This window comes from Columba livia, chromosome 6 (genome assembly GCF_036013475.1).
Source record: "Columba livia isolate bColLiv1 breed racing homer chromosome 6, bColLiv1.pat.W.v2, whole genome shotgun sequence".
Classification (NCBI taxonomy): domain Eukaryota; kingdom Metazoa; phylum Chordata; class Aves; order Columbiformes; family Columbidae; genus Columba; species Columba livia.
The window spans coordinates 34,381,674-34,516,344 of record NC_088607.1 but is presented as its reverse complement, the minus strand read 5'-3'; the positions used below and the strand labels follow the sequence as shown (position 1 = coordinate 34,516,344).

The 134,671-nt window shown below is 38.0% G+C and overlaps 4 protein-coding genes and 1 long non-coding RNA gene across 20 annotated transcripts in view; 3 read left to right on the top strand and 2 right to left on the bottom strand.

Annotated features, from left to right (window-relative positions):
• Positions 1 to 13,056: 13,056 nt before the first annotated feature.
• Positions 13,057 to 13,803, top strand: ATOH7 (atonal bHLH transcription factor 7). Its single transcript, XM_021279905.2, has one exon. It carries the CDS (start codon positions 13,201 to 13,203, stop codon positions 13,654 to 13,656), a length of 456 nt encoding a protein of 151 aa, XP_021135580.1. The 5' UTR covers positions 13,057 to 13,200; the 3' UTR covers positions 13,657 to 13,803.
• Positions 13,804 to 23,794: 9,991 nt separating this feature from the next.
• On the bottom strand, positions 23,795 to 93,407 carry MYPN (myopalladin). Of its 2 annotated transcripts, none has more exons than XM_065067901.1 (20): positions 93,278 to 93,407; positions 66,446 to 67,381; positions 56,574 to 56,749; positions 54,977 to 55,028; positions 52,730 to 52,844; positions 51,555 to 51,626; positions 51,204 to 51,345; positions 50,259 to 50,282; positions 48,116 to 48,232; positions 47,028 to 47,385; positions 44,442 to 45,029; positions 42,412 to 42,559; positions 32,388 to 32,609; positions 31,714 to 31,863; positions 30,752 to 30,831; positions 30,109 to 30,235; positions 28,634 to 28,841; positions 27,921 to 28,086; positions 25,628 to 25,761; positions 23,795 to 24,042 (listed from the first exon to the last, which is right to left on the bottom strand). In XM_065067901.1, the coding sequence occupies exons 2-20, from the start codon at positions 67,378 to 67,380 to the stop codon at positions 23,873 to 23,875; spliced, it is 3,984 nt and encodes a 1,327-aa protein (XP_064923973.1). In that variant the 5' UTR covers position 67,381; positions 93,278 to 93,407; the 3' UTR covers positions 23,795 to 23,872. The 2 variants fall into 2 exon arrangements, with proteins under 2 accessions (XP_064923973.1, XP_064923972.1); XM_065067900.1 differs by lacking the exon at positions 93,278 to 93,407 and adding an exon at positions 77,803 to 78,038.
• Positions 53,672 to 89,333, top strand: LOC135579787 (uncharacterized). Its single transcript, XR_010473563.1, has 7 exons — positions 53,672 to 53,816; positions 56,595 to 56,714; positions 81,626 to 81,770; positions 85,424 to 85,535; positions 86,879 to 87,021; positions 88,596 to 88,657; positions 89,195 to 89,333. It is a non-coding gene; the product is annotated as an uncharacterized LOC135579787 (long non-coding RNA).
• A 3,824-nt stretch (positions 93,408 to 97,231) lies between the features above and the next one.
• On the top strand, positions 97,232 to 129,203 carry HERC4 (HECT and RLD domain containing E3 ubiquitin protein ligase 4). 12 transcript variants are annotated; one of them, XM_065067906.1, is made up of 26 exons: positions 97,232 to 97,374; positions 98,274 to 98,375; positions 99,688 to 99,979; positions 102,703 to 102,862; positions 104,229 to 104,305; positions 106,703 to 106,924; positions 108,396 to 108,487; positions 110,165 to 110,295; positions 111,300 to 111,460; positions 111,849 to 111,925; positions 113,948 to 114,072; positions 114,585 to 114,644; positions 115,179 to 115,290; positions 115,611 to 115,800; positions 116,903 to 117,075; positions 118,884 to 119,000; positions 120,389 to 120,412; positions 120,854 to 120,952; positions 122,275 to 122,442; positions 122,567 to 122,710; positions 123,612 to 123,778; positions 124,418 to 124,484; positions 124,646 to 124,728; positions 126,035 to 126,218; positions 126,742 to 126,844; positions 127,833 to 129,203. In XM_065067906.1, the coding sequence occupies exons 3-26, from the start codon at positions 99,754 to 99,756 to the stop codon at positions 128,039 to 128,041; spliced, it is 3,171 nt and encodes a 1,056-aa protein (XP_064923978.1). In that variant the 5' UTR covers positions 97,232 to 97,374; positions 98,274 to 98,375; positions 99,688 to 99,753; the 3' UTR covers positions 128,042 to 129,203. The 12 variants fall into 12 exon arrangements, with proteins under 12 accessions (XP_064923978.1, XP_064923975.1, XP_064923985.1 ...); XM_065067903.1 differs by having other exon boundaries at positions 98,274 to 98,435; XM_065067905.1 differs by having other exon boundaries at positions 97,271 to 97,440.
• Positions 129,204 to 130,723: 1,520 nt separating this feature from the next.
• SIRT1 (sirtuin 1) overlaps positions 130,724 to 134,671 on the bottom strand; it is a 19,568-nt gene continuing 15,620 nt past the window's right edge. For 3 of the 4 annotated variants that reach the window (XM_021279899.2, XM_065067918.1, XM_005512772.4), the window contains exons 8-9: positions 133,667 to 134,227; positions 130,724 to 132,777 (exon numbers count right to left, since the gene is read on the bottom strand). In XM_021279899.2, the coding sequence (XP_021135574.1) occupies positions 132,455 to 132,777; positions 133,667 to 134,227 (884 nt within the window). In that variant the 3' untranslated portion in view covers positions 130,724 to 132,454. Of the gene's footprint in view, positions 132,778 to 133,406; positions 133,489 to 133,666; positions 134,228 to 134,671 lie in introns of all 4 variants that reach the window. The other variant, XM_065067917.1, reaches the window with a different exon arrangement.

Sequence of the window (134,671 nt, the reverse complement as noted above, 5' to 3'; positions counted from 1 at the left end):
CCATTATATTCCCAGATAGTCAAAAAGTGTGAACATTTTTTACTACAGGTCAGTTTTAGACCAAGAGCTTTAGTTTAGCCTTGATGTCTAAAGCAGATTTTGAAAAAATAAACATTTCTAACTCTTGATTTACTTAGTGAGAGATTCACTTTGACTTGTGCTTTTGCCTCACTGATTGGCAAAGGAGGACGTTCCCTTGTTTTTTAATTTCATGAATCATCTAAGCCTAAGTTTTATGCACTTTTCAGTGTACTGTGACTCTTTTTGGTGATGCACCCAAACCAAGAAACCACTTTGCCATATGTAGTTTTTGTTCTGTTAAGAACCGCAGGGTAGATAAAACACATTAAGCAAACCCAAGAAAAAAATCTCAAGAACATTTGTAGGATTGTGAAGACAAAGGAGTTTGAAGGAGACAAAGTAGGTTTGTGAGGAGCAGGAAGAGGAGACGGAGGTGTAGTGCCTGGGTAGAGACTAATATGTGAGCGTAGTTAAAACACTTAAGGGCGTGTCCTCAGTTTTTGCCATTAGTTGAAGTTAATGACACAAACTGTCTTCAGTTTGTATGAGTCAGATGGAGAGATGTTAGGCTAGAGAAGAGATTATATAGATTATATCAGAGCATGAGGTACAACAAAGCCAGGAACCTGAATTTGACCTTTTGCTATGCTTTGGATCCAAAGGGGGCTTACTGTAGTGCCCATCCCACCAAGCTCAGTTCAAGTGGGAAATTCCAGTTGGAATTCTTTAATTTTTCTTTTGTTTCATAAAGCCTCCTTTCTCCATAAATATTTATGCCTGTAAACAGAAACAAGTTATAATCTTAATGACTATAAAAATTTCAGTCACCCATATTCAGAAAGAAATGGCTCCTTCCTGAACAAAGTAATTCTGTTTTAAAAACAGCCTTTTGGACTTCACTATGTTTATGCATAGCAGCTTTTTGAAGATGTGTCTGACTGACATATTTAACATCACAGCCTCTGTTCTTACCTATGTTTTTAAGGTGTATGGTTACTACAATTTTCAGAAAACTTCCAGTAGCTAATAGGAACAATAAACAAAATATCCTCTTAATAACAAACTGCATACACTTTCTCAATAAAGTTACAATTTCAGCAGAAAAAAATGTACATTAAAAGGAAACACCTGCTCCTGTAAATTACTATGCTGCAGGTAGCAACCCAGGAGACTCTGCAGATGGTTCTGTGTTTGCAAACCTGACCTCACCACCTCTTCATCAATCTCTGACTGATTGATTCTCTCCAAAGTGGAACATGCCACATCCCAAGGTACTAGAAGACGCGTTTGAATTAGTCCCAGTCAGAATACCAATTAACTGGTGCTATTGTTTCATTTTGGAAGTTCTTAACAAAGGATTCAGTTGTCTCATCAAGTACTAGCACTGCCTAAAAGGTGGTGCAGTTGGCTGGTTCCAGAAGAGCTCCAAAGGGAATTGTACTTCAGGAGGTGTAGTCTTTGCTAGGTTGCCTTGCTGACTGGGAGCATGGATTAAGTTGTGCCATGCCCTGGGATTCTGAGATGGACAAAAAGAAGGTGGAATCTTGATCCTTAAAATGAATTAATCACTTCAGTTAGCCTTCCCTGCCAGCCAAGTAAAGGTAGAAGAGAGATGGTAAGTTCCCTATGCTCATTTTCCTGCCTCAGCTGTCTTCAGGCTTCTTACTTCTCTTATTGACACCTGAGACTGATTATGCTGGTCTTTTCTTAACGAAGGCAGATTTTCTGACATACTTCCTCCATTGTGTACAAAGGCCTTGTACAATGTATTGAGACCAATCTAATCAATACTTCTTTTTGCTTTGTGGAAGAATACAGTAAAACCCTTTCTAGGAAGCAACCTTTCTGAAAAAATATATGTAAGCTTGTATTCCCAATCCAGTCTTACATGTTCCTATTTTATCACCCATACACCTCAAAATTCAGTGGAAGACAGTGTTATGGTGATACATTTTGGTTTTTGGAGATATCAGTAAATTATTTGGGTTTGTTTCCTCTTCAGTGTTCACTTTCAATTTTATAGCTTCTTTCTAATGCTTGAGATACATTAAATGGTCTCCAATCACCTTAAAGTAGATACATGCTTTCCCTAAAGAAAAAGATTTAGAGAGGAAGGGGAATTAATCTGCACGGAGTTTGCCAGAATTTTTTGTAGTGTCAGTCTCTCACTGGATCACTGTCTTGGATTATTAGGTGATTTTGGTACTCTTTTCTGCGTTTCATAGATGCATATGTATTATGTATAAGGCCATCATCTAATCTGATGACCTGAATACATATCACAGACTGCAATAGTCCACAAAGCAATCCGTACACTGAAGCCAATACTTTCTGATTTAGGTATATTACAAAGACATCCAACTTTAATATAAAAATGTAAGCCTATGAAGAATCTATCATATTCCTTTGTCAAGTATCTAGGAATTTTCTGTTAAAAATATATTCTGCTTTTCCAGTTCATGGTTTTCAACCTTTGTCCTCCAGCTCTTGGATCTTCTTATGGGTTTGTCTGTTAGGTTAAATAGCCCTTGCTGTAAAGCTTGCATTCTCAACTTTTTCATCCAGTAGAACTTGGGCAGGAAATTTTCCTGGTGTTTGACTCCAAAAGTGTGCTTAGTTCTTTACACTGATAGCACTTTTATTTAATGCACTTTTTTCAGTCAGTCTGAATTACAAAAATATAGTTATTACTATGCTCAGACACTTTTTTTAAGCTGTAAGGAAAAACTAAGTAATACATACCTTTTTGCTTCTCAATCGTATATGAAGAAGACCAGCTGCAACAGAAATGTGGCTGCCTTACTGCATTTTCTGCATTAGAAATTAAGGTCCATGAGAAGCTGATGACATAAACCACAATGTATGCAATTGAATAAGCAAGATTTTGTCATTTGTGTTGTATACCTAAAAGGAAACCTATTTAACAGAAGTGGCTGAATATATTGCTGTAAAAAGCTTTTCATTTGAAATTTTCACTAAGAAAAATTCCCCATCCAGAAGTTTGGATAATTCAAGAGAAAACTCCGCTAAAATCTGATAGAATGCTGTCATTAAATGTTCTTGAAATCTCTGAATTAATAAAGAATGAAAAGAAACAACCAACTGCAAAAAACCCAAAACAAAAAAAACAACCAACCAAACAAACCCCACCAAAACCAAACCAACAAAAAAACAAAACCAACCAACCAAAACCAAAACAAGCGCTTTGATACCAAGTATTCAGACCTTTTTCTTTATACATTGGATGAAGTGAGTGTTTTGCTCTTCTGGTCATGGTTTATCAGTTTTTATTTTCATTTACCTAATGGGAAACATTGTCCTTTGTGCATTCTAAATCCAGCAATAACTACATTATGTATGTGTTCATTCACAACCAGCTTTACTAGTAGCTTTTAGAATATGCCTGTCATATCTAATTCATTATCCTTTGGAAATGTGACACTTGGGAGATTTGAAAATCTGAAGCAGCAAATGTTACCGAGTGCTTAACTAGAACATCTTAATCTTTCAGAATTGCATTTCCTTTAGTGGAAGAACCTCTGTGGTGTCCTGCTGTCCATTTGGACAAAAGAGCAGATGTGTCATATGCATATGTGCGTGTGCGCTCATCTATGGCAGGATGCAAACCAATATAGCTACAAAAGTACCTAGTTAATTTGGAAAGCATTAATTACAACATCAACCCTTAGTTTAACAGTGTAAACTTTTACTTAAACTGAATGTGGATTACTTAATTTGCATAACAGTTTGATTATAAAGTAGAAATCTAATGGTAAAGTACTATAAAAAATAAAGTGAGACGTATATAAATTTTTTATATACATATGTATGTGTATATATATGTATCCATCAATTTGTTTTACGGTTTGCTTGTTTTACCAATATGTTTGATCCTTGTCATTTTTCAGCAAGTTTCAAATTTCAGCAAGTAAAGATAACCTTATTGTAAAGGTGTTTTTAACAAGTAAATAAAGATGTGCTTATGGAGAACATAGAGATTTAACACATGCCCTCCCAGAAAAGGTGAACACTCTGCTTTCATTAACCAAGCATTATGAACTGAGGTCCTGGATGACCAAAACTTACAGTTGTTTTTAACTTTGCACACTTGATTAGTTCCATTAACTGCAGTAGGATTACATAAACATGTGAAGTTAAGCATGTATGTAAAGTTAGTATCTAGAATGTCTAGAGTTCTCATTTTCTTTATTAACAAGATTTTTCTAGGACAGTTCTTCACGTAACATTCTAAAACATATTCATGGAATATTTACATGATAACTATTATACATGACTAAAAGAAAAAAACTTAAGTCTGCAGTAGTGTATTTTAAAATACAATATACCCTTATGAAAATACAATATTTAAAATGCCACGAGAAAGGATTTTTAATTCACAAAACTGAATACATTAAATCTGTATTCTGTGTATCAAAAGCATTTGATCCATTATTTAAATAATTTAGCTGATTAAATATATATTAATCTGTATTGAAATAAGTTAAAAAATTTCTTTATATATATTCTTCTATGTGTATTCTATATATATTTCTTTAAACAGAAATGCCTTGAGAAAGGCACTTAGCTAACAATTTTTTTCAATGTTACTAAATATGTTATTACATGAGAATTCTTCTGTCTCATTTTTATGAAGCACCATTTGACAGTTTAGATCCTTCATTACTTAAAATACTGTCACTGCTTATTTGTAAATATTTCTCTGGGTGTTCATACTTATTTTCTGTATTCTTTCAGTGCAGAAGTGAAAGTTAAGAATGCTTCCAAATAAATATCTGGACTGCACAACTCTTACCCCAGAAACACTGTTGTGAAATACTGTGAAAGCTGATAGTAAGGACAGTGATACAACAGTTTTGCAAGTATACAAGCTGAAGGAAAATCGACAAAAATCTCATTTGTGTAACAGCTTTGACCCATTAGGGGCTTTTAAATCATGCATCACTGATTTCAGGGTTGCTGTTGTCAAGCTACTTACAGATCCTAGTTAAATCAGGCATTTCATATTTTTGCCCTCATTCGCTTTTGTTTACCAGCAGGAGACAAAATATTTAATTAGTTTTGGGGCATTTATAATCTCCTCTGGGCCAGCTCCAGCCACAATGCTGGACGCCACTCCTGAGTTAATTCCAGTCAGGCTGGCCCCTCCAGTACAGCATATGGGTAACCTATAAGCCTTTAGCAAAAGTTGCAACTGAACTGTTAGAGGGGTGGGACCTCCCTGCTGGGAAAATACTGCACAACAAAGCAAAAAGGGGCCAGCGTCACCAGTGGAGGTCAAGCCAACACTTAGACCAAACAGCATCTGGCAAACTGTGCCAAGTAGAAATCAATGAGAAGCAGGACAGTGGGTAGTAATTTTATGCCTGTTTGCACGAGAAAATAACTCCTTCTGAATTGACATTTTATAAAAAACATCTTTTGGGATCACCCTCTCAATTGTTGCTTCATATGTTTTTATTTCAGTCAATAAACTATATGGCCCAACCTATACATGATTTTGTTTTGGGCAAGCAACATAAATTGTAGCATTATGTTTCGGTAGATGAGGAGTTTTGAGAGTCCTCCTAATTGGTTAGGAACCACATGTATAACTGTAATGAATTTCCAAAGTGCGTTACATTTTTTTTCTTCATGTTATAATGAGTCAAAGAGTTTGAGTAGAAAAAAAAATTCCTAATTTATAGACTCTAGATTCCCACCACTGTAAACTGTTGCAACTCAACCTGCTTGAAACCTTCCATTGTTTTTCATCTTCCTTTCATTCTCACTTTTTGTTCCTCCCGTGTCTCTACTTATATCTCATCTTGTTGGCCTTGTTTTTTCCCATTGTTTTCCTTCACTTTTTGTCTTTTTCCTGAAATTCCAAGTGCTGGTGTTTATCTTAAGTATTGTAAGCAGGCTGCCATTGAATTCAGTGGGATTACCTGGGGCTTAAACATACTCAAGTCCTTACAGGTTCATAGCACCAGACACCGTATTTTAACCCTAGTGCTTCTTTCTTGTGCACTTTTCTGCTTCTCAAGACAGGGACCAATCTCTGTGGTTTTAGAGTTTTGTCAATAAGTATTTCTATTTTCAACAACTTCAATACTCATTTTCATACTTAAACTACCTTGTATTTTCCTGCACATTAATTATTTTTGCACTTTGAGTGAAGCTGGTTGCAGATTGCAAAGTCTTGATGGTATAGCTGTTATACACAAGTAATAGTGTTTCATAAATAGATTGTCTACCTTGCAGCACCTGCTTACATGTCTCCTTAGTTTTCTGTAGTTGTAGGTGCTGGGAAAATGTCAGCTTCAGTCTGAGGGTCTTCATGCCTCTTGATGGAGAAAAGAATAGACTATAGACAGTGACTTTTCACTGGGGGTTAAAAATGGAGAAAATGAATGTTTCAGCACTTTGGTGGAAGGAATAGAAAGCTGAATGTTCATAGAGTCCTTTACTAGTCCTGTCCAAAGGAAGGTTCTGTGTGAGGAAAAAGAGCTCACAGGAATGAAGTGGACTAGCTGTTGGTGCCCAGGGAGAGAAATGGTGCTTTACTCAGTGAGTGCATTTTTTTAACAGTTATAAATTATACAGAAAAGTTTTAACACAATAGGTAAAATGGTGGAATGTTTAATTTTTTGGTTCTGCTTTTGACAAAAATCTGCATGAGCAGTCAGATTGTTAGCTTGTTTGTTCAATTTTAAATAAGATTTTTTCCTGCTGATGTATCTGAGAAACTCAGTGGGAGCACATTCTTAACATTTGTCTCCTTTGATACTATGAAGCACCTTTTATATCTCATTTTCTCTATTCCCCTTTCTCCCCTTAATAGTAAACAGAAAGCTCCACTGGTCTAACAGCTGTCTCTTCCCTAGGCTGTGATAGTTAATTGCCAATACAAAAAGTCTCTATTACTCTATGAACAGCTTTAGTTTTCTCCTGTGTATCAGCAAGACAACCCCCACATGTTAACAGGTTCATAAGAAAATAAAAATTAGTTGTCTTTTCACACGATGGTAATTAATGATCTTAACAGCTAGCTAGGGAGAGCCCTCACACCCCTCAACTGTAAGAACCTGCTACAACGTCTGCAACGTATATTCATAGTAAATGTTGTTGCCCACGGTCTTGTGGAAGCTGGAAACTGCTGCTCTCAACAAAGCCCGAGTGAAATACATAGTTACTGGTTAGCAAGTAGGTTGGATACAGGCATAATTCAATTGGAAATGATGGTACTTGCCATTTTACTTACAAGATTAGACATATTCTTAGGAGGAATTTTGGTAAATGTAATACTTGCGCTGAAGAAAAAGGTATAGATAAATCTAGGGAAGTAATTTCATGCTGGGACGAAATTCCTAATTGTCTCTCAGCATATTTACCTGTTTAGTTTCTGTGTTTAGGAAATCCTTTGGTTTTCATTCTGAATTCCAAAGAAAAAGTCAGTTTTAGAGGCTAACTTGTGAATGATCTTGGTATTTTTTGTCTAATTAAAAAAAAAAAAAGAAAAAGAAAAAAAGTTTTTTGAATGTAAGTCAGCTAAAATGATGATTGTTTTTTAAACAGTGATTATTTACAATAGCATTAATGTGTTTCTTAGGCATAACAAATAGGTAATTTAAAAGTTAGTTACTGCAATGTAAGAAAAAAATGTTTTTTCACCACGTCAGTTTGGCTCAGCCTGTGCCTGCATTATTGCCTACCATGCCCGTGTTTGGGAGAAGGCAAGCACCTAGAGATGGGAAAGGAGTTAGCCCACTTGTTTCAGCAAAAGCCTGAAGTTTCAGTAGATGTCATAACAAATCAACCCCTCTGCTAAGATGAGCTGACATCCTATACTGCAACCTTTGTTGCTCAAGGTTGACCATATATTTTCATTAAGGAAGAACACTGAGCTGATTTTCCTATTAAGAAATTTTAGTTCATCCATTCTTTGTAACAAGCTTAGAATTTTTGTTTTGGTTTTGTTTGTAGCACTGGTGTTGCATCACTGTGTGTCTCCTATTATGTGGTACCTATAGGTCCCGGTCTGAAAAACCTTAGAGCAGCTTGTGGAGATTGCTGAGCATGCATAGGTGGAATTGACATTGACAGTTAACTTTATTTTTAAACACACAAGAACCTATATGATGTTAGGTACTGAGAAAATTTGCTAGCTTTGTAATGATACGTCAAAGCTTTTTTTTTGCTGCTTGAGTAGCACAGTGGGTTGCAATATCATTCTAAGTCAAAACTTCTTTCTTTTCCTGAGCTGTCTTGTGTACTTGTGTGTGGCTACACATGTGTGTAACAGTAATCCTATTCTGTTTGTAATATAGGTGAGAAACATTATAGACTGTTAAATGTTCAAAACATGTTTCTCTAGTACCATGATAAAATGAACCCTTCCTCATTTTTTTTCTTTTTTAGGATGTTCTGGACCTCATGTTGTAGAAGCATGCTTTAAAACAAAGTTATGTTGAGGGTGTGTTCTGTGCAAGATCGCTGGGGAAAGCTATGCTTTTTGAGCCTCATGTGAGCAAAAGTTACTTAAGAAAGATTACGTGGAAAAGTATGACTGGCAAGGGTAAATGAGTAAATTGAGAAAAAGTGATAGCTGGAGTGTACTAGAGTCTTACGTGTGGTTCAGAGACTTCCTTATTGAACTGTTAGAAATAAAAGCTCAACGCAGGGAGGAAAATGAAATGTTGTAAGCACTCTGTAGGAAAGGGTGTCCAGTATGAGGGTGGGAAGCACTAGGTGAAAGGATTGTAAGCTCATTTTGCTGCTGTAGATTGCTATTAAACTTCCCAGTATGAGCTGGTTTCTAAATTTCCTTTCAGTTCAGGATACAACATTCACTTGTGAATGGTTCTGTTTTCTGATTGTCCTATAGATATGATAGGGAAAACTATGTAAATAACCAAGAGAGGGGAATACTTTATTCTGCACACTATGGATTTCCAGCCTGTCTTGTGAGCTGAGTCAAGTATTACTAGAAATTGGGCCCTTAAGGATGGTCATGTTTTGGTAGTTACCTGCCTGCTCTTAATTAAGTAGCATACAGCGTGCCAGTCTCTCAGGCTTTGCTCAGTGGCAAGAAGTCTTGATGAGGCTTTTACAAAAGATTTACTTGGGATGAAATAGTGTGTTCTGGCTAGAAGAGGTAAGATTCTTGCTTTGAAATATTGCTTGTATATATTAATTTAGTACAACTAGAGAAGAGAAAGTAATGAGGAATTAGACTTTAACCTGAAATGTTATTTTCACTTCCTTTTAAAATCAGTATTTAGCCACATTCATTCCACGACGAAAGTAATTAGACTGTGTTTTCCATAATAGCACAGGTGGAAGATACCCAGCTCTTCTTAGTGAGTGCTATGATGATTGCATCTGGGTTATTAACTTGGATATCTAGCAGACAATTTTTGATGTGTTTCTGTATGTAGTCATAAATCCTAAAAATAATTAATTTCTTTAATGGACTGAAACTATCCGTTATTTTTCTGACATCAGTGGTGACTTAAATATGATAAAATAGTTTGATTTATGACTGAAATAGCATTCTTACTTGTCTCTCTTGGTTTTTATCTGAGAAAAACATAATATTTTTATTAAAGATACTATTTTAAATTTGAAATGTGAATCAAGAATAATGCTGCTAGGGTCATGGAGTAGCATGAAATGTGTATCTGTGTAATTAGAGATTCAAAGATTGAAATCTGAGTGATTGAGTGGATATAGAACTTCTTTCTGGTGATTTTAATGTTTTGTCTGGAGATAATGTTATGACAATAAAATAAGAGTAAAAAGGAAATTCTTGAGAAATTACTGATGTACAATAAAGCTGAGACTAATATAAGTTGGTATCTAGAACAGGTTATAGCACCACAGCAATATATCACATTGGAATATATTAATGGCTTTTTGAAAACTTATAAAAGTCTTGAGAATAATTTGAAAAATGGTTTTGAAGAATGAGAGCTCTGCAAAATGGTTAAAAACAAATGGAGGAGGGAATAGAATTACTTAAGCAATAACTGAGACGAGCTGAAATATAGAGAAATTAAAATCAGGCGAAGCAAACCCGGGAAAATTTCAGTAGTGCCCTTTCTATTATTGACTGAGCAGTAAAGCAGTTTATTTTCTAGCTTGAGATAACGTGTTTTCATATGGCTGGTGGGCTATTCAAATGAACTAAATTAATTGGTCTGCATAGGACCTTTATACTTATTTTTCTTATTTCTCTTTAGTACATCTGAAACTTTAAAAAATTGTAAGTGATTTTGATGGGCCAAGGAACAATTCTTAGCCTTGCCTGTCACCTATAAAATCATGTTAGGGGTTTGTTATTAATCCATATGGATTTGGGCCCTTGTTCTGTGATTTGATAGTAAATCATTTAAGGTAAAGTTACAACTTGTTCAGTAAGAGAGATAAATCACAGCTTCTCTCCTGAGACTGTATCAATGTATTAGTCAAAACATTATAATGCTGGTGAATCAATTAGGAAGAGGAAGATTAACAGCACCATTGTGTACTATGTTACTATGCATCAGTGGAGTAAAATACTGAGTTTTTAAGTACTGTGATTTTTGATGTGTTTGAAGTCTTCATTGTAGTTCATTCTGGCAGGACATATTAAGTTAAAAATAGGAAAACTGCTGACAAATGAAAAAATATGGTATTATACCATATCGTATTTTAAATGGGTGCTTTTCGTATTTCTGATATGAAGTTGACAGCACTCTTAACACCAGGAATGATTAATTATCTGAATTGAGTAACAGCTATCTCATGAGAATGTACAAATTTATTAACTTACAAAACACCTTAATTTTATTGTGTTTTTCTACATTAAAAATCCCTTGAGATTTGTTTTAAGAGAGAAAGGATTTAACTAAGAAAGTTATCTGGGCATAGAAGGCTGTAGCACTAAAGTACGCTCTAGCAATAGTGTGAAGATCATCAGAGGTGTAATTTTTTTATCTGCTGCATGTGCAATACTTTCCATGAAGAGTATTCAGAAAAAGCAGCATCTCACCGGGTCTGACTGCTGATCCTTCTGTGGAAGACATATGGTTATGTGTTTTTTTTGAAAGGTTCTGTTCTCCATTGTCTCACACACCAATAATCAGAAATTATCATTCACACACAGATAGGAATGTTGAACATTTATAATGAAAAGTGATGCAGTTGTACTTCTTTAAAAATTGAAGATGTGGCATACATTTTGAGAGTGGAATAATGGGGACTCCCTACCTCAACTATCATCTCTGTTCAAGACCATTAGGATTCAGAATATTAAGAGCAGAGCAACTGGGCGTAACAGCCTACGTTCAACATCTGTCATGCTGGAGTCCATTAGTGTTCAATTGCATCCTATTGTTTTTGGATTATTCAACCCCATTTCATTGTCATTGCTTCTGCTACAGATTAATCAGCTGTTTACAGCTACACCAAGTTTTGGAGTCATAATGAAAACAATTGAGCTATAGTTCTAAATAAATATACAGTATTCAATCTCTAATGAAAAAAGTTACTAATTTATGAATGCTGGTAACAATTTAATTAAGTTTGAAACCAATACAGATAATAAATCATTGTGTGGCAGTTTTTGTTTTTTTTTTTTTCCTTTTGTGTATATCATAAAATGATCATATGGTATTTCCTTGTAAGTTTTTGTAGATAATGGCTTTAATAATACAAATACAGTAAAACAAAGATGTTTGGTTATGAGGTGTGGATGTAAGTGCGGTGGCTTCTCTATCACGACAATTGGTAGCAGAAATACTGCCAACAAACAGATGTATTTTCTTCACATCTTCTTTTATTCTCTTTACCTAACTAGGGATATTACTAAAAAGACACTTTAAAAATATTCACTTAAAATACACACATGTACTCTAATATGGTGAATTCAAAAGGACAGGTCTCAGACTATTTGTATGCTTACATTTTTTTGCGTATGTCTGTGTCACAACCTATCAAAATATTTTACAATCGTTATTAGATAAATCCATAGCTATGTTGTAACTGTTTAAATATATTTTAAATTATTTTAATGACATTGGATTTGCGGACATGCAAATACACAATCCAAATTTTTCTCAAGATACTGCTCTCTCTGCAATGTTATGTACTTTACACAGTACTAAAATTGTGAGTCCTGAAAGGTTTCTAATAATTTCAGTCTGCTTGTTTTGGTACCGTATAGTGCAAAACGATAATATTCTCAACCATATACCATTAAACTAATTCTCCTCTTTTTCATTAGAACAGGGGTTTTTTTTACTACCCTAAATACTATCTAACCAGAATTTTTATGTTTTAATGTACAAATACTACAATGCACAGAGATTTTTTTTTTCCTGAGTTGCAACAGATTATCCATTGAAAGGATCTTTTGCTTAACTGCCCAGAGTCTTGTGGGGCCAGCCAGACACTGCTCCAGATGGCAAGTTGTTAGGGCAGGACAGAATGGCTTTAGAAGTCTTCTCAACAGATGAAGGCTGTAATGTTCGGATTTTACTGTTTGGTGGTTTTTTTTTCCCCTGTAGTTCCCAGGGTGGGAAGGTACTGGGATGGAAGCAGAATGCCGCCCGCCCACCTGCTACCACCTATTTAGCTTTTGCAGTTTCTATAAAGCCTCATCTTCTCTGTAAGACACAATCATTGCTTGCTGGAAGGAGTCAAGACAGGAGCGATTTCAGTTACCAACTTATGTCTTCAGATCGCAACGGTTCTTAGTTTCCAAATATTCTCCTAAACTGAATCAGAACTTCTTTCATCTGAAATGGTTATTTGGAATTGATGTGGTTTTAATCCATCAAGATCCTTTTTGGATTAAATGAACTGTTTTATTCAGTAATATACATTTTGAGAATGGAGATTTCATTACTTTCTACCTCTCTGAGCTTAAAGAAGTTAAAAGAATGAAAGCAGAAGACATTAGAAACTCTTTATTCTTTCTTAAGCAATAAGAAGCAATATTTAGACATTTCCAGAAGAACCAGAAGCCTTTCTTTCTTTTTTTTTTTTAATGCTAAGAAAAATAACCCTTCATTGATATCTGGAACCAGATTTAAGAGGTACGCAGGCTACTCACATGAGTGCTTTACCTACCACTTTTTAGATACCTAATTTTTAAAAAGTAGTCTGTTTGTGTGTGAAGCTGAAGCTGCATTGAATATGAAAACCTGTAAATCCAGTCATTTGGATTCGGGCGTAGAATCCAGCATCCAGTGCAGAAGTGGAGCAGGCTGTGTTGTGAAGTGCAGTTCAGAAAGGATGGAGAATGCTGCAAAGAGAAGACTGGCTGCCAATGCCAGGGAGAGAAGACGGATGCAAGGACTGAACACAGCCTTTGATCGTTTGAGAAAGGTGGTTCCACAGTGGGGTCAAGACAAGAAGCTGTCCAAGTATGAGACCCTGCAGATGGCTTTGAGTTACATCATGGCTCTTACTAGAATACTTGCCGAAGCAGAAAGATACAGTACTGAAAGAGAATGGATCGGGCTGCACTGTGAACACTTCCACCCGGAGAGCTACCACCATTACACAGGACAGAAAATGGCCATGGACGCTGATCCTTATGCACAACGAATATTCAGTTATCACCCCGAACACTTTCAAATAGCTAATTAGAACTTTTAGCAAACTAAGACTATGCAGCAGGCCAGATGTGTAATTTAATAATTAGCAAGAGCTAATCTGCTTGAATAAGGTAATATTTGCATTATAATAGCTTATTATTGTTTGCATCTTATAGTAATTGGACTAAATAAATTTGCTTTGAGAACTTTAAATCAATATGCATTTTAGAAGATTAAACTTATTTAATGCTGGTGGAAAGCATACTTTTAATTTGAAATCTTTCTGACAGTTGCTTCCTAGTTCATCTAGTTAATTTGATTCTTTTATTTAATAAGAGTTTTGTGTTGTGCCTTTTTTTTTTTTTTTAAACTGTGATGAATCATGACATTATTTTCTACAGATCATGGGCCAAATTGACCCATGATGTACCTGAATGGAATAACACCAGAAATTAACTTCATTCCATTTACTTTATTTTTGTGTCAGCATTAAAGTTATTCTCTGTGGTTTGTTTTCGCATAAATGGCTACCATGGAAAAAGTTTTATAATGTCTTGGAGTTCTAGTCCTCAGAGAACTGGCTTTCTTAAACTTTGTAAGTTTGATGTATGGGTTCCAAGGTTGTGTAGGTTTGCTTTAATTCAATTTACGATGTCTCTTGTATGCTCAAAAAAGAGCTAATTTAAAGTCCTGGAAGGAATGTTTTGCTTTTCAGTGGCTGTAAAAGCATATGTGATTATATACCAGAAACAAGAATGCTTAAGTGAAAATAATTTAAACTTCTAGAATTTTGTACACTTTAAATGTTTGGATTTTATTTTTTAATTTTCTGTTGTCTGAAAACAATAACAGATTTTGTATATCATCAATAAAGTGTTTTCTATGATACGTCCTCACCAACTACCTGAAATTCATACTCTAGGAATTACTTACATTTGGCTTTCCCAAATGTTACACTACTTCGCACCGTCCTTGCAGTTTAATGTGCAGAAGGATCAACTGGCATGTGATGCATCTTCCCAGTTAGAGAAAGAAGCGTGTTTTATGTATCTCTGAAAATAGCCTTTAAAGAGAAGAGTTTGGTAAAAAATCATAGAGATTCTTGCAAAGCATTTGAGTTCTTTTCAGCCCGGGTGATCCCCTGAATTGTCTTTTGTTTGTTTGCTTCTTTCACCTGTGGAGGATGGAAGGATCTGGGTAGAAAAGGCAGAAGAGGAGAGGAGATTGGGAAGGACAACAATGAGTAGGGGCAGGACAGCTGGAGAAGCAGATGTGTTCCTAGCAGGATGCAGAGTCCGTGAAGGTTTGAGTACCGATGTGTGTTTTGACGGCAGCAGACTTTGAAGCTGAGGGTAGTTCTGCTGGTGCTGCTGGGGGGAGTTTCCAGAAACAAGCCCTTGCCAGCGTTCAGCGTGAGGGAGAAGGAGAACAGGAGCTGCTGTCCTGGAACAGCTGTTGTGGGTTTCCAGCAGGGAAGGCTGGCGGGTTCCCCGCTGGCTGCTGCCATATCTTGTATTTGAGAATTCTTTCAAATGAAAAATGAATAGCTTTGATAGGAGTTATTGTCAACAGTTAAGCAGCTTTCAGTGCAAAACAAAAGCATCAATAGGAACTAAGCCCTGTTTTGGGGGAGAGGGACTCTGCTGCAGGAACAGTTGCATACAAAGACCTGACCTTACTGTCTTCTTTCCAAGCCCTTACTGACATTTTGCCCTTGCTCACTGTCCTGCAAACTTGTACCTTTCCTGAGGCAGGAGCTGGGCTGATCCTGGCATGAAAGCTGCTGGGACAGACTTTCAGTCTAGGATAAATACATACAGAAGGGGCACTGTATATTCTGAGCAGTTCTCTCCTTTAAACACTGTCATTCAGGAATGTTTTTAATGTGTATTTTAGCCTCTCTAAAGGTGTTAATTATTAAAGTGTGGTCTTTTTCTTCTTATGAATTACGTTAGGTCTTTATTGGCAAACAGAAAGTTGCCTCAGTCTTCTGGGAATAGGAAGTCAGGTTACCAATTTCTTTGCAGAACTTTATATAGAGAGAATAGACTTAATCATTGTCCATCATATAGCCAAGTTAATTCTGTTCGAATATTGCTCATAATTAAATTACAAGTTTATGTATGTAATAACAATCAACACAATCCTTAAATAATTATATGTTGTGCCATCTTACACTAATTTATTACCTGGAAACTTTAAGCAGACATTGTCTCACCTGCGTTGCAAGCACAGTAGTGGGTTTTCCATCCTGAAATGGGATAATGATGCAAATAAATCACACATTTCTATGATGTGGAAAACTCTGCTTAGTGAAAGATAGCCTTCTAAACCTTTGGTGGGAAGAGGAATACAATGTAAAAGTAGAAATGCTAGAGTAGTGTGCAAGAAGAGTGCTGATGTGTTTCTGCACTCCTGACATATAATTTCATTTTGTGGGACATAACATTGCTGTTTTTATGTATTTTATGTAAAAGTACTTAACATCCATTTCTTTTCCAATTTTGTTTCTTCCATTCAGCATTGTAATTTACTGTCTACTGCATATGATGATAAGTATAATTATAAAAATAATGGATTAATATGCAATGAGTGATTAAATGATAGTAAGATCATATAAAGAGGAGCAAGCCAACACAAAGCACAAAGTATCTGTGATCATGTTACGAAAAATTATGAAGAATTGAAACTGAATTCCTAAAGAGCCCTTTAGTGCAGTAGATAGCTTGTGAACACTTTATAAATCGGGTCATTGCATCAGTCTCTGCTCTTGAACAATATGATAATATTATGATCCCTATTCTCATAAATCTGCTTGTGCTAGTGGGAGACAAATGTTTTTTGATCTCTTTATCTATTGCTAATAATTAATAATGTTACTTGTGTTGGGCTGCAAGTTGGGATTTCCCATTTCCTATAGCACTGAAGGCAGCAGAGTAAATTCTTTGTATAGACTGCTGTCTGTCTACTGATGGTCTGTCAAAGCTTTTTGGGAAGTTAACTGGGGTGAGGGGGAGTTTAATCGTTAAAAATTCTTTCTGAAGGCAATCTGAAGGTCAGGTATTACGCATGCTGCTTTGGACTTCTCAAACTCAACAACTCTTCAGGAAGTCATTGGTTTCTTTTCATAGCTTTCCTTTACAAATAGTTTAGTGACACTTTGTGAAATGTAAACTGGTCTGTTTAACTTGGATTTGGCTATTGCACCCCAATATTAGTTCTACGGTGGCTGTTTGATGCGTGTCAAGTAATGGCTCTGATCTTTCTTTTGTACTGGACTTTACTGGTATGGGCATTTGAAGTAAACTCTCCTTAAATAATTATTGCTTCCAGGGGGCCTCCAAATGAAGCAAAAGCTTAGGTGCTCAGAGCTTGTTGTGTTCTTAATGACTGAGTTTTGGCTGCTCATAAATTGTTGTCCCGCTGAACAGCAGTGCAAACCTGAAATACTTCTGTTCATAATATTAGTACATTGTAATTCTAGAACGACATAATTGTGAAAATATTGGTGATGAGAAATGCTTGCTTCATAAAGTGTTTGTTGTATGCAACACACATACATGTTTCACTGTTGAAATTCAGCATGACATTCTAATGATCTGTTTGTGTTACGTTAACCTTTATTCTTCTAAAAGGTTCAGACTGCCGGGTTTCTCTTTGAAGTAGCTATAGATACTCTGCTTCTATGATTCTTTGAATCTTGTTACCGTGTTTGGACAAGGTGATCAGAGTTATTTTTGCACTCAGAACTGGAGTGACATTTTAACTGCAGTGACTTTTCAGTGGCTGAGAGCAGAACTAGGGTAGCACATTCCCAATATGTATGTCAGTAATGAAAAGTCAGTGGTTTCTTCCTGTCTTACTATTGAGGTCATCAGTGGATATGTATTCGCATGTCTTAGAGCTTTAATTCATTCCAATTTTTTAGGACTCTGTTTTCCATTTATAAGGCATTAGGGCACAGTCCATCTTGTACTATACACACATACAGAGCAAAGCTTAGCTCTTGACTGGAGTTCCTAAATGACGTTGTAGTAGAAATTCTGAAAAGTGAAAATGTTGCTAAACTTATAGTCTTGTAAAGTCAGTGACATTACAGCTTCTTCATATGGGAAAGCATGAGTATCATTAGATTTGTTTAATATTTAGCTAAGTTTACTCTATCTTGTTAAGCAGAACTTCCCTGGTGGAAGTCCCTACTGTGACGTGTCAGTTTGGGTTTTCCAAAATAAGCTTTTGCCTTAAGGTGGGTACCTGTACACTCAGGTTTCCAGCTAGTTGGACTAAGCAATATGGATGCAGTTTTCTGTATTTTAGGACTAAAATTTATCTTGATATTACAAAATCAATAAGCATTTACAGAACAGCTTATTTTTGCTCTAAATATGTTCGACTCTTCTCCCTCTACAAAATATCCAGAGAAATAAACAATTGCACAGAGAATAAAGACGTGTTTATTTATTGAAGAAGCAGTTCAGTGTTTCCTCTACACAGATATATTGTAACAAATACTGATTCCACCTGGTACTTGGGCACTTAAAAAAATGCGTCATGTTTTTAAGCTTAATTACATTTTAAGAAAACGTGGCTTTAAAAAACCCAAAGCAACCCTGTGTATAATATTTAAATGTATTTTCTACCAAAGAGTATGTTTTAATATTGTCTCCTGGTTTTTTCTTATTTGTAATTCAGTTTTCATTTGCACAGAATTTAGCATGCAAAATATATCTTACACAAAATTTATTTTAAATGTCTTCATATGTAACTGCAAGGAGTAAGAAGTTCATTTTTGAATTATTTCCTGCAGCCTGGGGTGCATAGTAGGTTGTGTTTGGTTTTTTTTCCAGAATTTCATAATGTCTTCAGTAGTTTTCCATTTCTTTACAAGACCGTGTTGCCTGCTACTAATGGGTTGTATGATCCTAAAGGATGGTCACTTTCTGAACAGAATTTCTCACTGATATAAATGGAGAACTCCCCTTAAATTCACAGTACATATGGTCCAAGATTTCTTTGGATATTGCAATAGATGTTTCTTTGTATCTGTGGTGGGCTTGGAAGTATAAAGGCATTAATAAAAGCAGCTCATGTTGGTCAGAGGAAATAATAAAAAGTGTGGTAGCTGCTTTAGCTCGTGGACCTGTAGCTTAGACAAAATGGTCTTAAGAACATTGTCTCTGACCTAGCAGGCACAGAAGCACATAGGAATCAAGCCAGGTAGGAATGGAGAAGCATGGTTACATGGGAAAGCAAAATCAGTACCAGGAAATGTAATGGAGTGCCTCTTTTTTTTTTTTGCCTGTTCTCTTCTGTATCTGAGCTATAAAATCAAGCTTCCTTCAAGTGTTGGATTTTATCTGCTGCTCATTTACAATTAATTGCAAAGTCTACTAACAGACACTTAGGCAATATGCTAAATCATTCTAGTTGAAGACTGTATGGGGAGAGTGAAAATCAGTGTGGTTTGTGTGTTTGATTTACCCTCATTCAATTTTCACTTGTTCAACTGCTGGATTACACAGCTAAGGGTTGAAAAAATGAGTCCTGTGTAGCAGGTCTCCAGTGTCCTGCTGCACAGAGAAGCTTCTGGGAGTGTTGGCCTGGAGCCCACAAACAGGGATTGCAGGGGAGTGTGTGGGCTGGGCAAGCAATGATGTAGACAGATACTGCATGAATTTGAGACACACTGGAGTTCAGCTATGGCAGTCTTTGAGTAGAAGTGTAAGCTTTGGAGACTAATTTGCCGAGATTCTGAGAATTTGGTAAATCTGTTGACCTTTCAAACATGCAAGTTGCCCTATAGACTCCTTGGCTTCTGCTCTGGTACCCCTGAAAAAACTTGTTCTTTCAAATGCTGATGAAGGGGCTGAGGTTATTAGAAAAAAGAAAGCATCATTTAAAACCAAAGCAAATTACTAGTAAGAATTGTTTAAAAAAGCAACTGTATTTCACAACTACCTGCTAGAAGCATGGCTAGTATATAACTTGAGAGTACTTGATGATTTTCTTCTAAATAATGTCTGATTCCATTAATCAGCTGTCACAACAAACTTCTGAGGAAACCTCTGGTCTTGTTGCACAGTTTCACAATTATTTGGACACGTGAAGGATACACTGTTGTATGCAACTCTGAAGCATTTATTTAAGTTTTAGGGAGACAAAGGGAAATACATTACTGAACAGGCAGGTGTTTGTTCTTTCCTTTCATACGCACTTAAAATACACCTTTAAACTGACATTAACATTTTTCTTCACAGTGAGAATGACTGGATCAAAAAAATAAAAAATGTCAACTTTAATGAAGAAAAAATTATAAAATAGAATTTTAAGGCTCAAAGTTAGCATCCTTGTATTGGAAACAGTAAGGCAATTAACAGTGAATCACTTCTCCAAGATTTAACAGTTAAAATATATAATTAGGTCTTGCTGGTCATTTTGTATGAAGACACTTTCCAGAAACGCTTATAAATCTGGTAGCATTGAGAACATAGTTCTTAAAGGAATCCTTATTCCAGTTCTGTTGCTTTGATGTACCTGTGATTGCTGTAAACAGTTGGGCTTGGCAATTGTTTACACATTAAGGTAAAGACTGCAGACTTGGCTTTTCGTATTTGAAGTATGTGGTCTCATCTTCTCCTCACATGAGCAGACATGAGGCATTCAGAAGTTATGTCCCACCTTCTGCATGGAAGCACAGGAACTCAACACAGCTGCTTTATAAGGCAAGGCAGATGGTCTCGATGCAAACTGCTATGTGATGTTGCTGAGGACTGGCTTTGCACCAAGCTGGCCCAAAATTTTAAAGCAAAGAGAATACTTTTGCTTTCTAGAATTGCAATATAGAAGTTGTCATTTCTGCTGTGTGTCTGTTTGATTGTATACAAAACCAGGACTAGAAGGAAACAGGAAAATAAACCTAAAAAATTCTGAATCAGAAAACACTGAGATTACAAAACTGGGCATTTCTGTATCTCACTGATCAGTGTTATGCTCCACATTGTGGTGATTTAAGGGACTTTTGGAAGATAATAGCTAACACTGACTTCAGTGGAAGTTCTAACATTGATTTTTGTTGTTGCAGTAGCCCACCCTGAATAAGAGAATGAAACACCACGTTAGTGTGAAGTCAAATCGGTTATTGAATTAGACAAAAACAATGAACAGCCAAGCTGTTCAGGAAGGGAGCACAGTTGCATAGTCTCTAGTGCATCTTGACACAGCCTGATTAGATAGTGCCATCCTTCATAGGACGTGAACTCAAACAGCATCACATATTTTGTGACAACTCAGTGTGGTCTCCATGGCTTACACAGCCTTTTTCCTTTGGCTTTTCCATCAGTTAACAACCCAAACATAATTTTTATTTTTCTAGCAGGTCTTCTTTGTGATAAGCACATCAATACCACTGATGAACAGCATTTACATTCATTCACATAAGCTTCCTTTATGTAGTCATTTTATGGGCTCAGTATATGCAGAAGAGAAATGTCCTGTAGCAGTTAATGAGCAAAATGTAGTGACTACAAACCATTTGGGATCAGATTCTGGTTTTGTTTGTATCAAAGGCACTGAAAGTAATTGAAATTACTGACTTCCTTATTATGTATGGAGATGTGATAGGTAAAGTTTTGATCCTTTCGCTAGTAAATACTCTCAAGGAAAGAATGTTCACATTCAGCGGACAGATTATGGTGATCCACTCTCCATAGGCTACCTCTTAGTGAGACTTCTGGGGCCTTTTCTTGAATGACTGAGGATTAATCCTTCTTACACAATTTTTTGCCAAGTGTTTCAGCATGTCTTCTTGTCTTCCCACTTCTAAAGAACTGAATGTGCATTTTAAAAAACATTGTACTGCTTCACCCTCCACTTGTCGGTTCCAGTTACAATGATGTAAGTTTGGAGACATTCCACTGAAATAATGGAGAATAGGTTGAAGAGATATAGTTTACGAATTTTCTCTGTGCACTTTGTCTTTTAAACTGTACTGAGTTTTTGGGTATGTTGTCTGATGTAAAATGTTAGAACCGCTATTACTGTCAATAATATTAACAAGTATGGTTCCAGCACTGGTAACCAGGTACTTACTAATAGTATGTACCAGCATTCTTTTCTTCTAAACTATGTAAAGGACTCTGGGAAGACCAGGGCTGTAGACGAGAGTAGAATCTGATCTTTTGTGTCTTAATTTCCTCACAATGGCACTGGATTAAATAAGCAAATTCCAATAACGTTCATTGAATGATTTCCCCAAGAGTAGTTACTAATATGGAAAACTTTATATTTTGTGTTGCCCAAATCTGACTCAGTCTAGGTTTAGTTTTGGAATGCCTTAGCCATTCTAAAAGGAAGTGAGGAGTGAGGATAAGATGAGCAATACGTTTTCTATCCTGGAAAATGAGACCCACAATATGTCTTAAGTCGGGCACCACATAACTGAAGTCACTCGGATCAGTGCATCACTCTTAACAGCTATTAGTTTTAATTTGTTCGTGAGGGAGGAGGCACAACATAGGCAACAACTGGTATTTCTGCTTTCCCACTGAAGTACCTGCACCTTCTTTTGTATCTCAGGATAAGAATGTATTTTAGCTTCTTGGTCTGTTCAGTCTGGGGTGAATCACCAGAGATTTCTAATAAAAGCATGAAAGTTATAATAATAGTTTTGTTTTATGGTCTACACTCAGGTGGGAAGTGCAACAATACAAGAAATTCACTTCCTCCAAACAGTTAGAGACAAGATAAGCTGTACTTGTAGGAAACACAATGAAATGCTGTCTCTTTCTCAGTCTCTAGCTGTATCCAGTATCCTTCTGCTCTTAAGATAACTCCTCATTGTTTTCTTTGCATATGTGGTTTTTTAAAGTTACATGGAAAAATCCAAATAAGGTCTATAGTGAAAGTGTCTGTTAATTGTTCTTTTAATCTCTGTGACTTTGATCAGAATTGTGTTGCATTCTCCAGCCATGTTGAAAGCACAGTAAGTAAGAACTGCTTGAAAACAATGTCCAAAGAAGAATGATAGCAGTTATTTAAAGATGCAGGAAATCAGCTTAGATATTCACAGATCCTAAACGCTGGGATGTATTAGTACAACTGTATAGATGCTAAACATATTTAAATCAATCAAAAACTGTTGTTACTTAACACCTTTTGTTGCACTTTCATTCAATTGTCTTTTTTATTAGTACTATTAGTCACAGTAGTTTTTTTAGCTCTTTGCACCTGTTGCTTAACTTCATAACTTTTGTATATTAACAGAATTTTCTCTGTCTTTGTAATAGATCCTGCACTTTTGATTATGTCCTAAATGATGGTGAAAATTTAAATTCCAACAGATAATTCCTTTTCAGTTAGTTAAAAAATGAGCTAGATAGTAGATGCACTTTTAGTCACGTTAAACATTAAGAAAAAGAGACTACTATTTAAAAATGGTGAAGTTACAAGCTTGATATAATCTGTTTTTAAAGGCAGAGCATCACTATCATTGTCAAGAAAAAGATACGAAGCACATCTGGAGAACAGTTTCAGCTATGGGCTCTAGAGAACATGCTTCAGACAACAGGAATTTTGTTTTCCTATGTTAGTATCCAATGCACGTGCCCTGTACCTTACTTTATGAATCCTTACACCATGAGTACACAGTTCATGGAGTACACACACACACAAATATAAATATATAGGGTATACAGCTATACCTACATGAAACGCTATATTTATCTAGTCTCAAGTTCAAAAATTCGAAGATTATCTGGCATGATAATATATAAAAATGAGTTACATCTTTTTGCTTCAACTTGTGCTTTGTGATTATCTGGCATGTTTTTTTAGAATTACATTCAAAGTCATGTTGTTTACCCTCATTCAGGATTGTTGTTATTGTAAAATCAGTGGTTTCACTGGCAGTATTCCAGCTAAACATCACCAACCCTTAATATGGCTTGCTACAGTACAGTAGCTTCAATTCAAGCAGTAGAAGTGGTATTGGCATTTAAGTGCTTAAAACTATGTTTACTATGTAATTCTTAGCAAACTACACAGTACTGAATTTATTGCACAACACTCCATACCACAATTATCCTGCAGTAAAATAATATGCAAAAGTCTGGTATGTTATGTTACTTGCAACATTTGCAGCAGTAGTACACTTAATTACAAACAAGTTGCTTGTAAACCTTGGGCATCTTGACTTGTACCTCTTCTTTTTTTTTTATTTCACAGTTCTAGTATCTCTGCAGGTGTAACTGGAACAATTGTTAGTTTGTTTTTCAAAGTTCTTCACTCTCCACCACCTTTTGGGGTGAGGATGAAAACAGCAGAGGGCTTTCAGTAGTTGGGAAGGCAGAAAACAGGTCGAGTCCTTGACCGCTGGGGTTTGCATACCAGCTGCCACCAGGTCGAAGCTTTATTGGTTGTGGAATTTGATGGTGCCACTGAGCTGAAGCAACAAAAAGAATAGGCTGTATAAACCTCTAATTAAGTTAGCAATGAAACAACAGAAATCAATGCATGCAGCAGAAAAGTTGCTTCCAGCATCCGAAGTGGTGTTTTTGACTGTTTTAGGGTCTGTTCCTTCAAAAATCATGATTTACATAGTTTGTAGGTTGAGTATTTTTATTGAAGTTTACAGATGGAATTCCGTCCCTATTCAATGCAATGGCAATGATTACACCAATTTCACTAAGTCCAAAATTCAATGATTTAATCTTTGGAGTCTTCTCCAAAGCTCTTGCAATCAAAACCACACCGTAACCTCACCTAGGCGTTCCTGCTCCAGCAGGGGGATTGGACTAGATGATCTTTTGAGGTCCCTTCCAATCCCTAACATTCTGTGATTCTGTGATAGCATGAACAGAGATGAGTAAACTGGACATGGCTTTAATTTTGTGCTACTCCATCCTCTGGGGGACTTTTCTTCCTGATTTTTTTTTTTTTTGGGGTAGTATTTAAATTCGAAGGAATAATATAAGGACTTTTTAAAAAAGAAGTGATTATAGAGAAAAATTACTTCTGTCACTCCCTTTGATGTATAAGACTTGCAGTCTTTAGAAAATATGGTTGGAATCAGGAAGCATTTCTTACTTCCCATCATTTTCCTGCTTGTACCTTGAATCCTTTATATGAAAATTTAATTTACGTCTTGCAAGAATTAGATACCTAAGGAATTATTTTTCATTTTATGTGACCATTTTTGAATAAGACTCACAAGCCCTCACTTCAACATTACATGACTACGGTCTCTAACACCACAAGGTGGCGGAAAACTGGCAGAAATACAGTAGTGACTTGTGGTTGTCCCTGATAATTTCTTTCCCCCTAAATGAGAAATACAAGGTTGGAAACATGTTGTTTTTGTTTTTGTTTTTGTTTTTTCTTTTGAGGGTGTGGCTATATTTCAATAGTTTGTGGAATGTGTTTTCTTTTTTATTATACTGCTTAAGTGATCAAAGTACTCTCTTGCTCTACATAAATTGTTACATCTTGCATAGATACAGAGTAATTAAATGATGTGCTATAATTCTTGAACTGGGCTGGGGCCTTCCAAATCCCGAACGTATTAGATGCAAACTAGCCTCCATTAATTAGGCATAGTTTGCATCATACGTGCTCCCTAGACGAGGGGTCTGCTTTCTTGTGTGCAATTTATTGTTCCATCTCACGTCAGGGCTGTAGCACAAGCACATGTCAGAGGGAACAGAGTTAAGGTTCAACTTGAATACATGTTATTATATGCTTATGTGTCTAGGGAACTTGAAAGGCGGAAAATGGGAGTAGAGAATACTTTGTAAACCTCCTCGTCTGTTTTTTCTCTTTACCTGCCATTAAACTGATGCAGAAGAGCTAATTTGGCCATTTAGCTGTATCATGATACCTCCTCCTGGTGGCTGTATTAAACTGTGGCCATGCTGTGACGCTAATTCTAATCCACATCAAACCCAGCAGTTTTACAGACTGAGAGCTAGGGGAGGGCAGGGATGAGCCAAATAAAGTATTTTCTCGTTTATTTGCTAGCTAATACCTACCGTAAATGTCAAGTCTAGCAGTACAAGAGACAATCCCAGCTTCGTTTTTTGCAGACAAGGTGTACCAGCCAGCGTCTGCTTTCCTGGCAGGCTGAATCAGGAGGCAGACATAGCCCGTTGTGTCTTGATGCATGCTGGCAAAACAAGTATTTTGGAATCAGTATTTCTCAAGAGGACATCAACTTTCAGATTTTACAATATGTACATTAAACATGAAATAGATAAGTTGGAACTTCCAGGACATTTATAGTCAATAGACTTGCTTTCAGGATGGCCTCAACCAATAATCACAGTAGCAGAAATCTGTTCTTGCTGCTCTCAGCTGTGCAAAGCCATGGTGTGACAGTGTGAGCTGAATTGTTGCTCTGTATGTGTTAATACTGGAATTGCATATTGAATTCAAATGCACAGTCATACTGTATTTTTTACTAGTTGAGAAGCTGGAAGAATAACGTAACAAAATACTAAGAATATTTGTACAGAGTTGTGGTATTTTTCACAAAAGTAACCAGAGTGAGTCGGAAACTTTCTCAGGGGACCCTTTTCCCCAAGAAAATGCCTGAGTGGCAAAATCTTAAAGATTTGTTTGGCCAGCACTCTAAAAAAACCCTGCTTCATTATTCTCTTCTCTTCCTTTCCTCTTCTGTGATCCAAGACTTTGTGGCTGCAACTTCCAGGAAAAGCTATGGCAGAGAACTGAGGCTCCTCTGCTCTCTCGACTGGGGTTGGTCCTTTTTATCAACTCATTATAAAGGAAGAGGTGGGAGATGAGCACATCAGAATACTTGAAGTTGCAGGAAGTTCTGAAATCTGAGATTTTGTTTTCTTATGAACTGGAATGAAGCAGTAAAATGCAGAATTTCAAGTCAAGAGGACATTTTGTGCTTCTGACAGATCTAATTAAAAAAAAGGGAACATTCACGTTTTGCTGCCTGCACTACATAATTTGCCTTGTGCTGGGGCGCAGTAATATAGAAGCTCACGCATGTCCATATCATGATACAAAAAAGGTCTCTGGGCCTCAGGCAGGAAAATAACAGTGAGGCAAGACAGGGACAAACACGGACAATGGTGCCCATGGACTGGCTGAAGTAGCAGAGGTCATACAAGCCTGATGTAGGTCTTGGCATTGTGAGGTGTCAGAGATTTCCCATAGTCATTCCTCTGCTGGGCTGAAGAAAACACCTGTTTTCTAAGCTTCTGTGAAACAACTGGGAATGAGGCCTTTTAGGATGGTTGTTCATTTTACATTAACTACAGTGTTTGCATCAGTATAACCATAATTCCTGTAAAAGTACTAGTACCTGGAATAAATCCTTGACTAATCTGCCTAGAGGCAGAGGAATAAAGACTAGAGGCTCTGGAAGATTGGAGTTAGGTGGGCTTTTTGGAGAGGGCCAGAAGTGTCTGAGTGGGGACAGGGAGACCACTTAAAGACTGTTTGGGGTCAGCGTTCCCTCAAGCTGGGTGTGTGTTCACAGCAGGCACTGCTATGGAGGCAGGTTTCTTTACAGATCGCCTGCAGGCTGTGCGTGTGAAAACGTAAGACTTGAGCTTGATATCGGAGAGCCAATGGCTGCATCAAATCATTAACTGGAACTAAGTGAAATAAGATATTAATAATCAGATTTATGCTGAAGTAGAAATCTTTAAAAAAGAAACAAAAGCAATTAATTTCTCGTTAATTACTGATGGGCACCTTATTTCATCAGCTTTTCTTTTGCAAACCTAAAAAAATAGTGATGCATTGGTATGCAAGACCTGAACCCAAACATTGTTGTATTCTGTAAGCATGGATCAAAGTCTTGGCCTGTGTTTGTGACCAAACTTTCTTATAAGCCACTATCTGTGATATGCTAAGCTCTCTATTATCCTGTGCCCTGGGGCATTCAAAACCGTGTTCTAACTGTTCTGAGTTTGAATTCATCCATAGTTAGAGCCTAACTGAGGAAAAAAATCATTTAGAGAGAGAAAAAGTGCTAAAATGCATTAAAGAATACCATACCATATCATAGCATCTTCGATAAAAAGATGCATGTCCTGTATCAGGCCTATGACCTGAAAGGTCTATCACTGCTCTCCGGAGCAGTGGCATTATTATGCTTCATGCCTTTATTCTGAATCGAGGAAATAGCTGTTGTTCATCTCACAGTGAAGCCAGCTTTTTAAAACATTATGTGGGTGAAAGAAGTTGTTTTAAGAAGAACACCACCTGTACTTATGCCCCAGGTTTTCATGGAAACAGTTGGTCCGGCCACAAGAAACTTCAAGCATGGGTATGATGGTACAGTACCTCATCCTCTCTCTGTTTGTTGGGATCGTCTCATTATCCTTCTTCCAGTAAAATATAGGGGGTGGCATTCCCACAACTCTGCACTCTAATCTGACAGGGTACCCTTCAGGAACTCCACAATTCTGAAGCTTCTCCAAAAACATGGGGGCTTTTTTTACTTCCTTTGCTGGAAAAATAAAAAGAATTAATAAGCAACATATATTTTGGTTTTTTTCACTTCGAACAACATGGAAGAACATGACCAAAAATAAATTATTGTGATATCAAAACAGGTTGTGAATTTTTAATGGGATATTAGAAAGGAGGTGAAGTGCCATAACATAGCCCTTGTAAGGTAAAATAAAGAAAATACTCGGCAGAACTGATGTTAATGAAAAAAATATATGCATATCTAATGGGTCTAAACATGCTACCATTGCAGGAAATTAATGCCAGATCTATGGATTTCACCTCTTGCAAGGCTTTATTAAAGAACAGTATTCAGTTTTTTAGCTTTTTCTATTTAAAAACCTTTTTAAACCAATAAAATTGGGACTGACATCTAGGAGACCTCAACATATATTATGAATTCAAACCCTAAGCATTTTCTGGGGAAATAATTAAGAGTCTCATTTTGCCAAGACAAGAGAGGTGAAGTGATGAGACAGAATTCTTTGTTAATCATTCTCTCTTCTTAACTCCAGCATTTTGACCAGTTTTTCAATGATTCTTACCTACAACGGTGAGCTCCAGGCTAAATGAATTTTGTCCTGTTTTATTAGTGGCAAGGCAAGTGTAAGTTCCAGCATCATTTTGTGAGAGAGGATCAATAAGCAGAGAGTGAACTCCAGTCTCTCTGACCAGCATCTTGTGGGTGCCATCTGGTAGCACAGGTTTGCCATTCAGGAGCCAGGTCAGGTCTGGAGTTGGTAACCCACACACCTAACAGACAGTGAAACAACCAGAGACAAATGTCAAACTGACAGAGAGATGTTAGTAAATTCATAGGTAAGCCTTTCTTCAGAGACCATCTGAATGAAATCAGAATCTGGAACAAAGATTTTTTAAATTATTATTTATTTCTCAGCTTCTGTTTTTTCTGCTGGTTAGTTATATATCAGAGTCACACAAATGACTTTGTATTTTGTAAAATTTGATGCAGAATGATATAGTTCTTTTTAACTGTTAAACTTACATACTTTAGAACACTGTAAGTTAAGTATTTTATAGAAACATTTTTAGACTGTATTGTACTCTAAAGATCTTTCCAATAGATACAAGTACTTACTCATGCCTAAAATATTGCTTTCCGAACAATATTCTGCAAACCAGAGAAATAGGGAAGTGGAACTTGCCTGAACGAGACTGCTCTCCTCCAGGTTTGTGCAATGCCAGACACGCTTTAAGGCTTCACGAGCTCTGCCAGGATAGCAGAGCTAAGAATAACCAAATTCTTTGGCATGCTCCCTAGTAAACTTTACATTGTAAATTAAGTAGTAATGAATCTTGTTCATCTTCAGGGCATTAACTTCTATAGGGTAGAGACATTCTGGAGCATGGAAGAGGTCAATGTGAGCACTACCACTTCTGCTATGTGACAGGGACATGAAGGGGCTATCAGAATACGTTGGAGCAGATGAGTTTCTTAATGCTGTTCAATAACAGGATGCTCACTGCATGTACTCTAATCTCTGACAACTCTCTCATTTTGGGATTTGAATCTCGTGCTGGGTAAGCATAAAATGAACTGGGCTCTGTTCCCTCTTTTCAGGGAGTATTAGTCTTCAGTAATTCAGTCCAATACAATGGGATTATTTGTTTGAACAGAATGCAGGCTGAATCCTCTCTTTCTCATGGTTTTGTGCTATTCTGGATTATGCTCAAGAATCTGATAATGGACCTGTCATTCCCAGATGAACTTCCAGAGTTCAGACCAGTAAAGGACATGGTGAACCCATCTAGTAATTTGAACAACTTTGTAAGTGAGCCTTCTATTTCTGGGCTTTTCTGTGTTCTTCATTTCATACAGCATGTGTTGAAAAGAAATCCCCTGAATCAGCTCAGAGACAATGGCAATAAGAAATATTTTTTTTAAGCACTAAAACTTTAACAGAAAATGTTCATGAATGCAATAAAGAAATTGAAAACATGTAGCAATATTTGTACAGAGGTAGGGAAAGTGAGAATGAGCAGAGGAAACAGTTAATACCTTACAATCCAACCTACAAAGTCGCCCTTCATGTGCTACCATGTCACCTGGAGCCTGTAGAAAGTATGGCCTGAAAAAGCGTTCTTGAACTGCCTCTTTGTCTCCTTCTGGCACCCAGGGTCGTGTTCTGCAACACAAAAATTGCAGGTGTATGTTTGGAAGCCAAACTTGTTTTTCCTAATGCTTAGAAAAAGGAAGAAATTGTGAAAAGGGATGAACAGATAGCTTGAATTAAATAAAAGGGCAGAAAGAAATGGACTGATTTTAATTTAATACTTGCATATTTTCCACTTAGAAAGATTATCAAATTAACTATATTCTGTAGTTGGATTCCCAAGCTGTCCTTCACTTCTTTTTGCTTTTTTGGCTGAATTTCATCTTGCTAATTCATCCTTTGCATTTAACTCCACTGCAACTGGTAAATCAAATAATACTTCACAATTAAACATCCCTATATTTGAAAATGACCTTTGAAAATCTTACATTCTTGAAGTGACCTGTTGGGAGGGAACTGCTGCTGTTATTTCCCTTTTACGGTGGAGAACTGAAGTACAGAGTGCATTGAAGCACAGTAAGTGGTTATTTTCAATGTGTTCTGTAAGAAGCATGAGGAGGGTCTGAAGAAATGTGTCTTTCCTTTTACCTGTGAGGCTGAATTGTTGAGATTCGGCCCCGAATAGGGATACTCTGAACCATCAAGTGACCTGAACAACTGATTCTCCCCTGCAAATCACAATGGAAACAGAAGTAATAGTTGGTTAATAACTCATTTAATTTTAAAGTAGAAATTTTTAATGTGTACAATGCATTAGGATTTATTTTTGTGAAGTAACTGAGTGGAAATGTTAGGTTTTCAAAGCAAATACTATTGCATGCAGTGGAGTGCAGGTGAGGAGGGGGTTTCTTTGCCTAGAGCAGCGTGTTCCTCAGACTCTTGGTGGCCGTGGCCGTACATCTAGCAGTGCTGCTCTGGAGACCAGCTTAAGCAGTGTCTGGCCCTGCTTGTTCATTCCTTCGTCTTCACAGGTGCTGTCTGCTAGTACCTTTGAATAGCATAATTGTTTATGCAGCCACACAGAAACAAAACAAAATTTAAACTGAAAAAGTTGCCTGATCTACTTGAGTATACTGCTGTATGAACAGCTAAGCTAGCACATAGTGTGAAGGAGAATGGTATTAGGCGGTGAGACTGCAGAGCCAGGTCTTTGCTTCTCAGATAAAGAGTAATTGTGTTTGGTAACACTTTCAAACTTGATGTAACTTTTTGTTTTCCCTTGCTCTATTCTTTCTGCCTGAAATAACATGTCTGTCTTGTCACCACATCTCAAAAGGTATCTATCAGCAACAGAGCGGGGGTCAGAAGATAGGGCAGGAGTTATTAATGTGAGAAAATATCCTTAATGATTGTGACTGGAATGTGTAAGAATAGGGGAGTAGTTTCATCATTCTTCGTTACATGGTTTCCTCTCCCATCCTCTGAAGTATCTGATTTTTGATACAGTCACCACTTGATGTCAGAATAGGTGGCCCAGTCTGTGTTCCTACTAACGTTTATTAGAAAAAGATGAAACAAGCATTTTTGTAGAGGAAAATAGAACATCTTACTTGTGGGTTTGCAGCCATAATTGTATAGTTGCCATCATCATCGTTAGTAGAAGCTTCAATATGTAAAGAACATGTTCCATCTTCTTCTCTGTTCATTTTGAAACGTGGGTTTTTCTTTGAAATCTGCTTGCCGTCCTTGAACCAGTATACCTGTAGTGATCAGACACCCCCGCGGTGACTTAACACTTGCTTTGTAGTGACGAGAAAAAGTGTAGATAAAAACATGGCTTAAGTTGACAAAATGCTAGTAAAAATTTTAGAATATTATGAAATTTGCAGATCATTTGCAATGTGAAATAGAATGATTCCAGGTTGAACTCGGTAAGCTGCATATCTTCTTTACATAGCTGGGCCTGTCAGATTCTCTTTTCTTGGCTATAGACACATTACTGGTTATCTCAGATCTCATCTTTCTGAGAAGTTAATTTTTTGTGGGTTTGTGAAGTTCTGTTTCTCTTGGAGTCTGGTGGTTGTGAGGCAGTCCATACAGTACACCAAGGCCTGATTCATGGTTCGGAGCAGATACTGTTATTTTGGAAAGCAGGGAAATAATTTGTTTTAGAGTTCTCTCCACAGAGCTAAGTTCTCATGAGTGAGACTTTCCAGAGAGATATCTAGCAAATAGCAGGTAGTTGATTTTTATTCCTTTATCGCTAACAGTGAGAATGACCTACCTTGGGAACAGGGATTCCGACTATTTTGCAAGTGAATGTAATAGGAGATCCTTCCGTTACCCGAAAATGCTTGAGTCTCTTGTCAAAGATGGGTGCTATGTATTTGCCAGTAGGGATTTCCTCGTGTTGGACTTCATCGTCCGATTCATCCACCGGCGTACGTTCAAGGCGAAATTCTATTTCATTCATCAGCCTCTGCTCAAAGCTGGAAATCCGGTATTCCTGCAGAGTGGGAGAGGCACACTTCTGAACAAGACAAGTGGTGTGCTGTGGTGTTTGCAGTCATTTGTGCTGTTAGACTAACTCTAAACGAGTGAAAATAAAAAAGCCTACGTAAACTAGGACATATTGAAACAGTCTGAATTTGGTCCGCAGACACAGATTCTCACTGAATCTTAAGTTTGTGGAATGTGACTAGCAGCCCCTTTCTGAGTTGGCTCTGTTTGCTTTGTGGGCTGGCCAACTGCTGCTGATCAGCAAACAGCCTTACGAAGTTTCATTTAGAAGTTTCATTTCACTAAAGCTATCATTTTTTCCATATAGATGGTGAAAGCTGGTTATAGTGTTCTACGGGAATCCAATCAATCTTTTACCCTTGATAATGAGAAAGGGCCTGTGTGTTTTTAGGAAGGAAGAATCAAGTAAAAATCATAGAGGGACTGCTATGTTCTAAGAAGCAGCCATGTCACCAAAATGTGCTGCAGTTATATTTTGTTTCTAGAGTCTCCAATAAATTAAGGAATTCAAACCTAAATAATTAGTTGCATGCAATGTGCTGAAGAACATATTTGGAGTGTTGTTTACCTCCCACTTCTCTGAGAGCTTTCAACAGTTTCCTTCATGTTTTTTAGGTAGTTCTTGGCAGCAGAGAGCAAAAACACTGGCAAAAAAATTTCCTACTGTGAAAGGATTAACCTGAGTGTCTGAATTTTCTACTACGACCTGAAGATACTATACGTAATTCTTCTAAGAATGAAGTTGTTTTCAGGGATTTCACATGCTGTGTGGCCTTTGGAAATGCGGAGGCTAATTAAGGATTAATTAAGATAGGAGTAATCTCTTTTCCTTCTTCCCTTTCTGTCATTTAATGATTTGTTGCATGAATAAGGTCAGGGCAACATAGCAAGTATGGTACCGAGAGTGTCATTTCTGCCTGTTTAAACATGTTACTGTTTATTTTGTAATGAACCTCTCAAAAATTATCTCATGATTTCTCAGAATTGGTTATATGACTGTGTAATTATAAAGGTAAATACACTGTTTTGCCTATGTTTCTCATTTATCGTATTTAAGCACTTTTGAGCACCCTTATTCCCTTTGTAAAGATAAGCCATTTTTCAAGTGTTAGGTATGTTTGGAGGGCAGTAGGGCTGATGAACAGAGCTGGCCAAGTGACTCACAAATTGGTTATCTCAGAAGCACAGACACAGGAAGGCTGTGAAGAATTTTTACTCAGAGAGGTTAACTCAGATTAGAATAAAATGGGTGGCAATGAAATGTAGTAAGACTTGTCAGAGTCAGATAGCAATCTGAAAGCAGTAGACTAGAAGACTAAAAATTGGAAGAGGGCTTTTGCAAGATCCAACACCTTCTAGTTTTTCAGTGCAACATAATAAAGGACAAAGGAAAGAAGAAGTGGGGGCCCTGCATTTGCTTTTGCATACAAAACCATTAAATCTGCATAACCTGGAAGTCAGCAGGCCAGTTATTTACTGCCCTGTGAACTTTACCAGCAGTTAACATCATGCTTTTATGGCAATACATAAATCTGCCACTGGACTACCTCAGTTGTATACAGTCTTCAAATTTATTGAGCTATATGCCAGTTTCGTTAGACTCACAAAGCATGAATGTGATGACTTTTTTCAGAATGATGTAACTAATCTCTAGATCAAATTCTTCTTTAGTTCAATTTTCTGGTAACTGTGTCCAAAGCAGGTTTTGGAAATGAAAATTGCTGATGACAAGAATAAAGCTTCAAATTAAAAAGGCAGTATTGTACTTTTACACTTCTAATACATCTTCAGGTGTATAGTTGAAGATTGGGGAATCATTGCTTGGTCCCTGAAGTGAGTTTTTCATCACATGGTGTTCTCTAGCAGAGCAAAGTAATGAGGCTAGGAAGGTATCACCCTTACCCTTTCAAGGCATGACGTGAATGTGTAAGGTATTGACTCCAGAACTACGAAGTGAGGTTAAAAGGCAATGAAGTAGTGCAAGCTGCAGGAAAGTCCAGCATTGTTTATAGATAGCTGAGTTTAGTCAGCAGGTTTTCATACTGATGTTTTTCAGATTCATTGCTGTCCAAAAGAAGTTGTGCTATATAATAAGAAATCAATAGTGTAGAGTTGCTGTAGCAACTGGCCTACAGGTGAAACCAAACAATGCTGATAGAGGCAGTTAACATCTTTTATTACCCCTACTCCAAATGTACAGGTTTGTCTTAAGTTGTCTAACCAACTAAGAAAGTAAACTTAAAGTAATTATTTTCAAACTGTAGTTAACCTGATGTTTTAGATCTGAAAAAGTTTTCTGTGAACACAATGTATCATTTTTCCCTGACTGATGTGCTGAAGATACTAACTTCTTACAAACTTTGCTTCCTAAAGAAATGTGGGCCGTTCTTCCTTTTCATACATCTGCTTGCAGGAGAAAATATGATAGAGGAAAGAATGCATTTCATGGGGCCACTTTGAAGTTAATCATGTTGAGGTTTTCTCTCACATTTCTTGAGTGTGTGTGACTCTGGCTGTGTATGCACACACAGGAAAAGGTATAAAATAAAAGTAGCAGTTTGTCACAACAAAGGCGTATTGCTGCGCTATCAACACTGGGCTGTTATCACTGGCAGCTGCTTCGCTGCCTGTGGAAGCCGCGAGAGTCATTGCGTTCCCACGCTAACACAACAGTCTCTGGGTAGGAGCTGTGCAGGCTGACTTCGTGTGTTGGGACTCGTCATTTTAAGGAGTTTTATTCAAAAATACATTTTAAATTAGAAAATATTGAAGTTAGAGTTCCCACAGACCGAAAGCGTTGCCTGTGTGTTGTGCTCACGCTTCAGGCTTTGTCTTTTTAAATGTATTGTTTAGTGTACATATATAAATTTACACCAATTTACACACAAACCAACAAGACTAAATTAATATTGCTGTGGAAATTTTAACGCAAACCTACACTGATTGAAGGTGTTATACCAAGCAAGAATCTATGAAATAAGTGGAAATACGGAGTTGTGTAGAGAATATAATCTAGAAGGTTTTGGCTTCTTTCACAGATTTTCTTCTAGGATTAGCAAGAACAGAAAATAGTTGTTAATATGGCTTTCTGAGGAGCTGCTTTTACCACATGAGCCATAAAGCTATTTCTGAATGTGATTACCTAAGTGGAGTAGGGCAAAGTGCTTGTGGTTGTGGTTCAGGCAAGCATTTTGAAAAGCAAGGAACAAATCGATGTCATCACTGAGTACAATGTTAAAACTAGGCTGCAGTTCAGCATACTGAGAAGACCAAGGGAAAGAGTACAAAGATTCAGGCTCTGTTTTGGTCAGAAATATAGGGCTCCAGCTGCTTTTAGGCAGCTTTCCTGGAACACAAAATTTTTACAGAGAGGAATTCATATACTTGTTTAATATAGTAGCCAGATATTTAAAATTGTGGTGTCTCCCAGCTAGAAAAGTATAAAATTCAAGCCTCTCTCTAGAGGTGTAAATGTTGTGTACAAATTAGAATATATATAATACATACATATATAATAATTGTATATAATTATCTGTATCTATATATGGAGTACACTGCAACTCTTGAAACCTGGATTTTTCACTCACATGCATTAGCAAAAGGGGAGTAGGTGGTGGTGCTTGCATTAATATTTGCAGGGTATAAGAAGAAGGGTTAAAACTTGGTAAAAATGGCATGAGCCAAGCCAGGAAATGCACTGGTGAATATGTGTCTTAAGTAGTTCTGTACCATTTTTCCTCTAGCCACTAGTAGCACATTATAAGTGAGCTGTGCAGCATTATTGCCACAGAGACGTGTAGCGTATTCAGGATATGATTTGACAATGTAGCTGAACCAGTTTAGTTGCCAGCTTGTAGTAGCATTCCCTTGCTTACCCCCTGCTCACATTCGCATGCTCCCACACGACCCTCCTGCCATTGCTGCTGGTCATCTGATCCCACAGTGACCTGTTCTGCAGGAGTGAGTGAGAGGAAAAGTACCTCAAAAGGAAAAAAAATTAAGTCAAACAAGTGCTAGTGGGAATTTGGGGTAGGTGAAGAAGTGAAATGCAACTTCTCTTCTGGGAAGCTGCTAGCCTTTGCACTGCCTTGGCAATATTGTGTAGGGTGCTGCTGGATGGCCGTCATTTGTCCAGCGTGGCAAACAAAATCTTCTCTCAGTGCAAGTCCTGTTGAAGGTACAGATTCACACCATTTTGCCTCTGTGATCGATCTGTTTGGCCTCATCACCATCATTTTTTTCAGCACCTGACAGCAAGGGCCCTTCAGGGCAGGGCCTGAAGAAGCAAAGTGACCTGTTGAGGTAACATAGGAAGTGGATGACAGAGCAAGTGGTTGGATCGTGTTCTCTTAGATGTTGAGTCAAGAAATGTACCTCCTGGGCCATTCTGCTACCTGTAAACCTTTTTGGCAAAAAATGGGAATTGCAGTGACTGCAGTAATTTCTGTAAGTTTTTAAACACCTTTGTATGTGCATATGAGTTCTAAAATCCTGGATCTGTTCAAGTTAAAACCATCTTGCTCTTGACTTTAGCAGGATCCAGATTTTAGCGAAAATACATGCTTACAGTTAGTAGAAGCTTGCAGCATCAAAATATTGTGATGTTAGCATGGAAATTACCATAAATAGAAAGGCTAGAGGAACTTTATTTGAATGTTGATTGTCATATACTGTGTAAAAACATAATTCTGTTTGCCACTCATTGCCAACTCCAGGAACATTTCCCAATTCAATCCCAGTTTTGTAACTTTTACTGAATTGGCTCTTAGGCAGAGATATTCTAAATGTAGTTAACAGTTTATCTAAGAAACCAGCATATATTGCTTCTCAGTGTCTGTTCCCAAGCTGTAAATCTCCTTGGCTTCAAGGTCTAATCCAGGTTACTCTGACTGAAATCTTCTGTTTAGTTTGGATACTCTCTCTTTCAGCAGTGGGAATCAAAAACCAATAGCCAATGTGCATGCTTTTCTTCACTTGTCGTGGCCCATGGAGAGGTATCACTGAAGTGACTTATTGCTTGCAGTTGGTCCCTCTTACATGGCACAAAGCATGAGTATCATGCTATCCAAATGGAAACATAAGCCCTTGAAGAGTCTGGCAAGTCATCTGTGGTACACAGCTAGACAGTATTCAAAATATTGTTCAGCTCAAAGTGATAGAGCAAGAGGAAAAGAGAAGAAAAATTAAATGGGGTTTGTATCTCCAACTCCTACAGAGTTATCAGCTGCAGCGAGTGGCTTAGGAGTGTGTGTGGAAGCATGAGGAGCTCATGTTCCCTTTCCTAGGTGATGACTTCTGCAAGCCAGCATCCTTACCAGGAAAACCTGTCTGTACTTTGTTGTTGGTTAGATCTCGATCTTGGGAAGACAGCTACAAGTGGTTGTTCAACTATTCATTCCCATGAATATTGCGAGTTTATACCTATTAATGTTAAGATCTGAAAATTTGCCTTGGTCAGGTTCTTAAATCTCTTCTAATTGCTAGGACAGAGCAAAAAACCTCCATGAGGGCTCCTTGGGGTTTAATTCCTTAGTCCAAAATTGCCTACATTTGATTAGCCTTGGGGTGACTGAATTTAGTGTAATTCTTATGCTTTGGGGAACTGAGTTCTTGGTGACTCTTGTGACCTTTCTGAGGCTGACTGTTTAGAACGGGAACTGCAAGGAGATGATTTTTTGATCAGTGTTGAGGTGTTAGTGGTGACGTGGCCTGTGTGATGAGTTGGGTCCTGCACATGGCTTTACAGGCTGTGCTTTTTAATGAACTAAAAGCTTTTGGACAGACCTTGCATCTCTTCTGCTCTGAAATTTCTTATAAAACATTCCCTAGTAAAAGTAAAGAATATTAATGTGAGGGCTGTGTGTAATTTTCTTAGCAGCCGTAGTTTTACTCTTTGTCCTAAGAATAAGTCAGTGACCACACTGCTCTCTTGGTCTTACACAAGACACAACCAACCAGCATTACCATGTGATATTCTTCACAGTAAGTGACACAGGTATGTGGGCACATTTTGTAGTTCTTATAACCAACAAGTATAAACCAGGCCCAGGTACTTAGCTCTCCTTTCCTTTTTTATTGCACAGTTAATTCCTTTATTTTTATGATTGCACAGGATTTTGAGGTTTAATTACCTCATTTTTCTATTTTATGTTGTTTGTATAGCAAAGTTTTGAGGAGATAATATCATTAATTTCTAAGTTTTGCCTGTAAAGCTGCATTTCCTCTGTTTATAGTTCCATTGGCGAAGCCTGTAAATGTTTTCAAATGCCAGCGTAAAAGAATCAGTTTGCATTACACATTTGTATTTTTTCTATTTGCCAAAATCCCCCCAAATTCTCCATCTGCATTTTTCTTCCCACGTCTTTTTGTTTCTATGTGATGTATTCTAACTGAACATTGCTGAGACATGTTACTTGTAAAGGAAGATAAAAGGCCCAATAGACTAGATTGGCAGATTTTGGCAAGTGGCGTTAACACTACCTGTGCTCTCCTTTCACCAAATGGAGCAGTAGCCCAGACGTTTCATTGAGGTTATGAGACTTGGATGCTTTTTCTTACAGGACTGCAACATCAGTCTCCAAAGAGAAAGTTCTGCTAAATGCTAATGAAACCCTAGTTGGGCAGAGATGAGTGGACAGGGAAGTTCTTTGTCCATGTCCTTTATCACTTTGCAGGAATACTGAAAAATCCACTACAGCAAGGACAAGAATCCGGGTGTCTCTCCTAGTTCCTAGGCAGGACACTGATTCTCTTTCTCTCTCCCTCTCTCTGTCTCTCTCAGTCTGTCTCTGTTTCCTTTTCTCCAACACAAACTGGAAAAAAGGATTCCAGCAGCTTCCTCAAACAACCCTAGCCATTAAGCTGAAGGTACTGAAATGTAATGCTAAAGGCTGCCCTGCTCCACGCTGATGGAAAGTCTGAAGTTTTATTCATTGAACTGGAGAAGGTAAGAGAAGGGCTCAGGTCTCTGGTTAAGGAAGCTGTTCTGAAAGGTGAAATTTCCAGATTTTCATCCTGCTGATAAAGAACGCTTAATTATTTGTGTGACCTGGGACAACACCAACAGTACACATACCCACTGGCAAGGAGTTATGCTGTCGTTAGGGGAGTTAAAAGTTATGAATTCAGCTGGTTTAACTGAGTTAAGTTTCCCATATCCTGGGATTTGTCCTAACCTGTTCCTGCAATTGCCTGAAGCTAATCCTCATTTAGGGTATCTTCTGTTTAAAAGAACCTCTAATTGTGCTGAAATTTCACTGGGCAATTTAGCATGGTACCATCTGCATAAATTACAGGTATGGTGTTTTTTTTCTGGTAAAAATGACAGCTTGTTAGTGCATATGCTTGACCAAGGTTGCAGCTAGAATCTTCACAAAATCATGTTTGTATTTTTGTCAACACTGCATGATTATCATTGCTGTAGAAGACCAGAGACTAATCTGTTCTGCAACATCAGCAAACATGCAACATCAGCAAAATTACCAACTATGTTCTCATTCTGGATTTCTTTATTGTTGGTGATGAATGATGTACTAGATGAAACAGAAGGAGTACATCTGGATTATTAGATAACATACTGGGTGCATAATGCTGACACTTAGGAAAATCTTGACTTGTAAGCTAAACACTTTTCATATGAAAGTCAATGATAGATAATAAATAGCACACCAGGATCTAAATCACTCGTGTTCGTTACTGCACTTTCTATAGTACTTTAAGACGTAGACTTGTCATCCATGGCTTTCATTCTGGATGATCCCTACATGCTCTGCAGATACTGTAAATGAGACTAAATGCTGCTATTGAAATATGGGGTTACAATACAATTCTATAAATACAAGTATGCTACAGAACACATTTTATGAGAAGGACTTCTTAAATTAGCATGTGGAAAATACAAGGAAGCCCATACTCTGAGATTCTTATTGTATGCTGTCCAGTGACCATTCATTCAGAGGAGAGTTGCATTCGTATTTATGAGAAAGTGAATAAGAAGCCCTTCCTTGCCATTATAATAATCAACTTAATGCATCCTATATAGAGGATGAAAATGTCTCCTTTTTAATTCTCTGTTAACTACAAGAGGGAAAAACAAGACAAAATCTATGGGTGTGAATCCAGCGCTCCAGCTTATTATTCTCAGGATGTTGATTGTTCTATGAATGGCAAAGCAATAGGAATTTTGGAAAATACTATACATCCTCTCATCTCTTGAAATATTCACTGCTTTCACTGAGGAGAAAACTCTGACTTTAATTTGCTGGAGTCAATCTGAGCAGTGTTTTTTCTGGATGTGGAAGAATAAAATCAGAAGTGACTAAAGGTGAGAACTGAGAGGACGAGGAGGGAACTTTTACTGAGCAATCCTGAAATTGTTTTCTAGTTCATTACTGTTAGTATTCCAATTACCATAAAAATCAGAGAAGTGCCAGCTTTGAATTTTTTTCAGTGTTTGAGGGAATTTGGAATCAAGGCTGTGGTTTGGTCTCTTACAGAACAGCAAATAAGTGTATAAATAACTTCTGCAGTCAGCGGATAACTTTGACACTAGTAGTGATCATTGTTTCTATAAAGGGGTTATCATGCAGTTAACTCAAAAGACTGATTGGTATTTCACCGCAGCTCTCTAAATAATTTGTCTTACTAGCATAGCAAGTACAAATTGTGACACTTGTGATTCATCTCCAAAACATACTGCTTGCCAGTTGTTTTAGTCAAAGAGCTCTGGCAGCGTGATCTGTCAGAAAGGAAGGTCAACAGCAAAATGAAATAAACAGGGATTACACTGCAGTTGTCCACAGAGGGTAATTTACTCAAGAGTCTCCATGGCTTTTTGCTTATCTTTGCATGTTCTCCGTCAGAAGGGCTAACAGACCTTGTGAAAATTTCTGTTGTTGACGACAGATCAGGGTAAACCGTTATTTGCTGTGTTAAGCCTGAGCTGGCAGGACAGCTAAGGAGGGCCAAGGCGAGAGCAGCATAATTGCCTACAAACAGAAAGCCATCCAGCAGTGCTTAGTGTGTCCTGCTGTTACTTGAGGATGCTTGAACCTCCTTTACAGTTATTTCAGCCTCAAAATAGTATTGAATTTTTTAGCGCTTTAGTTTTGTAGACACTGCCCGCGTCCGGTGAATTGATTGATTCCAGTTAAGAATGAACTGAAATGTAGCTTCTTGAACTTTGTAAACGGCTTGTTATTTTGCTAAACACTAATAATGCTAGGCCTAAAGTTTGGTGTGTGCCAGTAACAGCTACCAAAAACTTTGTTAAATTCCTAAGAAGTCCCTGTCAATTCATAAAAGTTGGAGATTTGGAAAGATGGATTTAATGCTGAAAATGGAAAGCCACATTTTAGTTCAAACAAAGTAAAAACAAGAACCGTTTCTTAATCAGTTTGATTACTATACTCCTTAATTTGTGTTAGAAATATACAGTGTATGAACATGTATGTGTGCAGTAAGTTGAGCAACATGTAAAATGAGAAAATGAAATCCAATGTAGAGAAGCTTCCATGAAAAGAGAAGTTTTACATTCTGACTGGTCTCTAATGTAGATGGTCAGAAATTGAAAATGCTGCTCAGTCACAAAATAAATGCCCTACCACTGCATCCCCTCACACTTCCTATTTCATGCTCCAGTTTGCTATTCCAAGCCAGTACTTACCACAAAACTTTACTCTGCAAAGTAGTGAAACAGCACAACCGCACAAACACCTTTTGTTCCACAAGTCATAATACATACCTTGTTAATGAGTGAAATTTATTTTAATAACACCTGATTTTCTTACCTGCTGACTACTTTGTTGATTAACATCGTCTCTGAAATGCAGTCGTCTTTCCAGGTCCTTTACAAGTGCAGCTTTATTTTCCCGAATAACATCATCTGTTACTAACGGCAGAGGCTTCAGATTTTTCTTTGTTAATCCCTGTGATGGGCTATTAAAAAGAAAATTCTGATACTAACATGCAGCAACCAGTATAGATTTTTTTTTTGTCACCTGTGTGGTACGATGTTACACTTCAGTTTTCTGGCGGAACCTTTTATTTATTTATGTAGATGCCAAAACTCATTATGGGATTTGCTTTTTTTGGTACTATCTCATTCCCATGCCAGAAGGAATTAAGGAGATGTTAAAGAGAATAAGGATTATAATACTACAAAAAGCATCGAAGTTCCATTTATATTTATCCTGGAATAACGATGTCACAATGAACGCTAAGGAAATATGTATAGGTGTTACCACAGGTATACAATTTCTACATTTTACTGCATCAGGCAATAATTTAAAAGTTAATACAATTTCTCATTGATCTTTATCTCACATCTTCATTGATCATTTACTCTTTCAAATTATTTTATTTCTCTCACCCTTTTATGACACCAAACATCAACAGTTCTTTTTATTTTTATTTTATAGATGTAGTCTGTTTTATTTTAGTAAGGTTTGGAAATAGTTAAATTCTTAACTAAACCAGTCAGGATCCTGAGGGTGCAGTACTGAAGTACAGCAGCTGCACATCACTAGAGAGTGCGCCACATTATAGTCGTTTACCAGGAGTTGGCTTCTTAATGACAGAGGCTCTACGTAAATAAAAGGCATAACTAATGATTGCTGTGCATGATACCTTCCTTTTGTACTGCACACATGGTGATCTATCACTGCTTTTGTAACCAGAATTATTATAATTGATAGTGCCAAAAAAGGAAGCTGAAACTTTGATATTCACAGGTTAGCACAGATATTGCTCAGGTTTCTTCCTGATCTTTTGTGCCTTCACTTTGACTCTTTCCCATGTAGTGGTCTAGGTTTGAATCTCAGCACTGTAAGTTCTAGTTACGTGGGAATTCATTCTGGGAGTAGGAGTGCAAGAATGGTTTGAATGCAGGATTTCCTGCCACACAGACTGGTGAATGTTAGGACACTTTTTTTGTTGTTGTTATAATTACAGATTGGTTAATGTAGTATCAGCAAAAGAGTTAGGAGTTTATGACTTACTGATAGCTATCACTACCTTTTACTGTTGGTAAAACAGGGAAATATTCCTTATTTTGTGCAGAATTTGGAGTTCTGTGGGTAAAAAGTTGTATCAACCTACTGGTACTAGCCATACTAACATAGGGTTCATGGAGTTCACAAGAGGGATATTAATTTCAAGTCTGCTAGTAAAGAAGGAACCCTTAAGATCACAACCTTACCAGTATATCATCATCCTTATTTGCTTACATGGTGGTAGGCATTTTGTTACAGAAATCGTGCTGGCTGTCAGTTACAATATTATTTCTCCTGAGACTTTCTGGGGGACTTTAAATATAGGAAGTATTGCAACCAGAAAAACACATTTACATAAGTTATTTCTCGGATATACCTGGACTCAGAAATAATTGACATTATGAGGTACCTTTTAAAACTTGATTTGTTGCTCACAGGAGGTAAGAATGTTTTTATAGATCATATAGGCAAATGGTCTTAGAGTGACTTATTCTGCAAGCTCATGAAATCTCTTTTCTCCCACTAGTACGGTGTTATGAATCTCTGAGCCCCCAAATTCTTGTATGTATCTGCTTATAAACTTCAATTTCTTGATTTTCTCTTAGCCTTTATGTATCTTATTATAGGAGCTACTATCCCTTCCTTTCTTAACTGCATGTAAAGGTTAGATAAAATGACCAGAATGTATTAATAACTCGCTTTTCTATTTTATGAGTGACTTGCATTTCAGTAAACTCCCCGCAGAACCCTTGGACAGAAATACATTTTAGTTTCCTTTAGGAGTATTTCTTACCCCTGCTTCTACATGCATGGTTGACGGTACTTACGTGGCTGGTGTACTTTTGGGCAGCCCCATGGCGTTGGTTGCTGGTGCAGTAGGAAGCGAAGGGAGAACGGCACTGAGGAAAGCTGCTGGATTCTGAATCCAACCAGTTGGGGAGATAGGAACAGGAGTCACACTCTGCGGCTGGAACTGGTTTACACTGGATGTAGAAAGCGTTGGTGGAGTCACCATGGATTCTTTAGGGCTTGGTAGAGACTGTTCACTTTTGCTTGTAAAACCTCCTGAAGACCTTGATTGGGCAGGTAGAGGATTTCCTGTGAAATTTTCCTTGTTATTTGTTCTTTGAGTTCCTTGAGGGATGTTGCTGAATGTTGCAACCGAGGAGCTGGAAGAGGAGCTGGTAGGCGGTGAGGTTTGTGATGGCAGGAACTGCTTAGGTCGGGAATAGCTGAATGCTTGTGAAGCAGAGGCTTTGCTCTGTTTGTACACAGTTGAGGTGGACTGTTGGTTGAGTGAAGTAGTGGAATTCAGTACAGCTGTGCTGAATAACAGCTCTCTTGTAGATGTCTGATGGACCTGCTGTTGTTCAAGCAAGACCTGGTTGTGGAGCTGTTTTAGCTGGCTCTGATCACTGCATATAAAACAAAGAGGAACAAAACTGGTCATGAGCTGTCTGACTACATTTCTTTATGAGAATTGTGAGAGAAAAATTCTATGTCCTGTGATACAGTAAGAGGTAGGGGAAACTGCTACATGACATATTCTCTGTGAGAAGGGCATAATACTAGCTTGCTACTAAAATTTCCTTCCTTTCTGCTTCTTTGCCAGAGGCACAGAAGCTTTTTGTCTGAAAGTTATTTGACTGAAGATTATTCTTACATTTTAACACATGAAATTTAAATCTTACTTGAAGATATTTAAGGGATAGCATTGTCAAATTCTGCTCTATGTCACCTTGATACCTCTCTGCTTGTGTAACTAGGAGCGGGATTTGGTTTACTGGATATTAAATGGGCATTTGTAAGCCAGACTACAGTTATTTACCCTGTCAAAGTGGGTTCTGAAACCAGCATTTTGGCTAATAAAGCCTTGTAATAGTCCACCAAAACTGGTACTACCAATGTAGTTTAGGTGGTGTTGACATTCAGTGACAGGCAGAAGTGCATCATTCAGAGAGGCCTTGCATTCCATGCATTTGTTGTTTCCTCGATGCTACCTACTGTATATGTCTTCATGGCTTTTTTACTTTATAGTAAAGGAAAATTATTTTGCCATGTCAAGTGTTGTTTTTGTTTTGAAGTTATTACGTATATGGAAACCAGGCTAACTTTTCTCCTTCCAAAACCAAAAAGGACATGGAGGATGTGGAACATGATAATGTAATATGCTGTCAAGTATTAAATAGCTGTTGTTAAAAAGTGAAGAATGTAGAAGTAGAGACCAACCACAACTGGTACTGGCAAACAAAATACATGAAGTCAACAGAAATCCTTTTTATTTAAAAATATTATTCTTTCTATAATGTACTAAACAAAGATCACATTAAAGGTAGATAAAGATAACAATTTCAGGTTTTCAAAAAGTAGAATGTTAGAGAGTTAGAAGTTTTGCAGTCTTGATTTTGTGTCCTTCATATATACATCTGCATAATAATGCACTCCTTCGATGGATTTTTTTTTTTGTGGTGTGGTTTTGAGAGAAGTTTTGCTTTATGCAAGCATTGGGTAACTTAAATACTGCTTCTGCTGCCTCCTTCAATACGCTATGGCTCTGAAAGTAATTAGAGTATGTAAGTTCTGTCTTGTCTCTTGTAATGTTTATGCTATGAAATTACATCCCTGCTTAAGAATACTTTATAAAGTCCTTCCTGAGCCTTTAGTTAAAGCTTCTGCCTATTTAAGAAATGAAATTAAGGACTCTGCACACTTTTTGTTAAATTAGATTTGGGAGGTTTCAAAAACGCTGAAAAGAGATTTCATCATAAACTGCAGTGTGAATGTGTGAATTCCATAAATTGTCCTCTAAGAAAACTACACTACTTCTTAAAATTTCCCCTGGAGCTCACAGTGCACTCATCACGCAGGTGCTTTTTAGTTCAAGTGGTTTCACACTATCAAACATTTCCAATTATTTTCTCTGTTTTAGGAGGAGATTACATTTGTGAGACACAGAAGCCACAAGGCATGCCCTTTGGGACTACACTTGCTAGCTAGTTGCTAGCCCAAACTGTGTATAAGACTGAATATGTCTGGTTCTGGCAAAATTGCATACTCAAAATTGAATAATTGAATGAGATATATTTGAAGAACCTGCTTTTATTTTGCCTGCATAAAAGCAGTGTTGTTCACCTTTTTTTTTTTTTTTCCCCCTCAGCAGAAAACATTGTGAAATTAAATAAAATTTCAAAGGGAGAACATTTTCCTTTTGGATTTGGAAACCCCTTTCCCGAGAGGGATGTACAGAAATAATCTCCAGCTCTCTAGAATGTGTTTTCTAAGAGTATGGTTAATTAGACCAGCACCATGTGATACTATCTTTTTGTTCTGTGTTTGAGTGCAATAGTGTCCTGGTCTATGAATACTGAATAATACCAGTGATGCTCCTGGGACTTTTAATCTCTTTTACTTACAGCTTTGGTTTAGCCAGTACTGGTGGGGGTTCCTTGGATGGCGATGTTGGCTCTGGTATTTTCATTTGCTGTCCGTTTATCCTCTCTTGGAAATAGCTGGGTCTGATTTGGTTTGCAGCACCAGGTCCATCCTCTGGAGGTGATTCGCCTCCTTTATCATCTTCAGGCAGCTTGAAGTGCACACGGAGACCTATCTTAGAGCTCGATCTGGGTTCATTGTGGTTCACAAGAACCCCTTCAAGTTTAGGTTTGGGGGTTTGATGGGAAGGAGTACGTGGAGGAGGTTGATTTTCAGCAGGAATTGAGTTGTTTGAGCTCATTGTGTGAAGGGTAGCAGCATTACTACTGTCTTCAGATGCTGAAATAGCAAATATAAAACTTGGTGATATGTAAATAAACTATAGTGAAATGAAATCACAAAAGTTACAGTTGGAAAAAGTCACTCTGATGTCCTTCGAGCTGTTGGACGGAGTTGTTCGACCTCATTTGTTTAACAAGAAATTCTCTTAACAAAGGAATATTGTAAACGCGGGGGAGAAAGAGACGCAGTTCTAGTTTGAAAGATCCAGCAGTGGTCTTCATCCATATGCTCTGTGAATTCCACCAGCATCTTTGACATAGAAACTTTCTTTCCACAGAATTCTCTGACTTTGTAGTTCTGAAGAACACTGCCAGAACTTGAGCTGAATTGGAGTCAACAGTGCATTATGCTTTTCTGTACTCTGCTCACCTAACAGCTTAGTGCCTTGGCCGCACCAATTGTGTAGGCAATATGAAAGAATCTGTTTTAAGGTTTCCTCCTTTGAGCTCTGCACCAAAGGGTTATTGAAACAGCAAACTAGATAGTCCACAGTGATTCAAAAAATGGCTATTGCCCAAATCTTGAGTTCAGCAGGAGCTGTGTTTTTGGAAGGGCTGTGTGGGGTTCATTCCATAAGGTTCGTTGTTCCTTCACATTTCTAATTGGGGCAGGACACTTTGAAAAGACAGAGCAATCTGTATGCTCGATGAGCAGTTTGGAATTTATCATGCAACAGCCTGCTCTGGTTGTATTTACTGGCAAGTAAAGGACCAAAAAAAATTCTTACCTTTGACAGTTAGGTGAGCGATACTAGAGACTGTGCCATATTTATTGCTTGCAGTACAGGTGAAACTGCCAGAATCTTCTGAAAAAACTTCAGCAATAACGAGAGTACAAATTTCCTCTGCAAAGTATTAGAGCAGTATTATTACTTGAAGTGAACATGCGTTGTACAAATACACAAAGCCTTGTCTACCCTCGGGGACATTTCCTTAAGGTTTTCCACGTTGCACAGTTTGATTTTAGTGTCATCAGTATTATGAGTTTTGGCAGCCTTTGTGTGCAGCAGCTGTTATCAGCATTGTGTGCAGGAACTGGTGCTCTGTGCTCCAGCATGCCCAACAAAAGTGAAGAGCAGGTGTCGGCAGTGTTTGCAAAACATTAGAAAAAGTTTTCCTAATCAAATGAAGTAGAGACTTTCTCTCTGAAGAACTTCAAATTTAATTTGGAGAAATATAGCGTACTCTATACTCACAACTCACTAAAATATATGTATTTTTATGTCTTTGTATATTGAAAGATTAGTTATCATTAACTGTGAACTATTCCAGTGGAGTCACTCTGTAAGGAAATATAAAACACACACATATAATTTTCCAAAAGTACCAGTGCAGATTTGCAGAGAGAGGGGACTGTGCCAATTATGCTTATAGAGAGTTGCCATTTCAGTTATTTGTGAAGAAGACTGATGGGGTACCAAACATGTGCTAGCAAAATTATACTAGCAAAAATTAAATTCTGTCTTGAAAAGTCAATCTGGGGTTCTGACATTTCTGGCCGACCAACATCTGATGGATCTGGGCAGCAGTACCAGCTAATAAATACCTGTGGTAATGGGATTTTGAATCTTTCATTTAGCCAGGTAGATGGAATGGGTGGGGGAGAGTAACATCTAAAGTGTATTGAAATTTAGGCTGATAGTATTTCTTTAACTGGTCAGTGACTGTTGTGCTACCACTTTGCAAGAAACTTTCCTAAAACCCTACAGAGTTAATACTTTATGAGTATTTCTGTACAAGATGATACCACACTTAAACACATTTCATGTCATCACTGAGGAAAATCTAGTGGCAACAAAGAGATTATTTCCTAACAACTATAGGAGAATAATAGATTATTATAATACTAGGATTATAGAGCTAGTTTAAGGCATTATAGTATCTAGTTTATAGTACTTGGATTTGCCAACCACTGCGTGCATGGAAATCTAGATTCCTTCTGAATGAGCAGCAGGTGATGAGGCAGCGACAACTGCACCCAAGTGATTACCCTCTGAAAACTGCTTCACATTACTCAGCAGTGATGCCACTGGCCAGTAAAGGAACAGCATTGGTGGGTTCTGGGAGAAGCTCCACTTATTCATTTCTAAGTGTCGTTGCGAGACATTGCAGACAGATAGAGTCTCTTTCAAGACACTTTTGGGGGTGAACAACTTTCAATAGGGCAAGGAGAAGAGCTACAGAAGTTTATATTCCATAAGAATTAATACTCTGGTACTTTTCTGTCTTAAGGGGGGGCAGCTTTATATTTTTAACAGTGAAAAGCATAATGGGGAGGGTGATTGTCTCATGGAGAAGGAATCAAAATCTATAAGGCTCCTTTTCTCACATCGTGCAGAGTAGCCTACATTCTGCTCTGACCCTTGAAGTTAGCAAGTCCAACCACTTATATAGGATTTGCTGATATCAGGGGTGGAACACCTGATGTGATACTCTCATATTACGCTGGTAGGGAGCAAAAGGAATGGCTGACATGGCTAAACATCTGATGCAATGTTCCCTAACCGGTAAACTAGATAAAAATAGCTCAGTCCTACATCATCTGGTGTACTTCTGAATGTCAGTTATACAGGAGACCCTCACACATTAATTTATATTACCTTTAGCTCGTAAGATGGTAACATTTAGGTCCTAAGTTAGAACTGGGTTAAAGTAGAATGGAAACATTTTCTTCAAAAGTGATAGACTTAATTCAAATTATGCATTTATGGAACAGCCTACACTAAAATGCATCTCACTAGTAGCTATAGAACATGGGGAAAAGAAAAAATATGTTAATTAAATTATAGAGTTTAAATAATTAATATTTTTTGAGGTTAAATCACCACATTTGTATAACCAAAAAAGTCTGAGCCTTTTGGTGATCCTCACCTGGTTCAGCCATAGATCGTGGTTCTAAAGGGAAGAAGAGCAGAATTAGTAAATTGAATGTACTTACTTTTACCAATAATATTTTTTTCGTAAACACTAAATATGAAGCTTGGTCTTTTTAGTATGATGGAATACTCCTTTTGATGCAATTTTCTGTTTAAGGGGTGGTGGAGACAGCCAGGCCTTGTATTCAAGGGTATGTGAAATCCACTGACCCATATGAACACTTATGAACACTTCTGAGAACGTATGAATAGGAAATTAATTCTGCAAGAAGTGTTTTTTTGCAAACTTAGTACTACTTTAGTGTGTCTTGAAGACAATTTCTGAAACTATTACAGATATGAAATCAAGTTCTGATAAAAAACTGTTTCATTTAGGTTTCATTTAGTGTGGTATTTAAGGAATTTCTATTGAGCAATTTTAGCATCGTGGTGACAGGTGAAAATTGCAGGTGTTTTGACCGCATTTCAAGATTAAAGTAGAAGTATATGTTTACAACTTGTCATGTACACACACGTGTATGTGTCAGCATGCTAATGTGTACTTTTGTGGAGAAATAAGCAATCAACTGCCTGTAAGCACTATTAAAGTAGCACTTCACTAAAAGATGAGGGATTTGCAGGCAATGGAACTCCACGCAAATGGTGCAAAAGCAAAATCAAACAGCAGAAGGCTGAATTAGAAAAGGACATTGAAGTGGCAAAGGGATCAAAACAGAAGGCAAAGCAATTAATCAGTTTGGGAAATCTGAGACAAATACTGCCTGTGAGTATGCTGTTCAGTTCATCCACAATTTTGGCTATGGACCCCAGACTTATTACCATATATATGGCTTTTATAGATCTTACCATTATAATAAGAAATTCAAAGTGTGGCTATGTTAGCATTTTTGTTGCTTGGCTATATTTTATCCAACACAATATTTCCACACAAGAAACATACTTTTCTGTAATATCCTAAAATCTGGAGAATCTTCTATCAGTGTTCCTTCTCTATACCATTCAACCTTTGGGGAAGGAGCTCCTTTCACCCGACATTCAAAGACAACAAGCTGCCCCTCAGAAGCTGAAATATCCTGTAACATCTAATAGAGAGAATGAATAGACAGTCAGTAAATGTCTTATCGTTCTGGAAGTAATACTGATTTCAGTAAGATTTCCTAAAGCCACTTAGATCCTTGAATGGCTTAGGAAATGCATAATTCTTTTTTAATCTTTGATAGAAAATTTGAATTATCTCCCCGTACAATTAATTGACCTCTTTAGTTTTCAAATGTGTCATAGAACAAATTACCTTTGTAAATACAGGAGCAGCAATTATAGGTCTTCCATCCAGTCCTTGCAAATAGTTAGTAGGGCTTTGAGCCTGTAGATTGCAAAACATCACATGATGATGTCTAGGTGTACAGAAGATATTTTTCCACATACAGGAGAAACATACTTTTGGAATGACAAAAGAGATTTTGGTGCATGAAGTCCAAAGCAAAATATTTAATGCAATGAATAAAAATTGCTCTGTTTCAGACAACTGTTAGTGGTGTTCCTGGGTAGATTACTGCCTGAGTAACAGAAATGCTACTATTGCCTTATTGGCTTATAGAGTTTATCATGGCAAGGAAAACGTCACTGCCGTGTATTGTAATGTCTATCATTAATGTCTTACTAAAGCAAATTTATGTAGGCTGCTTGGTGCTAGTCTCCTTTTAAAAGTTCTTGCTTAACCAAGTATTTATGGATGTTAATATGGAAAAGTTAAGTTGTGTGTGACTGCTACTGTAATTCTTCTGCTTTGCCAAAACCAAACAGTTCACAGAGGTAGAAGATCAACCTATTGATCCTACTCAGTGAAATTAAAATGAAATTATTCTCCTCCTGGAAAATTTCCTTATATAACTTGATTAATAGAGTTTTTACTTTAGTTGAATAGAAGCTGTCCCAGAACAGCAGAACTGGTGATTCAGTATCCCAGGAAACACAGCCAGATTTTATAGATGGTGTCTTATAAGCCAACAAGATTAAAAGTGGTAATTTTTTGAGATAACTATGAGCCTTGACTTAGGCAACCTCTGTCAAAAAGGCAAAATGTCACAAAAGATTAGTTCTGTTCTCTTCGTACTCAAAAGTAAATGTGCATTTCAGTATCTGTTTATTGGTTACCACCTAATGCTACACTGTAAACATGGAAAAGGCAGTGTAAAGCAAATTTGTAATTAACTTTTCAGTTTTATTTTTAAGCAAATATGACTATTCTTTCCTATTAGTAAAGAATTCACAGTTATGAATAGTAGTGAAACTATTTAGCTTATAACAAGATCACTGAAAGAAAATTATTTGAAATGAGTTCTGGAGCAGTTCAACAGCAAAGGAACAACTAAAAGATTTTGGGGTTCTGAGTCACAAACTGTAGAAGATACATCTTTTTACGAGCTTGCTTTTGGTCCTTGAGATGCGTTGTATTGTCTCCCCTACCTCATTAACTGGTGTTGACACAGGCTGAACCATGGCAGATGGTGTCTTGGAGGTTTCTTGATGCTTGGTTGCAGTTCGAACAGCATTCAAGGAGGTGTCAGCTTGTTTTGGTTTGCTGTGAAATATTAACCAAAAACAAGTTCTCTAATTGGAACCTAGAGCTATTGTGTGTCCCTTAATTATGTCTGTCCCAGTTACATGTCAACCTCAGCCTCAGTTCTGGGACTGAATTCCAATTTATCTAAACTGATATGTACTCCTAGGTAAGCTGCATTTTGTAAGAATCAGGCTGCATATCTTGCCACTCTGATCTCTCATACTTAGTTCAGTTACACCAAATGTAATAAATGGCCTGGATTAACCCAATTGTGGCTTCATAGCTGCTGTTACCAGCTCAGAGCAACATGAGAGCATGATGCTACTTTCTCACAGGACAGTGCTAGTGTCTCTTACAGTACTCCCTGAACTTGTATAAAGATTTGGGCCTATAAGGTAATGAAAATACCACAGTCTGCTTGGATATAGATTCAGTAATTTACTGCTGAAAAAATAAGAAAAGAGAGGTATGCTTTCTGACCAACATATCATGTAATTTTGGTAGTGTATAGGTTGACACCTCTTCTAGGTTGTTTCTACATGGATGTAAAAGAGTTGACCCTATGTATTTTTATTGCTAAGTAAAACAATGCAGACGATGAAGAGACGGTCTTTCTTCAATAGTTTGAGGTATGCACTGGCTACTCTGGGATGTACTACAGGTCCCCAAAGGAAAGCCAGTGTTCAAACCAGTGGGAGCCTTACTCAAAATGAATATACAGCTGTTGTAATCACTGATTTATCTTTTGAAATTGTGTAGTAGTGCTTGGCAACTTTTCTCATATTAACTCCCTTTAATTACAGGTGTTCAGATTCATGTCACAACAGCTGGAAGCTAAGTGAAAGTAAAGACGCTGATTGTACCCAAACCTGGTCTTTCATAATTCCATCATTTGAGGACATCCCACTACAATGCAGAGCAGCACTTTTTTTTTTTTTTTTTTCTCCTAAGAAATACAGAATACAATACATTACTTCACAATTTAATGAGGTAAGCAACTTGGAGATACCATCGAGTGATCAGAATCATGCTCAACACTACATGAACACCTAATGAGATGAGTAAGAAAAATGTTATGCCTGAGACATTTGGAAAGGTCTGAGCTAGAGAAAATTGCTAAAAAAAACTCAGCAATTCAACCCAAAACCTTTGAGATCTTGATCTTAAGTTTTATATTAAACCCTTATAATTACCAGTCTACAAATTAACCCAAGCTGGAGTGTTTTATGACTTTGAAATAAAAATCACCTAAGACAGGATTTGCTGTCAGTATGAGGTCTTCATTCAAAGACACTGCAGTGTTCTGTATCTGCATTTTAAAACAAAATTACTTTTGTAAAGAGTAAATTAGTATAACCCTCCTTAAAAAAAAAACAGGGTGCATAAGTCTGTCTGAATAACATTTTCTCTTTATAAAGCACTAGTTGCTTTTGGAGTTGAATTTATGCCTACAAAGGAGTCCAAAATAAGATTTTAGTTCTCAGCCAGTCCGACTCCTTTTTCATTTATTAGAAAGATTTTTATTCTGAAAGACTGTAGGTTTTAAAGGCATTGTATCAGGTTCTAAATGTATAGGGAAGGGATTTCATATAGGAAAAATAAAATTACTTCCTAGGTTTTAGGTTACATCTGACACCTTTTCTTTCTTTTTATAATTAAGTAGTCTTTTATACTAATAAGTTCAGTTTTCTCTAGTTCATATGTATTCATTTCCTCATCTTAAATCTAAACAATCTTCTGCCAAAAACTTAATGACATACCATATTTTCATGTGAGAAATTTTACTACACTGTTTTTCCAAGTCAGATGCTTAAATCAGCATTTAGGTTGGGTCTAGTCAAATGGCATCTCTTTTAGTAAACAAGTATAATATTTAAGGTAAGAGATTTCTTTTTTATGTTTATATTTAATATTAAGTTTTCAGCTTAAGGTAATGTTGAAGACACACAAGCAAATGTGTATTTGTTCCATACTCTTTGTAAAGCAAACAAACAAACAAACGTAACCCAGCCCCAACAGTCGAAACAAATCCCAAACAAAAGCTTGATGTGTTGGAAGTTGCAAAATATTAATGGAAACTGAAATGTTTATGCTAGTGAGTTTTTTTTAACTGTAAGAAATATGTAAAATGTAATTGATTTTAGACTTACTGATCCATTTCGTCTTTGATGATTTCACCTTCAGAGTCAGAAGAAGAGACTCCTATGAAAAAGAGAATAAAATCGCTTAGCAGAGGGGTCTTTGGAGAAGTTGATCTCTGAATGATACAAAACTTTATTTCAGTTTCCTCTAGATTCTACAACATCCTAAGGATATATTTTATAAAGCTATGCTGAAACAAAAGATCACATTGCAGTGCAAGTGAACCAACATTGCACGCTGTGTAGGATGCAGAACGGCTGTTGACATAAGGCAGACTTGGGATGAGGTGCAATTAAAATGTGGAAAACAGCATCCAAGAGTGAATGTATACCTGGGGCTTCCTCACATTCTCTTTAAAATGCCACTAGTATGATTTAGTCTGCAATTCCTGTTGTGAATCAAATAAGAGCTGTTTTGTTTTGTTTTGTTTTTTCTCAGACACCTGACAAAAAAGGGGAAAAAAAAAAAAAGCCCTGGAATCATAGCCATTAATCATCGCTGTTATTCCTAAACTAGTGCCTTTTAGCACAGTTTGGAGAAGCTATTAGCTTAGTTTACTAACAGCTGTCTTACTGAGACATTTTACACTTGTGATTCAGCCTTCATTGCATTTGGAATTTGCATTTTCTCTGCAGTTCCTGCCATCAGCCTGGCTTCCATCCGGCAGCCAGGGAGTGAGGGAAATGTGGCTTTGGCCCCATGCTCCAGAACCAGTAAATCTCTGCCAAGCACAGACATCTCTCCTTAATGTCAGGGACAGTGCAGATACTAAAAAAGGATTCGTCCTTTCACTGTCAGATTAGAGACGTGAAAGAAGAGTGACAGTAGAGCAAAATTAAACTTGTATTAAGTAGGGTAGGTGCTTTAATTTATGAATGGTTCCACTGTTGTCAGTGATGGTACTCATAGTATATTCTTCTACCTTGAGAAATGGAAAGAAGACTGAAGGAAAAAAAAAAAGGATTCTGTGTGGTTTTTTAAATTTTCGATCCTGCTAGCAGAATGATGGATGCAATCTAAAACCTTATCCAAAAAAATGTTAAAAAAGAAACATAATAAATAGACCTCTCTTAAGCCAAGTAGGATATGTTAAAAAGTACCAGGAGAAAGAAGAGAGACCTAAATCTGCAAATATATTCTGTTTTATTCACAGTATCTATTGTACAAGTGAAATGTCAAATTGCTGGCATATTTATTTTGAATACAAGGTCCCAATAATGGGTTTGGATGAAGCTATCCTATATTCAATTAGTAATAATGACTGTAGGGAAAAGAGTTTAATAAGAACTAGACACAAGTTTAGGTTCTTATATTTCTGTAGAGTAACCACAGACAAAAATATAAGGTGGCATCAGAATCTGAATATTCCTAGACTTCAGTCTTGCAGTGAGGTATATAAAATCTCTGGGAAGCAACACAATAAAATTATATGTAAAGGGCAGTCACTTGTCTGAAGGCTATTTTATAGAGAAATAATAACTGTTAATAATTATGAAAAGTGATGACTCTGCTACGTATTTTCTGTGAAAAATCTGTTACATAATAGTGTCTTAATCCTGTATGACTATTTTCAACAACCCATTTCCACAAGAGTTCTGACATTACCTTCTATGTAAATCTCTGCAGAAGTGGAGTCTGTTCCATAGATGTTTGAAGCAAAGCACGAGTAACGTCCCGTATCCTCCTCAAAAGCTTCAACAATAACCAGGGAGTGTTGATCACCTGCCTGGATAATTTGAATGTCTGGTGAGTTTTCAAGCTCCTTCCCTTCACAGTACCACCTGCAAGGCAAAAAATATTGTGTATCAGTGCAAACAACTTGACAACTAGAACGACAATGTTCAAAGTCTTTCTGATGATAAAATGAGTGGGTTTAGCCTGAAGGCTCTGACATAGTACTTCAGGCAAGTGTTGAATCAACAGTCACAGGGACAAAATATTTATGATTTTGATAATATTCAATTACAACAAATAACAGAGCTCCTTTCTGTTCAGTATTTAAGCATACTAGCCAACTAGTTTATGTAAGTGACTCTAGCATATAGTTTTCTTGATATATGGATTTCAATGGCAGTGTAGAAGAGATCTGAATTTGGAATGCTGTCATTCCAGCTCTGAGTTTCTCTTGAGGTACATTCACATCTGTGTTGTGGCTTGAACTGTAGCGAAACAAAAAAAAACCCACAAAAAATGAAGTAATCAAATTTCACTCAAACTTGGGATCCCAGTGTTCATGTTACTTCTCAATGTGAGTGAAATTTACTAGAATGTTACTTTTTGTTTTGTCATTTATTTAAGACAATCTGCTTTTTATAAAAGGTGGCATGAGTGTATCACAAGAGGGGAGAAGTGATCTGTTACAAACTAGAGGCACTTCCTCACTGGGCCACGGCCGGTGAGACAGCTGGACCTGTCATTATTTTCTGCGTCATATTGCTGTGTTTCTCTTTTAAACTCAGCTACATATCCACAACTGTATTAGGCCCTTTAGAGACTTCACACTCTCATCTAGGGCATTCCTAAGTCCCTCAGTGTTCAGAAGGGTTGTTTCAGTACCAAATGCAGGAATCCAAGCAAAAGTAAAAGCAGCACCTGAAAAGACACCTCCATGGAATGTGTTAATGACAGTAACCATCAGCTCAACCTGAGAAATAGTAGGAGGGGAGAGCAGCCCTGATTGCTGCTGCTTGTTAGTAGGGAAAAGACAGAGAGAAAAAAACAGTTGAGTTTTCAGAACCAGATTCAAATTTAATAGAACAGTCTAGGTTTTACAGAGAATGTGTAGTACTATGTATAGGGATCCAGACTTAAATAAGTGGTAGAATACTCAGAAATACCTGTATTTTCAGATAACTAGCTAAATTTGAAAAGCCAGATTAAGATACATTCATCTTCACCATAACTTTTCTTATAAATGTAGATAGATAAAAAACTCCACAACAATATTTGTATTTTCTATTTACTGCTGCTTTCTTAACATGGGTTGGGTACAGGTAATTACCGCCTCTTGTGCATGCCTAGGTGGGGGCTGTCATACTGACCACAATTTTTATTCAAGTCATTTTTTAAAATGAGTAGTTGTTTAATCCACCTTTGTACAGTAACTTGGTAAAAGTACCTGCTAGTTCCTGAGCGCATACAAATGCTTATCAAAGCAATGCCAAATGCGTTGTGTATTTATTACAGCAAATACGATTAGTTGTGGAAAGGATAAGGATAGCTTTTTGAGTAATAAATTATAATATTTATATTTCCTGGCTCATACGTTAAGGTACTCGACACATTTCCATTTCAGATAATTTAGAAAAACATTAATAAATAAATTTGTTTAACAATTCAATTCTGTTCACCTCTTGGAAGCACAACTTTTTACAACAGTTTGTGCTACAAATAGAGCATGAAGAAAACCCCAAATTAATATCTTTGGGGAAAAACCCCTATAAGTCAGTCCATACCAGTGGAAAACCAGAATTTAATAGAAATATAACGTAGAATTGAAAAAGGAGCCTCAAAGTGACTATGAGGTATGAAGGAGTACAGATCTGGAACTGAAATGCTGATTACGTAGCTAAGAAGTAAACCAAGCACTATTTGTGCAGCACCAGTCCTAGCTGTCCGGCATGGCTTTCTTAAAGTAACCAGGGCATTCCTTAGTACACTCCGAGCTGCACGTTAATGTCATCTGTAGCTGTACAGTCAACTGACATTAATGTACATCTTGGAAAGCGTACAGCTCTGCACTGTAGAATGGATCACACTGCTTAACACAATTTCCGCTATTAGAATGGCAAACCTTTGTAGCTAGAGAGCTAGAACTTAAAAGTCTTGGTTTGAGTCTACATCTGCTTACTTATTCTCTTTTAAAAGCCACCATTGTAACAGGAATTGAAAATGGATCTAAGAAAATTACATTTATGAATTTAACATTTATGACTGCAGTGGACAGTTGTGTAGTAAATGTCATCATGTTAAAAGAGGATGCCAGCGGGGTGTAAAATGTCCCAGCTCTCTTCCCTGACATTTCCCAGCTGAAATACAGCTTTGCTTTACTAAAATACAGCCACATCCTTCTTGCAGGGTTTTACCAGTGCTTTATGCAGAGAACTTCAGCCAAAGTTACTCATTTCTCTTCCATTTGAGCCTTAGGCCTCTGATAGACAAGCTTTGCGGATCTGGCAGCAGTACTTTAAAATGTTGAAATCCTGATGCTGACGTCTTTGCTGGAGGTTTCTTGCTCTGAAGCAAGGACAGAAGGTTCAAATGTGTTCCCAGGCCCAGCCGCCCCAGTTCTGGTCTAATGAAAACAAGTTTGCACCAGGACACTAGGCATGTGAATCTAGGATAACTGAGTTGTACAAATTCTCCTATATATCACTTTTGGTAAATATTAATGACCATTAAAGAAGGGACTGGGCATTCAGGAGACTACAGCTGGATCTTAAATGGCCACAGGTGTTTGCCTGAACTCAATGTGAGCCACAGCATTAAGGGAGTATTCCCCTGTCCCTCTGAAGTCTGACACAGTTCATTTGCAAGGCTTTCTACCACTTTGGTGGACAAAATGAGAGGCTCCGAGGTACTTTCTGTCAGTGGACAGTCTGCCTAGGACAACACTTCACTCCAGGATAGCTTTTGGCAGCCATTCATGCTGCTTCTCAAACCTCAGGTACTTCACAATACAGTGTAAACAGTGTTCTGGATATTAACCAAACCTGTAGAAAGTGCAGCACCTTTGGAAATTTAAGAGACAGTTGTCATCCCACAAAAGGGAGCAATAACATCAAGACATATCCTAGCATGCCAGGTGAACTAGCACACATAAAAAGATAAATAAGAACTTACTGGGTGTTCTGGCTCAGAGCACAAGTCCACCTCACCCAGCATGCTGTCTTCCAGTGGCCAAAAGCAGACACTTAGGGAAGAGTATGAACACAGAGCGAGTATATATATATGTATTTATATTCATATATTTCTCTGGAGTATCTAACCATTTCTTTATTTTCTTTACCTTTTTATCTTTTACCTATCATTCTCTTTATACTTTATAGAAGGCCTGAGGCAGAACTTCAAAATAATCTTTAAAAAGTAAAATCGCTGGTCTTAGAATTATTATTTACAAACTACCTCTCTTAAAAGGATTACACATTCGCAGTACCATTACCATTATTTTCTAGTAGATTAGGTTGTATGGTTCTTCACTAGCATTTAGTTTGCAAATCCTGCTTTTTATTTATGTCATGTTTATTTTGAAAGAATTGGTTTACACTTCCATTCAAAATGTATTTCCTTTAAAAATAATGGTCTTTCTAGCTTCTTCTGATTGAGCTGTAGTGTTCATATTCACTCATAGTCCAGTCTGGAACCTCTAACACAGACCGCTTCAAACAGAAGGAAAAGCTACATCTATTTTAGACTTTGCCCATCATGACTTGCCCAAATCTGGTATTTTCCCCACTAATAATTAGATACAGTGGGTTTTTTTTGACTGACTCCCCAGAAGTGCATGTCACATTTGCTTTTCTATTCAGTGACATCCCTAAAAACATGCAGATACAGACATCATAGCAGTAGTGGGGTCCTTGGTATCCAGAACACAAACATCTAGTGCCTGTGCTAGAGGAACAACTCTACCATGAGAACACAGAGGTGACATTTAGCAGTCCCAAGGGAGAAGTATGGTAATGTACAATCCAGAGTTGATTGAAAAGATTCTTTGATTAGTGCCATTTTTTAAGTTCCAGATCAGGAAATTATATAGGATTCCTGTGATATCAAAGGTTTTTGTTTGTTTGTTCTTTTCTTTCTTTTTTTTTTTTTTTTTCTTTTTTTTTAATTCTATATACAGTGTGGTTTATTCTTCTGTTGTTTTCAAGATTTGCAATTGGTGATAATTAACAACAGTCACATTTTCAGGAGGGAAGACCCAAGGTTCATGCATAGTTCTATGACTACAAGCCCAAATTTGGAATATGAATGCACAAGTCACCTTTTAGGTGTGTAATTTCTGTAAGCAACTGTGTGATTTGGGAGGTGAGTCATGGCACTTACTCATGCCTTTTTATATACCTGACTCATGCCTCTTCCTTATAATGTAGCCTTGTTTTAGCATGTTGGCTTTAGCAGATATGAAAAACTATTAAAGAGAATACCCTTGTTCTAGAATTTGATTCTACTTTCAGAACATCTTTTCAGAACAATAAAGTAACTTAGGTAGTACACTGGTATTATGTTTTTGTGTCCACTCAAATGTGGCTCCTCACTCAAAGGACAGATAAAGCAGAACACATTATACAAAATGCTGTGATACAAACACCAGTAAGATAAAAGAACGCCTTGTCTTACTACTGAGCAACTTTTCCAATTAGCCTATTATGTTTGTGTAGATATAAGTCTGTACTGCATGCTTTTGTGAGGCACAGTTCTAATTTCCTATAAGCAAATTTGAAACTACCGCGTAAGCTATTTCCTCCAGTTATTTTAGTGGTACGTGAGTAGTATATTCCTTTAGCAGACTCAGACAGTGAAGCAGAATTGAGTTAAATCTTTTATTTGTGCTTATTTTTTCCTTTGACTAATCCAAGATTTTCCATGTAAGTGAGGAATAAACTTCTGTTTCAAGCCTGTGTTCAGTTCTCCTATGCAGTGTGTTCTTTGGTCACTATTTTCACTATAAATTTGAAGTATTTTGAGATTAAGCTGAAAAAATGAACGTGCTACATGTATGTTATCTCTGCAATGCTTAGAAATGAAAACAATTATCTCTTGTGAAATTAAGCTTTATGTAAATCTTTGTTATGGCCATATTTACTCTGTGCTTATTAACATTTTATTTTATTCTCAACATCAAAACGTTGTACATGTTAGCAATGGAATGTCAGTTCCAAAGGGAGTTCTGACATTGAGATTGGCGGCATGGCTGAAGTAGCGATACTCTCTGTCACTGACATTTCATTCCTGCCATGATTTGTAACGATAGCTTCATCAGACAAGGCAGATGCACATTAAGCACAAGCAGTGTGATCTGCTGTGCCAAATTCATCCTACGTCTTAAGCCATTGACTTGACTGGAGTTGCATGTAAGAGAAGTTTAGCTCTCTAGGCTTTGAGCACTAAAACAGGTAAATTTTTTCATTTGGCAGCCAGGAAGAAATAATACTAATCGATCCTATATGGCTTCAGAGTCTCTAAAAATCTGTGATTAGTTGCAGTCCCTCTCCTTAAACAAAGAAGCACTAAAATGCACTTTTTAAGCTTTGTATGCCTGTGTTAAAGAATGTTTTCATGGAAACTTTATGACATGCAGCCTGTTTTTAGAACATCAAATCCTCATGACACTTCCAGGATAGCTGTGTATGCCAAACTATGCAGTGTGATTCATAAGTAAAATTAACCTAGGAGTGATGTGCCAAACAGTTTGGAAAAATGTAGGCACCTCTGAACTTGAGGAAATAAGGAGCACTCTGCTCACAAAGGGGAGTGAATGTCATTACTCTTACAGACACAGAGCTGTAGAAGGAAGCAGGAGAAGGAGGTCATCAAAACCTTTAACACTTTGGAAATACACTACACACTTAAATGCTTATTTCTAACCTGCAGTATAGTCAGAATAAAGTAATCAATCAGTAATTGCAGTAATGCTCTTTAATTGTGAGCTAATGTTTGAGCTAGCTAGAGACCCGCATACTAGAATATCAATCTTTATTCGTCTGTCCTATGTCACTGCATTCGGCTGATGATACTGAAAATGGGTAACATTTCATGGAAACTTCTTTCTGTTTAGGTAGGCTTAACGAGCTTCCTATAACACTTGTTACATTAAGGCTGAGATGTCTTTACAAGCAGTTGGACAGGTCTATCTGTATTTAGCCAAGCGCAATTTAGCTTTCCATATACTAATATTTCACATCATTTCCCAGTTTCTTCTCTTGTTCCACCATCCAGTTTTCTGTTCTTCAGCGAGCCCTCATATAGGCCAGATAGTTAAGTTACCTAGCAAGCCTGTAAATTATACTGCTTTATCATTGCCAATGATATTTTGACCCTGATCCATCATGAATGTCATTTATACAATTTTTTACATCATCAATTTTGTTTTGTACTGTCTTGTTTTCAAACATGATATCTGTCCATCGTATTTTCCAGTCCTTTCCACTCCTGTGAACAGCTTCTTTCTAAGTCTCCTGCCTCTAACTTCTCTCGTATAATCCCCATTACATCAGTTTAACCATCTGATTGTTCCTAGTGTTAGCTGAGAAACTACATTACACAGCTTGTTGAATTTTGTTCTTGTTTCACAATGCTCTCGGTTCCCACCATTCCACTTCTATATTGTAAGTGTATATATTGCAGGCATTGTGAGTGACGTGGGATTCCTTTCTGTGATTAGGAATTCCGTTTTAAGTCCAAGGACACAGGCAAACCTGCATTTGCTGATGTGTGTCCAAAGGACGCTTGTTCTCTGAGCTTGGCCATACAGCTAAGTTGAAGGAAGAAGCAATCATGCCTTAAAGCCCATCAGCATTAAACATTCTTTCATCAGTTGCCACACTGGCAATTTGTCCTTTCCTGGAACTATTGATTTTTGTATCTCTCTTGCTTGTCTGTTAGAATTCTTCTCTCCTTGCCCAGCTCCACAGATAGTGAACTAACCATGAAGCTCAGAAGACTGTTATACTCAAAGCAAGACGGTTGCCAGTTCTGAGCCCAGTTCTGGACACAGTTCCACAACTATGGCCAGCAAGATGCTTCCTTCACTGTTTTGGAGGCTTTGCACAGCGGATCAAAGACAAGCACTATTTTTAGTGAAAAAAATCTGCATTCTCTTGGTCCTCTTGGTTCATGGAACACAGATCGCAAAGTACATTATATTTTCTGTTTTCCTTGTGATATAACAGTGACTAAATATGCCGTGATCACTGGAAGCACGTGAATAGTTATCAATCAGACAAGTGAAATTTTTTTGCACACTTTCTTAATGTGTGCAAACACTAAACATTGGTGGCATTGGAAGAATCTTGGATGAACAGCACAAAAGTTTCGTTAACAGTTATGATCAGGAAACTTCAAGCAGCTAATATTTCTAGCTTTCTCCTTAATAAAGCACATACACACGCACACATGCACACACAAATACCAGGGGGGAGATAGTTCAAACTTATCCCCTTGTGATTTATTTGTTAGTTTAAAGCTAAGCCTGATCTTTTGCTTGAGCTTGAGTGCTTGGGACTGATTTTCCCCATGGGACTTCTTTCTGCCGATGTTGAAATAGAAATTTCAATGGAAAAGCTTAAGTTGTGTTGGAATAAAAATAGACCCAAGTTACAAAGATAACCATCATCCAATTCTGTGGAATCAAGCAGTTCCTGCATTGAGTGGCATCCTGGCCATCCCTGGATCCTTCATGGGATGAATCATTGCTCCTGAGTTTTCCAATTTGCCCTTGCAAGGCTTTGGTGACTTTAGTAGTGTCAGCTTCTAATTCATATAGGTTTAAATGGCTCAACTTAGATGGTGCGAACACCTTGTCAGTTATATGTATGTGTCAGTGGCATGGGCGTGATGTGCTGTTATAAGGATGGTGCTGTGGCCTTCTGGGGAAATACATAAAATTAACATTGTGCACTGGAGTATATGTCTATGAACACACAATTCATTATTCACCTTTTCTGAATGCAAAGAAGGCCAGATCAAGTTTGTGTACAGGTCTATATACATAAGAGAAGATTATTTCAGTTGTTTTCTTTGTATTATAATCTATGAATGATGAGAGGGAAAAAAAAAAAAAAAAGATTTCTCATGTCCAGGGATCCTACTGACATTTTTTATGTTATATCAAAAAGATTTATCAAGGCAATTGCCTGGAGAAATAAGTCTCAAAGTCTTTATAAGCAAGAGGAGCCTTCAGATAGCGTTGTGTATATCTGGGGGTTGATGCTATTTCCTGTCATGGACAAGAGAGCCTGCATGGCACCACGGGGCAAGGTCTTGTTTGGGGCTGAGAACCTACATGTTACTACTGAAGGCATTAGTGGGGCAAAATGGTCTGGTAGTCATGGCTCAGGGATCCTATGAATGGGGTAACTTCTTGTCTTCCTGACAAGGCTGTTCGTAACAAGAAAATTCATTTGTAGATCCTTGTTCCTATGTGCTTAATAATGTGTTGTAAAAGCTTCTTCCTTCTGGAAAATTAGCAGCTGGTGTGCCGGAAATCCAAGGGAATGGAAAACAAAGTTTCTTTACCGCAAAAATCTTTGGAGCTTCTCTCTTTGGACGTTGAGATAGTTTTCGTTTGATGATTGTGCTTATTAGTTCAGTGGGAAAGATAATAAAAGGTGTTGACTGCAGTAGAAGTGATAGTAGTGCTGTACCCAGCATTGCCTAAGTATATAAGGAAGACAGTGAGCTGACAATTGGCAAAAGGGGACCATCTGTGAAGCTCAGAGTCCTTTAATTAGATGCCGAAGATCCAGTTATTTTCAATATTTAGGAAAGCAACACAGATTTCTAAAATGCCTATAAGAGGGTAGGCAACCACCTAGTCTAAGGGTATGTCTTTATGATACTGGAGATATTAGGATGCAAATTTGTATAGTACATCTCTAAAAGATGGATAGAGTTTTCCCTTCTATTGGAGTTGTACAGTCTCAGCAAAGGAAATATAGTTCTACCACTGTAATTCAGAAGTAAATTTGGCTAATGAGCTCTGCATCAACAAATTTAGATTTAGAAACGCTGATGAAATCTAAGAATTTTCAAGATAAGTTTAAAAGTTACAAAAATCTGTTTCTCATTCCACTGATATCTTTGACAAATAAAGTGTAGCTTTTTCACATTTTCCTCTCCAGTCATCTTTGCAAATGCTACTTATTTAAGTTTCAGTCATTGTCAGAATCTGAATTAGAACTGAGCTGCTCCTAGTTATTTGTGTAATAACTTAAATGAATTGTTTCCTCTCTGTTAATGTGTTTTGGTTTATAGGAACCTATGTTCACGCACCTCAAATACCTTCAGACGTCAGCCTGAGGTCTCACAGCCATTGGTGTTCATGTATGCATGGTTTTGGTTCATAAGAACCCAGATGTTCACTCATCTCAAACATGTTCAGGCATCAGCTTAAGATCTCACAGCCACTGGTATTTTTGGCTGGTTTACACAATCGGTCTTGATTTCCATAAAGATAACTAACATTTCTCACTACAGAGTTAGCACTTTTTAAAAATTATGGAAGTTCAGTACTTAAAAACAGTTATCTAAAATTCAAATAAAATAATATGTCCCAAAATATGTTGTCTTAAAATATAAGCAACCTTTTGTATAACTTAAAGAAAGCAATTTTTTTTCCCAATAAATTTTACTAACCAAGATCAAGGGACTTCTGCTGCAGATTACTGAAACATACACATAGAAATATCTGGAAAGAGTAAGTCATACACTTACTGTTACAGCAATACAAAATGGCAAGTGCAGAATACGTTTACCTGACTTCAGGTGCTGGGATTCCTACCACAATGCAGTCCAATTGCACTTTGGTTCCTTCCGGAACTTCCCTGCTCTTCAGTTTTTGAGTAAAGCGTGGTGGTTGTCCAATAGGCTCATCAGAATATACAGATGCAGATTCTGACTCTGGTTTTAGCTCTGTGCTCGTTAACTGATTGATAGATTCCAAGTTTGACGCCTGTTGATCATCTGTTTGTTCAAATGTTTTCTCTGCTTTGTTTTCCAAGTCTTGGGGTATGGGAATGGAAAGCCTTTCTCTGTTGTCTGATGTGCTACATAGGCTAGAGCTGCCTTTTTGAGCAGGCTTGTTCTTAGAATCAATTTTGCTCCTGTAGTTTTTGCATGTTCGGGGTCTTATCCTTTCAGAGTTGTGAGCTTTGAAAAGTGATGAGAGCTCCTCTATAAAATCTGCCGCCTTGTTTAGGAATTCTTTTTTTGATTCTGATTCAGAAGGGAGGTGTTTCTTTAGATCTTGAGAGCTCCCTTTGGAGCTCTTTGTATTTCTGACATGGTCCTGACAAAAATTGGAGTGCGGGCCATTGTCTGATGTTTTCAGAGCTGCAGACTGGGCCATTTGTTTGTGTTTTTCTGTGTTTTTCAGTTGATCTGGGGGACATTGTGACTGTGCCTGAAGCTCATCCTGTTTAGTTTCCAGTGGATTCTGATCAATAGCTTGTCTCGCCAGGTTTACACTTTGATCTAGCTCTTCTTGGCTCAAAAAGGCAGAGAGATCTGGAAGGTCATCTTGGACAGCTACTTCATCTGAATCACCAGAAGCATTGCCATAATGGAAATTGTGAGAAGCTGGTTCTGATCTGCTTCTTTCACTCCTCCCTTGATGTTTAGTTTCAGCTAAATAACTTTCTCTCAGAAGTTGAGATATTGAAGTTGAGGATTCTAAACTGTCGTCTTGCATGCTGCCAACAAAAAGGACAAATAGGACCACACCTTATCGATAGCAAAAACTTTGATGGCACACAATTACAGGCTTCTGAAAAGCAGGACAGTGCATTTTCAAAATTCATCTGTGTGCTGAAGATTAACTTGTAAGTCTGGCCTTGTTTTAAAGGCCTGCTTCTGTTCATACTGCCAGATACTATTGCCTTTACCCCTTTATCCATCTTTTATTACTTTCGACTGTTGGTGGCCTTACATAGCTAAAACAACTGCAATGTGGTAATTTATACTTTGTTCCAGGCAAAACTTCAACTATAGAGCTATTAACTGAGTTTCAATGTCAAATCTTTGTCATGGTTGCTGTGTGTTTCTTAGCTAAGAAACATCATCGTCAGATACATTTAATGCTGGGTATTTCAAGGACTGAAAGTTGTAAGAGAATAACAGTACTTTTAAATTAAGTAAATTTAGCTTGAAAGACACTGAAGTAAATCAACCCTCAAAAGCATTTGAGTGATGAGAGGAGGAAGAAGTGGAGAGGACAAAAATATTCTATAATGACAATTTTTCATATCAAGTTCTTAAAGATATTGCATTATAGGAAGCAATAATGGTGCTAAATGTTCTATACCTTCTTAAATTAAGCATTATTTCTAATAAGCTATTTCAAGTAGTTAGAGAATTAAGTCCTTATTTGATACAAACATCATTTGTACTTCAGGCTTTTCAAAACCATTCTCTTAGGTCATCCTGATTCTGAAAATAATGTACCACAGATGAGAAGACAGTATCAGAAAGCCCATACTTAACCTGCATGCCTGATAAGCAGAGCTTAAGTATCCCTTTTGATATTTAAGTACTTCTGCATAATATTCTCCCTTTTATTTAACAAGAGCCATTATGAATGCAGAGTGATTCAAGCATCCTATTAACACACTCATCTTAAGGTGGCTTAAATATGAAGATACATAAGATGAATTCTCTTCACAACCTTACAGAGACCCGATACCTCACAGATACTGGAACAAGTCTGTGCCTGTTTTCTGGATCTGCCTCTGAGAATATGCAGTGCACAGGATCGCTCTCCTACTTCATTTATGGCCTGGCAAGTCTTGTGGTGATGGTTTCAAATATTGCTACCCAAAGGTGTCTGATCTGTCACACTGCAGGTTCTGTTCCTGTCGTGGCATCAGACGAAGGAACATGCATGCCCTCACCTCAGCTGTTTCCATTCATAGCCTTATGAGACAGCTTAAGTTGCCAGAGAAAGAGAGGAAAAGTAGAAAAGATATCTCTGCTATCCGGCTTTCTGCTCTGCTGGTGGGACAGTTGTCCCTGGAAAAGGGCTGGTAAGAAGTAAACAGACGGTAATGTCTCATACTGCTGCAGTATTTCATCCTGGAATGTGGGTGACAGCCCTTCTTCCGTATTTGTAAAAAAGAAAGCTTCAATTTAAACTCTTTATATTCTTCTTCAATGAATGAACATAAAGCCATCATATTCTGATGTGCATTTTGAGACTTTGTCTGCCTGAGGAACAATTTGTTATACTGAAATTATTTTCCTTGCATAAATATTTGGCATTTTAGATTTATAATTTTGTTTTATTTTGGTAATATGAAACAAGCAAAGTCAGTAAGACAGAAAAGGCACCCAACCAAAATATTGATAAGTTTGTGTCTGTACAACAAATTACAAAATAACATATAAATTATATGCTTCCAAGTATCCAATCTAGTCCCAGGGTCTAGAGCCAGGGTCTGCAAGGCTACTTGAACACTTGGTGTCCAAATATGTGCTGTGGCGCATAAGGGAACATTGGTTTGGGAAGCCCACATGAGATAATGTTGTAAGCTGTTTCATGACTGGACAGAGTATGTAACTTAACCTCTTAAGAGAACAAAGAGGTCTCCGTGAGTTCCCGCTCTATGGATACAACTTCTGCTTACTCAGCTTTTACTTCTTAAACAGCTGTGCAACCTTACTGAAGCTGAGCATGTTTAAGGGGTTATATTATCTTGTTTATGTGCTGATAGCATACTATGTGCTGTAAAGGTCACAGCGAAAGCTACAGTTTCAACTCTGGAGAGCTGAAATACATTCTAACATAAGGAGTTTACAGCCTGGGAGACAAACCTCACACATGAATGAACTGCAAGACCTAGAACATGGCAGTAACATAGGGCAAGTTTGCTTTAGACCTCCTCCCGTGTGCCGCCTTGTATTTACTTAAAAACAGAAGGGAAGAAGCCGAGCCATAGCCAGCCCTTTTCTCTGCAGCATGCAGCTAGCTTAGCCTGCAAAAAGAGAGCCGTGAGGCTTTTAGTGGGAAGTCAGACAAGGCAGAGTCTCTCAGAATATCTGCAGAGGGATGTCACTCCATGCTAACCTCCCCACATGTGGCTATGGCTCAATTAGAACATCCAGCTGTATGTGTCCTTGTGTAGCTTTAGATGCTACAGCAGAAAGCTGTATTTTACATGATTGTAGAGGTATATTTTACATGGTTGCAAAATTTAGCTTGCTACATTCCTTGGCCACTCTTTCTGAAATGTTTCAGAATGGCACATCTTCATTTCATCTCAGTGTCTGGGAAGGTCATCAAAGCTGAAAAAAGACGAGGCAGTTCTTTAGAGAACACTGGGCCCTCTACAGAGGAAATGCAAGTAAGGAAATAATACTGTGTAATCCAAACTTGCTGAAGTCAAACGAAGTTAAAGAACTGCAATAATTTCGTTGAGAAGCATATGTGAAAATCGTCTGGCTGTGACTGTTCAGGGTTTCATTGTTCTCTGTTGTAACGCTATTGCTTGATTTTCTCATGTAAGCGCTGCATCTATTTGAACAGAGGATGTTAATCACAGTGCAGCTTTCCTGCAAGTAACCACAGTTAAGCAACAGTTTGTTCAGTATGGTTATTTGAGACTTTGTTCTGGGTCTTCCATATCTTCTATTAATGTGTTAAACAAAACATTGAAACATGAAATAAATAATTTATGCTAATGTGAGAAATAATTTATGTTAATTCCCTTAATATGAGGAGAAACTCTCAAAGAAGATATGTTTTGATTGGCAAAATAGTTTTATAATTGCAAAAAGCTATAATGAAGAAGCCACTGTCTGATAGCAGAAGGAGGAAAATTACATGCAAATTACTGCAACATAACAAAACCAGGGGTGCCTCTACCTGGTGAAAATATAAAATGGTAGATGAAACTTATGTAGTCAAATCAAAGCTTCTGTGTACTGATGGTTCATTTTGGCTGGCTGTAATGTGGTTGTATAAAGCATCGTCTATTTGGATGACCAGGCCAAACAGCACAGCCATACATAGAGGAGCAAAACCCGTTTGTCTGTCACAGTCCTGAGTGAACATGTAGGAAGGAAATGGACAAATCACTGGTTCAACCCTGTCTCTGCCCCTCTGAGGGCAGCTGAGCAGGTCTGAACAGGAGAAAACAAACAGTTCCCCAGCAAAGGAGCTGGAACAATGTCCTTCCTTCTGCACATCGAAACAGAAGAAGAAGAAGGGAGCAGAGTGCTCCTTCTGGCCTTGGGAAGCAAGATATGGATAAGAATGAATCTGATACCAAATTCTTAATCCTTAGGGAGCCATCACTTTTCTTTAGAGCTCACCTGGGGTCAGAATATATCTAACTCTTCTCTATTTTCAGCTTGTATAGAAGATAACTTTTTATTCTGTTTTTAGTATGGAAGAAGTTGGGTACTAGTCAAATGTAGCACTTTGAGGCAGTGCTTGGCTACTGAAGTTTTAAAATGTTTTGAATTATGTGATATTTCTAATTAAATGGAAAATGTTGAGCTTCAGCAAATGTTGCTGTGAGGTACCAGACAATCCAGTTACAATTAATTTTGCCTTGCTTATACAAGGAGAGATGTCCAGGGTTTTGTTTGTTTGTTTGTTTCTACAAAGAGTTATACTCTCTAATGACTACAGAGAGCTGATGATTGAGGGAAGCACTGGGTAGGCTGAGCTATTCAGATGTCACAGTCAGGGGACAACAGCTTTTGTTCAAATGAGACCAAGCATGCAACATGATAGGGTGTCTGGGCTAGATAGCAATAAGGCTGTATGCAGTACATTATCTAAAATATCTGTTAAACCATCTTTCTAGCAAGCAAAAAGATATCACCAGAAGAATAACTATGCTATCACAGGGTTATTGACAATTAATAATAATTTAACCTTTCAGTAACCAACATTGGAATCTAAGCTCCAAAATTAAGATCTGTTCTTGAATTCAGTCTTCCTCTTTGCCTGACTTTCTGAATCGTTTAGGCTGAGATGTGACCTTGGCCTTGATATGCCTTGAGCCTTCCCTTTAATGTTTTCTGATGGGGATTTTGGACCAGAACTGTCTCAGTGGCTGCACAAAATCCACCCCGCAGTCCGCCACTGTGCAGCGGCACAGAACTCTGGCACTGAGTGGCAGTGCGTGGCGCTCTGCTGCCGGAACGTGGAGCTGGCAAAATGTGTGGAGTAATGGCAAATACCGCTGTTGAGCAGATAACTGTTCAGTAAGCGATAAGAAGGACAAAGTCTAGTTAAAACACAGTAGACGGTAATCTGTGGTGTCAATGAAAGCACCAATAAGTTTGCAGACCGGAAAAAATCTGTCTCATAATCAACCAGTATGAAGGGGAGGAATTATAATGCTTGTTACACATAATAGCCTGAAGCTGGTGTTATTTAGGATTGAAAATGAAATGCCTGAGTCCAGCAGTTCTCTGCTCTTGACTGGTTTGTTACCTCCAGCACCAAACAAAGGCATTGACAGCAACATTTTTTGATTTCCTGGGACACTAACAGCAGTGACCTTGGGCACCTATTATCTTGAGAGGCATCAAAGAATGTCATGAACAAAACTGACTGCATGAACTTCTTCAGTCTACTAATTCAGTTTCCACTAGCCAACTAATTGCACAAGCTTTCTGAGTTTCCAAGAGCCTGTATTTATGGCAATTTTATTAGCCAAATGATCCTTAGGATAAAACATTCACAGAGGCAGAATTAGCTGCTATGGTTTGTTTTGGCAGTAGCTTGACCTGAAAATCCTTACATGGAAGGCAGGAAAACTGCTGTGCAGGAATCTTGTGCAGTGCGACACTGAACCCTTTAATTTCCTCATGTTTGAGGCTTGTTAGATTCATTGCTGAGCCATCACTGAAAGAATCAGAGTTTTTCCTAAGAAAAGAGCAGTAGTGGAATCTCTGCAAAACTGAAGGGAATCCCAGATACATATCTGGGTTCAGATCATCTGTTGTGTTTGGTGAGAGGCAGCTTTGAATGCTCTGTATCGTAATAAACAGGTTATCTGTATCATAATAAAGAGTTTATCTGCAAATAGCAGATTTAATGCAAAAAGCATTTAAACATGTTTTTTTGGCCTCCAGTTGTAGTTATAAATGAATAATTTTAGTCAGTACACGTTGTTTTCAGGCTACCATTACTTTAACTGAGAGACTGCTTGTGTTTGAAACCCCAGTGTTGGAAAAGCTAGCAAACTGCTGCTTCTTTCTCTGCATAGTGACGCCTTTGTGGCCTTTACACAGCAAAGCTCTGCCCAGCACCTCTGTTTGGAAAACAGAAAGTTTAGCAGATATTAGAGGCTATATCCTTTTCCGATTAATTTAATTGCACATAAATTGCATTTACTCATGCACTGTTGAACACAAACAGTTATACAGGTGTTTCAGCTGTATGATCACAGCTATGAAAAACAAGCTAAGAGATGACACAAGTGGTCTGTCTTGCAGACATTTAACGATCACAATCACATTCTTATGTGCTTGCAGGAATTCTCACTTAGCAGTTGCCATTGTCACGGCTTTCGTTACCGCCTGTTGACAAGCGGTAGCTGCTGCAAGACAGACTTTGAGGCTCCAGACATAGGAAAGGTTGGGCTGGAGCAGAGGACCAAGGTTAGTGGTCCTGTGTGTGTTTGCAGATGTGAGCATAAGACATTTTTAATATTTGTATTTAGAAAGCTACCTACAAGAAGGTGGTTTACTTCTCTGTTTCAGACACGTTAGTAGCATTGAAGTCCACTGCTTGTAATGAATCAAGAAAGTCAGGTAATTAAACTGCCATTTTCAAGTAATGTAATTAAATAATGGAAAATAGGGAGCCTCCAAGCCGAGGACTGTAACAAGCTCTGACGGAAACAAAATACCTGTAAGAACAAGTAAGCTAAAGTTTATGTCCACGTTTAGGAAACATCCTACTTCTTTAGATATACCTTTCATTATAATATTTTAAATGTTCTGAGTATCTGTTGCATTTTCTTCCCTCTGTATTCCATTTTAAAAACTCCAGACCTTAAAACTCTGACTTGATTGCAAGTCTAAAAGAGGCTGGTAGCTTTTTCTTGCTCACTGTTACATAATTTTGTAAATAGTGAAAAGACTGGTGATGCTGGTGTTTTAAGTATCTTCACATACTGCTGCTCTTTGCTTTAATGTAAATGTCTGCGCTTGAAGGGATTTTAAAATTTCTGTTAAAATCGATGTGTGGCTACTACTGCTTCTGTTCCAAAAATAAATAGAAAATTCTGCAAATAAAACCTCTTAACAGGTCAGCTCCTGCCCTTGTGTACATTACAGGATAGATCTGGAGCAAGTTCACCGAAACTGCCCAGGATTTATTTGAAATAGCTGTGAACAGAATTACTAACTCCCACCTCACAGCCTGTTTGTAAATGCCACACAGTCACATTTTTTAAGTTGTTTTCAGGTAAAATGTGAAGTTTTTCTTTACTGACTTGAATCTTAAACCTTGAAAAATGTTACCTATGTACAGTTTTCTAAAAGGAAGAGGAAAAGAGAAAGGAAGGGAAAAAAGGGAAGGAGAAGGGAAGAAAAAAGGAAAAAACAGGTAAATATCAAACATCCAATATTTAGAATTTTGTGGAACTTTATTTTTAACAAATCTTTAATGGCTTGGGAGTTGAACAATGCCTCATCTTTTGAATACTTGTGATAGTGGATTGGGGCCTTAACTGGTAAAACTAATAAATTAATTTTAAACTGAAATTGCTATCTGGATTTTCATCAGAAAGGGAATATAGAATTGAGTTATCTATATACAGTTATATGTAATCTATATTTAGTTTAAAATATTATACCGGAGTAATAAAAAAATTGAATTTACAAAGATATCATTTGATGTGAATATTTTATGAACAGTAGGTTAATAATATCAAAGTACAAGCAAGTAAATTGAAGCTGGAAATATTTAAGAGTCTAGATTTCTGTAGCAGAGGATCTATCTAGACTGCTTTTTGTCGTGATATTGGTCTCCTCTGCATTCTTCATTACCACTGTATTTCGCCCCTGATCTCTCTTCCCTTTCCTGCTGACAGCAAAATTGCAGAGCCCACAAAAGAAAAAAGCTGGAATTCATAATCTCAGGAATGGGACAGGTTAACTCCTCTCTCCAACAAGTCATGCTGCAGGAGATACTCAAGAGGCCTGTGTGCATGTGGAGTTGTGCCCTGGTCTGTGACCTCCATGTTACAGTAGCAGCATAAATACTCAACTCTTCTTCAAGGAAAAAGCACAGTCAAAGCTCTTTAATTTTTTGAACATTTTCTTCATACTATCATAAAATGAAACAACCTTTTTTATGTTCCTCTGATCACAAAACAGTCTTTATTTTTTTCAAAATTAATACTGTCCCTTAGTAGTTCTCAAAATGAGAACTGAGACCTTATGTTACTAGTGTCTCAAATTTTCTTTGCCTCCTCACTGCATCTTCTTGAACTGCAAGTTAAACAATGTCTTGAAGAAACTCCATATAAATTGAAATAAATTTAATCCGATTTTTAAATAAGAAGTTCGAAAAGGAAAGCAGGTGATAGCTGTCTCTGAGGCCCGCCTGGGATGCTCCTCCATCCTCCTCTCCCACCGACCTGCGTGGGCTGCGCCTCACATGTCAGGGCAAGCTCTCAGTGTAGAACTTCAAGTGCTCGTAATGTAGGACAAGTTTCAAGTTTTTATTTATTCAGGTAATTAATGTATGTTTCCTTCAAGGATTGCCTATATGAGTTTTTCTATGAAAGGCCCCTAAAGATACAGCAGAGTCTCAATGGAAAATAAAACTAATAGGCAACAATATTCATTTATCCTGGTCCAAACACAGGCACACCACTCTGCAAACCTTTCATGGCTAAAACTGCAGATCCACTTTCAAGGCCCGTGACCCAAATTATTTAAATTAGGTCACTTCTATTATTCCTGCTAGCAGTATGTGTGAGCAGTGCAGAAATCCATAAACGCACACAGTTGAGAACTGCTTTAAAGTTTTAGATTGGGACAAAAGCTACAGCTCAGCTCTCAGTGTTAAAAAATGATTTATGTGTTGCATGGGCTCGGTCTATACTGACAAATTACAACACTGCATAAGGCACTGTAATGACAATTTGCACAGCTTAAAACACTGAGCAAATGTCTCCATTTTACCCATGTATATAAGTGGCATTTATGTCAAGGGAGTTGTGCACGTGTATCTGAAGGCCGGACAACATAGTGCTTGTGTAGCCAGACTGAACAAGCACAAACTGGACAAAGAAAAGCCCTGAAAAGCAGAGATATGCAAACCAGATGGTATTTGCACATCCTTTTTGTCTGGTAATTTCAAAACTATGGGCTGTTTTGATTTTAAAATGAGATTCAGTTTTCATACAACTAGTGGTTCCTAGTGATAAAGCGAACTGAAGCCCTAAATGAGACACAAAAAAAATCTGTCTTGCATTTTTTCCCCAAAAAGTTTTTCAGTTGTGCCTTTCTTTTTTCACGCTCTTACTATATCTGTTACTTTTTATCTGCTGTTATGTCTTCGTTATGCATTTCATCAGTCTTCCCTAAGAACATTGCAACATAAACCCCTTTACATTTAAATAATCTTTTCAAACTATGGTGTTTAAATGATATTTATATTAGGCAGAATTAATTTGCCTATCCCCATAGAATATTACTGTTTATGAAAACAAATACTAAACCAAGTAACTGAAAAGTAAACAGTTGTTATTTGGTTTGTTTTTTGTTTTTGTTTTTCCAGAGATTACGATTTGGATTGCATTGTCCAGTTGCTCTTATGGTATTATGGAAATTTTTAACAAACCATTTTAATGTTGTATCTATGTGCAAATATACCTAGACTGCTAATTCTTAGCAGCTGTAGATAAGAATCTTTCCTTCTGTACCGCAGCCAGTCCTGCCATAAAATCCCTGAAGAATGCATAGGAAGAGCAAACCAGCACCGAGCACACAGTTCCCCTTTGTCTTTGATAGTCTGTCGTGTACAAAACCTAGCTAACTCCTGAATTGACAATAAATGATTTCTGATACGGGAATATCATTCTACTTGGCTACAGGAACTAACACTCTTCCTATTGCTGCTTAATTTTATTCGCCGTTTCTTAAAAAAAAATAGAAAAAAGTAAGAAATATCCTGACCTTAGGAACCTTCAGGAGGTGCAGGAGAGGGAGAAGAACAGTGTTGAAGTTAATGAAATTGTTCCATTAACACGTGTGGATTTTGTTTCCACTCTTAAACTCTAGAGCGTCCTCACAAATGTAAACCTCATGACCAAAACAAAACTACTGATAAAGTAATCAGTGTCTTTAGGGTTATTTGTATAACGTTCTATTGACATAAACTTAAGAGCTGCTCTGTTCTCTTGTCAATTGTTGACATGTTATTTTGTAAAACTTAAGATGGGCTTCTGATTACTGCTTAATGTTGCAATATATTGGGCCAAACATTTGCTACTGACAGTCAAATACTTCTCTGAGACAGAGAAAGAGAGCAAGGGAGATAGTGAGAGCTCATGGGGGAGAGCTGTGCCCTTCTAGCAGGACTGTTTCTGCAGCTGTTGTGTACATTAATCCAGAGAGCAGATCTCCCAGCACTAAATATAGCCAGGGGGTCATTTTACATGACTAAATAAATAAATAAATAAATAGAAAGTATTTAACTATGGGGTCACATTTAAATTAGGTTTGATTTTTGTTTCAGAAGGAAATCCAAATTATGACATCTTGGTTTACAGATGAATGCCAGAATGTAAATATTTCAGAATACGGAGGGAAAAGCGGGAAGAAGAATTCAGTCCCAGCAAGGAACTTTTCAGGTCATTACAATCTTCTGTTGACTCTTTGGAGGAGTCAGACTGGCTCTGAGAGAATTTGAGAGCCCCACCAAAGCTATTCAAGCCCTTTATAATGCTGCAGAGCATTGTTTCTCTTTCACTACAATGCACATGCCTCAGTATAATTCAAGTCAGTCAGTTTATAAATGATTTGTTCCCTGTATGTCTTATCAGCAATAATTAGCATTCAAATATACATGCTCATCAAACCCTTCAGCACCCTATGCTGCAAAATCAAAATGCAGACCGATCTAAAGTTGAGGGATTACCTTTTTAAATTCCTCCAGATGTTGCTGCCCAACCCTGGCCGTTAGTAGCGATGACAATTATCCAGAAGTGTGAGATTAAAGTTTAGGAAGCGAAGGAATTCTTCGAGTCCTCGGGAACAGAAACAGCTAGGAGTCCATACAGTGAAGGAAGTTAACCTTCGTTATTCTGAGGATGGCTGTAAGAAGCTGGACAACCTGTCACCACCGGAGCAATAGCATTTGTCAGTTTGCAGGTCCCAAGTTATTTTGAGCAGCGTAAACCATGTGCCCGCGGAGCATTCCACCTCATTGGACAGGGAATCCGCTGCTCTGGCAGCACCTATGGGCACCCCATGCCTGCTCCTCGCGCGTGAAACGGCCCCTATAGATGCTTATGCGGGTTTTGCTGATTCATCCAAGGGGCACTGTCGTGGCATTGTGTTACTCTTCTCAGCTGGTTTAGACTTCAGCCTCTTAAAATTACCGGTTATTGCTATTGTCTTGATGTTTTGGTCAGAACTCGAAGATTATCATCACAGGGAATCCCATCAGCTGGTAACAGTGTAAGTTTTGCGACTCCAAAGGCAAACTCAGCAAATTGTGTGTTTTAATAGTAAAATATTCCTAACTTCTTTGAAGTGTTTGATTTAATAAACATCAGTGCAGAAATCTTCAAGGATGGCCTGTAACTACAAATCCTCAAAAAGCTAGAACTTCTAAACTCATTATATACTGTTGGGAGAAAAGTAACTAAAAGAGGCAAGTGAAACTTAGCTATAAATAAAACTGAGATAGAAACGTAGGTGGAATAGTTTCAATATATTTTATGTAGTACACAGAGAAACCCTGTTACTAAATAGACTTTCATTTTGTAAAACTGAGCTACTGGTTAAAACTTTGAGTGTCTAAAACCTACCACATCAATTGGAAAACGTAGAGACTAAATTTTCTTTTCTACTCATCCTGTACACCAGCAAGAGCAAATAATCTGCAATTCCAAACAGTTCAGCTTACCAAAAATGGTGCTTGATTGTTGATACTTTATTAAAAGTGCTCATCACAATTCTGGTTTTAAAAGATTACTAAAATGTTATGCATTTATCGTGAGGAATTGATATATAGTCCTTTCCACAGCTAATGGTGTAATTAGCTGGCTTTTTGACCTTCTACAGGTTCTCTCAAAATCTAATTGAGTGAGTGCCTTTGCTAGAAAAGGGGTTCTCCTGTGGGATGTAGCTCTTCAAAAAGATGAGGCATGACAGTATGAAAAATCAGGAGTAAAGGCAATTATTTTGTGAAAAATTTCCTGATGCACTGGAGGTAGTTTTCTTTTGTTTCTCTCTCTTTTTGTAAACTATCATTTCCAGAATAGCTTGTGAGCACAAGTTTGTGGAGTGTTTTCTTCAGTGATATGGAAATGTTATACAGTGAAGTCAGCCCTTCTTTTGGGGAAAGGTTAGGCATTTTATGGGTTGGGTGATGCTTCATGTAACTTTATCCCTGGAATAGAGATCTAATGTATTCTTTATAGTATCTGTAACAGGAGATGTGAGCCATACAGTGCTGACAGGAACTGCGTGTTGATACTGTACCGTGCGCTACTGTGGCTTGGACATTACAGGAGCTGTAGATCTGTAAGCTACAAAGTCTGAAGCCTGAAAATGAAGTCTGTTGTGTCTGATAAAATAACTGTAAATCTATGTGGACTTCTGCTGAAATGCATTAGAAAATGTGCATGGAGTCTTGCTGAGCTGTGAACTGCTGCTTGTCCATGATATGCAAAAATTAAGCAAGCTGAAGTGACTATTCAATCTGATCTGAACAAATATGCAAAAACTTTCCACTTTAAGAGAGAGTTTTATATAAGATGCTAGAATTGCAAAATCATTGAATAATCTGTGCAACAAATGAGCTAAGGGTCATGCAGAAAGTACAGCACTGAGAAATGACAGAAGTTATGAGCCTTTACTGTGGCAAACAGCCTGACCACTGTAACAGCGGGTGGTACAAGGACAAAACTTCCAGGAACCACAAGAAGTTAGAGCACACACAGTAAACGTGCCAGGTCTTGCAGAGCTGTTGTCTTAGAGCAACATCAGAGAATGTCAGATTCACTAGTTTGCAAATAATAGCATTAAGTCCATAAAAATACTGGTGTTCCTCTGGCTGCTTTTTTTAGAAGATGGTGAATTGAGGCTTTTGATTGCTGAGCATTAAAAAAATACTTCAGGATATCATGACCTTCAGCTTCATGGCCTTTTGTCTTTGCTGGCCAGCAGAAGGCAACATCTGCCCCTCCAGGACAAGGCGTAGTGTCCTAGAATAAATTACGTGAGCGCTAATTCTCTCCAGGTCTGGTCTGTCAAAGTCCAAAGTACATTTACAAGCGGAAGGTGTGAGTCTTAAAATGGAACTTTGTACATGGCTGGTTGGCTGTTATTCCACGGTAGGATTATCAGACTGTAATTGTAAATCTTCAGGATTTATCATAAATGGAAACTTCTTGATTTTATAGATATTAGGATGAAATAAATACAATCCTATCAATGGCATGTGCTGAACCATTAATTGAGAAATGAGATGGGTTACAGATTATTTGGTAGAGAACAATTATTAGACATCTGTGTGGACTGCCCAAAATTATATGAGTCTATACTGTCTTTTGGGTTCATCTGAAGGCATCCCTTAATACCCCACATGTTGTCCAGCCTGACAGTAAACCTGTGAATTCAGCTGGAGCTGGAGGAAGCCATCTAGGGTACAGCGTTGGGGAGTTTTAGAGCCTTAGAACATAAAAAAGAAAAGGTACCTGAAGATCTGAAGAACTCATCCTGCTCAGAGAAGAAACAGGGCTTGGCTTGCTATCCCAGAGTAACTGAGGCAGATGAGCACTTCTCTGGGATAAAGATTTGCCATAGTTACAGTGATTTCAAGGTTACAGTTAAGTCCATAGTACATATATGTCACTATCATGTACTGAGCATATAGCATATTTGCTTAATTAGTTTAGAATAAGAAATTCTCCAAGCTACCTCAAGCTCACAATTACACAAGTACAAAAGTTTATTTTGGCTTTAGAGGTTAGTGCTGGAAATAGTGCTGACAGCTGCAAGTTGGCAGTAAGCTTTGGGACATATATTACAGGGCATCCTAATTAGTTAGATACTTATCACAGAAGCTAGTGATGAAAACAGCTGGACAAACCTCAAAATTTTATTCTGAGCACGAATACTGCCTTAGAACAAAAAGCATAAAACCGAGTGCTGCTGATGTTCCATTAGGCTGGAAGCAGAAAGAGGAGGGAGGCAGGACCAGAGGACTGGGAGCCACCTGAGTGGCCACACACAGGGAGCCAGACTGAGCCTCCCGCAGTCCAAGAAAGACAAAAACCCGCACCTTGCTGAACATTAGCAGTGTGACTCACAGGAGAGGGGACATCAGTTTCACACTGGCAAGATCTTTTAACAGCTGTTTTGTGAAGTGACTTGGATTTTAATTAAGATCAACTAGACCAAGCCACTTTCAGATCAGCTCTGGTCAGCTGACAAACAACAGCTGTCTGTGTGTCTGTGGGGAGAATCAAAGTAGTGAGAGTTTCTGCTGCTACTCTTTAAGGGCAAGTATGTAAAGCAGTAATGTGGCTCAGGTGATGCTTTCTAACTTATTCAACCATTATTACTTGATCTGAATTCTTAGGGAAAATGTAAATTTATCATTGATTTAATAGTGTACTGTGGACACACCAGACAAGAAGCATGTGTAGAATCAGAAAAATATGTTCTAAGTGACAAATAGGCCTAAGAAGCGCAAGTCACAGAGCGTACCACAATTCTGTTTCCTTCAGGAGCTGGTCAGTCACTGTCAGCAATCCCTGCCACCATGGAAAGAGTGTTCCCTCGCCTGTATAACCAAAACTGCTGCTGGTCCTCACAGCCCATCCTGTGTTTCAGATGAGGATCTGTCATCTGAAAGAGTCTGGATATATTCAGGTATTTTTGCCTACAAGAGTGGATTGTGATACTTCCTCACATGGCAGCGTCTCTGGTAATGAAAGCTCATTCTAACGTGCTCCTGCCTTTGTTCTGTCAGTATTCCAGAACATAACAGCACTCAGTGTGTTTATTCTGGAGTGTTAGAAAGTGCCACCAGTGTCTATAGGAGAAAGAATTTTCTATTTTACAGCTCATCAATCTCTTCGCTTAATTTTTAAACCAATAAAAGGAGTTTGCAGTATAATTAAAGATAGGGGCAATGACATGCGTGTCTCAGGTTGTGGTTCTGTACTAAAGTGCTGGCTGATGGGCAAATGCAGATTGTTGTTGCCATGTCTGCCTCTGCAAGGGACAGGCAAGAGTACTGAGGCAGATCCAGAGAGCATTGATATATTCTATACATCACATTGCCAAAAAATAAAAGATGGTCCAGCACTGCTTCAACATTGCAAAAATGAAGTACACTGTCATTCAGCCTTGTGTGGAGACCAGGAACTGATACACAAATGGTAGAAATGACAAATCAGTGTTTGGATTGTCAGCAAACTCCTAGTCCACTGTCTCTCCAAGAATGATAAAGGGGTTCACATCCAAAGGGCTCCAGCTGATAGCAAGAAAAGCTGGTACCAGGTATGTCATAATAACTTGTTGCCATGCTCTCGCAAATGGGCTCACAATAGTGTATGTGATCCTTGCCATTAAGCCGATGAAGATGCTATACAATGCAGTAGAAATTTGCTCTTAATTTAGAGGAACACAGTACGTGCTTTTGAAAATCAAATACTTACTGTCTATAAGATTACAGGTTTTGCATGGACTTTATTAAAACCCAGTCTACAAAAGGAAAGACGTCCAAAAGAAACAGAGATATATTGATAATTACATTTGTGTCTTCAATTTTCATATATTGACCTTCAATTATATGGAGCAGGAAGATGGTGTTTATACAGCTCTCTCACACACAGAAAATGTGGAGAGATGGGTAGAACTGGAAAATGAGGAAAAAAATCTCACCCCATCTAAACAAGATTTTCTACAGGTTTTTGCCCATGATTTTAATCCAATTCTAAATTACTATCAAAAATATTAATATTGTCTTTGTAATTGGTCCTAATTTTCTGACAGGGTTTTAGCTTGTGATTTTTTTTTTAATTCCCGTTGAAAATTCTGGAACCAAAATACTAAATGTTCCATTTCTTTGAAAGCTTCCCAACAGTTCTTTGCAGTCAGGTTCTAGTGAGGTAGAGCTTTTGCAGATCTCTCCGGAGCCCTGTGGAGCCAAGGCTTACTACTCACTTCCGGTTTGCTTCCCACCAACCTCCCGTCTTGCTCATCCCAAGGCTGAACTCACTTCTCACATGGAGTATGAAATAGGCAGTGGGTTTGACAAGTTTGCTCTCATGGGCTGAAGGAGAAGCTTCAGAGAGATGTTCATATTTGACCATTTGCTGGTCCAATATGAATGGTGGCTCATAAAGTACCCACCTCGGATTATACTAGCCTTGTTATACTGGCTTATTCCAAACTGCTCCTCACCTGTGCAGCTTTGGACTATAGCAATGATGTCTTTTCTTGAAGCATCAGTGACTAGTTGCTGCTTGAGGTGTTACATTTAAAGGTCCAGTAATCTGAACAGCAGTGGCAAGTCCTATTTCTCTTTTGCATTATAGACTTTAAATGAATTATCTTAAGAGCATTATTCTTTTGGTAAGAAAAGTGTTAACAGCAATTCTCTGGATGTTTCTGGTAAAGCTAGTTCAGTAGTGATTTGCAAACCTTGTGTAAGACAATATGAGTTGGATATTTTCTATTCATGTCGTGATGCAGTGCATGTCTTAGCATGACCCTGCCAGGTATTGTGTGATTCTAACTCAGATTCTAATTTTAGAAGTGGAGACATATCAGAAGGATGAAAAAAATGGGAGCTCTTTTCTGTAGAAGGCACAAATAATAATGTTGAAATATTCTTTCAGTGCCTGTTTCTTTTTCACCCAGCCCAAAACAGGCTTTGCCAACAGGGTAGCACTCATGTGAGGATTGCCTGAGTGTTACTACAGAATTTTTCAGTCTTGTTAATTATTTAGATGAAATGTACTGATAATTTTACGGGGCCTGATGCTGTTTGCAATGAAATCAGTGATTGTTCTGTCAGGAGTCAGACTTTTCCAAAAAGTCTGTTATAAGCACAGTGATGAAAGCCATCCGTACAGAAACACAATCTCTTGTACTGTCTTCATCAGTTTCATCCAATGTTACATCTATTTGCTTTTCAAAATTAATCAATAGGTAAAAATATACTGTATATTAGATATACTGTATAAAGATTTCCATAACACAGAGAAAATCCCCGGAAAATTAAATAATTGATGGGTGCCAATTGTAAAAGGGGATTTGTAAAATCCCTTTTTTTTGTAAAAAGCTTTTTTTCAATTGTAAAAGTGTCAAATTCTTTGAGGTGGACTCCCTGCCCCAAGGAATGGAGGACACCATGTCCTAATTTTAAATTCTATTATTTTGTCTTATGCAGTATTATCCATTGTACAATGCTATCTTGTATAATATTAGCCTGTCAAAGAACTTGGTCAGCTTGCAAAGCTGCCTATAATACAAAAGAGTTAGCACAAAGTGTCTGTTCACAACCATTTTACTGTTCGCTGTACAGTCAATATTTTATGACATTCTCCTACATTCTTCCTTTTGTAAGGGAAATTCTTTTCTTTTGAAGTAGCGATATCTAAACCACATTCTGCAAGCACCTGGCTTCTTTAATTTGCTAGCATTAAATTTTTAAAGTGGATAGTTTCCCTTTATGGTTCTAGTATAAAGCGCATGAGCTCTACTTGGAAGTGCTCAGGTGGCTGAGTAGGATCTCCATAAGCTCCCACCATCTCTGGGTGCAGGGCTTGGCTCACATCAGCCTTCTTTCTAGGGTCAGCACTACCAGAATTCAGTGATTTGTAGAGCACACAGCAAATATTGATTTATAGGGACTGGCAGTTGCCCAGAGAAGCAAAAGTTTGATGCAACCTGTTATATAAGATTGTTTCGAAAAACCATTAAAAAAATCAAATACGGAAAAATGGAGATAATACTAATGAAGGCTCCTATCTATAAAATTCAATGACTTCATGGAGACTATGCCTGGTAATCAACAGAAACACAAGATAAGAAATCAATGGATTAAAATTAATAACCCGGAAACTGGGTTTGATTACTGAACAAATTATCAAGGGGATGTGCTGTTCCATTTAGGGCTTTCTTTGGGCAAGTGAAGCAGGAGGAAGCTTGGTTTGACATTGATGCCAAAAAACAGCTTGGTTGAAAGGTGTGAGATTTACAGTCAGGGTTACTACTCCCAGCATCATCAGAGACTACAGGATGCATTCTGACACTATAGAATTTCACTGTCCTGAGTGCAAGGCATGTCTAGTACAAAACAGACCATAAAAGGGGATCTGATAATGCCAGTTCTATGGTCTTCATCTAATCTGCGACACTGTGCTGTGTGAGATTTGCATCTCTGTTATGACCCTGTCCTTCTCTGTCTTCCTTTATTTCCTCTCTGTATTTCTTATCTTTTGTCTTTCCTTCTCTCGTTTTTATAAGTACCTGGCCTAGTAGACAAAACTAATGTTACTATGTTGTTTCAGGTTTCCAACTAGGAGAGCACCAGTTGGTGCTGCCTCAGACTGAAGCTGGTGCAGGTTTGCCAGGTAGTGCTGTAGCTGATATGACGATGGGCTTGTTTTCCTCAGATTGTATGTAAGTGAGGGCACTAAACCAAACACTTTGTTCTTTTGCTGTTCTTTTCTGGGTTTTGCTCTCTCCTTTTTTGTGGCTTATCTAAATTGTTCTTCAGGTAAAACAGGATTAGACCCTAGCAACTACAAATCTATCCATTTCAATTGACTTCTTTACCTTTCTTTGGAACATGCATCTCCAGAACATCTTAAAAAGGATGTTTGTAGCCATGATTAATACTACTGAAGAGATCGTCAGAGGGACTGGTACAAAAGAAAAGGAAATACAGGGATGCTACTGAAGTCAACGCCATATTATACTTTATATTTTGAGTATTTGAACTTTTAATCTTTTTATTAGTATTGTAATAAAAGTTTTTGTTTTGTTTTGTTTTGTTTTCCACATGGTAGCTATTCCTATGCTTGATATTAAACAGACCTGATACCTACCCTGCCTTTGTTAACTGCTTACTGTTGTCCAGAGACAGCAATTCATACATGAATGCTTTTAATTTGGGGTTGAGATTAACACAACGACACATTATGGATTGTATGCTTAAAAGTGTATCAAGAGTCAGTCTAGTGAGGCATATTTTGTAACCACACGGTCTCTATTTCCAATTACACATTTGTCAGAGATTTACAATGCAGTCCTTATTTTTATCACTTAAATGGCATTGTGATCTCAAACGGAGCAGAATTTCATCCAGAATTTCTTATAAAGAAATTCCAAAATCCTTAACGACCTGAGGGACTTCACTGAGAGTCCATCTGTAAGTGCTTTTAACATAAAAGAACAATAGAAGCCTGGCTGTTATTTGTGGAAACCTGATTAGGTAATGAGTAAAATATATCCAGGGGTTCTTGCCTTGTGTCTGAACTAAGAACATATGTACCATTTATATAAAATACAGGTATCTTCAGTATCCTTTTTCTATTATAATCAGATATAATGGCTTTCCAGTGTATTTCTTTGTTATAGGTGAGAGGCCCTGAGGCAGACTCAGCAAGTTAAACACAAAGGGCTGAGCAGCTGGCAGGAGCCTCAGGCAGCTCACCCTAATGGTAGTGTAGATCAGGACCTTCAGGTTTTAGTGTAACCAGAACCAGAATGAATGGCTGGTGGTTTAAGCATCAGAGGCTTTGGTGCCGGTTATAGGCAACTAGAACGGTAGAGAAAATCATCACTAGTCAGATGTTTAATAGGACAAAACATTCAATAACTTAGTTGCCAAAATTATATTTAATGAGATACTCCCATAATTGGAATGTCTTAAATGGTTGTTGCTAGAAGAGAATAAGGAGAGGGCATTCATGGATAGTCTACATTCTAAAAATAATTTCTTGAGACCTCTTGCTTTCCAGACAAACTCAGATGACGGTTTCAGTGGTTTCTCAGCAGTGTGCCTGGCAGTCTGCTCGTCACTGCACTTGTGCTCATCGGATCGCCTCAGCCAAGTCAGCCTGGGAGAAACACTTTGGAGGACAGCAACACCATGTTCAGTGAGGTGACTAGAGGAAATAACTAAAGACAAGAGCTTGACAAACAGAGGTCAGGAGAGCATAGTTTTGCAGCGGTTTGCTAAAATATGACAGAAGCAAACACCATGGAAAGAAGAGACGGTGCATAGTGTGTTGCAGCAGTGCAACAGAATGAACTGAGGAATGGTCAATCTGAAGGGACACAGCTGGGGAAGAGTTTGTATCCACACTTCCATGGAACCTGTCATCTTGACACATGGTGGCCGCAGAAATGCACGGCAGTCTCCGTGCCAACAAATAAGATGCAGCAATGGCCTGTGGGGTCAGGGGCATGGGTTGTCTGGCTGCAGCAGGAGCAGTGCTAGTTGTGCACGGCGTTCAGGACCCTGCCTAGCTCTCTGATTGTACAGACAAGGGGCAAAACCAGCTTCTGCACAAGCTCTATGGCTTTTAAAATTTTCCTCCTTTGCATTAAAACAGTGCTCTTTTTTAGGGAAAACATAACTAGGATATGATTCTCAAATTCTGAATCTCATTAGGTGACGGATTTAAGAAATAGCTACTGTTTTACTAGCACTTCAGTGTGTCACCTTATTCTGCACAATTGAGATCGGTTTACCAGCCCCTCCTGGTGATTCTTGTTTCTCTTTCCCTTACGCTGCCTCATCTGTCTGGAACGCCTTCCCTCAGGCCACTGAGTCACCTTCCCACTTTAAATGTTGCTTTTTTCATTGTAATTTTAAACTGACTTGCATAACATAATTTGTAAAAATTTCTATGAAGATGCACTGCCAAAATTCTATCTATAGATACTGATGAAGCTCCAAAAAAACTGGGCTTTTTTTTTTGGCTACAACTTTAGTGACAGAATTAATTTTAAAATAAGGGTCTTTTTTGTCAAAACACAAGCAAACTTTCAGAAGGGACAGAGATGAGAATTAAAGTCATTTGATGGTACCAGCTTATTGAACACTAGCAGTATCAGAATCACTCTGTCTGGCTAAAGAACAAGTGATAGACAGATAACGTGAGCTCGCTTACTGCAGTAAGGAATACTTATGACTGTGCTTACTAATGACCCAGAAAATTACCTCAGAACAACAATAGCAGGAGCATTCTGACTAGCTATAGAAATTGTTAACTATGCCAAACGTGAACTTTTAATAAGTATATATGACAGAGAAAGAGAGAAAAAGAAAGAGAGGATGATATACCTTTTCCAACAGGAAACTAAATAAGACCTCTAAATCATTACAAATAAATCACCTAGTAATCAAAAATGTTTATGACTACTTTCTCAGGCCATATTTAAGCCAGTGGTTCTGCTTATGCAGTTTTTAGTCTCCAGAACCATCTAATTTCCAAACAGGCAAAATATAAATTTGCTCAATGGAAGGAATCAAAAGATATAACACAGGATTTAAAATATATTCTGATCTGATAAACCACACACATAACAAGCCAAGTTTAGGGCAACTGGTACATCAGTGACATGTAGTAATGCCATATACTATCACATAAGTTATAAAAAGGAATTTTCTTTCTGCCTAGGGTGCCTTTGAAAATGCTTTTTTAAATGTCTCACTTCTTTCTGCTTTAGAAAAGGAAGAATATTGGAAGACTCCAAACTGTGACAATTAGAAAGAAGCTGCAAATAATATGGTAAGTGTTTTTCAGTTAATCTGTTTAGTAAACGCCTTTGAAATCACAACAAAACCTTTTTGGCATGCTTAACTGGTGGTGTGAGCCTGTGGAAACTTGATATTTGAACTATGTTTTAGACATAATGCTCTTAAAGTATATGCTTAGTGTTAAATCAGGATAAAATAGTAAATCGTGAAAATATCTGTTTTATAAAGAAATATTTACTAGTTTGGAAATTGATAGACAGAATATGAGGACCAAGCCTGTGTTTTCATTAAATAGTTATAAAGATATACTATCAATTTTCTTACTACTTGTTGAAAAGCTAAGGGATTACTTGTGTAGATCCAGTTGCATATTCTCATTTAGGTGTTTGTATAACTTGATATTGGCCAAGATTTTGACATTTGAGTGACTAGAGGCAGCCACCTAAACCATTACTCACCATTTTTTGAAAAACAAGATCATATTTTGAAGCTATATACTTTAGAAAATCTCAGCCATAATGTTTATAACCCATGGGTATCATATACGAAAACTGTTCCTCCTGTATAGCGCAGATCTGGTTTCCTGTGTATTGAGCTGTTGAAGAGGATTGAAGGTGTATGAGTGAAGAGAGAATTTGAAGTGGGGAGAGGAGCGGGAATTGGGAGCTAGAACTGCTGGTATCATGCTGGGATGGACAGAGTTTGCCTGGAATGCATTTCAGTTTGCTGACTGCACTGCATGAAAGGAGTACAAACATGTATTTTTTCATACTTGACATCCTCAGTTGTGAGGTTTGGAGCCGTGATATAAACCTGTCAAGACTCAACTAGTTTAAATTGGTATTAGTTCCATTGAGAAGCAACTTACCTGTCTGAGGGTTTGACCTAGAAGAAAGGGAAGCAGGGAAAATGACAGCTTTGACTTATTGGCCAGAGAGGGCCAAGAGAAAGAACTCAGGGGTAGGAACTTACAGAGTTTTCCCAGCTTCTAATCAAGATAATAAAGTTTAAAATCCAAGAAGCGATGAATAATTTGATTCCCAAGAATGAGGCCTCTAATAACAGTCTCCAGCTTGTGATATAGCTACTTTCTGTGTGCTCCCATGGGCTCCTTTTGATTGTATTATTGAAACTATTAAGGAGGGGTAACTGTGCTCCAAGTAGTGTTGTTTTCTTTCCTCGTTTTGGAAAACTTACTAAGGAAACTCTTGATGTACTGTATGGTTCCTAATCCTGAAATACTTGCTCTCTATTTATGTGGTGCAAGAGAAAACCTTTGGCTGTTCTGCAGAGATGTGAAAGTCTCTCTGGTCTAGATCCTTAGATGCAGGATTTGATGTAGCCAAATGTTTACATCAGAAAATACGTGACAATCAGTATAATGAGTTTCCCTTTTAATTCTTTTTATGTTGATCACTATATGTCCAAACAAATTATAGCAGAGGCAAGTATGGCATTTGAATCTTCAACTTCTCAAATATTTTAAAAACTTGAAGTTTCCTGAAATATAGCTATAAACATACATTTATTTGGTAATTCTTGAGCTTTTAAATCCCACTTCAAAATATGTAAATTTAAATTATATTGGAAAACAAACACAAAAACACCAACACATTTTAATGCTACTTGTCAAATGGTATTTCTTATAACTTGCTGTGGTTTTGTTAGAAAACATCAGGAAATTAATATACTAAGAGTTATCTGTTTTTTTGACGTGGGCAAATAGTGAGTCCGTATACGGTCGAAATTAGCTGTAAAACTAATAGTGTAGAAACTTTTAAAGTGAAGATTTTATTGTTGTATGTATTGCTGTTAACTGTTCTAAACTAAATCTTAGCCAAAAGATAACAATTTTCATAAATTTGACTTGTAAATGTGTAGAAACTGTAATCCCAAATACTAGATTCTTTAGAGATCATTGCTGATACAACTCACTGGAAATCATGACTATTTGTAGTGGTTATAAACAAAATGCTTCTAGGTTTGTGTCTATTATAATTGTGCAGGGAAGCCAGTATGGATTATTACAGTTATGAACAGACTGTTTTAATGCTTATGGTTATTATAAACTCAGAAGATAACACAAACAGGTTTATAATGGTGATGAGCTATTTAGAGGCTCAAACTTGAACAAGAGGTCAGGAAAAATTTTAAAGTTCACATGTCATTTGCCTCTCTGGAGGCTGTTTATTACAAAGCAACCCCTTGACCACAAGGCCAAGTAAGCATTATTTTCATTTGTTCTATTAAAATAAATAATTGGTTATACTCAAAGGAATTTAATTTGTAATATTTGCACTGACTGTTAAAGAGCCAGTTGGCCTGGCTGAGTTTGTTACACTCTTATAAGCATACAAGAATTTTTAATGTGTTGTTTCTATTATTAATATATTTGCAAAAGTTTTATCACATTGGGCAGAATATATTTTTCAAGTCTACTGGCTAAAAAATGTTGTGCAAGTGTTTTCTGATGGAAGTGGAGTTTCCAGTTGACTTTCCTGCTGGTAATCTGTCTGGTTTTGGATGTCTCCAGTGGGTCATGGGGTGAGTGGAAGCTGCTGTGTCTCAATTGCATGCTGTGGAAATGCCGTGCCTTTCCCTCAGACAGTCTTGGGAACAATCTCTCTTGAATCTCCAGGGATCCAGGCTCTAGGACTACTCTCAAATCTATGCCTATGTATGTTTAAGAGTAATTTTGCTGGTCTAGAACCTTACCCAGAAGCTGGAAATAGCCCTGTATTCTTCTTTTATGAAAGTAACCCTCAAATGATCATTTCTGATTGGGACCAGTGATGATATTTAGTGATGTCATAGTGGCTTGTTGATATAATGACAAGAAAGCCTTCATCAATCAGAGATGAATCACTGCTACCTCCCTTCCCATCCAAGAAATAAAGGCCAGCTAAATGCAATGGAGGTTTGGCACAAGTGGCTGTTCTACTGTTTCTGATCTCAAATGACATATAGTTGCTTTGGCCTCCCCTTTACAAGCTTGAAGTTTCAACTTGAAACAGTTTTTTTGTATGCTGGTAGACCAAACAAACATTATCTCAAAAAACGTTGTCCCAAGATTTTATCAGGAGAGAATAAGAGCCTCTAAATCATTCATATTAAAAAATCAACAAGATTGTCAGTGTTTTGCACAACTCTATTGTCAGTAAACATAAACAAGAGATTACAAGTTTGTGACAATTTTTCTTTCCTAAATGGGAGCTTTCCTAAATGAGATCTCTGGGAACATAAAGAGTCAAGAGGTTCTCTACATATGAATTATATGTAGGTAGCAGCAGTGATTCAATTTTTCACACAGTTCTGAGTATTTGATTGCTCATCTCATACAGCTCACTTTCCTTCTGTTTCCAAAATATATATATATTTTTTAATGTTTTATTCTAATGCTTAGGTTGAGACTTATGTCATATGAAATTCAGAGTTACAGTTCTCCAAGGACTTCATTCTGACTGCTCACATCTAATTTCTATGGGGCTCTTTAACAACCTCTGCAAGAGAAATCTGATTTTCCATCTCTCCAAGAGTCTTAATCCACTGTGACTACTTAATCCACTTTTGGAACAGAGATGTTCTGTACTGTAGTTGATACAAATGGCACAGATTCATTACCACTTTGACGCCACATTTCAGTCCATGCTATACCCAATATCTATCAGTTGCTAGCTGAACGAAAATAGATCTCACGGTATCATGCCCCTCTGAGTTTCAGTAATAGATGTGAAATCATGAGTCTTATCCTGAATTAAATCACAGAAGCTGCAGAGAGCTGTCCAGTCATCTTTACTAAACAAATATCTTTGTTGCAAAATAGTCCCTTATTTTTGAGTGATAACTAATAGCAGAAACAACTGGATGTAGTTTGAACATACTGGTCACAGTTTATACCTTGGAGTTATTTTCTTCCCAGCTGTTCTTCAGAGTCCTAGCACAGGAACAGAGCAAACAGCATGTCCTGACAATTGTTTTAGGCATAGGGCCACAGGCTTACACCGAGCTGATGGCAACGTCCTCTGCTTCCTAGAGACGCGTGCTGTGTCGTCCACTCTCCTAGCAATCAGCCCTAACATCCATTTCATGTCAGGCCTGTGGTGCCTCCTGATATTCAAATGTTTCCTTACAGTTTATTTTTTCTCCTCATCTGCAAGCCTTATTCTGGTCTAGAACCTTTTCTTTCGCTGTTTCTGTTCCCACACCCAGACACATCCATGCCTATCTTCCTACGGCCTGCAAGTTTTTATCTCTCAGATCTTACTCCTTGTAAAGCCAAGGACTTTATCACCCAAGAAGTGGGGTCAAGAGAGAGCTGAATATCAGGCAAAAAAAATGGTTGGGCTCAACAGTGGGAGGCTTTATCATGGTATTTCTGGTTTCCATACCAGCACGATTTTTTTCTTCCATGCCCAGTTCTATTCCAGTAACAACAAACTAAATTCTGTGAATTACATGCCAGCTCCATGTCATTTTCCCACAGAGTTTTCCCCTCCACTGTCTCCCAAGCCCCTTGAGAGGACAGATCCCTCCACCGCACCTCTGTTCACACGAGCACCTTTCTTCCTACATGAAGCACCCCGTGCTTGGGATAAGAAATGACACTAAGCAGTCCAACATGGATATTTGCAAAGAAGACAAGAGTGCTCACCATGAAGTGTTGTGGCCAGCCTGTGTGTGAGCCCCCGTTCTGGTCCTCTTCTCTGCCTCTTTGTTTTCTTCAGCGCAGGCTGCTACCTTTCTGCCTGCTCTTTACGAAATAGTAAGACGGCTAATTTTAGGGTGCTTCATCATCCTCCTATGCAAAGACACAGTGTCATGTCAGAATCAGCAGCATGTGGCACCACTTGGAGCTGCTATTTTATAAGCTGAGGTTCAGCGTGTTCTCAAATTGGTCTCTGCAAGGCAGAACTGGCTCAGTTATTTATCTTGTGTTCCTGTAGGGCTGCACCTTAAAAATCCAAGATCAGTTTCAGCCTGACCAAAAGCCCAGTTTAATGACATGGGAACCGGTGTCTCAGCATCCAACACTTATGCCAAAGAACTCAAAAGATTACATGCGAATTTCCTGGTGTTGATAGCACCTGGCCTGCTGATCTATTTATAACAGAACAATTCATGTAATAGTGCAAAATGTCGCTGCAATGGGAAGAGAGCGTGCCAGATGCGGGAAGGGGCTGTGCTCCCAGCTCTCTGTGTGGGATACTCAGAAATGTTCAGCATCTTCAGCCCCAACCTGCTGGTGCCTGGGCACTTGTGTGTTCTCTGCCACACTGCCAGGGCATGGGGGAGTCACTCTGAGCACCAGCCACAATTCGTGTGGGCTTGGGGATATCAGATACGCACAAGAGTTTGTGAGCACAAGAGCTTCATACCTCGTGCAAAGGTCAGCTTGTTTTGTTCATTGTAGTCTTCCTCTCCAGGATTAATCCTTGTGCTCACTGCTTTTCCATTTTCTTTACATCTGTCACCCTTTGAATGGCATTGGTTTAGCTATTCCATCTATATTTCGTAGCCTGGGAGAATGTGGGGAACGGGGTGTTGCACGTTTCTGGTTTTGTTTATCTGATTTGAAGGTAGCTTATTCTTAAGCAGCTCCCTTAATTAGGTGCCTTAAGTTAAGCACAGAACTTGCAATATTGTCATTTTTTTATGATTTTTATGATTTTTATGATTTTTATGATTTACTTTCACAAACAGGTCAAAAACTGTTCCTTTTTTTCACCGTATCACCTTCAGTTAATAAATAATAGGCCATACTGGTAAGCACCTTCACATTTGAGCTAACCAGATCATTACAGTGAGCATGGTGGGCAGACCCAGAACTAAAGCACGCTCCGCTATAAAGCAGAACATATAAAACATGTACTCAGTGTGTAATATGTGAGTTATGTCCGTCTGTCTATGTAGGCACTTTCATTAATTTACTAACATCCAAATATCGATACTGTGAAGAATATAAGGATAAAATGTAAAACTGAAATGGCATTAGAGGGTCTAAGCATACCTTGTTTGTAAGGCTATTTGCACTCTAAAGCCTTTTCTTTGTCTTAATCAAGAATATTCTACACAAAGGCTTCACACAAAGGTAATTTCTCACAGCAAAATGCTGACATCTCTGACATCATGTTTTCAGCTGTTCTGGACACCCCTTTCTATGTTCTGTAGTCTGTGACACATCGGAGTACAAAACAAAGGGGATTCAAATGAGGAATTAGTGTTTATGAAGTATGTACTGACTGTTGCCAGGAGAAAATGGAGGCAGAGAGCGGAGTCCATCTCTGTTATTAGCTCTTTTGTGCCATAACACAGGAGCCTTCAAAAACATCTATATTAACTGAATGATGTTTTCCACTAATAAAAACATGAAGTATATGTTAGTAAACACTATATATGAGGGTTTTTTTAAATTTTGTATTATTTGAATGGGTGATTAATGGGAATACAATTTAAAAAGCACAGTTGTTCTGGCAGCAATCACCAGGCAGTAGACAAGCATTGCTATTTTAAATAATGACAGGGCAACTGATAATAGTTTCTGACTTGTTATGACCATCAATAAGAAGACCGTGCAATTTTAATAGGAAACCTAAGGCACTTAGAAGGAATAAATCCCTTCCCAGAAGTTAACCAAATTTACATTTCTTGTTTCCACTGGGTTTTGCATCACTGCAAAGTACTGGGAGGTTTTGCAAGTACAGGAATGAACACGGGGAATTTAGAGGTGCGGGCATGCTCACCTCTGGTTGTCTTGACCACCACACAGAACCACATTTTGGGGCATTTAATGCCAGTGGGTGCAGAACTGGTTGTACTGAGCAGCAGGGAGTCAGGGCAGTGACGTGGCGTCAGGGCAGGAATTCCCTTTCCCCCTGCCCGTGTATCTCCTGTCCCATGCAGGGGCTTTCTCAAGGCATTAAGACAGGCAGGATACGGCTTCTCTGGCACAGAAAAGAAAATTTGCCAAGGTAGTAGTAAGTGGAGTAAAAATATGGCTTTTACTTTATTTGAAGACACATTTGAATTCTTTAACTTACAGTAATCCGATTTTAGGACTAAAATAATTATTTTAAATAAAATAGCTATGTTTATTACAGAAGGAAGTTGACATTTGTGCAAAACTGTATATTGTTTTATGCTTTATGTATTATTTAATTCATTAGGCCAGTTATACTACAATACTTTTCTATGTAAACTTTGTCCTGGGTATATAATGTTCCCTTCAAGTACATGGACATATCCCCACATGCTGGTCAGAGGACACATTGCACAATGAATGACAACATTTAAAATCTACTTCACAGTGTAATTATTCACAGTTACTACTCTGGTGGTCTCATAAATAAAGGGAAAAGGAAATTTAGAAGGTAACAAATGTTTTCTTCTATTTGCTATGTGTAACAGCTACTGCTAACCTTCCATTCGTACATACAGAATGGAAACAGGCAAATCACCCACATCTCTCATTAAATAACAAACCTGGGTATTTGCTACCCTGAAGACTGCCGCATCATTCAGCCTGTGTCAGCGGTGTGTCTCTATGTATGAATTAGTATTTCTGGTTTGGATCTTCACTAATGAACTGACAACCACAAGTCCTGACAAGTCCTGTAGAATCTTCCCTATTTAGATACACAAAACAGTGTTTAATGGCTGGACCAAGATATCCCATGTGTTGGTGTTTTTAAATGCTTCCCATTACGGGGCAAAACGCCACCAAACACAGCACCTTTCCTACCCATGGTTTGCACAATCACTTGCTGGGAAGAATGCCTGGTCCTGGCCTATTTTACGTCCTGACCTACATAAAGGTGGATCCCAGAACTACTATACAGAGGCTGCTAAATAAGGAAACCACACTTTGATTCCCAACCCAGTCCACTTAAATGAATCACCATGCCTTTTCCACCCAGCACTAAGCAAAATCCTAAAGAAAAAAAAGCTAGATGTGTCTAGTTTGTAAACTCCTCTTCAGCTGCTCTGCTAGAGATGTGTGTTTGGTGAAAAAAAGGCTTCTGCAGATCTCTGTACATCACGGATAAGGCCAAGTCTCTCAGCCGCTCTGCAAGAACGCCACCACAGAGACCTTTGCTCAGCGAGCACAGCCCGAGTGATCCAACACAACGATGCCATGTTCCGAAACTGCTGCGTTTCTGTGTGCTGCCCTGTTCCTCAGCCGAGGACATGTCCAGCTGCGGTCACCGTCCCGGGGCGACCACCTGAGCTAGGGGCACGGTGCAGCTCCACTCTGCCCGGTGCCGCGCTGTGGGCGCACCGGCAGGACGGCGGCATCGCGGCACGGCTTCTCACTCCACCCTCACTCCTACATTTCACTGTCGGCAGTTTCTCGCCCGGCCTGCTCCGTGCCCGGCCTGCTCCGTGCCCGGCCTGCTCCGTGCCCGGCCTGCTCCGTGCCCGGCCTGCTCAGTGCGCAGCAGCGGGAGCCGACGCCACGCGGTGACTCCGGCCGCCCCTGCCGCCGAGGCGTCGCCCCGCTCCCGCTCCGGCTCCGGCTCGGCCATTGCACCGGCCCCGTCCCCGCGGGCAGGCGGGCGGTGCCGGGCCTCGTGACGCCAGAGCAACGTCACACTGCGCCGCCGTTGCGTCACCGCCCCCGACCACGCGGCCGGGGAGGGCGGTGGGGCGGGCGCGCTCCGGCCCCGCCCGCTGGGTTCGCGCCTGCGCAAGAGCGGGTTCGGGCCCTGTCAGCGCTCCGCGGTGGGGGAGCTCGCGCCCGGGTGGTGGCCGGTGAGTGCCTGCGGCGGGCGGGCCGGACTGGGGAGCGGCGAGCAGCGGAGCGCCTCGCCGCCGCCGGTGAGTTCCGCCGGGCCGTGGCATGCCGCTGGACTTCTGCGGACCCGGGTGCCGCCGCCCTTCGGCGCCGCGGGGCGGACGGGAGCGTGGACGGGACCGCGCTCGGCCTGCGGGGCCGGTGTGACGGGAAGGTGGGAGCGGGGCGGGAAGAGCGGCAGCGCCCGGGGCGCGGGGCGGCGGGTGGGCCGGAGCGGTTGGGACTGTTACAGGCGACGGCGCTTCGCAGCTGCAGGGCGCGTCGGTGGGACCTCGGCGCCCGGCGCCGCCCCTCGGAACGGGCGGAGGCCGCGCTCCTCCACCGCGGCCGCTTCTCCGGACCCCAGCGCGGCGGCAGCGCCCCGAGGAGCGGAGCCGGGAAGGCCACGCCGCAGGCTGGGTGCGTGTGGCAGCGGCTCGGCGGAGGCGGGCGGTGTCCGCTCCCGGCCCGGGAAACGGCCCGCGGGGGCGCTTGGAGAGCGGCAGTGCAGCCTGCGGGAAACGTCCAGAGTGCGCTCGGGCGGCACATGGGCTGGGGGTGTCCCTCGCCTTCGTGCTGCGTGTTGGCACTGAGCGGCGTTTGGCGTCACGCACGCTGATATCCATCACTGACAACCTGAATTGGCTTTCGTGACTACACGCAGGGATAAAGTACTGCTGTGATTTGAGATCAAAGTACAAAACAACTTTGGCTACTGACTCTTACAAAAACAAAACACCCACCTTCTATGGAAATAAACAGCTCTTTTAATAGAAAGGAGAACTTTTTTTCTTTTTGCCCCACTGGAGATGAATCTTCACTACAGAGATCTCAAAGTGCTATAATCACACACCTTTTCTGACTTCTTGTGTTGCAGGTTGAAGCATTGCAGTCACTGCCACAGATGTGTGAAATTTGCTGTTGCGTGGCTATGTTGTAACTGAAGATGTCTTCGTTTTGATGTCCCTTTCTGAATGTGGTAGGATATAGCTAGTGATAGCTAGGGAAATATTTGATCATGCGTCATCTCCTGAGATAGGTAAACAGAATGCAATATATGTTAAGCTCTTTGGCCATTTTGGGTTTGTTGTTGGTTTTTTTAATGAATTCACAAAAATAAGCATCTTGTTTACTGCATTTTGATTTCTGCAGAGAAAAATAGTTCGTCCTGTTGTGCTGGCAAGAATTCTGCCCTTCCTTGGTTTTATGTAATGCTTAGGTGCTAACTGATGGCTTGCTTCCTTGAGCAGTTTTATATTTAGGTGGTTTATATGTGTTATGACCCTGCAGAATGTAAGACTGAACACATTTGTAGTGCATTGTATTCCACATTCTGATATTCACAATGTCTTCCAAGTAATGGTCACAGATGAAAATTTATAGTAGTTTTACCTATATTGCATTGGTTTTTAAATTAGTCTGAAAATATGGGGGAACTTACTGACGTGAAAGTGTAGTGTAAGTAATAGTGAAAACACTGGCATAGATTCTTTATCATCTGCAGTACTGAAAATGAAAGAGAAGTGTAGCTTTGTAGCCTTTCCAAATAGGTACAGAGTCTGTTAGCACATATACCGGTAATTGCAATTCAGACATTAGGGATGGAGGTTTGCACGGAGGAGTTTGTGTAGCAGCCCTTTGTTTCTGCAGGGTAACTGTGGAGCTGTAGCCTTTGAGTGCAGTGCAAGACTGGGGACTTGAGTTTCAGCTTAATTTTAAGTTCAGTTGACTCAGAGTTGTTTAGACATAATGACTGACACATCATCATGTTAGTCTTTGTGTTGCGTAACTGGATTGATCAGAGCTTGACCAGTTTTTTCCAAGCTATGAGTCAAGTGCTGATTTCAGGGATGATCTTGAGGCCATACAACAATGTTTTGGGAGTAACACAGCTCCTTATGTAAAGAAACTAGCCTGTACTCCTTCCTTCCAACATGCTTGAGGTCATTTCCACTGGCTAGAATTGGTTGTGACTGCCATTTGTATAGTTCTGGATTAGGGATTAGAGGAGTTTTAGAAGTAATAATATTTTAAATTTTCGAAACAAAATTTTATAAAATCGAGGACGTGCACATCTTAAAAGTTGTATCCGAAAAGGGAAGGAAAGCTTTTTACTGCAGGGTTAGTGTAAATACTGTCCAAGAAAGTAAGTCACACTCTTAAAAATCATTGAATGTTTCAATATATTGCTATATAGGAAGTGAATGTATGGATTATATGCTATATAGAAAACAACATAAACAGTAGGGACAATACTGAAAACTGTACTTTTTTTTTTTTTTTTTAAACAGCTACACAGAAGGGATATTCTAGAAAAGTGAAGTTGGAAGATATCTGTGATCAAGAGAAGCATAAACATGTTGTGCTGGGGAAATGCATCTTTTGGACAGCTTGGATTGGGTGGAATTGATGAAGAGATTGTTTTAGAACCCAGAAAAAGTGACTTTTTCTTAAATAAAAGGATCAGAGATGTAGGATGTGGACTGAGACACACTGTTTTTGTCCTGGATGATGGGACTGTTTATACATGTGGATGCAATGATCTAGGACAACTAGGGCATGAAAAAGCCAGGAAAAGACCCGGTAAGTTTAGAAGTAATGAATTGTGGAGAGTACGTGTGGTTGCACGTGTATTTTTTTGCTTCATTATGTTGTATCAAACCCAAGACTGCCAGTGTCTGTGCGTGTGCTGAATTGTATGTACAGTAGTTCTTCCAAGAATGGGCATATTTTGGAGTTGCTGAGCACTCCTTTGCTTGAATTGCATCTCGTGGCAGTTGGAAACAACCAACTGTGAAACATGGCTGTTCCCTCCTAATTTCGCCTGCCGTGTGGCCGCACACTGCCACTGTTTATTTCCAGCATGGAATCTCTTTACCTAAGACCGTGGGAGACTCAGTGCCTGTTTTTAATCTCAAGGGCAGGTGATCTGCCTCAATACATGAATTAGCATTGTACTATATGTATGGGTTTGGCTACTGGAATATGGTAGAAATGAATATTCGTCATACCATAGTCGAGAAACATACTGTGTGTTTTCGGTTTTCTAACGTGATGTAGACTGGGTCTGATTAAAGTGACATTCTTAAATTATTTTTTTTTTTTTAACAACTAAACCCAAAACTTGATAAAAGACTTTTCAGCATTTACAGTGATACAGGAAGAAGATTTGGAAAAGCCTAAAGGATGCAGTGTAAAACTTCTTGGGGCTTTTTTCTTCCTATCTCTGTGATATGCATGTTTCTGCTCTCCACTGGGGCAGTTGTATAGAAGTGGGTAAACATCTTGCGGGGACTGCAGAGGAGTGTGCACATGGGCTCCCTTCAGAGCCGCGGCTCTGAGTCACGTCTGCGTGCTGCTGAGTGACACACAACGCTGCTGCTGGCAGCGCTTACTGTGAGCAAACTGAATGTAAGCAAACTGAAAAGGCTTAGTAAGAGTTTATTCTAATCACTGCTATAGCAATTTTACAAGTTACTTGGCACAATAATTGGTACAAATATTTCAAATGGAAATAAGGCACTGTGCAGGATTTTAGGAGTTCTCCTTTATTCAGAGGTTTGGATTTGGTGCCAAGTAAAGATTTTTAGTGTAGTTGATATGTAACTTTTTAAAACTAATTTGGACTTCTATTGGGCAACACTAAATGGATATTAAAACTGATAAGCTTTAATCCTGTGCAAACACCTGCTTCATGAACATGAGCAGAAACTCAGCTTGTCAAACTTGTTACTGCTTTGAAAATGATGCTGAATTGTCTTTTAAATCTAAAAGTTACAGGAAAAATACCTTGCTTCTATTTTTTGTTTTAAACAGCCCTCTGTGAGCTTTCTTATGTAATAAACAAACACCTACTGTATTTTTTTTTAATGCTGAGACACAGCACTCGTGAGGATTGTAATGTCCTCCCTGTTTTTTTTCCATCTAGAGGTTACTGACTATACTGTTGAATATTTTAATTTGAGGTTGGTGCATTAGGATAACTTTACTTGCGCAGTCTAAGAGGCTCAGTATCTTTACAAATGGGTGGATGCTCCCTTTTGAATCTATTTCTGCTAACTGAAGATAATTTTGTCACTGACTGCATGTCTTTGCTGCTTCGTGTCCCCAGTGGGGCTGTTTAGCTGTGCCTACAGAGCTCTGCTTGCTGTGGGGACTGTGTGGATGTTCCTTAATCCACATTAGGCAAAATCAGCCTGGCCGATTTAGCAGCTGTTGAAGATGGTCTGGGCTGATGTGCACACTGTTTCCTCAGCTGAAGACGCTTACACAACCTCTTCCACCAGCAGAGCTGGGGAGGCCCTACTGGGCTCAACTGGGGCGGAAACCTCTTTAATCAGACCAGCTGTTTAAAAAATAAACTTCTGTCTGCTGCCAGTGTTACTGTATTTTGGCAACTGAGTGGCCGGCATGTTGCAGATAGCTGCTGTTGTGGACTTGACCTTGGCTATGCAAGGCTGTGTTTACAGTGCATGTTACATTGATGATACACAGGCTTTTTCAGCTATGTGCCATTCTTAGGCAGGAATAGAATTGATGTGTTTGAGAACAGGGCATGAAATGATGTCTGAGCAGGCTCTTATTTAAGGGGGCTGTTGAATATTCCAGTCGCAGTGACAGGCCCTGGTGATGTTTCTCCGCTTTACTGTTGCCAACATGAAAATATTAGTCTCCTGATAACAAATGATGAGCACAAAAACCTTGAGTTTTTCAAGATATGTTTAAAGGTATTGACAAAGACTACTGGAAAAAATCACAGATATTTTAGTGTTTGCTGTGCAGAGGCATGCACTGTATGTCTAGAAAAATTACTCTTTAGGATCTGTTTCAACAGTATTTTGCTTTATAAAGAGGACATTGTGTAGCTCATTGCAAAATCAGTTGCTTTGGTCTTTAATTTGCCCTGCCTTGTTTCGCAGGCTTTTTTGTTGATAATGAATAGGTGAATTTAGTTTGCTGTGGTGGAATGTTTTCCTCTTACATAATGTCTACACGTGTAGTCATTTGACAATAATCTGTTTGACCTTAATTGAGTTTCTGCACTCATTTTCAGATGGCAAGATTAGAAGGAACCATTATGATCAAGCTGCAGTTTTTGTGCGCTCCAGATAGAGTTGTTGTTTGGTTACGTTAGGGTGTCAAATTTGACTTACTTCTCCTAGAATAGCATGCTTATAATTTTAATTAAAGCAGACTTTGGCAGACTTTTGTGTCATTTCAGTTGGTATCTTAGTAGTGAGTATAAGTGTCTTGAACAACTCTAGCTTTTAAGTAGCTTAAATATTTTTGTTTGTTTTCTTTCTTAGAGCACGTTGGTGCACTGGATGCCCAAAATATTGTAGCTGTATCATGTGGAGAAGCCCACACTCTTGCATTAAATGACAAGGGTCAGGTATATGCTTGGGGTCTGGCTACTGATGGACAGCTTGGCTTGCCGGGAACAGAGGAGTGCATCAGAGTACCCAGGTTAAAAACAATTAGTATATAATAAGTTTGGGGCTTTTTGTGCGGTGTATGGGGTTTTTTTGTTTGTTTGCTTTTTATGTGCTTAAATCACTTTGTTTAAACTATTCTGCTGTTACAACTAAAAACACACATTAGAAAGTGCATTTTAGCTGTGGGACCTGTATGCTGTAGACAGTTTCCTTTCTCAAAAAGTCATTGTACGTGAGAAGTGTATTATGGGTTTGCTTGATGTGGTTTGGGTTTTTTTCCTTTTCAATGGAAGTTCTGTTGGAAAAGTAGGATGGGTGTTTTAAGAACATAAATGGGGATTGATAACTGTCATTTAAGAGAAGTAGAATGTTAAACTTTCCAAACCAGTTATGGGTGTATGTTTGAAGAAGGTATGTTTGCTGTCTGATTGTCATACTTCTGCTTGTACTCTGAAATTTTTTAGTTGTGTTCGAATAATACACTTAGTTGTACCAATGAGTGCTGGCCAGACTGACTGGCTTGTTTTGAGAAGCTGTAAGCATCCCAGCTAGATGAATTTGCACTTTTGCTGTGATGAACAGATTCACTGAAATCAGTAAACTGGAGCAGTAAGTCTGTAAGTTTGCAAGCTGGAGGTTTTCTCTTCTAATTTTCTTTTTTACTTAGGAAAAAGACACAAAAGTAACAATTCCTTGGAATATTAGTAATTTACAACTTTATTGTGGCTATCTGTGACAAGTATAAATATGAAAGAAATAAATAACTAATATAAGAGTTATTTATTCTGTATCTTATTTAAAACCCCACAGGCCTTTTAGAACTGTTTTTCTCATCAAAAGTTGAAAGCATACTAGATTTAATGCACATTTGCGTGTATTTGCAATTTCTTTGTAATGTGTAATACTGAATAGCTCTGTAGACTGAAGTTCTGATTGAAGTTAATGTTGGTAGAGATGAAAAATTGAGTGTTCAAATTTTAAGAGAAACTAATGTAGCCTTTACATTCTTCTTCAAATCAATATTAGATATAAAATCTTTTTTCTTTTGAAAACTAGGAAGTAAGAATAATGTTCTTCTTGCATCTGGTGTTAATTTCCTCCATTCAGCTATATGACATCTCCTTCCTAGCATGTGAACCTCCCTAAATCTTCATTATGGTCTTTTACTGACTTTATTAAAATAAGGCAGAACCTGGCCTTGGAATTGTAGAAAAGAAGCAGTTTTGCACTTAAGACTTTACTAAATAGCTTCTAATTAAAATTAGGATACTTAAATTAGTTTCATACATACTTCAGTGAGAAGGTTTCACTTTTTATGTAGTAGTCTTTCATGTGACTTTATATTTCATACTGTGATCTAGTACCTTACTTCTTTCTCTGTTTTCTTGTCCCGATAGAAATATTAAAAGCTTATCAGACATCCAAATTGTTCAAGTTGCTTGTGGTTATTATCACTCTCTAGCACTCTCAAAAGGTAAGCCAAATTCTTCTGAAGTTTTTTGTAATTTCTTGCCAGGTAATTCTAAAGGTTTCAACGTTTATTTTGTCTTTTTTAAAAAGGAATTTCTTTTTTAAAAAACATGCTACCACTTAACACAGATTGGATTTCAGGTTGGTAGGGGAAGTGTAATTTCATAGTGGAAGCTTGAATTTTAAAAAGAAACGTACAAACAAACGTGGTGTTCTGCCTTTTTTTTCTTTTTTGTTATCGTGCTTTCATGTCATTTCCTTTTAAAAAACTATTTCTCTCCTTTTTTTTGGTTCCATTTTTCTTTTTCATCCTGCTAGCATGCTGCGTTGCCATTAGTCTCATTTTAACGTGTAACTTCAAGTTACTGAGGCTTTCAGGCCGTGACTTCCTTGTCTGCTTTTCTGTTGCAAAGCCTTTGTTTTGTTGGTGCTTCTATGGTTAAAATGTAACATCACATTATAACCCATCTTCCTTCAAATTTTCACTGGGGATGTGGGAAGACATTTAGCTGGGCTCACTCGTGTAAGAGTGTGTCGTATTTGGTTGGTGTAGCTGTTCAGAAATTACTATGAATTTAATTTGCTGCCTATTTGTTTCTTTGTGACAAAGGAGAGTTGTGGCCAAAACTTCCATTTGGAAGCAGTGGCTGCTGTGTGGGGTTAAAGGAAACTTAGAAACTCAGCCCAAAAGCTCCAGAAGGACTGTAAAGTTTGACGGTGTTTCTTAACAAAGTGTGGTTAAAATATAAACTAGATAGGTTGGAGGAGGGAGGTTTTAACTGTATGCTAAATGTTTGTTGTTTCTTTTGTTTGTTTTTCTTTAAATGTGATGGTTTATACTGACTGTATGTGTCTTGATTCTGTACATGACTTTTCAAGGGCTCATACTGAGCATTTTTGTGCCGTGATGTATTCCCAGGCGTCTTTACCATTGTAACCTGAGGAGATTCCTTTGTTTTCAGTCCAGGCATACAGATTTACGAATATCCCATTGCCTGGGTGAAGATCAGCAGCAGAATGTGGGGAATATCAGAATTGTGCTGTTAAGTGTTCTAGTGGTCAAAGGTGCAAGAATATAGTAGGAGTTTGTAATTTAAAGTTCACTCAGTGTTTTAAATAGTTGCAAGCTTGAAGTACAGCATTGCTATCCTACTGCTAATTCCTGGACTGTAGCTTTGATGTTTCCATTCTTCATGTGCATTGTAGGGTGGTTGTTGTGGGTGTTTTTTGTTTGTTTGTTTTCTAGTTGTAAGAGAACTTACAGAAATATTTGTGCTATAACAAGGTAAATCACACATATGGCCTTAGAAATAGTCCTACACAGGGAGGATAATGGTATGAACTCACTTGGATTGGGCATTTTGGGAGGAGACTTTGTAGTATTTTTAGATCTATATATGAGATATTGATCAGATGGGTTAGTTCATGTCATTGTAGATGATTAGCGTAGGATTTCTTTGGTGTTAAGAAGATTGCTTTGCGTAAAAGCGGCGGTTTGGGTGTTGTCTGTTGGTTTTGTTTGTTTGCTTTTTAATCTGGTTTGGTTTGGCTTGATTTTTTTTTGTCGTTTAAAGAAATAAAGCTGGGAGATGAGTACCCCAGGAGACAGGTTTCATTGCTTTTATCTTGATAAAACTGTAATTGGAAAGATGGAGGTAAGGGAGACATAAGAAATATTACTGCTTATAGGTAGCATTACTGTTTGAAATGTGTATTGCATCGGCAAAAGCAAAACATCTTTGTGATTAGGTGTTGATTTTTGGGACAGTTGGCAAAACATTGGTTGTTGAGTAGAATGTTTTTGTTCAGATGCAATTTTAACATAATTAGCTCTCTGATTTGTGATCATTCAAAATATTTTTCTTTATAAGGCATAAAATGACATTATAAGCTTTGTACTTCATTGATGATATCATTGGTAGAATATTTTAAAATTTAAAATATGTGACTTAATTTGTATGTGAAAATAAAGTATGTTACCATACAAAAACTTAAATGAGGCTTGTCATTGGAAATTAGAAATTTTTGCATGTCTGGTATATAACCTTAACAAGATCTCTGCATAAAAATATATACAGTAGTGGAACTCCCAATGGAACAGTATCTTGCTTAGTAATAGCCAAACTCAACTGCTCTAACACTAACGAAACAGGAATGTTAAAAGCAGTTTTGATGGTTTTGAATGTAATTTAAGTATTTTTAGTCTGATTAAATATTTGAGTTGAATGTCTGCAAATTACGTTAGAACGTTTAGCTTCTAAAGGCAGTAATTTGTATACGTTTTCAAGCTCAAATGTTTGAAGAGCAATGGTCTAACTTCTAGCTTTTCTTGTAGTGCATAAACTTTATATAATTAAACTATATTGATTGTATTTCATGTTTATTTTTTTCCTTTAAATAGGGAGTGAAGTGTTTTCCTGGGGACAAAATAAATATGGCCAGCTGGGCTTAGGTTACGAGTTTAAAAAACAAAACTCGCCACACGTGATAAAATCTCTGCTGGGAATCCCTTTTGCACAGATTGCAGCAGGAGGAGCCCACAGTTTTGTACTAACTCTTTCTGGAGCCATTTTTGGATGGGGACGCAACAAATTTGGGCAGCTGGGTCTTAATGATGATAATGGTAAGTAAGCATCGCTCCAGTAAAATTTGATGCTGAAAGGTCTTGGTTTGTGAATCTAAAGACAGCAGTGTTTCTAGAAAAGGAGCAGACAGAACAAACCCTTGTTGAATATTGTTGGAGAGTTCTGATGTCATGTAGGATTGTGTAAGAAAGACTTTGGGCTTTTCTCTCAGCTGTTCTGTAGAGAAAATTTTGGCACTGGTATGTTGAACTTCTAGTTTGCTTGACTTGTTGTCTTCTTCCGTTCCAGATTTTTCTGTGACTTAAACTTTCTGAGTGAGATTGAATTACCATACTGTGCGGTAGTTACAGTCTGAACTGAATTTTAGATAGATGAGACTACTTGACAAAACCAGTAATTATGTAAACTATTTGGTTGTTCTTAGTAGATGCATTTGAGGAATCTTTATGGTTTGTTACTGCCATATGGGTATCTGTCTTTAGCAGGCTAGTTTGATAGTAATTTGTGATTTTCAGCTAACCATTTCCAGAATTTCCTCTTCTAGGGTGTTGATACTCGTTAATATTTTTAAGCAAATAGTTAGATTAGACAAAAATTTGTTTCTTTGTTAGCTTTATTACATTACATGCACACCATCAGGGCACAGGGATCTATGGTGGGACTATATGCTATCAGATGCCTGCAATACAGACTTTAGTATAGAATAATCTATAGCTAGTTTAATCAATTCAAATTTTCTCATTAGTTCATTGTTCTTAACACCATGTAAAGAGAGAAAAACACATGGTAGTTAAAATGCTTTAAATCTGGTCACTTTCGTGTAATAAGAAAATTTCACATTTCAGAAATCAGATTTTCATGGTAAACTTCAATTGCTTCTGCATATTCTTTGGAATATGTATGACCCCAGTTTTTAATATGAAATCACATCTTGGTAAAATCCCTTTTTTATGTCTTCATGGGGCCTCTTCCAGGCATCTTGGTGTACCTGGCAAACTTTAAGCATGAACATTTTTTAACAATGCGTTTGTGTAACTGGATGGCAAAGTTGATTTGTTCTGGCAACAGACAGAAGTTAGTTGTGCCTCCTAATTATTCAGTGTTCTGTTCTATTATACACTTAGTAATGTTGAACTATAACCGATCCCAACCTATAGGAACAGTTCAAAAACATGAAGCACTGAAACAACTGTCATTTGTTTTCTTTTCTCGTGGCCAATGGCAAGTCCAATGTACTGTTCCTTATTCCATGATTTATGTATTGACATATCATCCTATGCTAGTGAAAATGAGAATATTTACTACAAAATATTTTGGTATATTAGTCTCTGTGTTTTTCTCTAATAACAATTCTTGAAGATCCATAAACTTAGTCACAATGACTGTGTTATGCTAACAGATTTAAAGTGCGTATTTGATTGGAACCAAACTAGAATAAATGAGCAAAACTATTTTCTTCTGATTTTTGTTTTCGAAGTAAGCAATCTACTGCTATATTAAACCTTTCAGACAGGTATGTTCCTACACTGCTAAAGTCACTGAGAACTCAGAAGGTTGTTCATATATGCTGTGGAGAAGATCATACAGCTGCCCTTACAAAGGTACAATATTTAAAAATATGTTTAGGCTTTGGTTTTTTCTAATGTTTTCAGGAGAAGATGCTATCTGAATAGGAAATAAACAAAATTTCGCATAAATTTTCTTCAAAGTTTATTGGATGAAATTGAGGAAATACTGGAGGATTGGTTAAGTATTTGAACAAACTGTAGCAAATACAATAAATCTTTCTGCAGAAAATAATTCTGGCCAATTAAGATTTGGGCAATCACTAAATATCCATTTCATGTCTGAATCTGTTGAACTCTATTGCTGTAGAAGGCAGTAGAGTTTTGAAAGTAACTATTTTTAATGTTTTGTTCCTGAAGACAAAAAAAGCTCCTCTGTGTTTACTTGCTTTTGGAAAATATGGGGGTTGAAAATCTGTTTAAATTTTTACACCGCAACAAGTGAAAAGTTGTTCTGAAGAATATGAGCTGCCTAAATGTGGTCATACTTTTATTGTTTATACAAGCTTAATTTTCTACAGTGAAAGGAAAAGACTGTTCATAAGCAATTGCTTTTTGTCTTAAAATATTCTCTCACTTTGACTGGAAAAATGCGACAACTTTGCAATCCTGAAATTGATATTGAGGTGTTGTATGAGGTTAGGGAAATACAGAATGTAAAGAAGACAGGAATCTGTAACTTGGATTCTGAATGTTTTTTGCTTTTCGATACGTAGGAGTTAACTCCAAACTTACTTTGAAGCTGTTGGACTCCAGATACTGAATTTACTATAGGTGTTTCTAGGAATTATTTATGTCAGCCCTTTGTATAGCTCCATTCTCCCTTGCACGATAGGCCTTGCAGAAGGAGGGGTCTTCATTTGTATACAGTACTTTGGGTATGTGCGAACACTGCTCAAGTCCTTCCGAAATTCAGGAAAACCGGCTGCTTTTTGTTATCCTAATTCAATGAGTGGGGCTGTTGGTTTTTCTCAGTACACGCTGCCATTTTAATGATGATTTCCAGCAGAGGTCCAGTGTGATACAGAGTAGAATTGAAAGAAACAGCTTTACAGTTTCAAAACAGTTGAAATTTGAAAGATTCAAAGTTGTTGTTAGGTAAGTTGTATAACTTCTGAAAATGTTTCTAACTTAACATGCTTTCATTAAAGTTTTTGGTTAATTTCTTGATCAAATTAATCGAAAACACTTCTAAAAATTCCTTGCCGTACAATAATGTTGAAATTTTCTGGTTTCTAAGGTGACTATTTCAGTCATACTCTGCATCATCCGCCTGAGGGCAGCTTCCTATTTAGTTATTGCTTTAAAATAGAAATATGGAAGGTAAAAGCCAAAGTGTACTGTTTTTTTTTTTTTAACAGTGTGAGTTTATATACTGTTGTAGTTCATCAAGAAAACTGGAAAAGAGCAAAAATTAGGATTAGTATCTGTTAATGACAAGTTAGTGGAAGGACTATTGTGTAGTAATGTGGAAATTCCAAGAATGTGATTTGACACAAGTAAGGTGATACTTGGTGGCTGTGGCACATTTCCATAACTGCAGTTCACTTGTGACCCTTCCGTGTCTTGGGGTTTTCTTGTGCATGTATATTTTCTCTCCTTTTCCCACAATTCCAAAATCATCAGACAAAGAGACTTCTTAAACCCTATTTCTGTTCAATTTCTTGTTCTGAGATATACTGTCATTTTAACGCAAATAATTGATCTGTTTAGGAAGGTGGGGTTTTTACATTTGGAGCTGGAGGCTACGGTCAGTTGGGTCATAACTCTACCAGCCATGAGATAAACCCAAGGAAAGTTTTTGAACTTATGGGAAGTGTTGTGACGCAAATCACTTGTGGCAGGTAAGGTCCTAGGACTGTGAATCTTATAAATGACTTATTTTGTATAAAACTTCATTAATATTGTAATACGAAGTGTTGGGTGTTTTTTTTTTTTTCTTGCCCTTTGCGGTCAGGGAGGACAAGATGTTCTCTAACAAAAGATATTTAGAGACTGTACTGGGATTCTAAAAACATTCAGTAGAAGAACTAAATGAAGTTACACTTGAGAGGCTGTGATTTTTCTGAAGTAGAAGTGTGAATAATCACTGTGAAGTGAAGTGCTGTCACTTTATCATTTTCTGTTAAAGAACAAGTGCGTTTGGGGAGATACGCGAGCATCACTGAGTATAAGTGTAATTTGTTTTGTGAAATACCTGTAACACTCTATGGTGCTTAAATTCCTAATGGGTTTTTATTGTTTGTATTATAATAGCACTCAAGAAATGGGAAAAATTCCCAGCACACGTGAAAATGCTCTTGTCTAAATAATTGCACTCTAAGAAGACAAAATGAGGGAGGCAGCATAATTTTTGAGAGATGGGCACACTTTGTGATTTGGGTTAAAAAAATAAGTAAATATAAACCTATCTTTCTGGCAGTTTGGTTGACATTGAATTAGACCCATTGCCTTCTAATAGTCTATATAAATTCAGTACTGGTTCTTCCCAGGTTCATGATAAGAGAGAGCGCACATAGAGCTGAGGGAATGGGAGGAGAAAGGAGATACAGCCAATCTGGTAGAAGCCTCAGATTTCTGAACGTCTGGAAAGATGCTCTGAAGCTCAGGCTGTGGCTAAGCAGTGGTTCAGTCAGAACCTGTCATCTCCATTCCATGAACCTTTCCATGAAAATGGAATATTGCCTATTGGAGTATAAACAGAGTATTGCCAGTGGCAGGGTGTTGCCAGTAGAGAAGCAGAGTCTTTGATACTACGGGACCTTTAACATACTGTTTAACACAATTCTTAGACTGGCCTGCACGAAGCAATGCTTAGGTTTTTGTTACTGAATTTTGTTTGCCCTAGGCAGCACACTACTGCGTTTGTTCCTTCATCTGGAAGAATTTATTCTTTTGGACTTGGAGGTAATGGGCAATTAGGTACAGGAACAACCAGTAACAGGAAAAGTCCCTTCACAGTAAAAGGAAACTGGCTTCCTTATAGTAGTCAGTGCCCTGTAACCACAGGTAAGCAACATCCGGCTTATTTACTTCTTGGATTCCTTTTCCTTTATAGTGTCTTACAAATCTTGAGAATTAAACTAAGTATGGGATATAATTCCTTTCATCCAAACAGTTCATTTTCACTGTGCTCTGTTCCCTGAAGTCCATTTCTGCTGTAGAAAATACCTGTTTGTGGTGTTGAGTTCAGTCCTTTGTTAGCACTGAATCTAAGACTTAGGGCTGTTAGCATTTACCTCAGTTAAAGATAGTCTTAACTATTGTATTGCCAAGATGTGCTTCAGTGAGGTCATGTAATGAAGGAACCTTTTTCTAATTAAATGTTGATTGCAGCGTCTTAATCATTGCTCAGATTCACATTTTCACAGTTGTCTGGTTTTTATTCCTATTGCAGACAGTGAGGACTGTTATTGTGTAAAGAGAATTTTCTCTGGTGGGGACCAAAGTTTTGCACACTACTTTTATCCACAGGTAACAAATTAAATATAATTTGGTTCCAAAGTCTGTCAGCGTTATGTTTTAGTTTTTCTGAAGGTGCATGACTACATTGTAGAATTTGTAGATCAGTGTGGAAGTGCAGGACACTAAGTCAATTTAGCAATTGCAGGACTTGGACCCGGGAATTGAGTGTTAGCAGTCAGTAAGCTCTTGAGGCTTTTTTTCCTGAGTGATGGATGCATTCACGTATTTTCCTTTCATAAAGGAAAAGGTGACTGAATGTTTGAGCCCTTTACCACTGCCTGTCTTCCTCATTTGTTCCTGACTGCAGCTTTGCTGTCCTCAGCTCTGTAGCCATTTTAGCATACTGCAATGATGGAGAAACAAATGGAACTTTTTGGTAAAAATGATAGATGGTGACGTAGTTTGTTATGTGACAGAATTTTATGCTAGTCTTCAAATTTAAGTTTTAAAAGGACAATAATTGATCTGTTTTAATTCTAGTATGGGGAAAAAAAGTCTAGAAGGAATTTACAGTAAAAATGGCAACATGGGAGTATGATGGAAACTAAATGCTATTAGAGAATGAGTTGGGAGGAAAAACAAGATTAAGATGTATGACTGGTTTTCTATAGAAACTGTTTCCAATATAGTCCAGCAGATGTTAGACTATAGGAATTAATGAAGCATCAAGAGTTGAGTATCTGGGGTGAAAGCATATTTGGACACAAAGGAAAACAGATTTTAGTGGGACACATGTTTGTTATCAAGAAAAACTGAGTACAGGTGTGGCTTGCAACCGTTTGCTCCCACAGCCTGTTAACATTCTACAGAATCAACAGTTTTTCTGTTTTTTTTTCTTAATTCTGATTGAGTTATGGCAACTATTGCTGTATTTGAGAGGAGCTTGATTAGTGTGTGTAGACTGGAAAAATTACTGATAATATAGATTCTGATAATATACTGATAATATAGACTTTTCTATTCAAACTCCTTTTATAAAAACTTGCTCATTTGCAATTTTCTAATCACTGAAGTAGATTCTAACTAGTTGAGATAAACTGGAGACGGTGTGAGTGCAGTTATTGTGGCTCGTTCTGTACAAAAAGTATTAGCAATAGGTGAACTTTGATGCTGCAAAAGTATCTTTTTCAGTACTCCTTAGTTTAGTAGTTTGTGTTGAAGTCTTTCCGAGTTCTGTGAGTACTGTACTCCTGGAACTTGTGTGCTGGCCAGTTAAGGGCTCTCAGCCCCAATCTGTTTGTTTTCTCAAGTTAGTTTTTGGGCAGCTCACTTCCCTGAGTTGTTTCATTGTGGATTTAAAGGATGCTTCAGCTGGACACAAGGAAGAGGGTTTCTCATCCTGATCCTGTAGCATGGGATCAGCAGTACTGATTTTTGGCAACAGCCAGTCATCATTATGCTGAGTCAGCTTTGTTGTCAGACTGCACCCTCAGGAGAGAGATGTTTCCTTTTACTAGTTTAACCTTATTTTTGGTGCTATTTGCCATCTCTTTTTGAACCAGTGCTGCTACTCCAAATGGTGGTCTTGATTCTGCTCTTCTTTACTATTATCAATCTCACTGGAATTAATTTGGTGTGAGCAGCACATAAAAATATAGCTCATCTGATGATGCAGTAAATGTTCAGAGAAACATGATTCATTCTCAGATGAGTCTGATGGAAGTGGAGTGGGAGAGCAGCTGTCCAAAAAAAATGAATGGCCCTTTTTCTGCATGCTGACAGCCTGGCAGGGAACTGACTGCCTTGTGGTGGCTTGTGTAAAGCTTGTTTAGTGCTCATCTTCTAGAAGAACACTTGTATGTTTAGGGGGTTTACCATGAAGTAAGCTGTGGTTTGAATTAACAGACTGATCTAAATGTTGTCAGTGGGTGCTTTCATAGTGAATGCAGAACTGCTAGAATATAGGAAATTTATTTCACAGTAATAGTCTGGGTAGGCAAATTGTGAGTCAATGAGAAGATAAACCACCGGATTGATATTTCTGGAAATCAGTTTGTGTGCCTGATTCTTCACACTTTCTTTAAAATTTAGAACATGATGCCACCAGATGATTTTAGGTATCCTGACCTCTTGAAGCAGATCTGGACTGTGAATGAAACGTTTATTCAAAGACTGCTGACTTTCCCACCTGGAAGACTTCCTGTAGAGATAGCTGAGTAAGTGATGTTGAGGAAAGAAGTTGTCTTTTATGATTTTTACATCTGAATTGTGCATTAATGGGGTTTTGTGCATACACAGCAAAGCTGTTTTTAATCTGCATGTAATTTTATTACATGCAGAGCTTTTGCTGTGCTTTCTTTGCCATGCTTGTCAAGTAGTTTAGATCCTTCAGTCTGTGTCAGCTCTATCACAGTTTAAATGACAATAAAAGATTAAGTTTCTAGTTGCACGTTGAAAAGTACCGGTACATGTAAAAGATTATTGCTTCTCTAATAAAGGAGGATGCAAAGAAATAAAAAAAATACAAAACTTGCTTTGATTAGAACTGTCTTAAGTCTTGAGTCTTGAATGGCAGTTTTATCTAGTGTTGTTTAGTCATATTAAAGTCGGATTTCCATCCTTCGTACAATGTAATTTCTTAGGGTTTAAATATAGGGGGTTTTATTGTAATGCTAATTTGCTAAAAGAAAACAAAATAAACGTAACTTTTTAATATGAACGATTTCAGTGAAATTGATGGAACATTCTCCTCAGCTGGCTGCCTGAACGGGAGCTTTTTGGCTTTGAGGTAAGTGGTCGGGCTTTCAAACATGTATTCCTGTCAACAGAATGAATGGTGGCCACCTTCCTAGGGTCCCTCGTTCCTCCTGTAACATAACACCTTCCCAGTATTTCCTTGTCTTGCTGTTCTCCAAAACCTGCAATCTAAACGTCTAACTCCTTCACTGCTGTACGGTTTGTCAGCTGGCCCAACGCAGCATTGTCTGCTGCCGGCTTTGGAAGTGCATGCCATCCGTCTGCTACTGCGTCAGACAGCAAAACTCATTACTAATCAGCCACAGGTTGCATACAAGTCAAGGGGAATATATTGCACAGACTGTTCCAGATCCCAGTGTTTTTACACAATTGCCTTGCAGTTAGAGTTTATTTTTTTCAGTTGTTTCAAAGGTCATATAAGAAATGGAAGTCTGATATTGTGATCTCTCACATTTTAATTTGTTAGTATAATAAGTAGGGCAAGAAGTTCAAGGTGGAAGAAATACTTAAGTTGTTGAGAATACAGAATTCAGTCTTTTTCTCTGTGCTTTTTTCCATGCTGCAGCAATGATGATCACTTCAAAACCAGCACTAAATTCTCAGGGGTTGATATGAATGCTGCTAGACTACTGTTTCACAAACTTATACAGCCTGACCACACTCATATATCACAACAGGTTTGTGCTGCATGTTTTCCTTATGTTTGGGATTCTCTTTCTGCCTTACACATATCCAGAAATTATTCTCGCTCTGACCCTTTTAATAGCTCTCTTTACTCGAAAATATATCAATCGCAAATATGTCAAACTGTGTTGTGTTGTGCAAATTAGGTAACACATCAGCATATTGTATGTTTATATTTTAATATTTAATAAACCACCTTTTTTCCTGAATGTATAACAGTCTAATTTAAACTCTTGATGATTGCTTTCTAGATGGGCATTTGTTTGAATTCACAATTGCATTAGAGTAAAATGAATTTTATGATGTGCTGTAGGTGGCAGCTAGTTTGGAAAAGAACCTTATTCCCAAACTGACCAGCTCCTTACCAGATGTTGAAGCTTTGAGGCTGTATCTCACTCTACCAGAATGCCCATTGATGAGTGATGCAAACAATTTCACAACATTAGCTATTCCTTTTGGAACGGCTATTCTGAACCTAGAAAAAGCTCCTCTGAAAGTTCTTGGTAAGAAACTAAATAATTTTCTGTTAAAACTAAGGATCTCCAGATGAAAATGTATAGATATTCCATCAGTGAAGACATGGTCTCAGCAACACCTTCTGCGTATTTACAGTTCTATGGAATTCCTCACTGAGAAGGTTAAGGGTTAACATTGCATGATGCCTAAGAAAATGCCTGTCCTTTTGCTCCTGGGTGAGCTAACTGTCCATCCATATGAATTCATCTGGTGGTGTAATTTTTGGACTGATGTCATTTGGGAGGAATTGAACTGTAGTTCAGTGCATTTGATATGTCTTCACACTTTAAAGTGAAAATTATGTGGTTGGACAGCTAACAAGCTCTAAGCAATTTACAGAAGTGTTGCAGAGCAGATGTTAAATTGTCTTTCTTTTGACTAGAGCACCTGTTTTGTTTCTTCTGAGAGGTTCAAGTTTTCTCACTGATCCCAAGTTGTGGTCTTGAAATACATAGCTGAGAATAGCTCTGTTTTTTAACTCAGCTTCCGTACACCACCTTATTGTGACTCCTCTCACTTGAAATTCAGCTTAAAGAGTTGAGGTTTTAGAATATTTCCTTTTTCATTGGTATCTTTTTGAGAAGGTGCTTCCTTCTTCAATTATCTTTGCCTTGCAACCCATCTCTTACGTTTCTCAGAAGTTTTTGGTAAGAGTAAAGAGCTTATCTGCTCTAAAGAAAAGCAAACTGTTTGTTTCTTTGAAATGTAGATTTTTTTTGTGTTGCTTCACTTTCTCATTGCTCTCAGGACTGTTTGCTTAAGTCAGGATTTTGGGATTTGAGCCATCTGGTTTTATGTCAAAAGTTACTTCACGATATTGTCATGATAAACATATTGAAGTGTTGGTGTGTAACAACAGAGCATTTGAACAGAGGTTTCATTATTTATACAAAGAGTGTCTTGTTTAAAAGTCTGTACCACTCTTGTGTTAAACTTTTCTTTATTGGTTTGTTTGTGGGGGGTTTTTTTTGAGTATCTTTGGAACCTGACAAGTATGCTTTCTAGCAAAACGTTTTTAGTTAAAAGGATAGCATAAGATAGTATTGTAGTGGCAAGTACTAAGTTTGTGTATTCACCATTTGTTGACAGAAAATTGGTGGTCTGTACTTGAACCTCCGTTGTTCCTCAAGATAGTGGAGCTCTACAAGGATGTTGTAGTCCACCTCTTGAAGCTGTGTAAGATGGGCATTCAGGCTTCTGAAAGAAGAATACTCACCAGTTTTCTACACACAGCTTTCAGAGTCCTGGAAATATTGCATAGAGTACGTTTACATCCGTTTTAACCAGTCACTTCATCTCTTTGTTTTTGCCAGCATCTGTGTGCTGTGTAGTTGTTAAAATAGGTTACTAAAGAGTTTCAAATGCTTAGACTTGGATCTACAGAGGTGTCTGTAGTTGTTCCATCTGGACCTATGAACCACTGGAATTCATGGTGATGGAATTGCCTATTTTCTTGGGAAACACAGACTGACCAAATCAGTTGTATCTGTGAGGGTATGTTTGAAAGAATTTCCTCTTAAGCTTGAAATGATAGCAAATAAGGTCACAAATGGAAGATAAGAGCAAGCTGTATTTTGAATAAGAAAGATATGCACAGTTTTACCAAGACATTTATTTTCCGATTTGTTTATTCCGTTTGTTAGTACTGTAACTTAATTCATGAAAACTAATGAACTTCCAACAAAAATACCCTAAAACATTTGTGTACATCACAGTGTATTATCTAGTGGCTGCTGAGGTTTTCCTTCCCACCTCATATTTTTTTCCCTCTAGTTTACTCTGGTCCTGTGGAATTTTGTGCTTATATGCTAGAAGAGCATTTTAGGCACTCCTTAAGGTGCTGGTTAAGTACTGGGCACATTGGACCTCTGTGTGCTAAGCATAACGCCCCTCTTCCCCAAGCTGTCATAAAGAATGGGAAAGATTTTTGCTTCAGAAATTGCAATTTGTATGCTATGGTTTGCCCAGCTTTTCTTTATTCTGTATGGAGGCATCAAATTAAGGCTGGTAATAAGACTGTTTAGTAACTATCTTGTGTTAGAAGTACAAGATGTCCATTACAGATTCCCGTATGGAAGGCTGTTGCTCTATAATATAATATTATTTTTCTGCCTTGAGAATTTCTGTCACTGCTCAGGCTTGCAGTAGCTGTAAATCATAACAGCTGAGGTTGATCTTAAAATCTTAAAGCCTATGGGTAATTGTAGAATTGTAATGTGGCTCTCCTAAGTTCCTATTTTTTTTTTTTATTGAAACCAAATTTTGACTTAATATGTAGCTACATTGTAGAAATGGTTACATTTGTACCTACCCTACAGCCCAGCTATTTATCTTGGTATAGGCTTAGTCATTAGCTGGTATGGACTAAACTAAGATGAAAAAAAGGGGCAACATATCTGGGGTATTTCATGGAGTTAGAACCTGGTGGTTTGGTGTTTGAGAAAAGTAGGCTTAGATTATCTGGTTATAAAGACAGAACTGGGGATCTTGATGTTTTGGCAGTTAATGGTGCTTCACAGTCCTTGGGAAAAGAAGTGTGTGTTAGCAAAGTGTGGATGCTTCTGGGTTCAAATCAAACTGTAGAGACAAGCCTTTGTAGAAAGTTTTCTTTCCAGATCTCTCTTTTTCTAAGCTTGATGTTTTTAAATAGAAACTGTGCTTCCGGTCACAGGTAATAGAGATACTATTCGTAGTGTAATTAAGAAGAGTTCTTGAATCATAGTTCTTAAACTTGTGCAAATACAGGAACACATTTGTTGCATTGTATACATTCATATATATATTCATCACTGTTTCTGTGAGATCATATGATGTTTCAAAGTGCCAGCACTGTATTGTGTGATGCTGTATGCTCAGTTACTTTTTCTTTGTATCTTTGATGGGATTCTGAATAATCCGCATATCCCTGTCTTTAATACTGTATATTGAATTCTTGTAGGCGTTGTTGTTCTAGCATTTTTTAGTAGCTGGGTATCTGTGTCTGATGTGTTAAATGCTTGAAAAACATGGAAATTGTCCTTTTGAAAACTTATACAAAGTGCTAACAAAAAAATAAATTGTACTTTTTTAGGTAAATGAAAAGGGACAAGTTATTCAGTATGACAGATTTTACATTCATGAGATACAAGATTTGATAGATATCAGAAATGACTATGTCAACTGGGTCCAGCAGCAGGTATTTGGAATGGTAAGTTGTGTTGGGTTTTATTTGGGTTTTCTGGTGGGGTTTTTTCACCCCATACTTTGTTTTGGTTTTGTCCCTTTAGAAGCCTGTAGATCCTCTAAATATGGGCACTTTCTTTTCCTAAAAATATCTTCACAGATCACTGATGCTGAACAGACTCCTGTTATGTCAGGTACTAGCTAAGGAAGAACTGTTAAATCGGTGTGCTTCTCGTAGGGTATCGCTCTTAGGACTGACATTGTTCAACATGTTAATCCGTCGATTAAAAAGTCATTTGGAATGCTGTCACTTGAGACTTGCCATGTCAAAAAAGTTAGGGAAGAGATGGCCTAAGTCACATCTCCTGTGTAAATGGTTTTGATGACTTTTTCCTGCCTTCATGTCCGCTAGTTCCCTATATTCTTGCTTTTAAAATAAGAAGCCCTACTTGCCTATTGAACCAGTAATAATGAATCAAAACATTTTTTGCTGGTGTAATTTTTGTCATAACTTGAGGCAAAACTGTTTTCTTAGCTCCTTATTAAAATTTGGAGGGGGAAATACAGAAGAAAATAGAATTTCAGAAGTATTCAGAGTATTGTCAGAGAGAAACTTGGGAGGAAATACTTTTATTCTTTCACAACAGAAGAATTAGTGGGGAAAAAAGTATTCTGGCCATCACTTTCTGCGGGCCATGGATGTCAATGTATTTAACTTCTGAGTTTTATACGCACAGTCAAATTTCAGATTTGTTAGTTTGTCATTACTTTTATTCTTTTTCTGCATTCTGCCTGCTGGGTGGAAACGAACTTGGCTTTCAGCGCAGGATAAGGAGGGTAACATGGCACCACATGGGTAACTTAGTTTCGTAGCACAGTTGAGGTCGCTTATGGAAGTCTCCACTCAGTCCCTGCCATATGTATTGGTCTGTCTCAAATTCCAAGGGTCAGCTGCTTTTTTCATGTCTTATCATAGACCCAAATGATTCTTGCGACTTTATGATAAAGCAGTGGAGTTCTTTAGTATTTTTAAATTTTTGCTCATAAAAAGTCTTTTGCATTTAATTTTAACATGCTACAGTCATTTGAGAATGAAAATACATAAGCAAAAGCAAACATAATGTCTTATTTTATGGAAATAAACATTTAAAATATTGAATTTTTTGCATCCAAGAAAACATAATACTTTAATGGACCTTTTTAAAGACTGGTATATAGGGTGTTGGAAGGCATGGCTGTGTTTGGTAGATTAGAATGTTTATGGCTGATATTTATTTCTCAGTAAACATCCTCTTGGGGGGGAAGCTGTAGATAAATATTTTTAGTTCTACATCAGAGATTAATAATTATTGCAGACACTAATGCTGCTTTTTCATCTTAATTATTGCTACCTTTGTGCAAATGCTGTCATAGGATGTCAACCATGGATTAACTGAGGTAAGATTGGTTGCAGTCTAAGGAAATCAGAAATATGAATGTCGAAGATTGTCTGATGTGTTCTGTTGGGAGTAAAGCTTTAAGTTAATATGGCTGTAATCTGAAAAGGCTTTCCTGGGGCAGAACCATGTAATTCTTGGTATTGCAAATTTAGAGCAGCATTTGAAAACAAGGACTACTTTAATCATATCTACTTTCTGTACTAAAAGTTCTGAAATTAAAATGTACTAAGAGTGTGCTGTGTGTGGTTTGGGGGGGGGGTTTTGCTGAAATACTAAACAATTGAAAATCTACTTAATTTTCCTAAAATGTTTTGGTGCTGCATTGACAATGAGTAAAGACGTCTTTCTCTTTTCAGTAAAATAGATGAGTACTATTGCAATGGCTTCTCTAACCGTGATTATGGTTTTTAAATAAGCAGAGGTATTCTTCTCATTCTAGTTAACAGATGTTCCTGTTACAATTTGCACATACCCATTTGTATTTGATGCCCAGGCAAAGACAACTCTCCTACAAACAGATGCGGTCATACAGATGCAGGTAGGAGTCTTTTAGTTGGTTTTAATGTTATGAGTTGTTTGTTTGTTTGGTTGGTTTTTAGTTGGGAGTCTTGGGGGGTTGTTGTTGGTTTTAGTTTTTTGTAGGTTTTATGTTTGGGGGTTTTTTTGTGTGTTTGTTTGTTTGTTTGTTTTTATTCTCTCCCCTCTATCTCTTCTCTCTCCCTCCTTTTTTTTTTTAAACTCTGTGTATTGTCTTTTCCGTAAGAATGAGGGGTCTAGTTGTAATCTCAGAGGGTATCCATGATAGAAGCTGGTGGTTTTGGCATCTCATTGAAGTTAGATTGGTAAATAAGTTCATGAATCTGAGAAACTTCTTCTCATTAATGAGAACACGAACAGCCCTAAATAACTGAGAGGATCTTCAGTGGTTTCATGATTCTGTAGGTAGAACTGAAACCAGTGTGATGTGGTGAGCTATACTTTTGTTCAGTGTTTGGATTTATTTTAATAAATATAATATTTAATAAATATAATCCATACCTATTCAGTTGCTGTAAGGGTCTAATAAATCATATTCTTAAAAAAGTAAAGGACGCTACAGCAAAAGTAACAGCAGTAAGAGCACCAGCCCTCCCCCATGTTTATAATGTTTAACATAATAAGAATTATTGTCCTGAGTATGAAACTAAACAGAAGAGGTAAGTCATGCTCAAGCAATGGGCTCATGTAGAAAAGTACTAGCTTGCTTTTGTTATCATAGTTCATAACAAACATTGTTTCTTATGCCTTTCAAAATGTAGATACACGTCAATACCAGCATTTGGTGAATTCAGGAAAATGTTCACATTGAATATTTCTATTAATGATAATAATAGTATTAAAACACACAAACTTTCAAGAGTTCTGTGCCATATTCAGAACATTTGCAACAGTATTTTGGTTTTGAACAATTCTAATACAGAATTTATAATACAAATTAAATAGATGAACACATTGCTTTTCATTCTTTGAATTAGTTTTTAATGGATGTTTTCATGCCAGATTTGGATTAAACATCTTACTCTTCTTTCAATGAAGTGCCATGTTTTCTTGCTTCCTTTCATTATCCGAAGTATTCTGACCAGAATGCCAAAAAGTGTATTCTAAAACTTCCCTGAACATTAGCATTGATGAAGCTAATGGGTAAAAGAAAATGATTGCCCAAGATAAAAAGAATATAAAGAAAAATTGGGAAAATTCAGTAGCTCTCATAATAGCTATTCTCATTCATATCTTCTGCATTTCTCAAGACAAGACTTATGGACCTTTAATGTTCACAGGAACCTTGTGGTACCTGCTGACACTTTGTGTTGTTTTTTCCAGATGGCTGTTGATCAGGCTCACAGGCAGAATTTGTCTTCTCTCTTTCTGCCAGTATTTGAATCTGTCAACCCATGCCTGATATTAATGGTACGGAGAGACAATATTGTAGGAGATGCTGTGGAAGTCCTAAGGAAAACAAAGAATGTAGACTACAAGAAGCCACTCAAGGTATTGTCAGTACATATTGCTCAAAGTGTCTTTCACTGATGTGCAAGTAACTGAGAATAGTTCTGGACAAATCTTGTTTCACAATCCGTTTTTAATTCTGTGCTAAACAAATGGTGTGTTTCAGGTTATTTTTGTAGGGGAAGAAGCTGTTGATGCTGGAGGTGTTCGCAAAGAATTTTTTTTGCTCATCATGAGGGAGTTGCTAGATCCCAAATATGGAATGTTCAGGTATTACGAAGGATCCAGGCTGATCTGGTTCTCTGATAAGGTAGGGTGCTATCTACAGTAACTAATTTTCTTTTAACTTACAATATTTGTGTTAATAATGTATGAACATAGTGCCTTGTAGTATTTCTATTTCAAGAGGAGAAGATGAAAGAACCATTCTCAAAAAATGTTCATTTTTGTCATCGTTGGATCAAGAGTTTCCCTTTCTCTAGTTCCCCATTCGTCATTTACTCCTTAGCGCTTGTCCCCAACCCAGACAAGTTTAGTGGGAAGAAGTGCCAGCCAGAGTAAACTTGATTCCAAGAGCAGAATCAGTAAATCAAGGTGGTAGAGAAAAATCCTTGAAGTGGCATGTTGGACGGGTCTTTCTGCGTTCGGTCACATTTATGGGTCTGTTCTGTAGGTACTCATCTGGTCATACTTCCTCAGAAGTTTTGATCGTGGCCTTTTTAGTCCTCTTTCAGGATATATCCACCGACTAGGGTGGATATACCACAAATACCTGAATTTTAACATTTCTGCAGTTGTATTTTTGGCCTTGGCTGTTAACTCCAAAGGAGTCAATAGTGAGCTCCTCCCTCCTCCTCCCAAAAATACTTTTTAAAAAACTGACCTGTATTTAAGCACTGAATAGGGCAATAGTAAGTTACTGACAAAACCAGAATCTTAATGCTATACTTTCAGCAGTTATGCATCACTTATAACACAAAATGTGATGTATCTCAGGGTTTTTTTTAAGTAGAAAGAGTTCTGTTGGATTTCAATCTCTCAGCTGGTTAAAACTATCCTGTTTACCTCAATATTTACAGATACTTATATAATTAAAGAAAATAGAAATGAAATTCCCCCAGATTATACTGCACTGTACACTTTTTTCTGGACTCTCTAAGATTAAAACAACTTCTTTATTTTAAACCATCTTGTCTGTTTTCTGTTCTTAGACCTTTGAAGACAGTGACTTGTTTCATTTGATTGGTGTTGTCTGTGGGCTAGCAATCTATAATTTTACTATTGTAGACCTTCATTTCCCTTTGGCTTTGTACAAAAAGCTATTGAATAAGAAACCATCCCTGGATGACTTAAAAGAGTTGATGCCAGACGTTGGCAGGTAAGCAAGAAAGAAAAATGAGTGTTGCTAGGAATTAATTTTTAATTCAACATTTTCCTTTAAGGATTTTAGAAGAAAATAATATTAGAAATTCAAAACCTTTGAGTTTCAGCCATTAATTTTATAAGCCTAAGTATGAACATGGTTTTAGTTCTGAACAGCTTGTTTAGTCCATCAAGGAAATGTTTTTGCTTATTTTGGGAACAAATCCTTGCTAAGTGTCTGCCATTGCATAGGGATTTGAATGCACTAACAGGTAGGTGGTTCAAACAAGCAGAAGTGGATGTTTGATTGTCTCAGTGTTGTAAATGCAAAAGTTTTTGTGAGTTCAAGGAAAAATTAAACAGGTTAATGAAAGAGCCCATCAATGGTTAGTAAGTCCTCACCACCTCTGTTTTGGGAATCCCTCAGCTGACGATCAAGATCTGAATCTTCTCTTTCCACACCTGGGGATAACCAAAGGAAATAACGCTATGCATAATAGCAAAACGATTATTTGAGATTTCCCAGTGCTGCACAAGTCAGTGAGCTAACACAGGAAATAACAGGAGAAAGATTGGTTTTTTTAAACTTAACAAAGTATAAAGAACACTTCAAGAAAATACTTTCATCTTTCTTACTTTGTAACTTATTTTGCAGGGGAATGCAACAGTTACTGGACTATCCAGAGGATGACATAGAAGAAGCATTTTGTCTTAATTTTACTGTAAGTTATAACTGCCTCTGGAGTGTTTGTGCAAAAACATCAGCTGCTAATTCCCATGAATTTTAGTATCTGTGTCTGCATTCATGTTGCTGTGAGTTAAGTGGTGGGGAGAACTCCACACAGGAAATAAGATCTATACTTTTGTTGTTTGTTTTAAATAGATCACTGTGGAAAATTTTGGTACAACAGAAATTAAAGAGCTTGTTCCTAATGGTGCTGGCATTCCTGTAGTCAAACAAAATAGGTGAGTTCTCTGGGTTACAGGGTAGTTCAGTGTTGCTGTCTGCCTTGGGAATGGAACTGGGCTGCTATAAATACCTTTTGCCAAACTGTTACGCTAACGTTGTAGCAAAACTACTTTGGTTGTTTTTCCAAGCTGTTCTCATGTGTATTGTTAAAACAGTGATAGTATTTAAGGATTTACCAGCTGTGGAGAGGATATCTAACTATACTCAGAATCTATAATACTTTTTTTTTTTTCCACTGTGAACTTAGAAAAATTTTGAAGCTCTTTAGGGCCCATTTTTGACTATCTGGTCTTCATTTTATAAGTTTAAAAATGGTTGTGGTTCTGCAGAAAGTCAGATATATAATTGGGATTTAGTGAGATGAAAACTTCAACCTAGATGCCATTATGTGGCAACTATTCATATAAAATCTTAGAGAAGTCTTCCTTTTGTAGAGTGGATAAATTGATCTCATGTCACATAGTGTTATTGCCAGAAAAGTGTGTGAGGCTGGATGATGTTTCCTTGGCCAAGGGCTCTGTTACTTCTGTTTATAAAAGAAGCCTCTCCCACCCTTTGTTTCCTTTCTGCTCCTGGAGGACAGGCAGAATGGATCTGGTGGTGCTTTTGTCCCTTTTTGCAGAATACTGCCATTTTCCTGTCTCTCTCTGCCTGTTCCTCTCAAGCATTTCTGTTGGAATAATTACAAAAACTGTATCACATCAAGGAATTTTAGTTCTTCCCTCCAGTGCTGCAGAAGAAAGTGTTTCCAACAAGACATGAGAAGTCCTTACAGCAAAGCACAGATATCAGGCCGCCTCTTTCACAGCGTCCCAGCTCCTTTGCACCTATATTTATACTGCATAAGACTCAAATGTCCATTTGAAGCTGATTTGCATTTTTAGTGCAAATATGGAAATCTTTTTCATTGAAAAATGCAACAGTGAGTTTGACTAGTTGGTTTCAAGGCACTGCGTGTAATTCAAGCCTGTGAGCTTGTCACCATTCAGTCCAGTTCAGGACAATGCATACAAATAAGAGAAATGTTCATAGTGGCTGAAGTAAGTAACGCTAAATGTTACTGGTTTTCTGTTGCACATTACCAGCTCTTGTCTTGCGGGTGTGGAGGGGAAAGACATTTATGTGCCATTTTCACTGACCTGAAGCAGAGAATATAATAATATATTAGGATCCTTTTTGCTTAACTTTTTATGCTGTGTTCTCCACACAAATGGCTACTGTTTGACTGATAGAAGAGTGACAATGTGCTGTTTTTTTTTTCCTTCCCCTCTCAACAGTGTTCTTTTTGTCTTCTTTGGACAGGCAGGATTTTGTGGATGCATATGTGGATTACATCTTCAACAAATCTGTGGCTTCCCTATTCAGTGCATTTCATGCAGGCTTCCACAAAGTATGTGGAGGTAAAGTTCTTCAGCTCTTCCAGCCCAGTGAGTTGCAGGCAATGGTGATTGGGAACACAAATTATGATTGGAAAGAGCTGGAGAAGGTAAGAATCATATTAGCTATTTGTTTTGTGTATTTTTAATTTCGTGATGCAAAAGCAAATACTTGAAGTGTCCTTTTGAGCTCTGTTTAAGTTAATGTGACTTCCAGCCTTCATTGCATTTGGTTGCATGAGCGAGGAGTATTTTTATTAAATGTCAGTGAATGAAGACACTAAAGTATTATGTGACTTCCTGCTTAAAGTTTTCCCAAATAATTTGTGAAGGAAATCAAATGTAGAAGAAAAAGGAAGAAAAATCCACAAAACAAAAGGGAGCTGTATGCAATGGATTATGTTAGAAGGGGAAAAGTGAACAAAATGCACAGCTAATAAAAGTAAAAACTCTTGATTGCCAAAACTTGCTGTGAGACATGGTCACTACATTCTTTGGATTGAAAATGCTTTGGAGTGTGCGAATCTGTCCTTAAAGTCAGACTGAAGTGCTGAAAAAAACTGAGCAATATATCACTACATTATCCTACTAGTTCTACATGTGAACAATAACCTTATTTCTTGCTCATTTTAGAATACAGAATACAAAGGAGAATACTGGGCAGACCATTCTACAATTAAAATGTTCTGGGAGGTTTTCCATGAGTTGTCTTTGGAGAAGAAAAAACAGTTTTTGCGTGAGTATTTGAAACTACTTTGCAGAAATTGCTAGTTGAACAGGATCCCTATGATTTCAAGCTGTTGCTAGAAGAGGGCAGATGTAAGTATTTCTCTGTAGTGATGTGATTATTTGGAAGAAAAAAAAGTCATAGTAGAAGAAATTGATTATGAAGCAGTCTCTGGTTTTGCTGGGGATGTCCTGAATAATTCTGAGCAGTGGGCAGTTACAAGATCACAGTAGATAAGAGCAGCATTTAAAAACAACCAAATAAAACCAACCAACCAACAACAACCAAAAAACCCCAACCACACCACAAAAAAAAAACCACCCCAGAACCAGCAACCTAAACTGTACTAGTGTCATTTATCTGATGACTAGGATTGTTTGTTCTGTGTTTTGACAAGTTTCACATCCTACAGTTTTTTCATTGCACACAGATGGAATTTTAGAGTTATAACTGAGATACCTCAGGTTACTGAGTAGAAATGTACAGGGAAAAAACAAAGTTATGGAAGCTTTCTGTCAATGAGCACTTGTTGAGAATGCATCGTAGATTAGTTTCCAATTCAGATAAGTGTCTTACTGAACAAGCCTGTGTATTTACAAGATGCTTGCAAATGCTCAGTAACAGTGTAGACAATGGATTTTAAGTAAGAAATTCTGCATCAACAACTTCTTACTCTTTGGGGGCTTTTCTGTGGTTTTGTTCGTGTAGTGGGGGGTTGTTTGTTTGCTTGGTGGTTTTTTGACTGGTTTCCTATGCTAAAATGGAATCTTTGCCTTTATATATTACTTGTTATGTTACAGTTAACAGTTTATATGTCTAAGGTAGAGATTGGTTAAGTCATTATTCCCTGTTTTTCAGACTTCTTAAAACAACTTCAGTGTGGACAGCTAAATACTGTTGGAGTAATTAAAAATGCAAATAGCAATCAGAACTGCATATGTGACGTATACAATGTTAGTCTCAAAATACTTTCAAGACTCTGTTTTTTTCTTGACAGTGTTTCTGACAGGCAGTGATCGCATTCCAATTCTTGGGATGAAGTGTCTTAAACTAGTGATCCAGCCAACAGGAGGCGGAGAAGATTATCTTCCGGTAGCCCACACTTGCTTTAACCTTCTTGATCTTCCAAAATACACAGATAAAGAAACTCTGAAATCTAAGTTGATCCAGGCTATAGATCACTACGAAGGTTTCAGTTTAGTATAACTTCAGAAATGAGAGCTCTGTGTAATGTGGGATCATTAAACTATCTTTCTGTGTCTTTCTTGTGGTGGTAAATTCAGTGGATTAAATGATGGAATTGATAATATAACTGATTATTTGCGAAAACGTTCAGTGGTACGGATATTCATGGGAGCCAAAAAACATTTACAAAAATGAGGAACTGTCTTAACACATCCCTTCTTGTACAGAACCATGTGGATTTTGCCACTTAGAATAAAAATGAGAGTATTGTGAATGGGAGTCAAGTTTCACTAACATGAATTACCATTTCACCTTATGCAAACGGTTTGGCGTGTGAGTGCATGAGAGACTTGCTTAAGTTTTTCAGATCACTTAGTAAGAACATTTAACTTTTTCCCCGATGAATTCACTTGGTAACTTTTCATTTTGTAAATAATAAATTTTTGTGATAAAACAAATATGTTCCAATAGCAGTATGGTTTCTATTGCTTGTAATTGAATATGAGCTTATTTTATGGCTTTTAACAAAAAAGTGACTACTCTGATTTCTGAAGATATATTTTTCTGGTTTGTTTTAAGAACCTTAATAAAAGCGATTGTTCAAGAGACATTCATCTTCACAACGTACAATCCATGAAGCAGTCACTTAGTGCTGGTACGAAACTGCATACAATGGCATTTTTAATATGTGAATGGACAAGCTGACTTAATACACTGTTTTATTTTTAAGGACTGATTCTGTAATGAAGTGGACACAATGATAAAAGAGGTTCATTTATCATTTGGAACCTCTGCAGCGACGTGTCAGGAGTACAGCTTCAAAGAAAAAGATGCACCAGACAGTTGTTGCTGTCAAGAGGTTAAACATTTATTTTTAAATGCGGAAAGCGTAGTTTATGGTTTCTAGTAGAATTTTCACTTTTTTCCAGTTAAATGCATTTGGAATAACTCTTTAACACACCCCCCTCCCCTTTTCTTAAGATTTTATTTTTAGTATAATTGCCCTGAGACAATTGTGCTTAGCCTGGACACTTTCGGATTTGACTTTCCTTCTCTGGTTAAATTCCAGATTTTGTGGTGTTAATGCATATGTGACTTGCAGCTGTGAAACAAATATTTATTTTTTTTAGATTTTTAAATGCAGTGAAAAAATTCAAGCTATAATAAAAGACTTGAATTAAAACCTTTTGTTGGTTGATGTGTATGGATGCTGGCATGATGCATATTTCTTAAATTGGAGGGCAACTTTTGCATGCATTAAATTGAGGGCACAGCTGGGATCTCACTTTAAAAGTAGGGAAATTAATTCATTGTAATAGATCGTATGACTTGCGGTTTCTGTGCTGGCAGTAGAAGTGAATGTAATACAAAGCAGTCGGTACAGTTAAAATCATTCCTTTTTTCCTTAACACTTGTGTTTTTACAGCTTTCTCATGCAGTGTAACCTCTAGTAATTTCTTTGTATGCAGCCTATGTTGTGTCTTTTACAACATTTGTTACCTGGCTGGGATACTTTCCCTCTTGTGAAAAACAAGAAACCAACAAATACTGAAGCAGCTTAATCTTACTACACGTGGAGGAAAGAAGAGGAGGAGAGGAAAAAAGGTATTATCCTTTCATTCTACCAGGTAAAACACTCGTTTCAAATTATTAAACACCAAGATTGCAAATGCAAATATTCAAAAATCAAGAAGTGGTGAAAGTAAAGCTGACTTCTTCCTTTTTCCCTTGTGCATTATTATGTGGTTAAGTGCTGTTTCTTTTTGATGGGATTTTTGCTTCATTCAGTGCACACAGTTGATGGTGTTCAATGAACAGGAGAGGGTTTCTGTGTTCAGTTGTGCAGGTCCAAGTCTAATTTAGTGCATAACATCTCCACCCAGCACTATATTTTTTATTTAATTTCCCTGTGGGACTTTCTCTAATATTCACTGAATTGGATTTTTCATCAACATCAATATTGATCCAAAAGATGAGTGATAGCCTTATTCTGTAGGTGAGGGGCTCTGAGACAGAATCCAAACCATAGTGACTGAACATTTGCTGATCTGTTGGTGACCAGTTCAGGATGTGCTGGAGAACTTAGATGTCCTTTATCTTTGAAGTGCAGTTGTTGACTAAAATTGCTGTGGCAATTTCTTTGTGTTGCTGCAAAAGTTTCTCCAGCATCAGCAAGACGTATTTCTTACTTTCTTGGAACATTTAGTGGCCATCAGTAATACTGGGAAGGCAGGGGTGCTGGGTGGTTGGTTAAATGCCAGTTTTAATACTTTATTTCATGTCTCAAGTGTGCAGGTTTTCTAAACGTATTTTTGTTGCCTAATGCGAGTGTGATTTGTGTGTGAGGGCTGGTGGGTGAGCGGAGCGGTGGATTCGCTGCAGCAGGTGTGAGGTGCTGGAAACGCAGCTCAGCTGGGCCTGGCCCCCAGGGCTCTGGGAGCTGATCTGGGGGGGGCAGTGTGCTTTGAGAGGAGAAAAGGAGTTTTCCGGAGGCCACCACTGCATGGGGACCAGCAGGTCATGTCACCAAAGGCAGTGCGGACAAGCTTCAGTCACGCTGGCTTTTTTTCCCCCAGGGGACAGATGGAAAAAAGCGGTTTACTCTGTAATGCCTTACAGGAGCTGGAATATACCTTGACTTTATAGAGTATCTTTTTTAAAGCTTTTAAGATCTAACCAGAAATCAATAAGAACCAGAAGAAATCAAATGACAATTTTAATAGACTTTAGAACAGAGTGTACGAGTATAAAACACTGGTTTTGTATTTCAAAAGTTGCAGGAAGATAGCCAGTCATTTTAAACAGTCTTCTACAAAACATATGCCAGTAGATTACATAAAAGACACTATATACAATATAAAAGAGCAGAAAACAATCCTCACTGTAAAAATAATTTAAAACAAAGTATTTCAATTTAAAATATCTCCTATAGCACAAACTAATACATTGTGACATGCAAGTGAAAACTAAACATATTGCATTCTTTAGTGTAGCCAAATAAGAGCTGTATTAAATTTGGACAATGAGACAACGTGCCAACATATTCTGATGAATACAGGAGGCTGTTCTTAAATATTTATTAACTTGATGTATCGTGTAAGAACAGCTACTATACATGTTCCAAAGTTTAACAAATATTAAAGCAAGGTATATGAATAATGTACATCATAGGGTTCATTCAGGCCAATGTTGAAGTGGTTTATAGAAAAATGCTGTTTCACTGACTACTGCACTGAGCAATTTTAGAAAATGGTTCTAAAGGCCTGGAAACGGTCCGCGCTTGAAAATCTGCAACATGTAGTTTTAAGGCAGCCTAGCACTGGACTGCACTATGTCAGCACTGGAGTGGCTGCTTTGCTTTTCATATGCAAGGTGGAGCTGGCAGGTGGAAAATCATTTTCCCAGGCCGAGAGCTGAGCTCAGCCTACGTATGCCGGGGCACTGGTTTGGTGGGTCTGTCCCGCTCGGCAGCGGAGCAGAGCCGAGCGGCTCTCAGTGCAGCTCTCCTGGGGAAGAGCTTCTTTTTGTGCATGTCCTCACATGCTGGTAGAAATACTATTCTGAACTCAAGCCTTGCTTCCACGTTAGAGCCTTGGCAATTTATCAAATGCTATTTTTAATACAAGCTGCACTATATTTGACTTTCATGTACAACATGACAAACTTTGACCGCGGGGGATCCATTTTGCTTAAAATGCCACTATTATAATTGCTACGGAGCCAACATCAACGTCGCTTCGCGTCCACAGGAAGCATTAAACCCAGTAACCCACGCGTTTTCACAGCACTCATCAGTCTAAAAACCAGAGGATTTCACAAGTGCTCATTGTCTTGTTTCCATTTAACTATCTACTCACATTTAAGTATGTCTCAAACATACAAAGTAACTGTTAAAGCGAAAAATTAGCTGCCACAGTAGGTCTCAGAAAATGCCAGTGTTTAGTGACAGACTAGGCGAGAATGAAAGGGTTAGCAGAAGTGTTAAGAGGTTTTAAATAAACAAACCTGTTACAAAGCAAGAGGTGTGAAAATACCATTCTTTGGTCTAAATTAGCTGTTCCCTTTATATTAGTTTAACATTCCAATGGCTTTTTCAAAACTGTTTTAAAATAATACAAGCTGAAATTCATTAAGCAAAAATATGTATTATATACATGGATGTCTGCCCAGACAGATGAACTTAAAAGTGAACATAGTGACAATTGTTTAGATATTCCTAGTACCTTAAAAAAAAAAGATGAGTTAGTGTTGAGTGCGCAGTAATAGAATTTTATTGAAAAAGGTAAAAAACTAAGCAGGAAAATCTGTTTTAGTTGTTTATAAACACTACATCCTTATGGTTTTGTTGCTCTAAATTCAGACGTAAACATTCATTCTGACATGCCAAAGCTCCTAATGCTGGTGGGAAGTTCCTGTAACCAGTCAGTGATCACTTTACAACGTGTCGCTTGGATGATCAGTCCCTGCAGCTTCGTTTGTATCAGCTGATTCATCAGCTGCCGATTCCTCTTGTTCAACACCATCTTCCCCAAATCCAGGTTCCTCTTCCCTTTCGGGAGCATCCTCCTCCTCTATGCCATTGTAAAACTCTTCGATCTCACTCTCATCCTCCACATCTAAGCTCTGACTACGACATGAACCACTTTCGCTACTGCTTCCGCAAGAGCTAGAAGATATGATGTCGTCTTCAGAGTCTGAGTAGACCTCAGCACCATGGAAAATATAGCGGTTTGGTGGTAAAAATAGATACTGAGTACCTGAAACAGAAGTGAGAAAGTCAATAAAAGGGTGAAAGAAATTATTCGGAAAAGACCTTGAAGACTTCTGGTGAGAAGGTACCTGTATTTTTAGTACTGAAGCTTCACCAACAAATCAGGTTACAGTGGAAACCCGTTTATTTCAGTGTATCATCAGGAGCAGCACATAACAAATGCTTCCGTGGAAAGCTCCGCATTCCTTCTTCCCCCTCCCTTGAACTGTAATGGTCAGCAGCCGTTGTCATTGGCACAGCTGTTCACAGCTGGATTGCCAGGATTTGTAACAGAACCGGCACCCGCTACACAGAGTCCTTGACACAGCTTAAAAACTGCCTTGGATTTATAGAAAGTTGCAATTTAACACCTGGTTCTTCATCCACACTGATTTTTGTAGTGTGGTAACTCATTCCATTGAGAAACAGTGCACTGCAGCTCCCCAGAAAGTCTCAAGTTTCCTGCAAATCGTGCCCAGCCCCAGCTGCGAGATTTGCTTTCCAAGGCCGGTTCTCCAGGGCGGCTGTACCCAACGCTGACCGCGTGCAACCAGCCTCTCAGCACCTGAGCATCACACTCAGGGTTCTGAAATTGCATTGGAAAATCGTAGAAACCCATTTATTTTTGATACTTGCCTTCAACCTCCTAAACGTTGATCTTTTTATGGGGTATGTAGTCACTGGTTATAAAACCTATTATGAATTACAAAAAAATTTCCTGTTGCATAAAAGAAATAAATGATACAATGATGAGTTCTGTAGACATTTGTCTGCACAAAAATAATCACCAAAACCCACTGATTCCCTCAAGGGTAACTTATTTATTGCTTTAAACTAAGTCTAGAGTAAACATCTGGGCCAAAAGATGTAAAATACTGAAATAAGTTAGCACTTACCATCCAGCCTTTTGCTAATCTGTTCTTTTGCAGGTCTGTTTACCCAGCACTTCTTCAATATTTCATTTTTTTCTTTATTTTCTCCACTGTTAGATCCATTTTCCTTCATTGTTTCAGAGTTCATTAATTCACTAGTGGGATTGTCAAGGTTTTCTGGCGATGTCTGTGTGTCCTGAAGCTTTTCCTCTGTGCAGGTCCCTTTAGTTTCCGAGGCAGGATCGCAGTTTTCTGCCTTGCATTCTGCTGGCAGTTCTGCAGACACAACCGAAGCGTCTGGTGGGGTCGTTCCTTCTGGTGAACTAGAGTCTTCCGAAATGTTGAGAGGGGTGGGTGGGAGCTCGGCCGAGTGCATTTCCAGCTCCTTGTGCGTTCGAGGAGGCTTTTCTGTTATTTCGGAAAGTTTTACTGAGTTGTAGCAAAGTTTTGTATATTCGCTACCTAGCCGTTGACATAATTCGTTAATAATAACATCACAGTCTCCAAGAAGCTCCACGTCAAAGTGTAGATGAGGCAAAGGTTCCCTATTAATTAAGATCTGAGGCACTTCATGGGGGATGGAACCTATGTATAGAAAAGAGAACTTACAGGTAGTTACTTCACTTCCACTTTCAGCAGAATCCTACTTAGAAAGTTTGATTCCTCAGACTTTTCCTCTTTTCACTTGGCACAAGATCAAAACAGATGGGGAAGAAGACAAACAAATCTCAAGTGTAACAACAGCACTTTGAGGCACTATGCAGGCCGTAGCTTATCTAGATTTTTTGCCCATTTTTTACAGTAAAGTGTTCCTCTGTGCCACCACTGAGAAACACAGGCACAGAAATATTAACTACAGCAATGTTTGCTCAAGTGTTAGATTATTAAAACTGGTACTATAATTTTTGGAAAGAATTGTGTTTACTTCGTGCATTCATGTTATGTCCTTAAACGCACGTGAAGAAGATCTGCTGGCAAATGACATCCCTTAATTAGATCCCAACGTTTCCAGGTACAGCCTGCGCTGTA

What these genes read in the sequence shown, in the direction of transcription:
- MYPN (XM_065067901.1), bottom strand. Translation starts at nt 67,380, where the DNA reads ATGCAAGACGACAGTTTAGAATCCTCAACTTCAATATCTCAACTTCTG. An exon ending in ATCAAAGACGAAATGGATCA is followed by an intron (nt 52,845 to 54,976) that starts GTAAGTCTAAAA and finishes AATATTTCACAG; the next exon opens with CAAACCAAAACAAGCTGACA. An exon ending in CCTGGAGCTCACCGTTGTAG is followed by an intron (nt 28,087 to 28,633) that starts GTAAGAATCATT and finishes TTATTTTTCCAG; the next exon opens with CAAAGGAAGTAAAAAAAGCC.
- HERC4 (XM_065067906.1), top strand. Translation starts at nt 99,754, where the DNA reads ATGTTGTGCTGGGGAAATGCATCTTTTGGACAGCTTGGATTGGGTGGA. An exon ending in CACACTACTTTTATCCACAG is followed by an intron (nt 111,926 to 113,947) that starts GTAACAAATTAA and finishes TTTAAAATTTAG; the next exon opens with AACATGATGCCACCAGATGA. An exon ending in TCAACCATGGATTAACTGAG is followed by an intron (nt 120,413 to 120,853) that starts GTAAGATTGGTT and finishes TTCTCATTCTAG; the next exon opens with TTAACAGATGTTCCTGTTAC.
- ATOH7 (XM_021279905.2), top strand. Translation starts at nt 13,201, where the DNA reads ATGAAAACCTGTAAATCCAGTCATTTGGATTCGGGCGTAGAATCCAGC.